Genomic DNA, 144,179 nt, shown 5'->3' with positions numbered 1-144,179 from the left:
GACTTCGTCAACCACTTTGAAAAGAAGGTTGACGACATCCGATCCTCGTTTGTTAAGTCTAATGACACTGCTGGTCCTGCTCACACTGCCCTACCCTATGCTTTGACTTCTTTCTCCCCTCTCTCTCCAGATAAAATCCTGCGACTTGTGACTGCAGGCCGCCCAACAACCTGCCCGCTTGACCCCATCCCCTCCTCCCTTCTCCAGACCATCTCCGGTGACCTTCTCCCCTACCTCACCTCGCTGATCAACTCATCCTTGACCGCTGGCCATGTCCCTTCCGTCTTCAAGAGAGCGAGAGTTGCTCCCCTTCTCAAAAAACCAACACTCGACCCCACTGATGTCAACAACTACAGACCAGTATCCCTTCTTTCTTTTCTTTCCAAAACTATTGAGCGTGCCGTCTTTAGCCAGCTCTCTTGCTATCTCTCTCAGAATGACCTTCTTGATCCAAACCAATCAGGTTTCAGGACTGGTCATTCAACTGAGACTGCTCTTCTCTGTGTCACGGAGACTCTCCGCACTGCTAAAGCTAACTCTCTCTCCTCTGCTCTTGTCCTTCTAGACCTGTCTGCTGCCTTTGATACTGTGAACCATCAGATCCTCCTCTCCACCCTCTCCGAGCTGGGCATCTCCGGCGCGGCTCACTCCTGGATTGCGTCCTACCTGACCGGTCGCTCCTACCAAGTGGCGTGGCGGGAAGCTGTCTCCGCACCACGTGCTCTCACCACTGGTGTCCCCCAGGGCTCGGTTCTAGGCCCTCTCCTTTTCTCCCTATACACCAAGTCACTTGGCTCTGTCATATCCTCACATGGCCTTTCCTATCATTGCTACGCTGACGATACACAACTAATCTTCTCCTTTCCCCCTTCTGATAACCAGGTGGCGAATCGCATCTCTGCATGTCTGGCAGACATATCAGTATGGATGACGGATCACCACCTCAAGCTGAACCCTGGCAAGACGGAGCTGCTCTTCCTCCCGGGGAAGGACTGCCCGTTCCATGATCTCGCCATCACGGTTGACAACTCCGCTGTGTCCTCCTCCCAGAGTGCGAAGAGCCTAGGCGTGACCCTGGACAACACCCTGTCGTTCTCCGCCAACATCAAGGCGGTGACCCGCTCCTGCAGGTTCATGCTCTACAACATTCGGAGAGTGCGACCCTGCCTTACACAGGAAGCGGCGCAGGTCCTGGTCCAGGCACTTGTCATCTCCCGTCTGGACTACTGCAACTCGCTGTTGGCTGGCCTCCCTGCCTGTGCCATTAAACCCCTACAACTCATCCAGAATGCCGCAGCCCGTCTGGTGTTCAACCTTCCCAAGTTCTCTCACGTCACCCCCCTCCTCCGCACACTCCACTGGCTTCCAGTTGAAGCTCGCATCCGCTACAAGACCATGGTGCTTGCCTATGGAGCAGTGAGGGGAACGGCACCTCTGTACCTTCAGGCTCTGATCAGTCCCTACACCCAAACGAGGGCATTGCGTTCATCCACCTCTGGCCTGCTGGCTCCCCTTCCTCTGCGGAAGCATAGCTCCCGCTCAGCCCAGTCAAAACTGTTCGCTGCTCTGGCACCCCAATGGTGGAACAAGCTCCCTCACGACGCCAGGACAGCGGAGTCACTCACCACCTTCCGGAGACATTTGAAACCCCACCTCTTTAAGGAATACCTGGGATAGGATAAAGTATTCCTTCTAACCCCCCCCCCCCCAAATTGTAAAGTGGTTATCCCACTGGCTATAGGGTGAACGCACACATTTGTGAGTCGCTCTGGCTAAGAGCGTCTGCTAAATGACGTTAATGTGCCCTTGAGCAAGGCACTTAACCCTAATTGCTCCTGTAAGTCGCTCTGGATAAGAGCGTCTGCTAAATGACTAAAATGTAAATGTAAATGTACACGCATATCCTTTAAAAAATTATATTTCCCTTCATTAATTTCCAACCCCACCACCCCTTCCCCAATTGGAGTAAACTAGTGAACAACAACGCTTAGGCCTCTACTTCCAGCCTATATATACTATATACATTTTATGGACACAGTCAAATTCTACAATAATTATATTTTGTTTGTTTTTACTCCTGAACTTCCTCCGATCATTTTCATGATGTCCATCTGGTTTGCTTCTATATGCCATATTTTTCTAACTGTGCTCTTTCACAAAAGCTCTCAACCTATAACCTATACACTTATTATGAACACAGTATGCTTTACATTAGTTATCTTGTTGTTATTAGTTGTTGTTATTAGTCCCATCCTTCAGCTCCATTCAACACCTCCCATCTATCTCTAAACACCATCCATATTGGATTTCTATTTGCCATATATTTTCAACTGTACTGTGATGTTTTACAAATGTTCTGAACCCTTCTATTCTCACTGTTTCCACAGATCGTAAATTGAAAATATTTTTTTTTTGCTAAATGTATTATTATATTATTGATCAATTGACTATGACTTTTCAGATCACCCAGTAGTGCTATCTGCAGGGTTAGCTCCATGTAAATATTGCAATCCTTTAGCCATTCCTGGACCTGTGTCCAAAAACAAGCTACAAATGGACAGTACCAAAACAAATTATCTAATGATTCTGTCTCTTCGCAGCAAAATCTGCAGAGCTGGGAAGATTGTATCCCCCATATAAATAACATTATATTGGTAGCAAGAATTGTATATAATAATTTAAATTGAAAAATTCTAAGTTTTGAATCCGGCGTCGTTTTGCGTATCAATTCATAAACACTATGCCATGGAATCGGTACGTCAAAAATCTCTTCCCAACTATTTTGCAATCTATATGGGACGGCTGTCAATCCTTTGGTCCTTAAATGAATCTGGTATACTTTTTTATTGATCACAATTTTCTTTAACCAATTATATTCTTTAATGCAAGGCCAACAGACAAGTTCCTTACTTTTTCCCCCTTCCACTTTCCTTTTCCATTTTTGCGGTAATGCTGCAATTATTTGGTTGTAATATTGGGTAGAGCAGACATTTCCATATGTTTTTGTTAGCTGCATGTGCGACATAACTCCACCAGTCCTACCGATAATATCATTTACGAAGAATATAACTTTTTTTTGTTTTTATTGTAAAAAAAAAAGGTTTTTTATCAATTAGTATAGTTGAGTTTAACCAAAATATTTGTTGCATTATTTGTTCTGTCGTTTCTGGAGGATTAAATTGAAATTGCAACCAACTTTCTATGGCTTGTTTTAGAAATAGTGATATTTGGGATATTATTTCCTTTTCAAATAACTTAAAGTGAGAGGTTGTAATCTGAATAAATGGAAAAAGGCCATTCTTGAACATTGGGTGAGACAATTTTACTAATTTACTAGAGAACCAGTTCGGATTTAAGTATAACTTTTGTATGACTGAAGCTTTTAGTGATAGGTCTAATGCTTTCATATTTAATAATTTCTGTCCTCCGAATTCATATTCATTATATGAATAGGCCCGTTCCAAATAAAATAGAATATATTTTTCTCATATAATTTAAAAAACTGTTCGCTTGGCATAGTCAAGACCATAAGCAAATAGGTAAACTGGGATAATACTAAAGAGTTAATCAGGGTGATTTTTCCACAAATTGACAGGTATTTCCCTTTCCATGGTAGCAAGATCTTATCTATTTTTGCTAACTTTCTATTAAAATGTATTGGAGTGAGATCATTTATTTCATGTGGGATATGTATTCCAAGTATATCCACATCACCATCAGACCATTTTATTGGTAAACTACATGGTAATGTAAAAATTGTATTTTTTAGTGATCCAATACATAATATAGTACATTTATCATAATTTGGTTGTAATCCAGAGAGGTTAGAAAATGTATCTAGATCCTCTATGAGGCTGTGGAGGGCTTCAAGTTGTGGATTTAAAAGAAAACATGAATCATCAGCATACAATTACACGTTTGTTTTTAAGCCCTGGATTTCTAATCCCTTGATATTACTGTTGGATCTGATTTTAATAGCTAACATCTCGATAGCAATAATAAATAGATATGCCGATAGTGGACAACCTTGTTTCACTCCTCTTGAGAGTTTAAAACTTTCTGAGAAATAGCCATTATTTACTATTTTGCACCTAGGGTTACTATACATGATTTTAACCCATTTTATAAGAGATTCTCCAAAATTGAAATGCTCCAGGCATTTATATATAAACCCCAGTCGTACTTTATCAAATGCCTTTTTGAAGTCTGCTATGCTCCTTTTGAGTTTCTTTGCCCATGGGAGAAGTATATTCCCCCCCCCCCCCATTCCTTTTTCCACACAACTTCATCTAGAATTGTTGAATGAGTTTCCTGCAAACAATATATATTATATTCCTGCTCTTGGAGCCATATAAATATTGTTCTTCTTTTGTTATTATCTGCTAAGCCATTACAATTATAACTGGCTATACTTATTTCACCACATACCATGATGGGATACAAGTTTCAAATCTATTTATCATTATATATGTTTGTACATTTACCAACAAAAAATACCATAGCGATTGTCTGTCCATATAGCTGTACCATGATATTTGCATTGCTACTAAGTAACCCTCCAATTGTTCTCCACTAATTCACATGCTAAAGCCCCTCCCCATCCCAAGTTGGGCCATCATCCCAGTGATCAGCATACCACCCCCGTCCCCCCGAATCCCTAGGCCCACGAGAGGCCAGGACCCATCCATCGAAAACAGCACAGTGGGGAGAACAAGTATTTGATACACTGCCGATTTTGCAGGTCTGTAATTTTTATCATAGGTACACTTCAACTTTAATTTGCATTTTATTGCATGACATAAGTATTTGATACATCAGAAAAGCAGAACTTAATATTTGGTACAGAAACCTTTGTTTGCAATTACAGAGATCATACGTTTCCTGTAGGTCTTGACCAGGTTTGCACACACTGCAGCAGGGATTTTGGCCCACTCCTCCATACAGACCTTCTCCAGATCCTTCAGGTTTCGGGGCTGTCGCTGGGCAATACGGACTTTCAGCTCCCTCCAAAGATTTTCTATTGGCTTCAGGTCTGGAGACTGGCTAGGCCACTCCAGGACCTTGAGATATTTCTTACGGAGCCACTCCTTAGTTGCCCTGGCTGTGTGTTTCGGAAGACCCAGCCATGACCCATCTTCAATGCTCTTACTGAGGGAAGGAGGTTGTTGGCCAAGATCACGCGATACATGGCCCCATCCATCCTCCCCTCAATACGGTGCAGTCATCTTGTCCCCTTTGCAGAAAAGCATCCCCAAAGAATGATGTTTCCACCTCCATGCTTCACGGTTGGGGTGGTGTTCTTGGGGTTGTACTAATCCTTCTTCTTCCTCCAAACACGGCGAGTGGAGTTTAGACCAAAAAGTTCTATTTTTGTCTCATCAGACCACATGACCTTCTCCCATTCCTCCTCTGAATCCTCCAGATGGTCATTGGCAAACTTCAGACGGGCCTGGACATGCGCTGGCTTGAGCAGGGGGACCTTGCGTGCGCTGCAGGATTTTAATCCATGACGGCGTAGTGTGTTACTAATGTTTTTTTTTTAGACTGTGGTCCCAGCTCTCTTCAGGTCATTGACCAGGTCCTGCTGTGTAGTTCTGGGCTGATCCCTCACCTTCCTCATGATCATTGATGCCCCACGAGGTGAGATCTTGCATGGAGCCCCAGACCGAGGGTGATTGACCGTCATCTTGAACTTCTTCCATTTTCAATAATTACACCAACAGTTATTTCCTTCTCACCAAGCTGTTTGCCTATTGTCCTGTAGCCCATCCCTGCCTTGTGCAGGTCTACAATTTTATCCCTGATGTCCTTACACAGCTCTCTGGTCTTGGCCATTGTGGAGAGGTTGGAGTCTGCTAGATTGAGTGTGTGGACAGGTGTCTTTTATACAGGTAACGAGTTCAAACAGGTGCAGTTAATACAGGTAATGAGTGGAGAACAGGAGGGCTTCTTAAAGAAAAACGAACAGGTCTGTGAGAGCCGGAATTCTTACTGGTTGGTAGGTGATCAAATACTTATGTCATGCAAAAAATGCAAATTAATTACTTAAAAATCATACAATGTGATTTTCTGGATTTTTGTTTTAGATTCCGTATCTCACAGTTGAAGTGTATCTATGATCAAAATTACAGACCTCTACATGCTTTGTAAGTAGGAAAACCTGCAAAATCGGCAGTGTATCAAATACTTGTTCTCCCCACTGTATATCCTTTCAAATATCTTGCATATCTTATTTTCCATCATTATCGATTAATATGCGTAATAATGTTGGCAATTCATGCGTAGGATTTTAACCTATAACCCGGATTGCCATTGTTTTACATGACATTTTTGACAAGCAATTATTATTTTAGCAAACAATTCTTGTGGTTCATCCTATATTCTCCCTAACATTCTTACCCCCTTGCAACAGATGTGGGATAAACATACACGCACATACTCTAACACACTCAGCCCCTTTCCTCCATAATCAACCATAAGATCAGATGCTCAACGGTTGTTACATCCCAGAGCCCAACTCAAGAAAGGACCTGATTTACGAATGCATATACAGTTACAGCTGTTTGAGAAAGCATGCAGATTTGAGATTTGATGAATCTATTTCATCTATGTCAAGTCCTAGGTGATGGAGATCAGATCCACCCTCTTCACCTGAAACACAAACACTCTGGTACCCCATTGTAACCATTTTTCCCAAGCATCTCCGTGCAGTCAGACCTTTGATTATTTTGTGCCACTTGGGCCACAATAATAAGCCCCCTCTCTGATTGTCCGAGTGTAACCCCCTCCCCATGGTTTACTGCAGCCAGTGTTGCCAGCACTGCCACTACCTGGGTGGCGGTACCCCACCGGAATCCCCACCGGCTAGGTACAAGGTCGTCAAGGTTCTCATTAGCAGCTTTGAGAATGTCCTTGTATATTATGCTCTCCCATCAGGGGGCTCTGGCTTTGTAGGACCAACCCTGCCAGGCAGACTCAGAATCTTGAGGGGGCGGTGCTGCTCAAGTACGTCTCTGACCGCATTTATTTTTCTGTTTAGGCTGCATATAGGCTCACAGTAGGTACATAAAACAGATGGGGACTTCTCTTTGGTGTATGGGTCACTCAGGTGGGTGTCTAGGATATAGGGTTGGGGATCGTTCCATCATGATAGGACAATAAAAAAAAATTATTCGATGTATACTATATTTTAAAATGTATATCCCTCATCTGCACAAAATGTAAAGCTCTCTCTCACAACCCCTGCTCACAGACACACGTTGGTTCTGGGATATGCAACCATTTCCTTTCTCACTCACTTAACGCCACACTTATTCAAACACAAAAACGCACACCACACCTTCCATCACAATTCATCCACACATACCCACATACTGTGCCTTCTATGTCTTCTGTTCGCTATGTTTTTATCTCCACTATGTTGATGGAGTACATGTGTTCTAATTAGTTGTATTTGAAGATGTATTATTTTGCTTGTTATCTTTTCTTGTAATACCGTTTTATCCTTTTATAAAATACTATAAATACTATAAATGTTCTTTATTATTACAATCCCTACCATGGCTAGTATTGGGTGCTCCATTATTCGACTCCTCTATTAGAACTTTCAGAATAGCCATGGAGTAGTCTTTGTGTCGCGGTACATTTGGTGGTCAATATACAGTTTATTGAGAACGAGAGCAACACGCTTCCCTTTTAATCTATTTTCCTTGAAGATTGGTTACAGAACTTTGCGCCGTTCTGCAATCTCACTCGGGAACTGATCATTAATTCCTATTTTGGTGCCAGCAAGTCTTTCACCTAGGCTTTAACCATTGCTTTATCCTTAAAAAAAGCACATTTGGCAACGATTGGACGCTCATATATCTGTCTCTGTTGCCTCTCTGATGAATCCCCTCCTTGCCTTGTCCATTAGATTGGGTGGGCGGCCCTGTCTTGGCATGTTTGTTGTAGTGCCATATTCTTTCAATTTTTTAATAATGGATTTAATGGTGCTCCGTGGGATGTTAAAAGTTTCTGATATTTTTTTATAACCCAACTCTGATCTGTACTTCTCCACAACTTGACCTGACCTGTTTGGAGAGCTCCTTGGTCTTCATGGTGCCGCTTGCTTGGTGGTGCCCCTTGCTTAGTGGTGTTGCAGACTCTGGGGCCTTTCAGAATAGGTGTATATATACTGAGCTCATGTGACAGATCATGTGACACTTAGATTGCACACAGGTGGACTTTACTTAACTAATTATGTGACTTCTGAAGGTAATTGGTTGCACCAGATCTTATTTAGGGGCTTCATAGCAAAGGGGGTAAACACATATGCACGCGCAGGTTTTCCGTTATTTATTTTGTAGAATTTTTTTAAACAAGTTATTTTTTTCATTTCACATCACCAATTTGGTCTATTTTGTGTATGTCCATTACATGAAATCCAAATAAAAATCCAACAAAATAGGAAAAACGCCAAGGGGGATACTTTTGCAAGACACTGTATCCCCAAGCAATACGACTGATAAACAGCTAACAAAAAAGCAACATGGACTGAGTTTACCATGTATCTTTACTGACCTTTTATTTAAATATTTACACTGTCTGTATGCACACTCACAGGGCCCTACACACTCACACACACTGTCACTCCAACACACACACAAACACTCACTCCATCATTTTCTCACTCACAGATAATAGGCACATACATTTATGTTGACTCTACACACCCGCACACCCACTCACATATAAGCTGCTGCTACTCTGTTTATCTTATATCCTGTTGCCTAGTCCCCTTACCCTTATACATATCTACCTCCATCACTCCAGTATCCCTGCACATGTAAATTTGGTATTGGAACTGACTTCTTAAATATTTCCTGTATATAGTGTGCTTACCTACTTACTTTGTGTATTTCATATTTCCTATTCTTATTTATTGTGTATTTTCTTCTAGTAATACATTGTTATATATTATTTAATTGTTTGGTTTTGAGTTTGCAAGATAGGCATTTCACTGTACACTGTGCATGTGACATTTAAACTTGAAACATAAAACATGCATATAAAGACTGGGACACAGAGTATATAAAGGCCCATTGTTTTATTTTATTAATGATTAATAAGAGTGGTGTCATGGGGTAGATCCTCATCAAGGACCACTGAGCACAGAATGAGATCTGGATCTTAGTGCCCCCCTTGAAAAGTGGTGTGATGGGTCAGATCTGCAGTGAAGAGAATCAGCGCATTACAACTTTATCAATTTAAGATTTTAAAAGAACTAAAAATGGACATTCCTGAATAAACTTTGTGGACTTAGCTGGCTAAAAGTATTTCCATGGTACTAGTTGAAGAAGTTTGTGGCAGTTACAGTGAGGGAAAAAAGTATTTGATCCCCTGCTGATTTTGTAAGTTTGCCCACTGACAAAGAAATGATCAGTCTATAATTTTAATGGTAGGTTTATTTGAACAGTTAGAGACAGAATAACAACAACAAAATCCAGGAAAACGCATGTCAAAAATTTTATAAATTAATTTGCATTTTAATGAGGGAAATAAGTATTTGACCCCCTCTCAATCAGAAAGATTTCTGGCTCCCAGGTGTCTTTTATACAAGTAACGAGCTGAGATTAGGAGCACACTCTTAAAGGGAGTGCACCTAATCTCAGTTTGTATAAAAGACACCTGTCCACAGAAGCAATCAATCAATCAGATTCCAAACTCTCCACCATGGCCAAGACCAAAGAGCTCTCCAAGGATGTCAGGGACAAGATTGTAGACCTACACAAGGCTGGAATGGGCTACAAGACCATCGCCAAGCAGCTTGGTGAGAAGGTGACAACAGTTGGTGCGATTATTCGCAAATGGAAGAAACACAAAATAACTGTCAATCTCCCTCGGCCTGGGGCTCCATGCAAGATCTCACCTCGTGGAGTTGCAATGATCATGAGAACGGTGAGGAATCAGCCCAGAACTACACGGGAGGATCTTGTCAATGATCTCAAGGCAGCTGGGACCATAGTCACCAAGAAAACAATTGGTAACACACTACGCCGTGAAGGACTGAAATCCTGCAGCGCCTGCAAGGTCCCCCTGCTCAAGAAAGCACATATACAGGCCCGTCTGAAGTTTGCCAATGAACATCTGAATGATTCAGAGGAGAACTGGGTGAAGGTGTTGTGGTCAGATGAGACCAAAATGGAGCTCTTTGGCATCAACTCAACTCGCCGTGTTTGGAGGAGGAGGATTGCTGCCTATGACCCCAAGAACACCATCCCCACCGTCAAACATGGATGTGGAAACATTATGCTTTGGGGGTGTTTTTCTGCTAAGGGGACAGGACAACTTCACTGCATCAAAGGGACGATGGACGGGGCCATTACCGTCAAATCTTGGGTGAGAACCTCCTTCCCTCAGCCAGGGCATTGAAAATGGGTTGTGGATGGGTATTCCAGCATGACAATGACCCAAAACACACGGCCAAGGCAACAAAGGAGTGGCTCAAGAAGAAGAACATTAAGGTCCTGGAGTGGCCTAGCCAGTCTCCAGACCTTAATCCCATAGAAAATCTGTGGCGGGAGCTGAAGCTTCGAGTTGCCAAACGTCAGGCTCGAAACCTTAATGACTTGGAGAAGATCTGCAAAGAGGAGTGGGACAAAATCCCTCCTGAGATGTGTGCAAACCTGGTGGCCAACTACAAGAAATGTCTGACCTCTGTGATTGCCAACAAGGGTTTTGCCACCAAGAACTAAGTCATGTTTTGCAAAGGGGTCAAATACTTATTTCCCTCATTAAAATGCAAATCAATTTATAACATTTTTGACATGCGTTTTTCAGGATTTTGTTGTTGTTATTCTGTCTCTCACTGTTCAATAAACCTACCATTAAAATTATAGACTGATCATGTCTTTGTCAGTGGGCAAACATACAAAATCAGCAGGGGATCAAATACTTTTTTCCCTCACTGTTTAGCTTAGAGATGTCTTCAAAAAATATAAACTTGCTCATATACTTTTATTTGGGCAAATTGACAAAATTGCTTAATATATTTCCAAATTGATTCATACCATGATTAAAATGACTATCCTCAAAATTTATGATAATCAAGCATCCAAAATCTAAAACTGGATCTCTAACACGCTGCCCAGAAACAGTCAGTTCTGGGCCACACACATGGATCTCTCTCTATCGCTTTTTGTGTACTACTTTTGTTTTGCCTATACAGTCTGTAAGTCTGGCAGGGTTAAACAGGGTGCATTTGGCAGTTTGTGCAACACTGTATAACAATTGAGCAATAATGCTGCAAAAACAGTCAAGATGGTCAGGGGGAGGTATGACCCAGTGAGCAAAATGACGTCCGGACGTTTGAAAATATGTCTTATATGAACGTTGAAAATACATCTTCTTCAGACGCTGAAAATACATTTCTATGGCCAAATTTCAACCGTACATAATTCACTTATATCTACATGCCAATGAAGAAAGCATATCACATTCAACATTTTTATTCCAATTAAAATAGGAAAATGGAGCTAACTGAAGATTGCAGTATGGAATATGTATTATTCCTCCCATCTGTCACTTTTTCTGGCAGTGATCATGGTCAAACCTTTCAGACCAAAATAAAAACCAACAGAACACTTAAACTACAATAACATTCTCAGTAACGGTTACAGAAAAGTTGTTTATCTACCTTAGTTGAATGCATTGACTGTAAGCCGCTCTGGATAAGAGTGTCTGCTAAAAGCCCAACATGTAAATGTAAAAAGGAACACTGCATCTATGTCTCACAAGTTTGGACAGCACAGCACAGTACAACAGAGCACAGTAGAGTTTAGTTCAGTACAGTTCAGTACAGTAGAGCACAGTAGAGTTTAGTACAGTACAGTACAATAGTACATTATACTGTACTTTACTGTACTGCACTCTACTGTATTGTACTGTTGTTATGATGTCATTTCATAGTGTTGTGGGAACCAGGTTAAATTTAGTAGATAAGTGATTCTGGGTGCCGCACAGTCTGAATACCAATGATTCCAGTATGTCGAGGGAGCTTACTAAGGTATATCTTAGAATTATTGATGGACATGATATTCTGACTTGGGGTACAAGGTAATAACATCAAAGAAGGGAGTGCCCACTGATGGTTAACAGATGGTGTTGAAGAAACGTGCAACATAACGTATATAAACTGAGAGGTGTTCTTTGTCTAGTAGTTTGAATGGCAAGAGGCGAAGCACGTGCATTTTGTTAGATGAACCCGGTACCGATTCTATTAAATATTTGTATGAACTCTCCATCTAAGTGTTAAATATCTTCTTGCATCATGAATTACTTGATACCCGAGAAACTCATCATAACAACTGTACTCTGATGTACTGTTGTCAAGGTAGATGTAGGTGGGTGTGGGTGGAATCAGGCGCAGGACGCAGTACGTTAGTCCAACAGACTTTAGTGAGGCACAGCAAAACAAACACGAAATAAATGCCCTGAGGCAAAAGCTCCGCACGTAGGCCTAAACACAAGCGCACAAACAGGTGCGACAAAATACTCCAAAACTAAGGAGCAAACTAGCTCAACCGAGCAAACAGTAAATATCCAGCCTACCGGCACGACAGTAAAACAATCACACACAACACCTGACAAACACAACGAGAACTAAATAGGACACTAATGACACTAAATGATAACAGGTGTGACAACAATCAGACAAAAGCAAACGAACATAGAAACATGCAACGGTGGCAGCTAGTATTCCGGAGACGACGAACGCCGAAGCCTGCCCGAGCAAGGAAGAGAGGCAGCCTCGGCCGAAACCGTGACAACTGTACTGTACTGTGTGCTGTACTGTCCAAACTTGTGAAACATAGACATCTATGATTGACCAAATCTGAACCAATCAAAGACATTTTTACATTTTAGTAATTTAGCAGACGCTCTTATCCAGAGCGACTTACAGTTAGTGAGTGCATACATTTTTCATACAAAGACGTTTATTTTTGGGCCAAATCGAGGCCGGTCTGGACCGGAAGTCTGTGTACGTTGAACTCAAGGCTGGTCCGTACCGGACCAAATCTGAACCAAACATGGACATCTATGTTTGGGCAAAATCAAGGCCGGACCAGAGCGGACCAAAAATATACATCCATGGACGTTGAAATCAAGGCCGGTCCGGATCACAAAAGAAAAATAGAAAAAAAAGAGGGTCCGGACCAAAACAAAGACGTCCAAAAGACACCGGCGTCGGTCCATGCTTACTGGGGAGTTTATTAACCTTACGGGAATGGGATGCACATCTTTCTGGGTTTTTTTTCCTATAAAGTGAAACATTAACCAGATAAGCCTGCTAGAGAGAGTGGACAGAGAGCTACAGTAAGAAGTACTAGGCATAGACAAAGACAGAGAAATGGCGCAGTTGTTGTGGACTTCATTAGTGTTGCTGATGACTGTAAGGGAATCAGGTCAGTGCCTTTACTATTGTTGTTTTCAACAAATATTTACAACCTACTCATAACACTAGAATTAATGTGATATTAAAAAATATTGATTTGTGAACACTTCACTATAATGCTAGACACCACGTTACTTTTAAATTCTGACTCTGGCATCATAACTGAGAAGAATGGGATAAGTGATGCTTTTAATCATTTTATCTCGGCAGGCTTTTTATTTGAGAGAAACTGTGGTTTAATTGACCCTGGTCAGTCAATTGACTGCTCTTCCTTCTGCCAGCCTCTAGCTAACATGACGGTTAACCTGTCAACTTCTAGTGAATCTTTGTTTTCATTTCAACAATTTACTACCTGTGATGGGCTAGATGCCTTGATGTAAAAAATAATCCACTGGGGCTGATATGCTTTATCCATTTTTGCTGCAGTTCTCGGCCACCCTGATTGCTGAATCATTAACCAATATTTTTAATCTGACGATTACATCTGGTACTATCCCCAAGGTTTGGAAGGCAGCCCATGTACTACCCCTTCACAAAGGTGGTGATCCTTGTGACCTAAATAATTATCGCCCAATTTATAAACTTTCTTGCCTAGCTAAAATATTAGAATCCTTGATTAATTCTCAGCTAAGATCTTTCTTATCTTTGAAATGTGTTCTAAATGTACATCAGTTGGGTTTTAGACCAGGTCATAGCACTATCTCTGCTGCATCCCTAGTTATAAATGATGTGGTTCACTGAATGGATAAAAGGCAACATTGTGCTGCCCTCTTCACTGACCTGTCAAAGGCTTTCGATACTGCTGATCACTCACTGCTAATTCAGAGGCTTTCCTCAATTGGCCTAGACCAGGCTGCATGTATCTGGTTTAAAAATGACTTGACAGATAGAACTCAATATGTATCATCATGGGTCAATTCTGGGTCCTGTACGTTTTACTATTTACATGAACAATATTGACATGTCTGTAAAAAAAACATGTAACCTGCACTTGTATGCCGATGATACTGTTGTGTATGCTATTGCCCCCACGGTTGACTAGGCTCTATCTGAACCAGTGGCAATTTTAGCATGTAAATCTTGGTGGGGCAAACTCCCCAATTTTTTTCTTTTAGATGCATGCCAGCAAATCCACTACACAACAAAACACTAAACAATACATTAATTGCATTATAATGGTGACAAACGGTGCCCACAAACGTTTAGGGCCTACACAAAGCTGTCCCAACAGCAGAGCTTTCTTTTCAGCACCATGGAGTGAATCCTTACCACCGCTACACCTGGCTATCAGCGGAGCCTTATCTGGCAGCGAAACAGTTAATTCAGCCTAATTTACTGCCTTTTTAAAAAACATAGCTGATATGTCTGACTTGCTTAAACAAATATGGTTTCTACTGACAATTGAGATGTACAAACTATGGCATGAAGGAACGATGAGCAGATAAGAGGCAATCCGTCAATTCGATTAAGACATTAATGAGTGAGCTAGGACGGACGTAGTCAATATAACTATTTGCTCAGCACTTTTGAAATGTACAGCGACAGAATTCAGAACATGGACCGTTCTTACAGTATTCTCCCTGTACACTAAGTCAGAACCATAGGATAAATAAAGGGGGCATATAAGCAGACAATGAAAGCTCTTACAATATTTGATGATTACATTTCTATAAAACAGGCTATAGGCTACATGTGCACCACTAGTCAGAACAGTAGGCTAAGTTAAGAGGGGGAAAGGGACCAAGTTATTAAGGTGAGGCACATGGGCTTCTAACAGCTTACTACACAACATACACTTAGTATTACTTTCTTAGCTACAGTATACATATCTCCCTGGCATATTACATCATTATGCAGCAGCATACAATACATTTTTGGACTAACCTTGTTGTTCTGTGCTCACTTGAACAGGAAGGTGGCGCGGCAGTCCTTCTTGTGGGCAAATTTTGTCATCAAACTTTGTCATCAAAGTCTGGCATTCTCTGGATTTATGGTGCTTCAAGACAACTGGGAACTCTGAAAAAAACAAGGTCTAATCATGACGTCAGTGATCTTCAGGTCGGAGCTCTAGAAAGAGGCCCGAGTTCCCGACTTGGAATTCCGAGTTGGATGACCATTCAAATCGTATTTTCCCAGTCTGAGTTCATTCTTTTCAGAGTTCCCAGTTGTCTTGAACTCACTGAAGTCTGAGATTTCCCAGTTCTGAGTTTCCAGTTGTTTTGAACGCGGCAGAAATCATGCTGGATTAACAGCATAGCCAATGTATTCAACCTTTTCTGGCCCATAGTGTTGTATGTGAATGTTTATACTTTTAAGCTTGGAAAAGAGACCCTTAAACCCAGACTTGGACCACATACCCACTCCACTGAATAGCAGGCTAGTGATTGCTTTGCAACGCTTGCAGTTAGCCACTGATTCTTTCCAAACCACTCATTGTTGAATTTGCGATTTCCAACTTGTTGTGTAATATTTATGTCCAATGGCCGATGAGCACCGATACGTTTAATCTATAATTTATCTTCGTATGACAAGGTTTGAAAAGGATTTGCCAGTAGATTGTCGACTTGATTCATGATGATGACTGCTTATTAGCTAAGCAATTGAAAGATTTTGAAAGTATGATGTTGACATGATCAGTCCAATCAAAGCTACTGTAGATATAACGTGATTTGACGTCATTATATCTGTGGCCAATGACCTTGAGCCTTCTTCGATGGGCACTTCTAATGTAAATCTATGGCAGCACCTAAGGGGCTTGAATTTTCGAGCTCTCCCTGTAGATTTTGTGATGACATAGTGTCCCCATGAGTGACAGAACACTGAGCCAATCACGGCGCAACTAGAGAACATTATCAACCCCTACGCTCCGTATTTTCTGCTGGCTGCCCCACCACCACAGAAACCACTGAGCTAGGCTGAAACACCTGCATTTTGGAGCTGCCTTACTCAAGAAAGCAAAAAAGAGACCATGTTTGAATGCGGCTTTATTAACTCAATGATTTTTCTTTTTATATTGTTTGCAAACTGATATGTGACACGTATTAATGCCAAAATAACATGCAACACAGGAAAAAAAAAATATATATACTGTTTATATATGTATATATATATACACAGGTGGGGCTCAAAACAGGTTGGGCTCTGCCCCACCTGCCCTGAATGACAGGTTGTCACTGATCTGAACTACAGTCTCCCTTCACTGTATTACAGACAAACCTTATTGACCTGAAATTAGTATTGAATACAGGTAAAACTAAGTATATGTTGTTCTCTAGAGCGCATACAAATAACTTAAACATATGTACTTTGGAGGGTGTCCATATTGATCGTGTCCCTGCTTACAAATATCTGGGCATCTGGACAGATGAAAAGCTGTCTTTTAAAATGCATAATGATGAGTTAGTTAAGAAGCTGAGAGTAAAAATGTATTCTATAGAAATAGGTCATGCCTCTTGCAAAATAGTAGAAGTAGAAGGCAGATTATTCAGTTGACATTCCTATCAGTCCTAGACTATGGCGACATCATCTGTATTAATGCAGCTGCCACTTTATTAAAGCCGTTAGATGCAGTTTATCAAGGGTGCTTTATTATGGGTGACAGTTTCGGTACTCATTACTGCATTCTCTACCAGAAATGTCCTTGGCCCTCTTTGATGTCACGTAGGTTGATACATTGATATGTTTTCATGTATAAAGCCCTTTTACAAATACTCCCACTGTACCTAACATCATTACTAAACTTTAGACTTACCCGGTCTAAGGGGTGACTAACTCTGGAAATTCCTTTGGTCTCTGAGTTAGGTAAATCATATTTTAGTTTTCTAGCACCTTATTTGTGGAACAATCTTCAAAATGTTCTTAAATTTGATGTTTTGGTGCCTCTAGGGCAATTCAGAAAGCTGATTGAGGACCTTATTACTGATGAATGTTTTTTATAATGACCTTTTTTTTTTTTGCTTGCATTTTGTATTTATATTTTGATGTGTGTATTTTCTGTAATTTCTGTAATTCAGGGCTCATCTGTAAAAGAGACCTTGGAGTCAGTATGACTCCCTGATAAAAGGAAGGTTAAGTAAAAAATGAATAATATGGTGAAATGCTAGAAAAATTATTGAAGCAGTGATTAGAATCTATGAATGTTCTATATGATTCCAGTATCACCGGAGGTGAAATGTTACACCAGGTTTGATGGGGATTCGGGAAATTGTGACGATCTCTGGCTACTAGGAGAAGTGACAATGGATGACTGTTGTCTTAACCCTCACTACGGATACATTGGATCAGATGGAAAATGCAAGTCTTGTGGGTGAGTACAGAATAATACGAAATGCTCTGAGACCAGGCTGGTGTCAATGAGTTTCAGATTTGAACATCCAACGTCCCAGTGCAGGATGTGATTTGTTGTGTTTTATGACACCTGTAGGCCACCTTCATGGTCTGAATGGACTGCTTGGGGCCACTGCTCTGTCCCCTGTGAGGAGGGAGTTTCGCAGAGACGACGAGAATGCCAGGGACAGGGAAAATGTGCTCAGACGACTAGCCCAAGAGAGATTCAGAAACTCACGTTAGAGACCAAAGTCTGCATTGATTTAAACTGTTGTCCAGGTACATACCCTCTCTAACAGACAGTCAATGTATTTTGTGCCTCTTTTGATGATCTTGCCCAACATTTTTCAGAACAAGGCCAATGGAGTAAGTGGGGTCAGTGGCAGCCCTGCTCAGTGACTTGTGATAAGGGCGTAAGAAACAGAGTGAGGACATGCACCGAACCACAACCTAGATGTGGAGGCAGCTGTGATGGTCCAAGTGAAGAGTTGGAACCCTGCGTGGTTGATCGCGTCTGTCCAAGTAAAGACCATCATGATTTAGACAATACACTCTATTCCTTCACGTGCAATAACCATCACCATACATGATACAAGTTTGGCATGTCTTTTCACTGGAGTAAGTCCGCTCTCCTCCTCTTTTGATTGTAGCTCATGGTGGTTGGTCGAACTGGGAGAACTGGCAGCCATGCTCAGGCACTTGTGTGGGGGAGAATTTACCCAGACCTACACAGCAGCGCAACAGAGCATGCACCAAACCACCACCGTCCTCAGTGCCCCCTGGTGATGAATGCCCTGGGTTAGGGAGCAACACTAGGACCTGTGATGAGCTTCCTTTCTGTCCTGGTAAGTGGCATGGCAAAGCAATCCTATTTTCCTCTGAGGTTCTGACTGATAACCTAAAGTTGTTGTACTCATATTGTATGTAAAACAAACTCCCCTCTTTATCCTCGACAGTGAATGGTAACTGGGGGCCGTGGGGCCCCCCCAGCTCCTGCTCCGTTACCTGTGGGTTGGGGATTTCTGAAATGCTCAGACAGTGTAACAACCCAGCCCCTAAACATGGAGGTCTGCCCTGCTCTGGATCAAATAAAGACAAACAAATCTGCAATACCAAAAACCATTGCCCAGGTAAAGTACTGACAGCCGGAGAAGAACCCATTCCCTCTGCTCATTTCATCAATTATTTACCTCTGAGCAAATATTGTTTTTAGCAGATGAGTCATTTGATCAAATGTAGTCTCTCTTGAGAGGATTATAGCTTTCACACAGCTGATGTTCAGTTTAGATTTGTATTTTGTCACTGTAATTAGAATAATATTATACACTTTTATAGTAATACTATTACTGTATATGGTACTCTGTAGTGAAAACATTGTATCCTTCAAGTCCTCCTAACAACTGAAAGACTTCCCATGAGGATAATGGTTATTTCTTTGTCCCACAGTGGATGGTCAGTGGTCACAGTGGGGGAGATGGGAAGAATGTAAATCTAATAGAGGAAAGATTCGTTGTCGAAAAATTGGTGGACAGCAAAGACGGCAAAGATGGTGTGAACACACAGGTTTTGATGGGAAGGTGTGTGAAGGAAAGATTACAGACTACAGGGCCTGCTATGACATAAAATCATGCTACTGTGAGTTAAACAAGATTTAGCTTCCATTGATTAAGCTGTGTTGTTTGCTTTCTTTCATGACATTTTATTCAGTCCAAGTGTTATATGTTTTTGCAGTGATAATTGGATAATACAAATTCTCATTATGCATTTCATATGCAGTAGGCTAAAGGCATCCACATACATAGGTTTGGTTTGCTCCTTGCAGAACTCGGCTAGGCGAAGTGAACATCTGTGCTCGCATCCTCCCTTAAAATACCTTCGCTTGAAAAACGAGAAAAAACTGCAATATTACTGTTTGTCCCACTTGAGACGCCGTAGCAACAAGTACATTTCCTGAAAATAGTCAGAATGTGAGAGTGTGATTTGAAGGAGTCAGGCGCAGGAGGGTAAATCACTGAATACAGAGTTTATTCCGTAGTACACAGTTACGCTGGATAGCGTCAACAGCACGGTGCGTAATACAGGCGCACTGGAACACATTACAGGCGCACAGGGATAAATAACCCCGGCAAAACAAAGTACAGGGAGCTCAACCGAGCTACACTCATCTTCACATAAAACAATCACCCACAAGGACAAGGGGGCAGAGGGAACACTTATACATGTACTAATGAGGGGAATATGAACCAAGTGTGTGTAATTGACAAGACAAGACAAATGGAATGATGATATATGGAGCGGCAGTGGCTAGTAAGCCGGTGACGACGAACGCCGAAACCTGCCCGAACAAGGAGGGGAGGCAGCCTCGGCGGAAGTCGTGATCTAAGATAACGTTTTCACGTTTTTGCAGAGGAGGTCTTAGTCACGCAATTAGATGTTTGGTGCAGTATTTCTCAAGTGAGAAAATGTGCATGAAAACTAGTCATCTGTTGTTGAATGACAAACACTTCATAGAATAATCCCTACTGTTGACAAATCACTGATGAAGGGACTTCAGCTACCAAACTCCGACAAGCCTAAAAAAAAAAAATGTGTGTGCTCGAACAGCCGGGAAAAAACAGCCTAATGCTGTCTAACACCAAAATGAACAAAAACGTCACAAAATGTTTTCATAATATATGTGTGAACTGTTTAGACTGGGAAACATATGGTAAACTTAAGAAGTAATGTTCCTCACATAATGCTTCACTTGTGTTTAGTTGATGGTAAGTGGAGTGAATGGAGTGAGTGGAGTCAGTGTGAGCCCCCCTGTGGAGAAGGAGCCAAAAGGACCAGAGAACAAAAGTGCATACCTGATCTGTCAGAATACAGGTAAGGAGACTGTATAAAATACTATTCACTGATTAACCAAGTAGTTTGTGTGTATCTGCTCCTATGTATCTGGTCTCTGTGGCACATTCAGGATTATTTGGTGCAGTGTGAAATATGTGCACTCTGCTGTGTTTTGGTGTGTCAAGTGTAAATTAGGTGAATCTAACTCTTTTTATTTGCTATTTGTTTCCTTGCCAGTGAGACAGTAGGGTTTCCTATTAAGGTTAAAGCATACTTTGAAGGGACGCCATTTGCGAACTGCACACTGTTGAAGGACCCAAAACAGAGTCTGGCCTGTATGAATGTTCCTCCATGTGACACATAGGTAATATATTATTATTAACACTGCTTTCATAGTTACAATATCAATTTCAAATGGACTTTGGTCAGCTCTAATGCTTTCTCTAAATTTCAGAGTTTTTGCAGAATCTTTTGACTGCTTTGAGGAGGACTTAAGACAACTCAATGTTCAACAACCTGCCTTTGGTTACGTGTCTGTGCCGCCTTCATGAACCATCAGTAACACAAAGTAGTTTATTATGACTACACTTTTCATAATAATGTAATTTCCTGAAGAAATAAAAACATTGTTCACTTCCTTTCAGCTTATTACTTTAGTCTATGAGAAAGGAAAAAAAATTGCCGGAGCGATTATGGGAAACTTAATTAATGCATACAAATTTGGTGAAGTGTTTGAATTTAGGCATTTTAGACCAATTATATGAATATTACTACTCAAAACCAAAATGTAACATTATGCAATATTTACTGTAGCTAGACTGGTGTGATGAGCAATGCAGTGAAATGGATTGGTGCAGTGTGAATGATAATGTGCTGAAAGTGCAGTCTACGCCTCTGGTAGTTTTTATTATTCCTATGTATTCTTCAAACATGTCAGGGAACTCCTGTCTTATTTGGGACACCATACAGGAAAGTATCATATTTGCACGTTGTTTATTAGCAGAACACTGCTTCTACAGTATTATGTGAAGTATGGTTTATTCTACATGGAACTGTTACACTGGAAAGTTATCAAAACACTTTGTTTAGAATATCTACATAAGTTCAGCAATTGCACTCTTCTCATATTACTCTGTAGGCTACTTACCTCTGTAGGCTGGAGGAAGCTTTTAATTGGTCAGTAGGCAGTAGCCTACAGAGAGGTATGAGAAGAGTGCCATCCTCCAGCATCTCACATCTGCCTGTTGTTATTGAACTCTGCCTGCTGGACACATGGGTTGAGGCAAACTCTCATCCAGGATGAAGTGTCATGCACTCCACCCATCCTGCCACCTGACTGCACCTGTCTATAACCTGTAATACATGACATACTATAGATTGAGGGGACTTCATCACCCACTGGAGACTTGAAGACAGAACCTCACCCAGCCTCACAATTGGCCCAGCGTCGCCCGGGTTTGGCCGGTGTAGGCCGTCATTGTAAATAAAAATTTGTTCTTAACTGACTTGCCTAGTTAGACAAATACAATGCCATTCTAGTTCTGGTTAGACAGCTGAAGTTGTACTCTACACACAACTTATTTTTATTTTCTATCTAAGTGTAGGCATACTGTCTTTATAAGCACACCAATATGATACTTAAAGCATAACATGTTTTGTCTTTGTAACATGAACACACATCGATTTTTAGTCAATGTTGTAGGGAGATTAGTAGTTCTGGGCTTTGTCCCACGGGAAAGATCTAACAGCACACATAAGGAGAGACGAGACGAGATGAGACAAAACTAGCCAGTTATAGAATATTGTGTTGTAGGACAGCTGAGCTTACTCAAGACTGGGAATTCAACTCACAGTTGATACCTTTTCCACGGTAACACATATTTACATGATGCGATGAAACGTTTAAACTAATGTAGTGTATCTTGTCGCTGCTGGTGCTCATTACTGTCAAACAAAGGAGTCCGCTCATACTGAACCCTTGATCATAAGTTTATTCATATCACAAGATTTCAGCATAAGTGACGGATGTCATGACCACCCGGAGAGCAGTGTCCTCAAATTGTAATGTCTGCTCTAACCCCCTCTCCCTCCAGCATATACTTATAAACAATGCAGAAATATGGGTTGCTCCCTCTGCTGTCCAATCACCTGTCTCCCCTGGGGCGTCACCCTACAAATGGCTACTTTTGAACTAAGATAAACATCCCCTCTTTGTTCCTCTAGAATAGTCATAATCTTCATATACGACACTAAGTTGCAAGTTACTTTTGTAGCAAGGTGTTGTAGAAAGAGCGTCTTAAGAAACACATTCTTGACACTGGCTCTTGCTATCTTGCCATAACTGATTTGACAGAGAAATATCAGCTAAATAGGATTGCCAGCTGCAGTTATCAGCAAGCTATGCTAGCTAGCTGCTGTCAGCTTGGCTAAACACAAGGTCAGTGCAGGCTTTAGCCTACACATACTGTAGAACTGAATTAGCTGAGCATCTTGAGAGATGGCGAGTCAGTCAGGAGGGGAGAAGTCCTCAACTTCAAAACGTAGTTATCTCCATAGCAAAGCTAACTTCGCTTACCTCGCTGTACTCACTACTGGCGTAGATAGAACAATGAGCCAGATATTTTACCGGATCTATAAATGTGAAGCATCCGATCGGCATTTCCACTCACTACCAAATATACCAAATATGGTGATGAGACGAAGCCCAGTGGCCGGCAGTGGTAGAAGATGGAGCGAGATCGATTTTGGCCGACATTGTGCAAATGTTCTCACTGATTAAACATTTGTTCTCCATACAGTTTTCTGTTTCCAAAATTAAAATCTATAACAAACAGAGTGGACTGCGTTTTGTAGACTTGTGGTGAGTGATTTTGGAGGAGTCAGGCGCAGGAGGGTAAATCACAGAATAAAAGGTTTATTCCGAAAACACAGCGGTACTCAGCAATGCGTAAAACACTCCAGTGCGGAAATCAGGTGCACTGGAAAACAACAAGGCACACAGGTGAAATATCCTGGCGATACAAAATACAAAGAGCTCCACCGAGCTAATCTAACCTCCACAATAAACAATCTCACATAAAGACAAGGGGGCAGAGGGAACACTTATACAGGTACTGCTGAGGGCATATGAACCAGGTGTGTGTAATAAACACAAAACAAATGGAATGATGAGATGAGGAGCGGCAGTGGCTAGAAGGCCGGTGACGACGAACGCCGAAGCCTGCCCGAACAAGGAGGGGAGGCAGCTTCTGAGGAAGTTGTGACAAGACTTTACCCTTTGCCAAAGATTATAATTGTTTTGTTTGTTTATAAGGAGTGCGAGGGCGAATTGATTTATTGCACACGCACGCTTCACAGACTAGGCGTTCCTTAACGGGAAGAGGTCTCGCTTTATGTAGTGTTTATCTCTCTTGTCGTGAGTGTTTTGTCCTACATTTTTTATCCCAGCCCCCTGTCCCCGCAGGAGGCCTTTTGCCTTTTGGTAGGCCGTCATTGTAAATAAGAATTTGTTCTTAACTGATTTGCCTAGTTAAATAAAAGTTAAATAAATAAAATAAATAAATATGCAAATAAATGCTAGAACGCACCAATATGATCTCACTAGCTCGTGCTTGGCTCTGCCCACCTCCTTGCTTGTTCTGCCCACAATGATTCATTTGCTCCCATTGGAAACGACAGGCTCTGGTCTAGCTTGGGATAGTTATAAAAAATATTTGCTACTGGCCTTGTTTGTTGTGATTGAATGGCAAAGACACACCCAAGAAACACACACATTAAACCACACCCCCAAGACAATGAAGGTTACGTATGTAATCACAGTTATGTGAACTATTGGATCACTCCAAAATGGTATCTTTCCACGAGCAGGCACTACTTCCACCTCGTGTCATTTTCGAGGCGCCGTAGATAACTGACAAAGAGGATTGGAGTGACAGAGAGCAAAGTCCCGTAGGACTGAGCTCAGGGCAGTCATAGTTGCTCTAGTAGAATGTGCCACTACAGCAGACGGCAGAGGCTGGCTGGCCAGCCGATATGCTGTAGTACTAGTGTCCACCATCCAATGTGAGAGTATTTGTATCGATAGGCTCTGGCCCAGAACTCTCTCACAATAGCAAACGAATAGCCGATCAGACTGTTGCATTGCCTGTGTCTGTGTAATGTAAGTGTCCAAGGCCCTGACCCGGGCAGAGCACACCTGGGGAAAAAAACACACAGCTCACCCACAGCCGCGGGAGGAGCATATGCGGACAAATGTAAGGACCGGTGCAGGTCTGTCAAACAGGACCTTCGGCAAGAATGAGGGGTTAAGACGGAGGGTGACACTTCTCTTGTCTGGACCCATTCGGAAAAACATTCAGTGCTCACTGAAAAGGCATTCACCCTCTTAGTGGAGGTAATAGCCGACAGGAATGCCACGTTCATGGATAGTCGCTTCAAAGTCATCAACTCTAGGGGCTCGAGGGCAGCTTAGCAATCGCTGACAGCACCACGTCAACGTTCCAGTTTGGCACCAAGCGGGCCGTTGCTGGACACAGACGTCGAACTCCCTTCATAAATCTGGAGAGCAATGGTTAGCCAGCCATGGGTCCCTCTTGGCCTTCGTCATGGCATGCCGAGGTAGTGGCTAAATACACTCTCAATGTGGATGCCGCTCAGCCCGCATCGAGCAGTGACTGTGAAAACTGTAAAACCGCTCTCAAACCAGGTACAGAATATGCCCCCCCCCCCCATTTGACATGACGCATTGGTGGAAGAAACCGCAACGTGTTCACCCCATTGTCCTGAAGGCCTAGACTGGTCCACTAATGTCTCTCAGAGGCCAAGCCAAAAGCTGGAGGCGCTGCGGGTCCGGATGCCACAGTATCCCCCCAGCCTGAAGAATATGTTGGGCCTCAGGCGCAGCTAACATGGGGTCCCCGAAAGGAGAGACAACAGAAGGCTGAACCATGGTGGTCTCAGCCAGCATGGAGTTATCACGAGCAGCTGGTGGCCAATCAAGATGACCCTGTCTAGCGTAGCTGTGATCAGGGGAAATGGTAGGGCTGGAACTGTTGAAGAGCTAGGCGAACTATCCTGAGCTCCAGCACATTGATGTGTTGATCACTCCATGGGAGGCTCCAGCGGCCAGCTGCCTCTGAACATGGCACCTCAACCCGTCAGAGAGGCTTCAGCTCTCTGTGGTGGACTCTGATCAGGCTCATCCCCTTTAACAGGAAGGAGCGGGATAGCCACTTCAATAGGGTCCTCAAACATGCACTCAAAACTATTTAATCAATTTTAGAATAAGACTGTAACTGTGGAAAAAGTCAAGGAGTCTGAATACTTTCCAAATGCACTGTACTATGTCTATAGTAAACACTGCGCAATACTGTATAATAGTAAAAATTACTACGGACCTACAGTATCAGCCTTTGTCTCATACACTATCTGAAGGAAGGAGAGGAGACATGAATGGCTGTAGCTTTTCCATGTGGAAAAATAATTAAGCCAACAGTATAAACTGCCTGACCGTGAAGGGGCAGGGCATTCTACCTCACACACGTTTCTAACTTATTTCTTGCTTTATACGTGTGGGTCGGCTGTAACTCACGCCACGTTTATAGCTTATCTCTTGCTATATAAGTGGGGGTGGAGGTTGGCAGGACTTAAGGGAAAGTGTGTTTATAACCGTGCTTAGTCCTGCAAATGTCACCTCTCGTTAAGCTAGCTACTTTGCATAGCTTGTTATCTAGCTCACTCTCAGGGGAGAACTGCAAGCCCGCCAGAGCGAAACATACACAGTCTCCCGATCTTGCGGGTAGGCGCGGTCCCCGAACCCAAAGGCTATAACCGGGAGGGTTCCGGTGGACAGACAAGTCACACAGACAACTAAGACGAAATCAAATCAAATAAAATGTTATTGGTCACATACACATATTTAGCAGATATTATTGAGGGTGTAGCGAAATGCTTGTGTGTAGCGAAATGCTTGTGTTCCTAGCTCCAACAGTACAGTAGTATCTAACAATGCACAACAATACACACAAATCTAAAAGGAAACGAATGGAATTAAGTAATATATAAATATTAGGATGAGCAATGTCAGAGTGGCATTGACTAAAATATAGTAGAATACAGTATATACATAGAAATGAGTAAAACTGTATGTGAACTTTATTAAAGTGACTAGTGGGCCATTATTAAAGTGACCAGTGATTCCATGTCTACTGTATGTACATAGGGCAGCAGCCTCTAAGGTGCAGGGTTGAGTAAGCGGATGGTAGCCGGCTAGTGATGACTACTTAACAGTCTGATGGCCTTGAGATAGAAGCAGTTTTTCAGTCTCTCGGTCCCAGCTTTGATGCACCTGTACTGACCTCGCCTTCTGGATGATAGCGGGGTGAACAGGCCGTGGCTCAGGTGGTTGATGTCCTTGATGAACTTTTTGGCATTCCTGTGACATCGGGTGCTATAGGTGTCCTGGAGGGCAGGCAGTGTGCACCCGGTGATACATTGGGCAGACCGCACCATCCTCTGGAGAGCCCTGCGGTTGCGGGCGGTGCAGTTGCCGAACCAGGCGGTGATACAGCCCGACAGGATGCTCTCAATTGTGCATCTGTAAAAGTTTGTGATGGTCTTAGGGGCCAAGCCGAATTTCTTCAGCCTCCTGAGATTGAAGAGGCGCTGTTGCGCCTTCTTTTCCACACTGTCTGTGTGGGTGGACCATTTCAGATTGTCAGTGATGTGTACACAGAGGGAACTTGAAGCTTTTCACCTTCTCCACTGCGGTTCCGTCGATGTGGATAGGGGTGTGCTCCCTCTGCTGTCTCCTGAAGTCCACGATCAGCTCCTTCATTTTGTCGACGTTGAGGGAGAGGTTATTTTCCTGGCACCACTCCGCCAGGGCCCTCACCTCCTCCCTGTAGGCTGTCTCGTCATTGTTGGTAATCAGGCCTACTACTGTTGTGTCGTCTGAAAACTTGATGATTGAGTTGGAGGCGTGCTTGGCCAGGCAGTCATGGGTGAACAGGGAGTACAGGAGGGAGCTGAGCTGAGCACGCACCCTTGTGGGGCCCCTGTGTTGAGGATCAGTGGAGGTGTTGTTTCCTACCTTCACCACCTGGGGGTGGCCCGTCAGGAAGTCCAGGACCCAGTTGCATAGGGCGGGGCTCAGACCAAGGGCCCCAAGCTTAATGATGAGCTTGGAGGGTACTATGGTGTTGAAGGCTGAGCTATATTCAATGAAGAGCATTCTTACATAGGTATTCCTCTTGTCCAGATGGGATAGGGCAGTGTGCAGTACGATGGCGATTGCATCATCTGTGGAGCTATTGGGGCGATATGCAAATTGAAGTGGGTCTAGGGTGTCAGGTAAGGTGGAGGTGATATGATCCTTAACTAGCCTCTCAAAGCACTTCATGATTACAGATGTGAGTGCTACAGGACAATAGTCATTTAGTTCAGTTACCTTTGTTTTCTTGGGTACAGGAACAATGGTGGACATATTGAAGCAAGTGGGGACAGCAGACTGGGATAGGGAGAGATTGAATATGTCCATAAGCACTCCATGCAGCTGGTCTGCGCATGCTCTGAGGACGCGGCTAGGGATGCCGTCTGGGCCGGCAGCCTTTCGAGGGTTAACACGCTTAAATGTCTTACTCACGTCGGCCATGGAGAACAAGAGCCCACAGTCCTTGGGAGCGGGTCGAGTCGGTGGCACGGTGTTATCCTCAAAGCGGGCGCAGAAGGTGTTTAGCTTGTCCGGGAGCAAAAGAACGGTGTCCGCGACGTGGCTGGGATTCCCTTTGCAATCCGTGATTGTCTGTAGACCCTGCCACATACGTCTCATGTCTGAGGCACTGATGTTTTGCCTGTTTGATTGCCTTACAGAGGGAATAACTAAACTGTTTGTATTCAACCATATTCCCAGGCACCTTGCCGTGGTTAAATGCGTGATTCGCGCTTTCAGTTTTGCGCGAATGCTGCCATCTATCCACGGTTTTTGGTTTGGGTAGTTTTTAATAGTGGAAACAACATCCCCTATACACTTCCTGATGAACTCAGTCACCGTGTCCGTGTATACGTCAATGTTATTCTCAGAGGCAACCCGGAACATATCCCAGTCCGCGTGATCAAAACAATCTTGAAGCATGGATTCCGATTGGTCAGACCAGCGTTGAATAGACCTTAGCATGGGTACTTCCTGTTTCAGTTTCTGCCTATAGGAAGGGAGGAGCAGAATTGAGTCATGATACTACAGGCAATGTGTTGATAGATCTTAAGTAGCGTTTTCCTCAAATTTGCTTTGTAAAAATCCCCAGCTACAATTAATGCAGCCTCAGGATATGTGGTTTCCAGTTTGCACAGTCCAGTGTAGTTCCTTGAGGGCCGTCGTGGTATCGGCTTGAGGGGGAATATACACGGCTGTGACTATAACCAAAGATAATTATCTTGGGAGGTAATACGGTCGGCATTTGATTGCGAGGTATTCTTGGTCAGTGAACAAAAGAACTTGAGTTCCTGTACATTATCACAATCACACTATGAGTAGTTAATCATGAAACATACACCACCGCCTTTCTTCTTCCCGGAGAGTTCTTTATTCCTGTCTGCACGATATACTGAGAACCCAGCTGGCTGAATGGACGGGAACAGTAGAGAGAGCCATGATTCCATGAAACAGAGTATGTTACAGTCCCTGATGTCTCTCTGGAAGGAGACCCTCACCCTGAGCTCATCTACTTTATTGTCCAGGGACTGAACATTAGCAAGTAATATACTTGGAAGCGGTGGATGGTGTGCACGCCTCCTGAGTCGGACTAGAAGTCCACTCCAAATACCTCTTCTCCACCGGCGGCGTCTTGGAACAGCCCTGGGATAAGTTAAATTGCCCTGGGGGGTACGAACAAAGGATCCAATTTGGGAAAGTCGTATTTCTGGTCGTAATGCTGGTGAGTTACCGCCGCTCTGATATTCAAAAGTTATTTCCGGCTGTATGTAATAACACAAATAAGTTCTGGGCTAATAATGTAAGAAATAACACACAAAAATACTAAATACTGCAAAGTTACTTAGGAGCTAGAAACAGAACTGCCATGTCTGTCGGCGCCATTTTGAAAAAGCCCAAACCCTCAGCGCCGCAATACTGGTAGACCAAACCGAGTATGGCCCAGGTTGGTACACTGTCACAAGTAATAAAAACAAGGACGAAACCCAAACGAGATAGCACAAGCCAAACGGAGTGGGGGGACCCTGATGGAGAGGCTAGCTAGCTAGCTAGCTGCTCTAAGCTATTGAATAGCTGTGGGTATACTTCTGAGCTTATACACTCTAACATAGAGCTCTTACCAAGCGAATCCTCTCTGGAATGGAAGAGGTGGAAGTAGTGTGGCGGCAGCTATTTAAGGGGGTCAGCCGTAGCACTACCCCAGTACATGAGACTAATCTGAAATTCTTACTCAGAATGTATCCTGCTGCACGGAAGGATACCATATTGGAATGATCCAATATAGTGCTACATAACTCTCGTTTGCCTTCAGTCATGGCTGCTAGCATTTCTTAATGAGCATTGATGAAAAACAAGGCCAAATTAGGAGGTGCAGTTGTCCTTTTAACACAGAGTTTCTCGGTTCAAATATTTTTTGTTGAACACACACAAGAATGGTGTACAGGTACTTTGTAGAAAAGACAAGTATGCAATTCTTATATAAACATAAAAGAGCAGACAGATACAAAAAGACCCAGAGTTACTGCTCGGGTGACGTGGAAAGCACATGCCGCCCAAGGGTAGATTAAAATATCACAAGTGAGAGTGGATTAAAATGTACAAATTCACAGCGCTGAATGGTCCAAAAAAGAGAGGAGAAGTTGCCAGATTTGATAAAATGTTGATAATTTATTGCTCAGAAGATATCGAATTATTTCTAAGTGTCTAGAGTGGGCCCTGGCGGAGTGGTGCCATAATTTGGTAGAGGGAACTTCCTTCCTTTTCCAAAACAACAAGATTATTTTTTTTGCCAAAATGAGACTGTAAGAGATTAGTTGTTCTGGGGGGTTGGTTAATCTGTTTAGGGTTTCTGACACTCCCAGGATGATCAGAAGCGGGTCTGGGTCAATTGAAATCTACAGAACTTCAGAGAGGATCCAAACGATTCCACACCAATAACCATGCAAGTTAGAGCATAGGGCAAAGCAGTGGAGTAGTGAACCCTCCGCAGCATGACATTTATCACACATTGGGGAGGTATCAGGAAATATCCTATGCAGCTCAGTTTTGGAATAGTGTAATCATCCAGCCAAAACGTAACAGCACGGAGGATAGCGGCCCAATAGTAAAATATAAAATTTGGGAGAGACAATCCTCCTTCCATCTTGGATTTACAGAGGTGGTTTTTACCTATCCTATGTGTTTTATAATCCCAGATGAATGGATTGATAATTGAGTCCAGTTGTTTATGAAAGGACTTAGGGATGAATACTGGGTGTCACACCCTGGCTCTGGGGACTCTTAAATGTTGAGCCAGGGTGTGGAGTTTCTATGTCATATTTTCTATGTTGTGTTTTCTAGATCCTTTAGATCTATGTTGGCCAGGGTGGTTCCCAATCAGAGGCAGCGGTATCTCGTTGTCTCTGATTGGGGACCATTCTTAGGCAGCCTGTTTGGCACTAGTCGGTGTGGGATCTTGTTCCGTTAAGGTTTGTTTTGTGTAACCTAGGACTTCACGTTTCGTTTGTTTGTTGTTTTGTCGTGAGTTTAGTACTTACTAAAATGTACGCTTACCACGCTGCGCCTTGGTCCGTCTCGTTAATTAACGTTCGTGACAGAAGATCCCACCAAAAGAGGACCAAGCAGCGTGTCCAGGAACAGACAGCCTGGACCTGGGAGGAGATCCTGGACGGGAAGGGATCCTGGACTTGGGAGGAGATTCAGGCCGGAATGGATCGCCATCCTTGGGAGGAGACTGTGGAGGCGCGCTATAGAGAGGAGCAGCGGCAACGCAGAGGGTACCGGCCGAGGAGGAAGCCCGAGAGACAGCCCCAATAAAAAAAATTTGGGGGGCTAAAAGGGTGGTTGACGGAGCCTAGGGTTAGAGCAGAGCCAACTCCCCGTACTCAGGCTAGGAAGCGTGTGAGTGGGCAGGCTCCGTGTTATGCGGAGCCACGTACTGTGCCGCGAGTGTTCTGGCACAGTCCTGTACGTCCTGTGCTAGCACCACGCACGTGTCGTGCAAAGATGGGCATTCAGCCAGGACGGGGTGTGCCGGCTCAACGCTCGTGGTCTCCAGTACGCCTCCTCGGTCCCGTATATCCTGCGCCAGTGCCACGTGCTGTAGCGCCAGTACGAGTGCACAGCCCCGTACGTCCTGTGCTGATGCCTCACACGTATTGTGTGGAAGTAGGCATTCAGCCAGGACGGGTTGTGTCAGCTCTTCGCTCCAGACCTCCAGTCCGCCTCCACAGTCCGGCCCGGCCCGTTCCGGCTCCCCGCACCAAGCCAGTGGTGCGTGTTCCCAGTCCAGCCCGGCCTGTTCCTGCTCCCCGCACCAAGCCAGTGGTGCGTGTTCCCAGTCCAGCCCGGCCTGTTCCTGTCCCTCGCACCAAGCCAGTGGTGCGCGTCGCCAGCCCGGTCCGGCCTGTTCCTGCCCCTCGCACCAAGCCAGTGGTGCGCGTCGCCAGCCCGGTCCGGCCTGTTCCTGCTCCCCGCACCAAGACAGTGGTGCGTGTTCCCAGTCCAGCCCGGCCTGTTCCTGTCCCTCGCGCCAAGACAGTGGTGCGCGTCGCCAGCCCGGTCCGGCCCGTTCCTGCTCCCCGCACCAAGCCAGTGGTGCGCGTCGTCAGCCCGGTCCGGCCCGTTCCTGCTCCCCGCACCAAGCCAGTGGTGCGCGTCGTCAGCCCGGTCCGGCCCGCTCCTGCTCCCCGCACCAAGCCAGTGGTGCGTGTGTCCAGTCCGGCACGGCCCGTGCCTGTTCCACCGGTGCCTGAGCACCGGTCAGCTGCTCCACTCCGGAGCCAGAGCAATCCGCTCCACCGGGGTCCGGTCCAACTCCTGTCAGCGGATCCACTCCGGAGCCAGAGCAATCCGCTCCACCGGTGCCCAGTCCAGCTCCGGCCAGCGGCTCCAGTCCGGAGCCTGTACAGATCGATCCACCGTCGTCGGGTCCAGCTCCAGTCAGCGGTGCCAGACCAGACCAGGGGCGCAACGGGGAGGTGGAGAGAAAGTGGTGGTCACGCCCGGAGCCGGATCCACCTCCGAGGCGGAATGCCCGCCCGGCCCCTACCCTGTTGTGTTTGTGTGGCACGGTCGCAGTCCGCGCCTTTGGGGGGGGGGGTACTGTCACGCCCTGGCTCTGGGGACTCTTAAATGTTGAGCCAGGGTGTGGAGTTTCTATGTCATATTTTCTATGTTGTGTTTTCTAGATCGTTTAGATCTATGTTGGCCAGGGTGGTTCCCAATCAGAGGCAGCGGTATCTCGTTGTCTCTGATTGGGGACAATACTTAGGCAGCCTGTTTGGCACTAGTCGGTGTGGGATCTTGTTCCGTTAAGGTTTGTTTTGTGTAACCTAGGACTTCACGTTTCGTTTGTTTGTTGTTTTGTCGTGAGTTTAGTACTTAATAAAATGTACGCTTACCACGCTGCGCCTTGGTCCGTCTCGTTAATTAACGTTTGTGACACTGGGATGTTCTGGAATAGGTAAAGCAGTTGTGGGAGGAAGACCATTTAAATGGCATTAATTCTTCCGAGCAGGGAAATTGGGAGAGTTCTCCAAAATTGTATGTTTGCCTTGAGTTTTTGCATCAGAGAGGGGAAATTCTCTTTAAATAGAGAGGAGTATTGTTTGGTAACTACAATTCCTAGATAGGTAAATGTATCTGAAGATACCTTAAATGGAAGAATTTCTAACCAAGAGGGGTTATGCAACCGTATGGGCATTAATTCGCTCTTGTTTCAATTTATTCTGTATCCCAAGAAGGTACCAAACAGGTTAATCAAATCAAGAATAGCTGGAATACTAGATTGGGGTTCCGTTACATAGAGGAGAATGTCATCTGCGTATAGAGAAATCTTATTTAGAGTATCTTTAGTATTATAGCCGTGTATTGTTGCGTGAGATCTGATCGCTTGAGCGAGAGGGTCAATGGCTAGAGCAAAAAGCAGAGGCGACAGCGCACAACCCTGCCTCTCTATAAAGGTTAAATCAGGGCAACAATGATTGGTTAGTGAGTATTCTCGCACAGAGGTTCCTATATAGAAGCTGGATCCATTTTATGAACCCATCTCCAATATACAATTTCTGTAGGACCTTAAATAGATAGGACCACTCAACTTGGTCAAAGGCCTTTTCGGCGTCAATTGATATAACGGCAAGGTCCACGTTGGGTAACCTCTGAGAATACATAATGTTGGAGAGGTGCCTGAGATTGAAGAATGAGTTTCTGTTAGGGATAAAGCTGATCTGGTCCGAATGGATCAATTTGCCCACTAAAGTGCTAAGCCTGTTAGCCAGAGTATTTGCTAAGATCTTTTGGTCTGTATTGAGGAGAGATATTGGTCTGTATGACCCTACTTCTTCCGGATCTTTACCCTTTTTATGTATAACTGTAATAACCGCCTCATCCAAATTAGTACACAGCATTGTACGAGATCTTCAGTTTCTTGGCAATTTCTCGCATGGAATAGCCTTCATTTCTCAGAACAAGAATAGACTGTCGAGTTTCAGAAGAAAGTTCTTTGTTTCTGGCCATTTTGATCCTGTAATCGAACCCACAATTGCTGATGCTCCAGATGCTCAACTAGTCTCAAGAAGGCCAGTTTTATTGCTTCTTTAATCAGCACAACAGTTTTCAGCTGTGCTAACATAATTGCAAAAGGGTTTTCTAATGATCAATTAGCCTTTTAAAATGATAAACTTGGATTAGCAAACACAACGTGCCATTGGAACACAGGACTGATGGTTGCTGATAATGGGCCTCTGTACGCCTATGTAGATATTCCATTACAAATCAGCCGTTTCCAGCTCCAATGGCCATTTACAACATTAACAATGTCTACACTGTATTTCTGATCGATTTGATGTTATTTTAATGGACATTTTTTTTAAATGTCTTTCGAAAACAAGGACATTTCTCATTCAAATATTTTTTATTGAACACACACAACAATGGTGTATAGGTATGAAAGACACGTGTACAGTTCTTATCTAAACATAAGAGAACAGATATGAACAACAAGACCCAGAGTTCTGGGCACAAAACAAATATTACAAAACACGACATACAGAACAGGGACAGGTAGAAAGAAAAGGGTAGATGTAACCCCCCCACTTATACTTATACCCCCCTTTATCCCCCCCCATATTCCACCCTATTCCCCTCCCGACTGCTCGGGTGGCGGGGCCAGCACACGCTGCCCAAAGGTAGATTACAATATGACAATTGAGAGTGCGTTAAAAAGTACAAATTCACAGTGCCGACTGGTCCAAGTAAGAGAGGAAAGGCTGCCAGATTTGATCAAATGTTGATAATTTATTGTTCAGAATATATCTAATTCTTTCTAAGTGTACAGAAAACAAGGACATTTCTAAGTGACCCCAAACTTTTGAACGGTAGTGTACGTTGTAAACTTTCATTCATAGGCTAGGTTGTAGCACCCTCATGATGGTTATAGGGAAAATTTGAGTATCATGTAGTATCCTAAATCTATCGATGTTACATTGAGCAGGGTGAATGGAATATGAATGACAGTCATCCAATATGCTGTAATAGAAATAAGGTCATGCTAATTAAAAAAATAATCCTCCCTTATTTTAAACGTCACAGTCTGCCACTGGTGTTCATGTAATATAGACAATTTTGTTTTGCATTTGTTTCTTTTTTTGTGTCCTGTCTCTCACACTGGCTGTGTGTGTCCATCTGTCTGTCCTGTCTGCCTGCCTGCCTGCCTGTTTGTCTGTCTGTCTGTCTGTCTGTCTGTCTGTCTGTCTGTCTGTCTGTCTGTCTGTCTGTCTGTCTGTTTAAGACTTCCAGATGTGGAGGGCATCTAGTAGTGAGCACATGTAGGAGCTCATCCTCATGGAGTTCATCTATACCAGCTGATACAAGTAGGTATCCTATATTAGGTAGGCCTACTACTACTTGTCGACAGTATCTAACTTTATGGTTTCAAGTCATTACAAGTCATTACTTGGCACTGATTCTCTTCATATGCAGTACCAATAAGAGTTTGACCTAAAAGTCATGTTACTGTGTGAGTAGCATCCCGATCCTCCACCCTTCTTCCAAAGTGTGCACTTACACACTTTCTTGGATGGATTTAGCAATGCTGGAAACTCCCTCCTGCCAATGCTTACAAACCTATCCTATGCTTTTAAATCCATGACAAGGAGTTTGCAAGTGCACACTTCAGGAGAATGGTGGAGAAGTAGGACGTAGCCCTTGTGTGCTCTCTCAACCACCTCTACACCATGCCCTGTAGCTGAAGCCTACAGCAATATTCAATTTTAAGTGCTACTCTACGGCATGGTAGTGTTCACGGTAGAGTTCAAATGTCATTATATTCTTATTGTAGTCCTATCCTCCACCACTGAGGTCTTGTAAGTTACATTCTGTTTGTTGAATGTCAAGTTTCTGTTTGCATACAGTAGTAAATATTGACAATTGTCAACGCTACAGTAGTGAGGTATTATATCCCGCAGGGGACAGTACCAGAGACTCTGTAAGGGGCCTGATTATCTATGATATAGAGTAGAATCGATCTGATTCTTCTGAGTTGCTGTTGCCGAAAGGTACAAACAAAAGGTCGGAACGCAATCATGGTTACATTACAACACCTTGGAGCTGGCGCAAGATAAGGGTCGGAAAACGTACCTCAATGCAGGGATGGGATATGCCACTGTACTCCAAATTTTACCTTTATCCACACTGCTCCATCGAGAAGATTTAAATACTAAATTTTTTATCCTCATGTTAGCTAGCAGTAGCCACATCAGTCATTATGGAATGGCACGTCCCATTGAAACAACAAATGAGCTGATTGGCTTACACTGCCATTCCAAAATGGCTGCGGTGGCTACTGCTAGCTAGCATGTGGATGAAAAGGGATGTTTTCCCTGAAAACTAGCAGTATTTCAATCTTCTCGATGTATCAGAGTGGATGTAGGTCAAATTTGGAGTACAGTGGCATATCCCATCCCTGCATTGAGGTACGTTTTCCAACTGATATCTTCTCTGTTTGACTGTGATCCTGACTCAGTTGACATGCCGGTAAGTGAAATCAAACAACTGATTGAGCTGTCATGTGACCGAATGCTGCAGACAACAGATTCACAGATCTGCATTAAAAACAAATATCGATCCAGGTTGGGATGTGACAGGAGAGATGAGGCGCGCACTGTCGACCACGCCCCCTGACTTTGAAAACCTTCGACGAGAGACATGCATCAAGCACACCCATCTCATTAGTGGTGGTGAGATAACTTATGTCAGACTCATTTGCAATTGACTGTCATAGCCCCACATTAAAAGTATATGATGGTGAGTTGATAATACAATCAGAAATATGGTTAGAATGTTTTGCAATTGACTGCCAAAGCCCCCAATTAAAAAAGTGAACATTGGCTGTTAATTACATGTTTATGTGTTTCACATGGTTGGGGTTGGAAGAATTTTCAGATATCAAAATGGGGTTGTGGGCCAGAAAAGTTTTGGAACCCCTGTGTTACACCCTCCATTCCCAAGAAGCGTTCAATTGCAGATACAATGGTATCGATCTTTCTTGAGTTCTTATCCACTCCTGCAGTGCAGTTCTACCCCAGGAATTTTAATCTTGATTTTCTCAGCCCCAACTTCCAAAGAGACTCCAGAAATCAAGCCCTTGACAGTTATGAATTTCTCCTGGATTCTGTTAAGGCGCAACGCGTGCTCCTTTTGTTCTGCCGACACACAAAACATATGCTGATCACCCTCATAGATTCCACAGTACCCAACACTTTCTTCACCATCTTGGCAACATCAAACGGATCTCCCAGGTACTTCTTATCCTCAAACCGCACTCCTACTACAAACTGTGAAGTACCATGAGCAGTAGGCTTACTAGACGCTTTTTTAAATGTGATTTTAGCTCACTTTACCCCTCCTTTAGCGACTGTAATTCATCCAGTATTCTCATCACCTTCATTCTCATTCTCATCTTTGCTAGCGCCATCAGATTCATACTATGTGTCAGCTTCCGCCATTCGTTTACCAATAGAGACACATCATCTTAGGCTCCCTCTTAACCCTTCCTACATGGAATGAATGTGCAACCCCAAAAAAAGGCAGCAAAAGCAAAGGGCGGGGTAACGTAACCAAAGATAGAAAAGATTGCAGGCAAAGAGAGTAGCGTTTCATCGAATTTGCGCTCTCAATACTTTTGGGTTAACTTTTGCTTTCAATATCATTATTTTTGTTTGCAATACTAAGAATGTTGTTCTCGAATTCAAAAGGTTCGATTGATATGAAAGGCACAAAAGTAATTCTATAGTATATAACATGGTTGACGTGTTATGCTCGACGCCTCTTGTCCACCACAACAAAACAGCAGAAAATGGCAGAAAAGAGTAGAACCAGCTCACCTGCTTTTACACTATGACTATATATATATATATACAGTGGGGAAAAAAAGTATTTAGTCAGCCACCAATTGTGCAAGTTCTCCCACTTAAAAAGATGAGAGAGGCCTGTAATTTTCATCATAGGTACATGTCAACTATGACAGACAAATTGAGGAAAAAAAATCCAGAAAATCACATTGTAGGATTTTTAATGAATTTATTTGCAAATGATGGTGGAAAATAAGTATTTGGTCACCTACAAACAAGCAAGATTTCTGGCTCTCACAGACCTGTAACTTCTTTTTTAAGAGGCTTCTCTGTCCTCCAATCGTTACCTGTATTAATGGCACCTGTTTGAACTTGTTATCAGTATAAAAGACACATGTCCACAACCTCAAACAGTCACACTCCAAACTCCACTATGGCCAAGACGAAAGAGCTGTCAAAGGACACCAGAAACTAAATTGTAGACCTGCACCAGGCTGGGAAGACTGAATCTGCAATAGGTAAGCAGCTTGGTTTGAAGAAATCAACTGTGGGAGCAATTATTAGGAAATGGAAGACATACAAGACCACTGATAATCTCCCTCGATCTGGGGCTCCACGCAAGATCTCACCCCGTGGGGTCAAAATGATCACAAGAACGGTGAGCAAAAATCCCAGAACCACACGGGGGGACCTAGTGAATGACCTGCAGAGAGCTGGGACCAAAGTAACACACTACGCCGCCAGGGACTCAAATCATGCAGTGCCAGACGTGTTCCCCTGCTTAAGCCAGTACATGTCCAGGCCCGTCTGAAGTTTGCTAGAGTGCATTTGGATGATCCAAAAGAGGATTGGGAGAATGTCATATGGTCAGATGAAACCAAAATATAACTTTTTGGTAAAAACCCAACTCGTCGTGTTTGGATGGCAAAGAATGCTGAGTTGCATCCAAAGAACAACATACCTACTGTGAAGCATGGGGGTGGAAACATCATGCTTTGGGACTGTTTTTCTGCAAAGGGACCAGGACGACTGATCCGTGTAAAGGAAAGAATGAATGGGGCCATGTATCGTGAGATTTTGAGTGAAAACCTCCTTCCATCAGCAAAGGCATTGAAGATGAAATGTGGCTGGGTCTTTCAGCATGACAATGATCCCAAACACACCGCTCGGGCAACGAAGGAGTGGCTTCGTAAGAAGCATTTTAAGGTCCTGGAGTGGCCTAGCCAGTCTCCAGATCTCAACCCCATAGAAAATCATTGGAGGGAGTTGAAAGTCCGTGTTGCCCAGCGACAGCCCCAAAACATCACTGCTCTAGAGGAGATCTGCATGGAGGAATGGGCCATAATACCAGCAACAGTGTGTGAAAACCTTGTGAAGACTTACAGAAAACGTTTGACCTGTGTCATTGCCAACAAAGGGTATATAACAAAGTATTGAGAAACTTTCGTTATTGACCAAATACTTATTTTCCACCATAATTTGCAAATAAATTCATAAAAAATCCTACAATGTGATTTTCAGGATTTTTTTTCCTCATTTTGTCTGTCATAGTTGACGTGTACCTATGATGAAAATTACAGGCCTCTCTCATCTTTTTAAGTGGGAGAACTTGCAGAATTGATGGCTGACTAAATACATTTTTTCCCCACTGTATATATATATATATATATATATATATATATATATATATATATATATATATATAAGGTAACACTACATTTGAATGGGGCCTTATTACAGTATCATTAGATATGTAATGACACTGTAACAAATATTGTAATGAATTGTAATAATTAATAGTTACACTGTAATAACAACATGTAACTGGTGGTAATTGCAGTCTGTAATTACAGAAGTGTAACAACGAATGCTTGTTACCATGCTTGTTAGAAATGTTAAAGTTTCCGATAGCATCCCAACGCTCCATATTGGTCATTGTTATCCTGGATCCTTGGGACATCCCTACCCTAAACCCTAACCCTAACCTTATCCCCTACCAGGGACGGCTTGTTCAATAGGGCGATATGGGCGACGCACTGCCAAACGGGAAAAGGAAGGGATTTTTTTTCTAATCAATTATATCACGGCAACAGCAGTTATCAGTGTTCACGTCTGATCTGCCAGCCACTAAATGTCAAATCAGGCTAAAGTCGTGCTTCAAATGGCCCCGCCCGTTTTTGGGGCGATTTCAGTCAAGTTGAAAATCGCCCAGAAGTCTCTCATAGCCTGTCATGTAAAATCTATTTTTTTCACATTTCAAAGCTTTCAATACATTCTCTATGGGTGTCTGTGGGCTTGCACTTACGCGCTTTCGTCATGCGTGACGTAACGTTGAACGTAACTAAGACAATGGCGGCTAGAAGCGTCTCTGTTGCGACCTGCAGTGCGGCGTTATTTTATGTTTTTAATTTGTAGACTTAGTTTACAAACATTCTGCCAACCATGGATTTCCAGTGGTTGGTTTTGGACTGATCTTGTTGATCGTGTACATACCCGCTACGAACGGACTAAATAATGAAAACGCTGCTGGCAGCTGAATCCCAATACAGCTGGGAGACTTGGCTGGATGAGTCCCGGACAGAGAAGTGGAGCCGGCCACCTTCACCCTGGTCAGAGCGGACCGCGATCCTGGTAAGAGAGCGACTCTGTACCCCGACATTGAACTGCTTTCTGTGTCATTGCGACCTTACTATCAATTCAATTCAATTTAAGGGCTTTATTGGCATGGGAAACGTGTGTTAACATTGCCAAAGCAAGGGAAGTAGATAGTAAACAAAAGTGAAATAAACAATAAATATTAACAGTAAACATTACACTCAGAAGTTTCAAAAGAATAAAGACATTTCAAATGTCATATTATGTATATATACAGTGTTGTTACAATGTGCAAATAGTTAAAGTACAAATGGGAAAATAAATAAACATAAATATGGGTTGTATTTACAATGGTGTTTGTTCTTCACTGGTTGCCCTTTTCTTGTGGCAACAGGTCACAAATCTTGCAGCTGTGATGGCACACTGTGGTTTTTCACCCAGTAGATAAGGGAGTTTATCAAAATTGGGTTTGTTTTCGAATTCTTTGTGGATCGCTGTAATCTGAGGGAAATATGTGTCTCTAATATGGTCATATATTTGGCAGGAGGTTAGGAAGTGCAGCTCAGTTTCCACCTCATTTTGTGGGCAGTGTGCACATAGCCTGTCTTCTCTTGAGAGCCAGGTCTGCCTACGGCGGCCTTTCTCAATAGCAAGGCTATGGTCACTGAGTCTGTACATAGTCAAAGCTTTCATTAAGTTTGGGTCAGTCACAGTGGTCAGGTATTCTGCCACTGTGTACTCTCTGTTTAGGGCCAAATAGCATTCTAGTTTGCTCTGTTTTTTTGTTTGTTCTTTCCAATGTGTCAAGTAATTCTCTTTTTGTTTTCTCATGATTTGGTTGGGTCTAATTGTGTTGTTGTTGTTGTTGTTGTTGTTGTCCTGGGGCTGTGTGGGGTCTGTTTGTGTTTGTGAACAGAGGCCCAGGACAAGCTTACTTAGGGGACTCTTCTCCAAGTTCATCTCTCTGTAGGTGATGGCTTTGTTATGGAAGGTTTGGGAATCGCTTCCTTTTAAGTGGTTACTATCTGCCCCGTGAGTTCCCCCAATTGTTTGTTACCGTTGTGTACTGTTGATAATCACAAGTTTACTGGAGAACTGAGACCAAGTAGAGACTTTGGACAGGGTGGATATGGTATAATAAAGGCAGTTTATTCAGAGGTAAAGATATCTGGAATCGCGTGCACGGACTCGTGCACGTGTGTAGGTCACCTAAATCATCAGAAAAATTGCCCCTCCTGAGAATTTTTTCAGGAGCCGCCACTGTCCCCTACCCTTACCCTTACCCTAACCCTAACCTTAACCCTTAACTATTTTAAATGTCAACTTCAATGGGATAGGGTCGTCCCAAGGATCCCAGATAGCACGGACAACACCATATTTTAGTCTGCACAAACAAGGTGATAAGTTTTAGCCAATTGAAAACCGACCACCTCATTGGCATAACTCTGCAATAAAGGGCTCTGGAGTCGGATGCCCAGGCTCAATAGCAAAAATGGGTTCACAAACAGTTCACATAAAAAAATACTTTATATTGTTAACTCATTTAACGGTGCATTTGACAATGGGTCAATGACATTTTTAGACACATTAATAAACAGTTTTGGTTAAAATTGTGATAGAGTAATTTGTGCTTACCGAATTGTAAGCCTATTAAGCTTGGTTGAATAATGGTTTATAAATGCACTTAAAATGATCATAAGACAAACTCTTATGCCATCATGTAACCTTGCAAGGGTTTCACTGTTGAGGAACATTCTAACTTTTGGAAGGGATGCATTGGTGCAATTATTTATTTATCCCAGGAGTTAAGGAATCATGTCAAGATCTGCCCATCTGCTAACACGCTCAAAATAAGGATGATCTTGAACTTGCCCACATGTGTTGACACTGACATCATGTGACAGTGCGCAAAGAACGGGGTTGAGAAGGTCAGTGTGCAAAATCCAGAAATGAAAGATTGTCATGAAAGAAACAAAGTGTTGTAGGTCAAAAACATAAACACAGAAGAAGTAAGTTTTCCATTCAATTTGTTTAGCTTTTTTGGATACATGGATTCAAGGAAAGAAAAATACAATCCTGTTTTTCTAAGTTAGCTATCTAGGCCAGTGTTTCCCAACTCCTGTCCTAGAGTACCCCAACAGTACACATTTTTATTGAAGCCCCGGACAAACACACCTGTTTAACTCATAGAGGGCTTGATGATTAGTTGACATGTTGAATCAGGTCCAGGGCTACAACAAACATGTGTACTGTTGGAGATACTCCAGGACTGGAGTTGGGAAACAGTGATCTAGGCCAGAGGTTCCCAAACTTTTTTGCTTCGTGACCCACCAATTGACGTGTCTTGAGTTGCGACCCACCATAAGAGTTGAGCGGTGAAAAAACATACATAGACCAAAGAATAAGTAAAAAATATAATCTTGGCAGCCAATATAAAATGTTGTAGCTTTAAAGCTAATTTTCTGCAATTCTATACATTTTGCCATGGCTAATGCTGTGTTCTTATGCTCAAACATTATAACAAAAGCAATGGGGGCTTGATTGTCTAGCTTTTATTTAGTTGATTGTAAATTCTCAAAGATTATAGGCTATTATTTAAAAAAATATATTAAGTTCACACTGAAAGCATTTTTCCATTCAAAAAAATCATCCCAAGACCCACGTGGACCCCTGCCGCAACTCACAAGTGGGTCCCAACCCACAGTTTGGGATCCACTGATCTAGGCTACTCACCATACTGTAGGCTTTATGTTATTGAGTAGGCCTATATCTTTATTTAATGTAATTAATCAATTTATTAACAATAAAAATCGTTATTATTTTGTAAGAAATGTAAGGTATTTTTAGATGTTGCAATAAAGTTGTATATAAGTACACATTAATTACAAGTAAGTGCTCCTCAAGATACATTTCATTTTAACTAGCTAAATCCTGTGTAACACCTTGTAATTACATTGTACATTGAGCTGTGGCTGGATCAGGTGAAGCTGTGCTGTCAGCAGCTTGTGACAGTGGTTGCTGAAGAAGGTTCACTGGGTAGCTTTGGCTGGTGATGATCTGGTGAGGGCACTCGTGGCCCCCGGACAGGCTGGGCTTCTGGTGGAGTTGGCGGCTGGAGTACCATCTCTCTCAGTGGCTGGGGTGTTGGCTGGATCACCGACGGCGACCGGACTGGCTGTAGTCCCAGGGGTCGTTGGACTGGCCTGGGTGCTGCCAACAGGGGCCGTTGCAGAGGAGCTAGTACTGGTGCTGGCTGAGATGGCTCCCACACAGGTGAACACTGGACTGCAGGCTAGCAGTAGACCTGCAGGGCCACCTGTGAAACTGTGCGAGGTGGAAGAGCATGCTGCTCTGCAATGTAACGCCTGGGTGGCTGCAGAACCTCTCTGCGGGTTGCCACTGGCTCCTCCAATGCCTTTTGTATTCCCAGGATAAAATAGTCCAGCCACTCAGGGTATTGCTGATGCAGGAACGACGGGAATAACCCCTGCATCAACCACACAATGTCTGATGCCTGTAGTCCATGTAGTGGAGGAGTGGAGCCATATAGTCCATGCTGCGCCGTCGGCAGGTGTGGGGTTCCCATAGGCTCCAGAGAGGGGGCATAATCCAAGCAGTGGTAATCCACTGCATACCCCAGAGCCATTCTCCACTGGACCGCAGGTGGGCAGTGTGGAAAGCACCCTGTGCGCATTCTGTAGACCGCCATAGCGTAGTGGTGTCAGGAAAGTCACAAATCCGGCGACAAAAGGACCATGAAAGAGTACGACTCTCTGATTGGGCTGATCTGTGACCCGCTAGTACCTCCCCCGGTCAAAGGGGAATGAGGCAACCTCACAGAGTTACACACAGGGATACTTTATTGACATACAACACAGACATTGAATAGAAATGGGAATAGGAATGGTAGTGGTTCTGAAACAGGAGAAAATAGGTAATGAAAACACTGTACACACATTAGCACAAGATCAATGATAATGGTAATAAAGGACTGTATAAATGAACATACTACTTGTACATATAACAACTCAGGTATATACTGTACAGAATAGGCAATATTAGCAAATAACTATGAAGAACATTATACAAGTGTTTTAGTTGTTTAAGACAGACATGGTGCCGACAGACATGGCAGCTCTGCTCCTAAGCAACTTTGCAGTATTTTTTATTTTGTGTGTGTTATTTCTTACATTATTAGCCCGGAAATAACTTTTGGATTTCAGAGCGGAGGTAACTCACCAGCATTCTGTTTTTTTTTTACAATCATTTCGCTACACACGCAATAACATCTGCTAAATATGTGTATGTGACCAATAAAATGTGATTTGATTTGATTTGAAATGTCACACAACTCACTTTGCGCACGCACAAAATCCCAAGTTCAGAGTTATGAGTCCAGAAGTTTCTATGCAGGATAGAGGTGAGCTTGCTGCTCTCTCTACCACTGCAAGGAGGAGACTAAAACATTTGTGACCTGGAGAGTCAGAAGGGTGTCCCGCCCCCTACAAACTGCTCTAGCAACTGCCCTAGCAACCAATCAGAGTTTGAGAGGCCGGTTTAAGGTACCCCTAGTCTCTCAGGTACCACTCCTGGGGGATGGGGAGTGGAGTGGAGTGGAGTGTGCAACTTGGAAGGGTTGTGAGGTGCTGATGAGTGTCACCGGCAGGGAATTCGTAGCAGCCACCCCGAAATATGAGCGGCATATTTACAAAGAAAATAATTCCCTGCCGGAATGTAAGTCTAGAGCCCGCTGGGCAACCCCATCAGTGGCAGGCAAGGAGCAGCCAGGGGACAGAGTGCTGAAGGTGTCCAGGAGGATGGCATGTAACCAGTCAGGTGCTGTTGGAGGCTCCCCCACAGTGGCAGGCCAGGTCCCAGCAGAGGCGAGAGACACACCTACTTATTCAAGGGTTTTCTTTATTTTTTAAAAACTATTTTCCACATTGTAGAATAATAGTGAAGACATCAAAACTAGGATATAACACATATGGAATCATGTAGTAACCAAAAAAGTGTTAAACAAATCAAAATATATTTTATATTTTACATTCTTCAAAGTAGCCACCCTTTGCCTTGATGACAGCTTTGCACACACTTGGCATTCTCTCAACCAGCTTCACCTGGAATGCTTTCCCAACAGTCTCTTGAAGGAGTTCCCACATATGCTGAGCACTTGTTGGCTGCTTTTCCTCACTCTGCCGTCCGACTCATCCCAAACCATCTCAATTGGGTTGAGGTCGGGTGATTGTGGATGCCAGGTCATCTGATAAAGCACTCCATCACCCTCCTTCTTGGTAAAATAGCCCTTACACAGCCTGGAGGTGTGTTGGGTCATTGTCCTGTTGAAAAACAAATGATGCAATTTCTGAGGCTGGTAACTCTAATGAACTTATCCTCTGCAGCAGAGGTGACTCTGGGTCTTCCATTCTTGTGGCGGTCCTCATGAGAGACAGTTTCATAATAGCGCTTGATGTTTTTTGCGACCGCACCTGAAGAAACTTTCAAAGTTCTTGACATGTCTTAAAGTAATGATGGACTGTAGTTTCTCTTTGCATTTTTGAGCCCTTCTTGCCATAATATGGTATTTTACCAAATAGGGCTATCTTCTGTATACCACCCCTACCTTGTCACAACACAACTGATTGGCTCACACGCATTAAGAAGGAAAGAAATTCCACAAATTAACTTTTAACAAGGCACACCTGCTAATTGAAATGCATTCCAGGTGACGACCTCATGAAGCTGGTTGAGAGAATGCCAAGAATGTGCAAAGCTGTCACCAAGGCAAAGGGTGGCTACTTTGAAGAATCTCAAATATAAAATATATTTTGATTGGTTAAACACTTTTTTGGCTATTACATGATTCCATATGTGTTATTTCATAGTTTTGATGTCTTCAGTATTATTCTACAATGTAGAAAATAGTCTAAATAAAGAAAAACCCTGGAATGAGTAGGTGTGTCCAAGTTTTTGACTGGTACTGTATATATACTTTATATTATCGTCTTTGTCTCTCAAAATCGAAATTTAAATTATTCAAATCTAAAAGTAAAAATTTAGCCAGGGAGCGCCCTTAGATCGTGATCGGGAAAAGGCTGCACTTGACCGTTGCACTTGAATCATTCCCACGGTGAATGGCTCAGCCCACTATGCTATGAAACCACACACTATTGCAGAGAATTTGATATTTCCGGCCGCAATTGATATGGTGAAAACAATGTGTGGGGAGGCAGAGGCACAGAAACTCACATCAATGCCTTTGTCAGATAACACTGTGAAACTAGGAATTGATGCTATAGCTAGCAATCAAGAGGAAACTCTGACCGAACGACTCAAAAACTCCACACCATATGCTCTCTAAATGGACGTTAGCTGTGAGGGCCGAGATGCATTGACTTTTGATCGCTACATGTTGGGGGATGCTATTCACAAGGACATATTGTTCTGTTTCACGATTCCCAAGCATGAAACGGCACAGTGTGCTGTGTGGCTATATTGACGAAAAACAGATTCCATGGGATCGAATGGTGGGCTTTTGCACAGATGGGGCTCCATCTATCACGGGACAGCGCTGCGGGCAGGCCTCTGCACTTTGGTTATGAATGTGTCTCCCTCTGCCATATGGAAGCATTGTGTGGTACACCCACTGAGCTATAATGGATAAATCGAGAGCAACTCGCAGCAAAAGAGCGGAGCGCAGAACTCGGAGATATGCAGCAGGTAACTTCGATTGTAAACTATATTGTGCACGCTTGTTCGCTAAACTATGTGGAGATATGGGATCAGAGCATGACAATGTTCTATTTCACACCGAGGCTTGGTGGTTATCGAAGGGGAGTGTTAAAAAGATTTATCGATTTGAGAGCGGAACTGTTGTCATTGGCAATTGATGTAAAAAACAGACTTTGTTGACTTTCTGCGTACTGAAAAGAAAATGTGTCTCCTTGCCTATGTAACATACATATTGAACGCAAGCATCAAGGGGAAATACAAAAAAATCTACAGATGAGTGACTGAATCAGCAAAATCCGTTTGACTGTGATCCTGGCTCAGTTGACATGCGGTAAGTGAAATCGTACAGCTGATCAAGCTGTGATGTGACCGAATGCTGCAGACAACGTATTCACGGGTCACTATGGAGGAGATTTGGTTCCTGACTCAGAGGGAATACTGTGCTGTGTCCCTCTGAGTAGTCCCCTGTAGCTCAGTTGGTTGGTAGAGCCTGGCGCTTGCAACGCCAGGGTTGTAGGTTCGTTTCCCACGGGGGGCCAGTATGAAAATGTATGCACTCACTAACTGTAAGTCGCTCTGGATAAGAGCATCTGCTAAATGACTAAAATGACTAAATGAGTATTCAAACTCATGGTACGCTGATTCAGTGCTCTTCTCTGCATTGGATGTGACAGGAGAGATGAGGTGTGCACTGTCGACCATGCCCCCTAACTTTGAGAAGATCTGACGTGACATGCATCAAGCACACCCATCTCATTAGTGGTGGTGAGGTAAGATAAAAGATGTCAGACTCATTTGCAATTGACTGTCATAGACCCACATTAAAGGTATATGATCAGAAATACTGTTAGAATGTTTTGCAATTGACTGCCATAGCCCCAATTAAGAAAATAAACATTGGCTGTTGAATTACATTAAAAAAATTCACATGGTTGAGGTCGCGAGAATCTTCAGATATCAAAATGGGGAACCCCTGGCCTATGACATTGTACATTGAACTCGTCATTACATCTGGTTGCATGCATGTGAATGGTTTGTGTCCGGAGTGTAAGGTTGATGAAATGGTGGAGCATGTGTGGTTGTATTGTTGTTAGTATGTGGAAGAGAGGGAAAGATTGATGTGTAAGGTTATTGAGGTTGGATGTCGCTCTGGATAAGAGCGTCTGCTAAATGACTAAAATGTAAATGTAAATGGGGGTTGGGGGGTTGGGAGGGATTTGGGGGATAGGGGAGGGTGTGTAGAAGTTAGTAAGCCTCTTTTTTCATTTTTTTTTTACCTTTGTTTTCTTTGTATTGTTGTTAGTATGTGGAAGAGAGGGAAAGATTGATGTGTAAGGTTATTGAGGTTGTAAGTCGCTCTGGATAAGAGCGTCTGCTAAATGACTAAAATGTAAATGTAAATGGGGGTTGGGGGGTTGGGAGGGATTTGGGGGATAGGGGAGGGTGTGTAGAAGTTAGTAAGGCTCTTTTTTCATTTTTTTTTTACCTTTGTTTTCTTTGTCTGTAAACTGATTGACCACACACTCCAGTACAGTAGGTGGCGGCATGCACATATGTTTGTTTGGAGACCGCCATTATATCATAGAAGAAGAAGAATTGCATTGCATTGCATTGCATTCCATTGGGGAACGTTTCTCCGTGGCTGTATCCAAAACCAAGTGTAGATGTGGACATGATTGAGGGCAGGAGAGAATGGGAAGAGGATGTGAGACGGTGTGTGGAGAGATATATAGATAATAGTTTTTTTAAGGATATATACAGGTGGTTCAATGGATCCAGTCAGTGGTAGGGTGGGGGCAGGGGTGTATATCCCAGATTTCAATGTTGGAGTATGTAAGCAGTTACACTGACACATAATCAGCTATGTGGCCAAGTTGATGGCCATGATTATAGGTTTGAGATGGGTTGAGGAGGTGATTATCTGCTCTGATTCTGCTGCAGTGTTGAGTAGTGTGAAGATGGGCCGGTCGGATAGGGGAGACTTGTTTGTGGAGATGATGGTGCTGTTAATGGGATTGGAGAGGATGGGAGTGGTGGTAAGCTTGCTGGGTTCCCGCCCATGTGGGTGTGGAGGGTAATGAGAAGGCCAATGTGGTGGCTAAGAGTGCTGGGAGGAGAGAAGGGGTAGATATTCAGGTAAACTGGGAAGTCAAGTCCTTGATCCGGGAAAAAGGGATCGATCATTGGCAAAGGGAGTGGGTTGCTAGTAGTAAGGGGAGGCAATTTTATCGCGTGCGTCGGTCAGTAAAGGAAGAGGTAGGGAGGATGGGATGTAGGAGAGAGGAAGTTGTGTGGAGTAGACTACGGTTTGGGCACACAGGTTTGAATGCCACATTGTGGATGATATGGAGACATGAAACAGATCTGTGTGATGAGTGTTTAGTGGAGGAAGGTGGAGCAAGTGTTGATATTTTGTGAAATGAATGACGTAGATAGGGAGAGATTGTGTGAAAGGGTTAGAGAGGCTGGAGGGGGTTTGGGTGGTGTATTGGGGGGAAGAAAGTGGTGTCTAGGGCTCTATTTCACTTTCTTAGAGGAACAGGACTAATTAAGAGAATTTAATGTATGTAGGCTGCGACTGGCCTTACACTCCAGTACAGTAGGTGGCGTTGTCTGCACTTTAAACGTTGGATGCGATCCGCCAACCCAATCCCAAGGAAAAAGAAGATGAAGAGGCGGGCTAACCTCTTTCCTTTCTGAAAGAGGTCAATTAGGAGTTTGCGGCGTGCATGCTCGATACATGTCTAGAAAAATAAACACTAGCTGCTATACACTTCTGTTTTAGCTAACTTGCTGCCAAACACTGGGAAGAAATGGAGGCGTTCAACCAGCTGCTCTTGGAATATCCTCAATTCATGTACGGAGGAGCCGGAGCAACGGTCTTTATGGCTGGGGGAGCTCTGATTTACAAAATTGCAACAAGGTATGTAGTAAACTAGCTAGTCTGCCATGTTTGCTTATCATATTTCAAGCAGCTAATGAGCCAACTAGCACGTCATCATACACTACTAACATTAGTTGCAGCCATCTAAAACGATTAATATAAGATACTATGACCAAAGAATGTTCCTGTAAATCGCCTTTCAGCTGGTAATGAAGTAGCTAGAAAGCTACTAGCTAACATTGTCCCTTGCGAGTGGGCCCCCGTGCGCGCCTCTCACTACGTGATAGTATGTCTGCCTCGAATGTGTCACGTTTCTTTTCAACACATCCGGCAGTTCGCTAGCCTTAACCTAGTCTGATTAATTAGGCTATGATACAATGAATTGGTATCTACAGCTTGAAACGAATGACTGCAAAATCGAGTAAATGTTCCTTACAATCCAGAAGGTTGAATAAAATTACATTTAAACTTAACGTACTCCACCGGTTGTCTGTGCGGTCTCAATTTTAGACAAAATCTGCTCTCCCAATACTAGCTATTGAACCAAGCACGCCATGAAAATTGTATATTCTGAATCTGGAGGATGGAGAACAATCCACAACCTTGGTTTTGTTTAAGATTGAAATCTGAATAAAAAAAGTATGTTTCATGGAATACTTGGTTCAATAGTTTTAACGTTTAAATTGGATATCCGGTTTTCTATTGAACCAAGCATGCCATGATATTTCATCACCATTCATACATGGAACAATAATTGATGTTATTTAACCTACTGACTCCAAAGAGTGGTGCGCAGGTCACGTAGCCTATTTCTATGTGCACTGAGGCACGCGCGCTCCTATTATGCACAACCAGAATGACAAAGACCTAGGACACAGACACACACAACTCAGACATAACCTGGGAAATATGAACAAAGGAAGCCATACATTGAATAAAATAAACAGAACTTCTACCTCCAGGAGTCTTGTGAACGTTAATGTGCACAATAAACATTGCGCCCACTCAGAGAGTTAGAAATGGTAGGCCTAAATGAAAATTTACGGTATGAAACAAATGTCTAAGTGTTGCAATAAAAGGTATGGGGATGGAATGATGAAACACAAGCAATTATTGTAGCATTAGATGAAATATAGATTTACCACATACATTTAAATGTGTGAAAGCATCAGCAAACAAGAGAACAAAACACTCTCCTCCACTAGCGGGAGTTTGGAGATCACAAGTGGAAAGATGCGGCTATGGTGCGTCTTCGCCACAGTAGTAATTCATTTTAAGAAATTCAAAATGAAAGCTTCATAAGTAAATGTATACATTTCAACAATTTTGGGATAGCCTACTAAATTACCAGTAGGCCTATGCTATTAATTGTTGCTTGATGCCCCATTGCTGTTGAGTTTGCAAAATAAACAGTTAATATTATTGATCACCAATTGTTTTGGGAGTGTCCTATTTATCATGGCAATCCTCTCACCCTACAATTTGATGTTTGCGCTGCACCCAATCCTATAGCTGTACAGCAAATCAGCAATCTGTTCACTAGCTTACCCGACCTCTCTCCAATCAGAGGGCCGAGTGTGCGTTTCACTAGCCAATCTGTTGCACTTTTTTTTGCAAGGGCGATGCTGCGGCTACTGTCTCTGGCTGCGTGGAGAGTAATCCATGGAGGCTGTGCGACAAAATGATTGACAAAACGTTACAAAACCTAACCAGATAATTTCAAGTCAAAGTCGAGCCCAGAGTCTTGAGGCTCCAACTCTGCATCTAGCTATATACCTGGATCAGCATTGTCACCTTTAGACTGTGTATCTAAAGTAAAACACTTCTCTTCCCTATACAGAAAGAAACCCACACATGTCAACGTGAATTGCTGGTTCTGCAACCAGGACTCAGTGGTCCCATATGGAAACAGAAACTGCTGGGATTGCCCCAACTGTGAGCAGTACAATGGCTTCCAGGAGGTACTGCAATGCATCTTACTGCACACACAATGAGATCCATACTACTGATTGTCAATGCAGCTGATTATTGCCTGTCATAGATGGTGGACCATGTCAACATGATGGATCTTGCTTTGTCAAAACAATAGCCGGGCTTGACTAACTTTTTTAGGCACTTGTCCTTTGGACAAGTAGGACAGATTATATGTATATAGACTACCAGTCAAACGTTTGGACACACCTACTCATTCAAGGGTTTTTCTTTATTTGTACTGTTTTTTTACATTGTAGAATAATAGTGAAGACATCAAAACTATGAAATAACACACAGAATCATGTAGTAACCAAAAAAGTGTTAAACAAATCAAAATATATTTTATATTTGAGATTCTTCAAAGTAGCCACCCTTTGCCTTGATGACAGCTTTGCACACTCTTGGCATTCTCTCAACCAGCTTCATGAGGTAGTCACCTGGAATGCATTTCAATTAACAGATGTGCCTTCTTAAAAGTTTAATTTGTGGAATTTATTTATTTCTTAATGCGTTTAAGCCAATCAGTTGTGTTGTGACAAGGTAGGGGGGGTATACAGAATATAGCCCTATTTGGTAAAAGACCAAGTCCATATTATTGCAAGAACAGCTCAAATAAACAAAGAGAAATGACACAACAGTCCATCATTACTTTAAGACATGAAGGTCAGTCAATACGGAACATTTCAAGAACTTTGAAAGTTTCTTCAAGTGCAGTCGCAAAAACCATCAAGCGCTATGATGAAACTGACTCTCATGAGGACCACCACAGGAATGGAAGACCCAGAGTTACCTCTGCTGCAGAGGATAAGTTCATTAAAGTTACCAGCCTCAGAAATTGCAGCCCAAATAAATGCTTCAGAGAGTTAAAGTCACAGACACATCTCAACATCAACTGTTCAGAGGGGACTGTGTGAATCAGGTCTTCATGGTCGAATTGCTGCAAAGAAACCACTACTAAAGGACACCAATAACAAGAAGAGACCTGCTTGGGCCAAGAAACACGAGCAATGGACATTAGACCGTTGGAAATTTGTCCTTTGGTCTGGAGTCCAAATTGTGAGATGTGGTCTGGGTGAACGGATGATCTCTGCATGTGTAGTTCCCACCATAAAGCATGGAGGAGGAGGTGTTATGGTGTGGGGGTGCTTTGCTGGAGACACTGTCTGTGATTTTATTTAGAATTCACTTAACCAGCATGGCTACCACTGCATTCTGCAGCGATACGCCATCCCATCTGGTTTGCGCTTAGTGGGACTATCATTTGTTTTTCAATAGGACAATGACCCAACACACCTCCAGGCTGTGTACGGGCTATTTGACCAAGAAGGAGAGTGATGGAGTGCTGCATCAGATGACCTGGCCTCGACAATCACCCGACCTCAACCCAATTGAGATTGTTTGGGATGAGTTGGACTGCAGAGTGAAGGAAAAGCAGGCAACAAGTGCTCAGCATATGTAGGAACTCCTTCAAGACTGCTGGAAAAGCATTCCAGGTGAAGCTGGTTGAGAGAATGCCAAGAGTGTGCAAAGCTGTCATCAAGGCAAAGGGTGGCTACTTTGAAGAACCTCAAATATGAAATATATTTTGATTTGTTTAACACTTTTTTGGTTACTACATGATTCTATGTGTTATTTCATAAGTTTGATGTTTTCGCTATTATTCTACAACGTAGAATTTTTTTTAAAAAAATAAAGAAAAACCCTTGATTGAGTAGGTGTCCAAACTTTTGACTGCTACTACAGTGGGGAGAACAAGTATTTGATACACTGCCGATTTTGCAGGTTTTCCTACTTACAAAGCATGTAGAGGTCTGTAATTTTTATCATAGGTACACTTCAACTGTGAGAGACGGAATCTAAAACAAAAATCCAGAAAATCACAGTGTATGATTTTTAAGTAATTAATTTGCATTTTATTGCATGACATAAGTATTTGATACATCAGAAAAGCAGAACTTAATATTTGGTACAGAAACCTTTGTCTGCAATTACAGAGATCATACGTTTCCTGTAGGTCTTGACCAGGTTTGCACACACTGCAGCAGGGATTTTGGCCCACTCCTCCATACAGACCTTCTCCAGATCCTTCAGGTTTCGGGGCTGTCGCTGGGCAATATGGACTTTCAGCTCCCTCCAAAGATTTTCTATTGGGTTCAGGTCTGGAGACTGGCTAGGCCACTCCAGGACCTTGAGATGCTTCTTACGGAGCCACTCCTTAGTTGCCCTGGCTGTGTGTTTCGGGTTGTTGTCATGCTGGAAGACCCAGCCACGACCCATCTTCAATGCTTACTGAGGGAAGGAGGTTGTTGGCCAAGATCTCGCGATACATGGCCCCATCCATCCTCCCCTCAATACGGTGCAGTTGTCCTGTCCCCTTTGCAGAAAAGCATCCCCAAATAATGATGTTTCCACCTCCATGCTTCACGGTTGGGATGGTGTTCTTGGGGTTGTACTCATTCTTCTTCTTCCCCCAAACACGGCGAGTGGAGTTTAGACCAAAAAGCTCTATTTTTGTCTCATCAGACCACATGTCCTTCTCCCATTCCTCCTCTGGATCATCCAGGTGGTCATTGGCAAACTTCAGACGGGCCTGGACATGCGCTGGCTTGAGCAGGGGGACCTTGCGTGCGCTGCAGGATTTTAATCCATGACGGCATAGTGTGTTACTAAAGGTTTTCTTTGAGACTGTGGTCCCAGCTCTCTTCAGGTCATTGACCAGGTCCTGCCGTGTAGTTCTGGGCTGAACCCTCACCTTCCTCATGATCATTGATGCCCCACGAGGTGAGATCTTGCATGGAGCCCCAGACCGAGGGTGATTGACCGTCATCTTGAACTTCTCCCATTTTCTAATAATTGCGCCAACAGTTGTTGCCTTCTCACCAAGCTGCTTGCCTATTGTCCTGTAGCCCATCCCAGCCTTGTGCAGGTCTACAGTTTTATCCCTGATGTCCTTACACAGCTCTCTGGTCTTGGCCATTGTGGAGAGGTTGGAGTCTGTTTGATTGAGTGTGTGGACAGGTGTCTTTTATACAGGTAACAAGTTCAAACAGGTGCAGTTAATACAGGTAATGAGTGGAGAACAGGAGGGCTTCTTAAAGAAAAACTAACAGGTCTGTGAGAGCCGGAATTCTTACTGGTTGGTAGGTGATCAAATACTTATGTCATGCAACAAAATACAAATTAATTACTTAAAAATCATACAATGTGATTTTCTGGATTTTTATTTTAGATTCCGTCTCTCACAGTTGAAGTGTACCTATGATAAAAATTACAGACCTCTACATGCTTTGTAAGTAAGAAAACCTGCAAAATCGGCAGTGTATCAAATACTTGTTCTCCCCACTGTATATACAGTTGAAGTCGGAAGTTTACATACACTTAGGTTGGAGTCATTAAAACTCGTTTTTCAACCACTCCACAAGTTTCTTGTGAACAAACTATAGTTTTCGCAAGTCGGTTAGGACATCTACTTTGTGCATGACACAAGTAATTTTTCCAACAATTGTTTACAGACAGATTATTTCACTTATAATTCACTGTATCACAATTCCAGTGGGTCAGAAGTTTACATGCACTAAGTTGACTGTGCCTTTAACCAGCTTGGAAATTCCAGAAGATGATGTCATTGCTTTAGAATCTTCTGATAGCCTAATTGACATCCTTTGAGTCAATTGGAGGTGTACCTGTGGATGTATTTCAAGGCCTACCTTCAAACTCAGTGCCTCTTTGCTTGACATCCTGGGAAAATCAAAAGAAATCAGCCAAAACCTCAGCAAAAAATTGTAGACCTCCACAAGTCTGGTTCATCCTTGGGAGCAATTTCCAAATGCCTGAAGGTACCACGTTCATCTGTACAAACAATACTACGTAAGTATAAACACCATGGGACCACGCAGCCGTCATACCGCTCAGGAAGGAGACGCGTTCTGTCTCCTAGAGATGAACGTACTTTGGTGCGGAAAGTGCAAATCAATCCCAGAACAACAGCAAAGGACCTTGTGAAGATGCTGGAGGAAACAGGTACAAAAGTATCTATATCCACAGTAAAATGAGTCCTATATCGACATAACCTGAAAGGCCGCTCAACAAGGAAGAAGCCACTGCTCCAAAACCACCATCAAAAACTAGACTACGGTTTGCAACTGCACATGGGGACAAAGATCATACTTTTTGGAGAAATATCCTCTGGTCTGATGAAACAAAATAACTGTTTGGCCATAATGACCATCGTTATGTTTGGAGGAAAAAGGGGGTGCTTGCAAGCCGAACAACACCATCCCAACCGTGAAGCATGGGGGTGGCAGCATCATGCTGTGGGGGTGCTTTGCTGCAGGAGGGACTGGTGCACTTCACAAAATAGATGGCATCATTAGGAAGGAAAATGATTTGGATATATTGAAGCAACATCTCAAGACATCAGTCAGGAAGTTAAAGCTTGGTCGCAAATGGGTCTTCCAAAGGCCTACAAACCTGACTCAGTTACACCAGCTCTGTCAGGAGGAATGGGCCAACATTCACCCAACTTATTGTGGGAAGCTTGTGAAAGGCTACCCGAAACGTTTGACCCAAGTTAAACATTTTAAAGGCAATGCTACCAAATACTAATTGAGTGTATGTAAACTTCTGACGCACTGGGAATGTGATGAAAGAAATAAAAGCTGAAATAAATCATTCTCTCTACTAATATTCTGACATTTCACATTCCAAAAATAAAGTGATCCTAAATGACCTAAGAGAGGGAATTTTTACTAGGATTAAATGTCAGGAATTGTGAAAAACTGACTTTAAATGTATTTGGCTTAGGTGTATGTAAACTTCCGACATCAACTGTATACACTACAGTTCAAAAGTTTGGGGTCACTTAGAAATGTCCTTGTTTTTGTCCATTAAAATAACATCAAATTGATCAGAAATACAGTGTAGACATTGTTAATGTTTTAGATGGCTATTGTAGCTGGAAACGGCTGATATTTAAAAACGGAATATCTACATAGGCGTACAGAGGCCCATTATCAGCAACCATCAGTCCTGTGTTCCAATGGTATGTTGTGTTTGCTAATCCAAGTTTATCATTTTAAAAGGCGAATTGATAATTGGAACACCCTTTTACAATTATGTTACCACAGCTGAAAATTGTTGTGCTGATTTAAAGAAGCAATGGCCTTCTTGAGACTAGTTGAGTATCTGGAGCATTAGAAATTGTGGGTTCGATTACTGGCTCAAAATGGCCAGAAACAAAGAACTTTCTTCTGAAACTCGACAGTCTATTCTTGTTCTGAGAAATGAAGGCTATTCCATGCAAGAAATTGCCAAGAAACTGAAGATCTCGTACAACGCTGTGTACTACTCCCTTCACAGAACAGTGCAAACTGGCTCTAACCAGAATAGAAAGAGGAGTGGGAGGCCCCGGTGCACAACTGAGCAAGAGGACAAATACATTAGTGTCAAGTTTGAGAAACAGACACCTCACAGGTCCTCAACTGGCAGCTGCATTAAATAGTACCCGCAAAACACCAGTCTCAACTGGCCAATGAAAATAAAAGATTAAGAATGGCAAAAGAACACAGACACTGGACAGAGGAAGATTGGAAAAAAATCTTAATCTTTTCTTTTTATTGGCCTGTCTGGGATATGGCTTTTTCTTTGCAACTCTGCCTAGAAGGTATATGATTCAAAACAGACTCTGGGACAGTTCTGGGATGACGGATCCCAAATTTATACAACCACTGCACATTAAAATAATTTTAAAAAGCAATGAGGCTGATGCAACAGATCAGAAGTTTATCTTAAAATGTTGATCTAGTTTTATTTGTTCATATTATAAACTCAACAATGCGCACATGGCTGTAGGCTATGAGCGGATGTTCCAAAATGCAATTAGCGGGAAAACACGTTCTCAAAAGCGCACCGCATGACAATATCTGTTACAAATTAAGAGGGGAGATCGAAAGATGCAACAACTAGCATAGGTTACTTATATTACTAGGATTATGCCTTTGGCTGCTGGACAATAAAATAACGTTGATTTGAAAACCAATAGAACATGAGAAATGCTGGTTTCAATGGCACTAAGTGTTTATAAAATAATTCCCTCAACATTTCTATGGTTGTATTTTAGGTAAGCTAGGCTACTTTGAAACAAGATAATACATCTTTATTTTAACAGGGAATAAGAGGCTGAGACCTGGATCTCTTTTACGGCTGTGCCCTGTGTAAACATGTTGACATGTACAGTTTTAGACATACAGACAAGAACATTTCAAACATATAAAACAAAAAAAACAATTCAACAGAAACAATCACAGACAACATCATATTGATCCTCCATAACATTTTTAAAATGGGCAAGGGACACCAGAGTGTCTAACTTAAGTTGGATCTGCAGTTTGTTCCATAAATAAGGTGCAAAGGAACTGAAGGCAGTCCTACCCAACTCTGTGGAGACCACATAAGTCTCTAATGTAATCCACATCTGTGATCTGGTTTTAAAATTAGTATATCTAGTGGAAATGAATGATGATATATATGGAGGTAGTTTTAAAAGAAGTGCTTTATAAATAAACAAGAGAGCATGTTGCTCTCGCCTCACAGATAGAGAGGCCCAACCCACATGTTGATATAGGATACAGTGATGAGTTTTGTAACTATCACCCGTGATAAACCTGAGTGCACAATGGTAAATAGCATCCAGTGGTTTTAATGTGTTTGCCGATGCATGCATATAGATAATATCACCATAATCTAAAACGGACATAAGTAGCCTGCACAATTTGTTTTCTATTTACGGAGGACAGACAAGCCCTGTTTCTGTAAAGGAACCCTATCTTGAATTTGAGCTTTTTTCCCAATTCAGTAACATGTTTTTTAAAAGAAAGCCTATCATCTAACCATACCCCTAAGTATTTATATGCAGAGACCTGTATGATTTGAGTACCATCCAAGCTAGTGATTACAAAAGTGTTTCTAATTGAGAGTTTAGACCTAGAAAAAAACTTTGTTTTCTTAGCGTTTAAGCTGTTAAAGAGACCCCTGTAGTATCCTAAAATCAGACTCCAACTGCATTAAAGCTTGGTCCGCTGTTGGAGCAATAGAGTACATCACTGTGTCATCTGCATATAAATGGAATTTACAATATCTGACATCATCACCAATGTTGTTTATATAAAGTGAGAACAATAGTGGGCCAATTATTGAACCCTGAGGGACCCCTTTAAGTAACTGTAAGGGGTCAGTCTTGACCATGACGGCCTGAGTTCTATCTTTAAAATAGTCATAAAACCATCGACAGGCATCAGTGCCCAGTCCTATAGATGACAGCTTATTCAAAAGGATAGCATGGTCTACAGTGTCAAAAGCTTTTGACAAATCTACAAACAACGCAGCACAGTGCTTTCTATCATCTAAGGCATTTGCAATATCATTTACAACAAGTATAGTGGCCGATGTGGTACTGTGTTTAGATCTAAAACCAGATTGATTGGGGCTAAAAATACTGTTAAGATTGTAACTGTTTGTTTGCTATAGATTCTAGGATCTTTGCCAGACAAGGGAGCCTAGAGATGGGTCGATAGTTATCCAAATCACTACCGTCACCTCCCTTATGTAATGGAAGAACAAAAGCTGCTTTCCACACCTTAGGGATATTTCCTGTGCTTAATGTTAGATAAAAAATGTGTGTCACTGAACCAGCAATGATAGGTCTGTAAAAGCTGAAAAGTTATCCACAAAAGGAATTCCCATCGTGCAGCAGTATCCCTTAAGCCAGGTGTGTAATTGGCGTATACGACTAAAAACCATATCCGTGTAGCGTGGGGATGGAAAAGGACCGGAAACAACACACTGCTTCCCAGATTCCAGCAGCGTATTTATCAATGTTTTAAAATCGTCTCTCAATTTCTCTGACTGCTGGAGTTTAATGTAATTTGACCCAACATGGACAATGACAGTTGAAGCGGCGGAGTGCTTGCTAATAAGTAGCGGTAGCATGGAATTTAGGTCAGGGATCCTAGCGCCAGGGTAGCAGAAAGTCTCAGCTTTCCGGATTGAAACGTTTCGGACCATGGATGAACCCACCACGAGAACGGAAGGACTACAGATGGGTTTATTGGGTAAATGACGGGGCCTCTCCCGGGTGATCTGCCTCCTAGCAGGTTGAGGGGGGCTAGCAGCTGAGACTGACGACCTAGCGGTAGGCAAGGAGCGCAGATGAGTGTGCTTGGGCACTTCCACCTGAGAGTGAGACGGCAGCAGTAGAGATGTAGCGGAGGGACCCTGTACAGTATGATTGGAATGCACTTCCAGGTCTTCCAGGACCTTGAATCTCCTCCCCAAATGTAGCACTTCCGAAACATTTGATGGATTCCGTTTCCTGGAGTGCTTTACTCCCCGGACAGCAATCTAGGCATCCTAAGGCGGAGCAGAAGGGGTGGAACAGACCGGGCCCTTCGGTTTAGCTCCTAGCCTGGGCCATGGCTCATTTAAGGGAAGTGGAGGTGCCGAGCCAGGGGCAGGTGACGTCGTCGATTTTGGAGGTGGTTTGTGCAACCATGGAGTCCAGGAGTTCCTCGTCCTCCTTGATCTGGCGCAAGACAGATACTCTCCCCTCCAGCTCAGCGACTCTCTGGCTCAGGTACTGGCAGGTGGTACATCCAGGGGTGAGCGAAGCCATGAGAGACATTCAACTTTCAGCTAGGCTACTTTGAAACAAGATAAGACGTGCAACATAAAATTACATGAAACGTCCAGGTTAAATGGTTTTAAACTGCTGACCGCCTCCGCTCAGAATCAAGGTGGGTGATGTGCGGTGCGCCACAGTCGTTGTCCTTTTTTTTGGTCATTTAGCAGACACTCTTATCCAGAGCGACTTACAGTTAGTGAGTGCATACATTTTTTATATATTTTTCTTTCATACTGGCCCCCCATGGGAAACAAACCCACAACCCTGGCGTTGCAAGCGCCGTGCTCTACCAACTGAGCTACAGGGTCCTTCACTCTCCGGTCTTGTGATCATTTTGATCTGAATGAACCGTGCCCCGAGTATGTCGATAGAATCATGCCTTTAGACGTTAATGTTAAGTATCCTTCATTGTATTTGTCAAACATGACTGGTGTTTTAGCCTGTGTGTGTGTGGGGGGGGGGGGCCTAATTACGTCTCATTAAAGTTTGGCAACATTTTCTGGCATTTCATGTCAGCATCGGTTTGGACATGAGGCTGTAGCCAATCACCTACACTTTGACATGTAGGCTTTTTTTATTTATGTATATGAAAAATAGATTTGAATATTATTCCAACATTGGCATCTTATCCAATTCTGTTCGGAGTAATTGTTTGATATTTTGATTTGTGTGATTATTATTCTTCCATTCAGACAACTTAAATAAATTTTTCTTATCAGACAATTTTGTCCAGGACTTGAGGACAAGCGTTAATGTCAAGCCCTGAATAGTACTTGCACTTTTTTATTTATCCTTGTCCGGCAGGGACATTTCATTTTTATAGTTGAAAAAAGTGCATTTTTGTTTCATTATTTGGTTAAAAAAATTGCTTCAGGGGTTATTTTATAAGGGATAAGATTTGTTTTTGTTATTTTCCATGTTATTCATTTCCATGTCTATCTGCCACGAAATTACCTTGTCCTGAGCAAAGGATCAATATTTCAAACTCAGGAATGAGCAGGGTCAGCTATAGAGTACCAGTGTTGTCATAAAACCTAGCAGTCAAACACGGAAATGGTTCCAATCTTATTTTCACCATTCATTTTGCCCAGTGGGGATTTTTTAACCACTTCTTCACAAAAAGGTGTGTGTTTCATTTAGGCTTTCCCTGGCGTGAAGTTTGATAACCGTGTAAATCTCTCACAGACAAGGTGACATTTATCAATATATTCGGCTCTGTTTAATCTGATTTGAAAATGCTAATTAGCAACAAAGTAGACGTCATGCAAGACTACAAATCCCTGCAAGCTCTTGGACTTCATCTCTAGCCAACACCTTTGCTGTCAGCTAGCTACTAGCTGCCTTGATCCAAAAACTAAATACACTGCTCAAAAAAATTAAGAAAACACTTAAACAACACAATGTAACTCCAAGTCAATCACACTTCTGTGAAATCAAACTGTCCACTTAGGAAGCAACACTGATTGACAATACATTTCACATGCTGTTGTGCAAATGGAATAGACAACAGGTGGAAATTATAGGCAATTAGCAAGACACCCCCAATAAAGAAGTGGTTCTGCAGGTGGTGACCACAGACCACTTCTCAGTTCCTATGCTTCCTGGCTGATGTTTTGGTCACCTTTGAATGCTGGCAGTGCTTTCACTCTAGTGGTAGCATGAGACGGAGTCTACAACCCACACAAGTGGCTCAGGTAGTGCAGCTCGTCCAGGATGGCACATCAATGCGAGCTGTGGCAAGAAGGTTTGCTGTGTCTGTCAGCGTAGTGTCCAGAGCATGGAGGCGCTACCAGGAGACAGGCCAGTACATCAGGAGACGTGGAGGAGGCCGTAGTAGGTCACTTGATGTCATCCTACGGTTGTTGAGTGACATTTGAATGAGTTGGCGGTCATCCCAGTCAGTAGGGTGTCGTTTTCGCCCTCTGCCGGTCTGTAGCTTTGTTGTCCCCAATGTCTGCTGCTTGACCTTGTTCTTATGAAAAGCCGTCTTTGAAATGTTAAGGATGGAAGCAACCTGACGCTCACTGTATCCCTCTGCCAGTAAAGCCAGAATTGAACACTTCTTTCCCTCACTCAAAACTTTCCTTTTCAACACTTTTTGCATGGTCAATAGTTATTTTTTGATTAATATTACTTTTGAGGTACTATTAGCACTGTTTTTGCCATCCAGCTGGTCCTATTGCAAGGGGATAGTGATGACCACAGCAGTGGTTTTTATACTTTTCCTCGTTAAATAGGATTTGGTTCATGTGATCACCTAATTCAGTAGAATGAGGTGTGCCTGTGTTGGAATTCAACAGACACTGGAATGGAATGGCTGTCATACATGTAGAGATGCTGATTTAAGAAACATTTGAAGTGGTCTCTTAATTTTTTCCACAACTGTGTATATAAATATAGATAGATTAAAAATATACAGTGGGGAAAATAAGTATTTAGTCAGCCACCAATTGTGCAAGTTCCCCCACTTAAAAAGATGAGAGAGGCCTGTAATTTTCATCATAGGTACACGTCAACTATGACAGACAAAATGAGAAAAAATAATTCAGAAAATCACATTGTAGGATTTTTTATGAATTTATTTGCAAATTATGGTGGAAAATAAGTATTTGGTCAATAACAAAAGTTTCTCAATACTTTGTTATATACCCTTTGTTGGCAATGACACAGGTCAAACGTTTTCTGTAAGTCTTCACAAGGTTTTCACACACTGTTGCTGGTATTTTGGCCCATTCCTCCATGCAGATCTCCTCTAGAGCAGTGATGTTTTGGGGCTGTCGCTGGGCAACACAGACTTTCAACTCCCTCCAAAGATTTTCTATGGGGTTGAGATCTGGAGACTGGCTAGGCCACTCCAGGACCTTGAAATGCTTCTTACGAAGCCACTCCTTCGTTGCCCGGGCGGTGTGTTTGGGATCATTGTCATGCTGAAAGACCCAGCCACGTTTCATCTTCAATGCCCTTGCTGATGGAAGGAGGTTTTCACTCAAAATCTCACGATACATGGTCCCATTCATTCTTTCCTTTACACGGATCAGTCGTCCTGGTCCATTTGCAGAAAAACAGCCCCAAAGCATGATGTTTCCACCCCAATGCTTCACAGTAGGTATGGTGTTCTTTGGATGCAACTCAGCATTCTTTGTCCTCCAAACACGACGAGTTGAGTTTTTACCAAAAAGTTCTATTTTGGTTTCATATGACATTCTCCCAATCCTCTTCTGGATCATCCAAATGCACTCGAGCAAACTTCAGACGGGCCTGGACATGTACTGGCTTAAGCAGGGGGACACGTCTGGCACTGCAGGATTTTAGTCCCTGGCGGCGTAGTGTGTTACTAATGGTAGGCTTTGTTACTTTGGTCCCAGCTCTCTGCAGGTCATTCACTAGGTCCCCCTGTGTGGTTCGGGATTTTTGCTCACCGTTCTTGTGATCATTTTGACCCCACGGGGTGAGATCTTGCGTGGAGCCCCAGATCGTGGGAGATTATCAGTGGTCTTGTATGTCTTCCATTTCCTAATAATTGCTCCCACAGTTGATTTCTTCAAACCAAGCTGCTTACCTATTGCAGATTCAGTCTTCCCAGCCTGGTGCAGGTCTACAATTTTGTTTCTGGTGTCCTTTGACAGCTCTTTGGTCTTGGCCATAGTGGAGTTTGGAGTGTGACTGTTTGAGGTTGTGGACAGGTGTCTTTTATACTGATAACAAGTTCAAACAGGTGCCATTAATACAGGTAACGAGTGGAGGACAGAGGAGCCTCTTAAAGAAGAAGTTACAGGTCTGTGAGAGCCAGAAATCTTGCTTGTTTGTCGGTGACCAAATACTTATTTTCCACCATAATTTGCAAATAAATTCATTAAAAATCCTACAATGTGATTTTCTGGATTTTTTTTCCCTTAATTTGTCTGTCATAGTTGACGTGTACCTATGATGAAAATTACAGGCCTCTCTCATCTTTTTAAGTGGGAGAACTTGCACAATTGGTGGCTGACTAAATACTTTTTTTCCCCACTGTATATGTCAGACACTCAGATTTTTTACCTGCCAAAATGTTTTTTTTGCCATAATTAGACTTTCAAGTAAATTAGACCAACCTTTTAAGCCTGTGTTTCTAAAAATGAATCTTCAGCACTTCTATCACAGTGCGCACAGCTCCCCAGCCAGGCAGTGTTGCTGCGCGAGGTGAGATTGTAGTCAGGGAGAATCTAAAATGCCAAAACGGAGTATTTTTGTCATGCCATTGATTTTCACTGCGGCAAACAGGAGGGCCTCTAAAATGTTTGGTCGCCCATGCCCACAGCCACGCCCCCTCCACGCCCACCACCAAAGCCCCATTTTGACCCAGAAAAAAACCTGCATTGTGCCATGAATAGGCTAATTTTCTTCAAAGGGGCTAGCTATCTTGATGATTGCACCTTGTGTATTCTAACTCTCAACAGTAAGTGGAGAGCCCAACGGGGTGTTTTATGTTTGTGGAAATTGATCCACAGGCCTACAACAGGTCAGTTGCCTATCCCTGAGCTAGACCAACTTGGTCACCAGCATCACCAGCTTGGCCAGAGTAACCAGCTAGACCATGCTGGACAGACCAGTTTGAAATTTAGGCTGGTCTATGCTTTTTTTTCAGCAGGGAGGCACATACAGTACCAACCAATACTACTCACCCGATAGATAGGGCAGGTGTGGACCAGTGCTGCCTTGGCTGCAGTCGTCTGGTCTGCCACTGCTCCCTTAGCAGCTGCCGCCTTGGCATAAGTCAACAAGTTCAACTTCAAATAAAGAGTGGAGCATGAGTTATAGATCAATACCATCAATTGTACCCATTGTGCAAAGTAATGACTTAAGGCAGAGTAATGACAGAGGGCTGATATAAATACTATGAATGCCAGTCTCTCTTGGCTAAGAGTTGAGGAGAGATTGACTGCATCACTTCTTTTTATAAGAAACATTGTGTTGAAAATCCCAAATTGTTTGCACAGTCAACTTACACACAGCTCTGACACACTTACCCCACCAGACATGCCACCAGGGGTATTTTCACAGTCCCCAAATCCAGAACAAATTCAAGAAAGTGTACAGTATTATATAGAGCCATTATTGCATGGAACTCCGTTCCATCTCATATTGCTCAAATAAACAGCAAACCTCGTTAAAAAAAAAACAGATAAAGCAACACCTCACGGCACAACGCCTCTCCCCTATTTGACCTAGATAGTTTGTATGTATTGATATGTAGGCTACGTGCCTTTTGTAAAAATATATATTTATTTATCTAGTTCTGTCCTTGAGCTGTTGTCTATTAATGTTCTGTATTATGTCATGTTTCATGTTTTGTGTGGACCACAGGAAGAGTAGCTGCTGCTTTTGCAACAGTACTGGGGATCCTAATATAAAATACCAAAAAAAGGGTGCACAGCTCCAAATCTGGTAGGCAGGAGTGTGTGCAAGCTTTTGTTCCAGCCCAGCTCATAACTGATTACAAATCATAGCCTATCGCAGTGATTATTTAAGTCAGGTGTTAACTCTGGGCTGGGACAAAACCCTTCACACACTCCTGCTCATCAGGACTTGCAATGACTGAAACATACCAAAGCAGGAGAATAGTGTTCAGGCTGAAACAGCTTACCCAATTGAGAGATTGGCTTGTGAGTGCTGCTTTCAAAACTACTGGCTGAAATTATACAAAACAAGTTCTAGCATCACTTTAAAATAGATTATTTTATGCTTAATTTATTGAAGTATTTGCTGTGCTAGACATAAGGGATAATGTTTGCTTTATAAATCTTGTTTTATGTTCTGAATCTAGAAAGACATGCCAAAATGCTAATGAAATCTGCCCTCCCCCCGGAGCATTATACAGTGGCATAAAACAAAACAAAAATAAATGTACAAATTGTTATTAAATATTTGAGTAATGTTGGAATGAAACAATCAAGGCCTTTAAACACTTGTTGGACAATGAAAATAGAATGTATTTTATGGTGTCTGACGGAGTTGACATAAATACAGTTAGGTGCATTTAATGAAAAAAGGTTTTAATTAGGTTGTTCCTTTACATGCGATGATAGCTGAAACTTTGGTCAATGAAAAAATATGCATTAAAAAATATATTGTAATATTGTTAATATTAAGAGAACTGAAAGAAATGGTCCAATCTTTCAAGAATCTCTGAGCCTCACTTTGGTCCTTGTACTTGTCTTGCTTCTAGAATGGAGACTACAACAAACCTATTCCTGCTCAATTCTCGGAGCATCTGAACCATGGCGTGTCTGCCGGCGTGCCCTTGCCTGAGACACCAAAAACGCTGCAGTGGGTCAACTGTCAGATGCTGTTGTGTAAAAAATGCAACAACAACCAGACCGTCAAGATCAAGCAGTTGGCCTCATTCACCCCAAGGGAAGATGTATGTATTTTTTATTTATTTTTTATTTTACTCTTTGATTTGTGGAAAACTGCAGTATGTGTGATCCAGGGTGAGTTTGTATAAAGCCAATGTGGTCACAGGAAAAACAACAATGATATTTTGGTTTCCCTACCCTAGGAGAACTATGATGAGGAGATTGAGGTGTATAAGCACCACGTGGAGCAGACCTACAAGTTGTGCAGACCCTGTCAGACGGCCGTGGAGTACTACATCAAGCACCAGAACCGCCAGCTCCGGGCCGTGCTCTTCAGCCACCAGCTCAGACGCAGCAGAGACTGTGACAAAGCCTTCGTAAAGGTCACTTTCAATGGAAACAAGTCCATCTGATAATACTGTTGAGCAAGCATCAGCACTAGACTTATAGTAGAAAATGATCTAAGAAATAGAAATGCATTTACCACTGCCAGGTCTTTCGATGCGTTTCAGCTGAAGCTATCAGTAAGAAATGATTTAAGTGCATAAATTGATTACTCCGCAGAAATAGGTGTGCACATTTGATTAACATTCACAAGGGGTCTAGACGTGGCATTATAGGAATTCACATCTATCCTTACGCTCTAAACTTTTTTTTCACAGAGCTCCTACTCCTTCAGCACACCAGTTGGAGTGATATTGCTTCGTGTCCTGGCGTTTTTCACCTGTGCCTTCCTAGTTGCAACAGCACTGTATGGCTCTGGGGACCAAACTGCACCCGCTGGTGCACCCCAAACACTAAGCGGAGGGATCATCCCTCCAAAGCCTGCTCCCTGCAATGAATCGACTCCCAAAAACGGCAGCAGCGAGGCTGGACAGGTGTGGAAAGACCTGCTGGAGCTGCTTCCAGTGGAGGCCGTAGAGAATGCAAAGCTTGTCTGGCAGTATGGAAGGAACCACCAGATGGCTGTGGTCTCCATTGGCCTGCTGACCTGTATCACTGGTGTCTGTCTAGGAGGACAGGTCAGGTAATTCATGGAACTCCTCTTAACTCATTGTTTCTATAATGAAGAATTCCGGGTATGCACTGGTGCCTGAACCTGGAGTTTTGGCTACTTAAATTGAAAATAATCTTTGTGAATTTTGACCTTTTGGGCATGAAGAGAAGGTCCAAGAGGCCCTGAAAAATGCCTTTTTAGTTTTTTAAATTCCAGACAGTAGTTATATACTTTGTTCCTGGGTTTTCAGATTGAGGCGAATTGATGCCGTGGCCTCTGTCCTGTGGTTCCTGGTCTTGTGCCTGTACTTGGTGGAGAGATACCTGAAAGCTGATGTCTCAAGCTGGCTGGATACAGTCAAACTCGGCACCACCTCCTTATGTTGCCTGGTTGGCTTTGCCGCTGCCGTGGCAACACGCAAATCCATGGGCCCTAGAAGAGCGAGAGGTCGAAGGTCAGAATCTGAACAGTGACACTTAAATATACTTATAAGACCCACCGAATACACTAGGACCCACATGTGAACACATAGGATATGTTTCTCTAACGCATATGACTTTCCCGTCTTTTCTCATCTCTCCTTTGCTGATATTAACCAACTAATTGATGCACATGTTATTAGCCTAATCTGAAGATTTCTTACTTGGCATTGGTTGTCTAATGCAACTTTCTGATTTATCCTATTTATTTAGAAAGTCATTTTATCAACAACCCTATCTAAACAACACAGGGACTCCCATTAAGCATGGATGCATAGCTAACACTTAAATTGTAGCTGTGTTTTCGGAGTATTGAAACTCAGAAATCAATTGGCTGTGTAGCGGATATGAACAGATCGATGTGCTGCCTTTTTCTTTGACATTAGCATGGCTCAAGCCTCGATCTTGTTAGGAATTCCTTTTTATAACCCTGATGGCTAATACTTTGACAGGGCAAACCACGCCTATCACATTTTATGGAAGGGTTAGGCCAAAGAGTGAGTCCTTTTTATTTCAAAACCTGATTATTGTGACGAATCCTGGGGTGGTGCTTGTAGTGGGAATGTGATTTTAATCTGTAAATTCTATAGTAACACTGCTAGCCGGCGAAAAAGTTTGACAATATCGTCCGATGCCTCCCATTGTGTGCTGTGCGATTTGTATTTGGTGGACTAATAAACGTTTTGGAAGGAGAGAGTCTGGGGACAGGCTTTGGCAGAGAACTAGTCAGTTTAGATGGAGAAAAAAAACCTGCTCCCAAAACCAAATCGAGTAGCTGGCCAGCATGCACACAATATTTTGGTTCTAGGTGCTGAGATTATTCCAAACCCAGGATTGCTTGCCGTCCAGTATACTTTGCTCACTGGCTGGGCTGCACTACGCATGTAAAATGGAGCCCATAGTCTTTTTCATGCCCATGTCCCATGTGCGGGTTTCTCTTTGAAGTTATGTATTTTTCCCATGCACCTGCAACAAGATATCTTCTATGTGCTTTTTTAAATGTTGAATGCCCGTCCAGTTGTGCTGAATTCAGGCATTCATCCAACAAGTTTTGCACTGTAAAAACAGTATGGTTTGTTTGACCTATTTCACAATAATTATGGAAACCGAGCCACTCTGATAAGCTTGTTGTGACAAGGTGTCAAATTGTTATACCGCTAGGCTAAATATTGTTACATCACTGCTTTTTACCTAAACAAATTTGCCTTTTTGTTTTGCAACTATAAAGACCACACTAATATAATGGTGTTGGTTGGCTTTCCTGGTATACTGAATTTATTCTTGAAGTTTCGAATGAAACGACAGTTGGGTAGGTGTTTTGAAGAAAGGTTTTGTTCACACAAATCTTTACCAATAAGACTGACTACTCTTGGTATTGAAACTCAAAAGTGCCACTGCTTTTGACCTGTATTTCTCTACGGTTGTGTAAAGAAGACAAACAAGCTTATGATTAAGTGGAAGCTGTATACAGTTCACTTGTAGTTTCCCCAGGTACAGGGTGTTCTCCTGAAGATTTTTTAAAATCTTTTTCATATTTTGTGTACACCACAGTACTTTTTTGTCCCCCAGAGTGGTACATTTTTGTGGCAGTCTTTCTGTTTTCTGTCTTTGCATGTTAGGTTCTGATTGTAGAATCGAGTATCCTCTTGTAAAGCATATGCTAATCCATATTTTAGAGGAAATAATAGGCCTAACTATACTGCTATGTGCCTCCACTTTCCCTTCCTAATTTTGTATTAATCCACAGCACCATATTTATAGTATGTAGGCTATTAAAATCCACTGACAGCTCCCCAGCCCTCAAGCATGCACTAATATTGGGTTTGATGATACTTTGTGTTTAATGTAGCTTTTGTTTGTGATTTAAAATTAGACAGGAATGCTACACAACATGCTATACCTATTCATGTGTATCTTCTTTTTTTGAGTGAATATTACTGCATTTAAATGATAGATGTGAAGAACGTCTGTAGATTGTACTCGAGGTTAACATTACTGCACCAACTCATGTATGTTGTATTCTCAACTTTTTGGTTTATGTACCCAGCATCTGTAACCAGGTTTCCATCTAACCATTTCATTTGGATGAATTACCTGACGCATGAAAAAAGTCACGACTGGGCTGATGGAAACAGGAAATGCCAGTACAATTTTATAAATGTCGACAGACTATTTGTTCGTTCGGTCAAATTAATTATGCGAGAAATGGCGGTGGAAACGCCTTTGTGCAAATATTGATATAAAAACGATCATATTGAATATAAACTTGGACTTACGCGATATGTTGTGTGGTCCTCCCACTACGATTCGGGAAAGCATGCAGTTTATTAGGCTCTGATGAACTTCACAGGGTGGTGAAAGTGCACAGTGATGAGTTTCTCCTTTCCAATAAATATCGAGGGTCTTATTCTGGTGACATGATCATCGATGCTTGGCTGCTGTTTTGACAAAAATAATTTTGCTCTTATCCATAATAATCTCATCATGTATGTAGCCTACCCACACTGTATCTGCCAGCTGTTGCAAAAGCGCGCATATGCCAAGACCATAGTGTTATATACCGCAACAGTTTTTGACAAAACCATCAGAGTTGAAAATGCGATGGAAACTCATTTAACTTGTATTTTTTGTTCAGTACATGGAAATGTAACCGCAGAAGTTATTTTTGTGTAGTAAGTCAGTTTGATGGAAACGCATCTTGTGGGAAAATGTGCATATTGTTTTATGCAGATTTTAGAATATCATAAATCTTTCGCTAATTGGATGGAAACCTAGCTTGAGACAATACCCACAGTCAGTTTTGTGAAAATCTGGATTTCTGTGATACAGATGCTGTTACATTGTTTTGACAGTTTTCAGTCTGCAAAACTATTATTTGAGTATGTAGCCAATTTGTATGTAATATGCGTTACAATGCCAAATGTATTTAACTGGTTCTAGCACATTTCCCTCTGTTACTAGTTTGGCATTTGCCCATGAAAGCGTACGTGACTCTTCATGTTTTACATCATATGAGTATGCTAGTATACCTGATTTTAATGGATACTAACAACTATTGTGTATCTCAACCAATGTTTTTAGCAAAAAAAAATTGCCTAACCTTATTATTTTAACTATGTTGTGAGCATACATCTATTAGTGTCACTTAGTGGGGAGAACAAGTATTTGATACACTGCCGATTTTGCAGGTTTTCCTACTTACAAAGCATGTAGAGGTCTGTAATTTTTATCGTAGGTACACTTCAACTGTGAGAGACGGAATCTAAAACAAAAATCCAGAAAATCACATTGTATGATTTTTAAGTAATTAATTTGCATTTTATTGCATGACATAAATATTTGATACATCAGAAAAGCAGAACTTAAAATTTGGTACAGAAACCTTTGTTTGCAATTACAGAGATCATACGTTTCCTGTAGGTCTTGACCAGGTTTGCACACACTGCAGCAGGGATTTTGGCCCACTCCTCCATACAGACCTTCTCCAGATCCTTCAGGTTTCGGGGCTGTCGCTGGGCAATACGGACTTTCAGCTCCCTCCAAAGATTTTCTATTGGGTTCAGGTCTGGAGACTGGCTAGGCCACTCCAGGACCTTGAGATGCTTCTTACGGAGCCACTCCTTAGTTGCCCTGGCTGTGTGTTTCGGGTCGTTGTCATGCTGGAAGACCCAGCCACGACCCATCTTCAATGCTCTTACTGAGGGAAGGAGGTTGTTGGCCAAGATCTCGCGATACATGGCCCCATCCATCCTCCCCTCAATACGGTGCAGTCGTCCTGTCCCCTTTGCAGAAAAGCATCCCCAAAGAATGATGTTTCCATCTCCATGCTTCACGGTTGGGATGGTGTTCTTGGGTTGTACTCATCCTTCTTCTTTCTCCAAACACGGCGAGTGGAGTTTAGACCAAAAAGCTATATTTTTGTCTCATCAGACCACATGACCTTCTCCCATTCCTCCTCTGGATCATCCAGATGGTCATTGGCAAACTTCAGACGGGCCTGGACATGCGCTGGCTTGAGCAGGGGGACCTTGCGTGCACTGCAGGATTTTAATCCATGACGGCGTAGTGTGTTACTAATGGTTTTCTTTGAGACTGGTCCCAGCTCTCTTCAGGTCATTGACCAGGTCCTGCCGTGTAGTTCTGGGCTGATCCCTCACCTTGCTCATGATCATTGATGCCCCACGAGGTGAGATCTTGCATGGAGCCCCAGACCGAGGTTGATTGACCGTCATCTTGAACTTCTTCCATTTTCTAATAATTGCGCCAACAGTTGTTGCCTTCTCACCAAGCTGCTTGCCTATTGTCCTGTAGCCCATCCCAGCCTTGTGCATGTCTACAATTTTATCCATGATGTCCTTACACAGCTCTCTGGTCTTGGCCATTGTGGAGAGGTTGGAGTCTGTTTGAGTGTGTGGACAGGTGTCTTTTATACAGGTAACGAGTTCAAACAGGTGCAGTTAATACATGTAATGAGTGGAGAACAGGAGGGCTTCTTAAAGAAAAACTAACAGGTCTGTGAGATCCGGAATTCTTACTGGTTGGTAGGTGATCAAATACTTATGTCATGCAATCAAATGCAAATTAATTACTTAAAAATCATACAATGTGATTTTCTGGATTTTTGTTTTAGATTCCGTCTCTCACAGTTGAAGTGTACCTATGATAAAAATTACAGACCTCTACATGCTTTGTAAGTAGGAAAACCTGCAAAATCGGCAGTGTATCAAATACTTGTTCTCCCCACTGTATGTGTATGTTATGTGTATTTTTTTAAAATGGTTATTGCTTTGTGTATTTCTATTCACCATAGAAACAAGGGATTACTTGATAGTTATTTTGGTTTATGCCAAATTGGCGAATGTAGGTTATGCAACTTTTTTAAACTAATTTATTTGTGCCCATTATTTAAGTGTGTAGCTAACAATGTGATAGTAAGAACTCATTAGTTTGTGAATCTAGTGCATTTTTGCTTACCTTTATACTGTATATGTGTTGCAATGCTGAAACACTTAAAGATTCAGTACCCTGAAGGGAGATTGAGGTGTGCCCCATTTTTCTAAGATTAAAGCGATTGTTCAGACAAATCACACAAAAAACAAACGTAATCCATTTGTTTCCTTACCTTGAAACAAGGTTTCCTTACCTCTCCTTGTCCAAAGACTGCTTCACAGGTAAGGAAACAAATATATAAATATGCAGTTTGGCTGAACTATCCCTTTGATACACCAAATAAATTATGGTACTTTATCTTATCATTAATGTATGAGTATGGAACGATTAATGCGTATTCCAAAACATACAATATAAGCTTTCATGTAATATCCAATGCTCATTTATGTGAAGTTCCTATATTTTTGTTAAAGCAACTATTTAAGCAATTCCGTCCATTCTAAAAAATAAACTGCAGCATATTCCAAGTGAAACACTTTCTCTTTTGGGAACTGCATCTTGAATATTGTAGGTTGTCACTACCCTTCATATAGCCTATTGGGGTTATTTTGTATTAGTAAACCATGTATGATTGATCACTGTAAATCGAATTAAATAAATGACTGAAATGTTATGCCTTTTCTATTTATCCCATTATTTTGTGAGAAAAATGCATGGCCTGCTCTTAACCCTTATCTTAAAAGAATGTTATACCTCAGAGACACCGCAAAGACGAATGGCTAAAAGCAGCGGGTAGCTATTGTGTGTTTACAATCACCTGCTCTTAGTGGTCACTGACAAACGGTGGGCATTGAACAAGTGCAATTGTCAGAAAATGACGTCTGATGTTCCGGTCACTGTTCGTTGTGTGTTTTGACCTTTACAAAATACACTTCTGTGGTTTTCACCTTGACCAGTATAGTCCAGCTTACTTTTTTAATGTGCTTAGGAAGAGAGAGCACTACATTCTGTCAGCGCCAAGTAGCCTAGATTAGAAGGGGGTATAGTGTACTGCAGGGTTTCCCAAACTCTGTCCTCGGGATCCCAAGGGGTGCACATTTTGGTTTTTGCCCTAGCACTACACAGCTGATTCAAATAATTAACTAATCATCAAGCTTTAATCAGCTGTGTAGTGTTAGGGCAAAAACCAAAACGTGCACCCCTTGGGGTCCCGAGGTTTGAGTTTGGAAAACGATAGTGTACTGTATGTTATACAACATTGTTTATATGTATATAAACGTTGTGTGTAATGAATGTAAGAATGCTACTAAATGGACTTGGCAGTTGTATGTGTACTCTTGACTAAGATCTTTTATGAATTGTTCTGTGTTTGCCACTAGCGTCACTAGTATAACCGGTACTGTCAGCTGGTTCATGTTTGTCAGACAGCTGGGATAGACTGTCAATGGCACCCATTTACATGTAGCCTCATCACTCCCGTGTCTAATAACATTCACTGCTGGATAGAAGGGTTGTTTGACCTTGTCTGACCATTGCCTTCTATGTACACTTGAATAAGTATTGGCAGGGTGGATTGAGGTATACTCTGAGTCACCAATTGTTGGACAAAGAGTTACTGTCATCGACCTCAACCAGGATTGAATAGGCCTACCTTCATTAATGATGTCGAGTTGCCTTCACTCAAGTGCAAACAACATAGCGGTCATCCCGCAACGGTTTTGGTTAACAGCTGAGGGATGGGGCTGGAGAAATGTCACCACTCAAATGTATAAACAAAGCTATGGATGCAAGGACTAACGTTAATCCACTGTTAAATACAATGTGATCCTTCTCGATTTTTCCCACCTTTTTATAAATGATGTACGGGGGGCAATGCAGGTATCGTTGTAGCTAATTTTCAATGGGCTGTTTCTGCGGAAATTGTTTGCGCTAACCTGCAATTTGACTAATTGGACCTTTACAAATAAAATTATTAATATCACATCTGTAAAATAATACAATACAATTATTTTATTTAATAATTGTATTTGTAAAGCACATTTCTCGCACCAAAAATAGATTTTACAGTATTAAAAATAACTAAAGGCACAATGCCGCCGTTTTTATATCGACATTTAAGTCATTTCTGGGTAACAATTAAGTACCTTACTGTAATAGATTTCCATTAAAATGACCAAAATTGCTTTTATTTGCAATTATTTCTCAAGCAAGAATTCTGCTAGGACTGTCTGGGAGTGGACTGAGTCAAGAGGGGAAAAATAGCTGTTATTGGCAGAGGTGTGGAACTCTCTTTATTGGTCTATTAACCAATTTACCGCATGGTGATGTCACCATGAAGGTCCTATGTAGATTGTATTTTCAACCAGCAACTATCAGGAAATAACACTGATCACATGTTTTCACACTTTCAGTGTTAGTTTCATCAGTTGTTGTACAATATGATATAAAACATAGGAAAAACTGAATTTTGACTGCACTGGGCCTTTTAAGAAATACTGGAGGGCTATACAGAGAATTTGATTTTGAATTTTCGCCCCTATTGTTACCATAATTGGCTATATTAAAATCCCCCAAACCACCTCTACCTGCAAAGTCTCTTCTCCATTTTGAGTAATGTATTTACAAAAGGGGAAGGAAAACCCTTTTATCAAAAAAACCTGATTCAATTCACATAGCTAAATGCAGAGGTGTCGAGTTCAGTGGTGGATCGATTGTGCTCTTCTTCTGTTGCAGGTACCTTTCAGGTAGCTCTGTGGACTCGCTGTACGGTGGCCAGGCTCCCCTGCTCTCTCCCATCTCCCCTGGCTCCTCCTCTACCTTCATCCCCACTCCACCCCCAAACCTCTCCCAGCTCATCAATCGACAGCAGAGCCCCCGAGAACGCAAAGCCTCTCCCTCTTCCCTGCCCGGTCGCCTCAACCGAGCCCTGTACCTCGGCACCATCCCATCCCTCGCCAGAACAGGTAAGATGGCCGGCGCCTCAGGTTGTCTTTCGGGTTCTGTACATGACTGTTCTGCCTTTCATTCTATGCACTGTGATTCAGCGCCACCCGGTGGTCATATTTAACTGTGTAGCTCGCACTTCTATGGTACTTTCTTGGCTGCTATCAATTACATACACCATAAGGAGGACAGTACAATGACATAAGGCAGTAACAGGGTTATGTGGCGCGGTTATTACATGCTTCACAACATTGGTAACTAGCTAGTAGAATTCTTAAACATGGCTACAGAGATCACAGAATGACTTACTTTGTTTTGATCATATGTGTTGTATGCATGTTGTTGCATGGAGGTTTATTTGACCGGGAAATGTTCTAATTCAGGGTTTCCCAAAGTCGGTCCTGGTGCACGTTCTGGTTTTTGCCCTAGCATTACAAAGCTGATTCAAATAATCAGAGCTTGATGAGGAGTTGGTTATTTGAATCAGCTGTGTAGTGCTAGGGCAAAAACCAAATCGTGCCCCCAGGACCAAGTTCGGGAAACCCTATTCTAATTGATAGTGTGCTCATGTCTTTTAGATTCCGGCTACCTGTTCAGTGGAAGTAGGCCACCTTCACAGTGCAAAGACTCCCCACCTTCAGGTAACGTTGAGCAGTGGCTAAATGTTGCAATTTAGAGTTTCTACAACTCTCCCTGTTTTTTTTCTTGCTCAGGGACCCCCGCCCAGGCAAACCGGTGACCCAGGGACCCCCATCATGTTAGCAAAAAAGTTTTTTGTCTTATCAGGTGAATGATAGTCCCCTGTAGCTCAGTTGGTAGAACATGGCGCTTGCAACGCCAGGGTTGTGGGTTCGTTTTCCACGGGGGGCCAGTATGAAAAATGTATGCACTCACTAACTGTAAGTGGCTCTGGATAAGAGCGTCTGCTAAATGACTAAAATGTAAATGATAATGGCAAGAAGAAGTAATAAATATTTTTAGATTTTTTAGATTTGTTAGAGGTTTATTTTGACCCTACATAATTGGAAGATGAAGTTTAAACTCTAACAGCCAATTAGTTAGAAAGGTAACTCTAAACACATTTTGCTAATAGCATCTGTTTAAACAGAGGTGAGCCATGTTAGCCAAAATGAATGTCTTAAGTCAAGAAAGCTTACCAACAGCCAGTGGCACTTGCCGTGAATGGTACTCACAGGTGCTTTTTCAAAGCCTGGTTCACATTGGCAGTTTGAAGGGACTCAAATCCTATTTATTTGCATATCTGATTTGAATCAGTTATTTTTCCTGCAGTCTGAACAGCCAAAAAGCACATGTCATCAGATATTTCAAGCCACATTTGAAGTCCGATACAAATCTGATTCCTGGCCATGTGGCTTGTCTCAATGGTCAAATTATTGATTTGCCCTCAAGTGGTTTTTAGACTGTTATACAAATCTTGATGCTTTCGCGCTACTCTGTTGACAGTTTGACAAGAACATGTGGTAGCTAACTAGCTTGTTAATTGTTTACAAACAAATTAGTGAATGTGCTAGAAAGCTAAACAGCTAGCTAGTTGACTGTTGTGGCTAGCCAAAAAGGACTCATTTTGAAAGTTGGATCATGTTATCCTTTGAGGCTTTAAGTGTTCTTACCCTATGATTTCGAACATTCAAAGCAACTGGGAAACATCCATGGCAGGCATTGTTGGCACCTTAGCATGCTACATAACTTCTGAGTGATAGGAAGCGCAAGCACCACCACCGATCAGCCTACACCACTGCACACACACCCGTCGTTACTATGACAACTAGCGTAGCCTTGTCAGCAAATGACTGCTGTCTGAACACACACATCCGATTTGGTCACTTGTAACTTGCTGTTTGGTCAGTCTGTGGTCTAAAATGGATTTGAAAAACAAAACTAATTTGAGCATTAAGGCTTGCAGTGTGAACAAGGCTTTAGATACTCCAGTCAGTGTACTTCGCTCCAATTAGTGTAATTTGCTCAATATTAGAGTTGAGATAAAGTTGACACCAAATAATATATTATGTTTTCTACTGTAGGCATGCAATTCCAAAAATGTGTTTATTCTGTTGTTGCTAGCGATATTCATAAAAACATATTTTGTCCACTTTTTTGTTTAATTTATATATAGTTTATTTATATTTTCGCGGAACCCCCTGCAGTACCTCTACAGACCCCAGGTTGAATATCCCGGATCTGAAGTATCAAATTTAGCATCGTTTTGATTTTCTCTCAAAACATTCTATGTAACATGTTAAAATCTACTATGAATAACATAGAACAGGACAATGAGTTTTGCAGTTGTTCCACAGATTTGACTAAAACAACTTCCACCTTTTCTTTTGGAGCAGATTATTTCTCCCTGAAGTCTGGGAGCCGTCCGTCATCCCCAGGCCCCTCCCCGACCCCCTCGGTGGCCGGCTCAGTCACGTCGAGCTCCAGCTCTCGCCACCGCCGCCCACTCATCAGCCCAGCAAGACTCAACATCAGTGGACAGAAACTCCGCCTCTTCTCATCTGACACAGAGCCCCAGCCCCCACCAACCCCGACGCTGCCAAACCACTTCTCAGCAGAGCCCGCCCCTTTTCACAGCGGAAGCTTCCATCTGCCAGACGTATCCCCGTACCACAGTAGTAATGGTACGAACCACTGGGTGTAGATATGCGTTTATGAATGTATTTTTTTTAAGCATGAACACGTATTCAAAGATCGTACACTAAATGTGATATTTCAAGTTTTATTATTTGTATGTGCAGGATACACATGGTACAGTTGAAGTCGGAAGTTTACATACACAGGTTGGAATCATTAAAACTCGTTTTTCAACCACTCCACAAATTTCTTGTTAACAAACTATAGTTTTGGCAAGTTGTTTAGGACATCTACTTTGTGCATGACACACGTAGTTTTTCCAACAATTGTTTACAGACAGATTATTTCACTTATAATTCACTGTATCACAATTCCAGTGGGTCAGAAGTGTACATGCACTAAGTTGACTGTGCCTTTAACCAGCTTGGAAAATTCCAGAAAATGATGTCATGGCTTTAGAAGCTTCTGATAGGCTAATTGACATCATTTGAGTCAATTGGAGGTGTATCTGTGGATGTATTTCAAGGCCTACCTTCAAACTCAATGCCTCTTTGCTTGACATCATGGGAAAATCAAAAGAAATCAGCCAAGACCTCAGAAAAATAATTGTAGACCTCCACAAGTCTGGTTCATCCTTGGGAGCAATTTCCAAACGCCTGAAGGTACTACGTTCATCTGTACAAACAATAGTACGCAAGTATAAACACCATGGGACCACGCAGCCGTCATACCGCTCAGGAAGGAGACGCGTTCTGTCTCCTAGAGATGAACGTACTTTGGTGCGAAAAGTGCAAATCTATCCCACAACAACAGCAAAGGACCTTGTGAAGATGCTGGAGGAAACAGGTACAAAAGTATCTATATCCACAGTAAAACGAGTCCTATATCGACATAACCTGAAAGGCTGCTCAGCAAGGAAGAAGCCACTGCTCCAAAACCGCCATAAAAAAGCCAGACTACGGTTTGCAACTGCACATGGGTATAAAGATCGTACTTTTTGGAGAAATGTCCTCTGGTATGATTTTTTAAAAATATATAGAACTGTTAAGAGGAAAAGGGGGGCGCTTGCAAGCCGAAGAACACCATCCCAACCGTGAAGCATGGGGGTGGCAGCATCATGCTGTGGGGGTGCTTTGCTGCAGGAGGGACTGGTGCACTTCACAAAATAGATGGCATCATGAGGAAGGAAAATGATGTGGATATATTGAAGCAACATCTCAAGACATCAGTCAGGAAGTTAAAGCTTGGTCGCAAATGAGTCTTCCAAATGGACAATGACCCCAAGCATACTTCCAAAGTTGTGGCAAAATGGCTTAAGGACAACAAAGTCAAGGTATTGGAGTGGCCATCAAAAAGCCCTGACCTCAATCCTATAGAAGATTTGTGGGCAGAACTGAAAAAGCATGTGTGAGCAAGGAGGCCTACAAACTTGACTCAGTTACACCAGGTCTGTCAGGAGGAATGGGCCAAAATTCACCCACTTATTGTGGGAAGATTGTGGAAGGCTACCCAAAACGTTTGACTCAAGTTAAACAATTTAAAGGCAATGCTACCAAATACTAATTCGGAATGTGATGAAAGAAACAAAAGCTGAAATAAATCATTCTCTCTACTATTATTCTGATATTTCACATTCTTAAAATAAAGTGGTGATCCTAACTGACCTAAGACAGGGAATTTTTACTAGGATTAAATGTCAGGAATTGTGAAAAACTGAGTTTAAATGTATTTGGCTAAAGTGTATGTAAACTTCTGACTTCAACTGTATACACCATCCAATGAAATGCTTACTTGCAGGTTCCTTCTCGCCAATGCAACAACAATAAGAAATTATAAAAAATAAGATTACGAACATAAAGTAAATGGCTCAGTAGTATAGAATAAACATTTTTGCATAAGTATAATAAAGGAAGGTACAATTTATAGGCTAATATTTACGTGTTTTGCAGAGGGAGGCGGGACTACACTGATTCTCAGGGTTTTTATGCTTTGTTAATTACTGGTGTTAGCCTCTATCCATTTCATCTCTTTTTAGTCAAATGTATTCATCGATGACTCACTTAACATAGTCCGATGTGAAAGCTTTGAGAAAGGAATGACTTTGGGTGCATGTGTGTTTGACTGACGCATGGCTCCACTGTGATGTGATTCCAGACTTGAGCTCCTTGCTGATGGAAGGCAGTGTAATCTCAGAAGAGCACGAGAAGAGACGGGGCAGCTCCTCGGGCTCCTCAGCCTGTATGGTGGACACCACCACAGGAGGCATGGACAGCACCCCCGGATGGAAAGGTGAGCACTGATATCTAGTAATGATCTAATAGAGAGAGAAATATAATAATCAGATCTAACCAAAGACTGTCATTATTCAATTGCTTGGTTGGTCATGGATGATGGTTGACAAATATAAGAAAGATTGGCAGGCAATTTACCCAATCTACTTTTCAATTAATTCAGTAGTATAAATTAAAGGTGGTTCGGAACCAAGGTCTTGTGACAAGTAACCTTGCCTGATAGGCCTACCTTCCTAGTTACCTGAGCAAATGCCTAGGCTTTAGCTCAGAGGGATAACACACTTGTGGCACACAGGCAACCCAGGTTCGAACCCAGGTCGGTCACACTGACACTTATTTTTTTTTCCCCCCCCTCTGTTGTGTTTTGCAGGTCTCTTGGATCGCTCTCTTTGGCCGGGCCTCCTCCTTGCGAGCCTGAGCGCCAACTTGTTCTTCACCTCCCTCTACCTGTATCGCAACTGGTGAGCCACACCTGGGTCCTTCACAACCTGTATAAAAATGTATAATGTCGCACTCTATATATGCTCCCAACCATTTAATGGGAGTATGATATGTGCAAGCTAATAAGCTGTGGACAGAATATGTTCATCAGCGTTTTAAGATAAGAAATCCAGTGGGCATCCCTCTGTAGCAGTAGGGTCTCGATGTTACCTCTTCCTTGTTAGAGTAAGCTGCTCGATACGATGTATTTGAGGGGGCGATAGGATGGTTAGCTTCAACAAAGTGAGCCGCTACTGGGTAGCCAGTGTTCTTACACCTGATTGAGCTGTGGTGTTCAGCTATTTGTTGTTTTAATTTTCTGCAGGAACAACATTTGTATGTCACATTTGGAATGGGTTATTTTGTCCAACGTAAGCTTTCCCACACGAACAGGGGATGAGATGACACCACTAACAGAAATGTTCCAGCCTGTATGTGGGTGAAGGATGTTTATGTAGTGCTGTTGCATTGTCTGCAGGAACAACATTTGAATGTCCCATTTGGAATGGGTGCCAAGAATGTTTGAGTGCGCTTAGGGGCAGGTCAGATCTCATAAGGCTCTCGACAATGTTGCGGCCACGCTTGTAGACCACCGGGAGGGTTCCTTCACAACCTGTGACATCACTCGACATGGTCCTAAGACAGACAGCAGTACAGGGTGAGTCATCCTTTCCCCTCTCTGGCTATTTGTGTTCGCAGCTCAGCCAAAGACACTCGCAAATGCATCTTGCCATATGTCCAAGCTAGGGCTGGGAATTGCCAGGGACCTCACGATATGATATTATCACAATACTATGTATTGCGAGTCTCTCAATTATATATGTATTGCAATTCGATATTGCGATTCGATGTTCCAAACATATTGCTCACCATGTCTGCTGCAGAGGGACAAGAGCCATGAGAAAATGAGTTTTGATCAGTCATGGAAATAAAAGTGCTGAAAACATCTTGGCTCACCATTTAAAAAGATGGATAACAAGCTAGAGAAGGAGAAATAATGTTAATTATAATAATATATATTTTAGAATTGATACTTAGTCATAGAATCAATACAATATTGTAAAAAATAACATTGTGATACTACTGTATCTATTTTTACCCCACACCATCATTTATTTTCGTCTATAGAGTTACGCTACGCATAGACAACAATGCCATCTTACTTGACCTGGCCTCGTAATGTAATATTTAAGGTAGTTCCAGCTGGTATAAATATCTAACTCCTTAAAATGTATCAACATGAACAACTGAGCATGTTAAAGTAACTCTTAAATTGAAAAAAGTTCAACTTGCTTGGCACTGTTGTATTTATTTAGGGAATTATGATTGTATTTTTATTTTTTTACACTTTGGTCATGCTGTGAAATGTGCAATAGACATGTATTGTTGATACACGCATGTTATACACACGTCTCATTTATGTTTCCGAAAATGTCAGACAGGGTCTGAATGGTGACGGGATGGGTTTGAGAAACTCATAGAATGTGTGTTCACTGAAGGACTAGGCCTATACATCTTAATGATAACAAATGGAAAATGTTCATATTTTCTTTCCACTTTGAGCCGATTCATGCTGGGGTGATACAGTACACAGTTTGATAAGGACGTATGATATCTATACCATTGGATTGCGGCGGCGTATCATTTCTATAAAGGCAATGTCCACTGTTGCTCTATGTCTTTATACGAGTGAGCACACTTGATTGGTGGGTTCGTCTTAGGTTATTTTGTATTAATATGATTTAGAGCTTGATTGACTGTCCTTTAAGACAACAGAATACATAAACACTACCTTGACTTTCAAATCATAACTATTGTAATTAAGGACTAATAAGTGCATCTAATTATCCATGTTGTGTGATGAATGGTTCTGTGCTTTGCAATGAATGTTTTATATTTGTGTAGATTACAATGGATTGGTACTTACTTGCTTGTCAAGATCAGCTATCAAAGATTTCCATTTTGTTACACAAAAATGTCAAATGGAAGGATTTTTTTTTTTTTTACATTCTCCATAACTGAATTGTTATCTTGACTGTAGAAAAACACTTTCTGAAAAAACAAATACACATCTGGCTAACTGCATAGTGTTGTAAGTTTGTAGGGAAAAGTGTTTATCATGTAATATAATGTACGGTAATTTGTATCTCTGAAAAAGCCATAGTCAAAAATAAAGCATTTGGAGTGCTTGTTTGGACTTAGACTCAGAAAAGTGCTCGCCCTGCTCTCGTTTATAAACCAAAAGCACTGATATTGATATAATTGTAAGAATATATATTTTTGTCAGAAATAGTTTACATGATTATTGAGATGTCAAGTCCTTACAAATACTTATTCTGCCTCCAAGCTAAAAAGGATGTTGACATGTCATGAACACCTCATCTTGGAATTGTGGTTGCACTCAATATTTAATTTAATGACATTGAATTATGTTGCTATTTGTATAGCATAAAAGTTATTGGTCTAAAATGACCAAAATGAACAATTGTACATGCTAAATCATCTGTTCCTTGTTATTTTAGTCTGTCAAGTTGATCAATATTTGCAATTTCTTCCCATTCTTAGTTTGGAAGGAACTATGGACTATTATTCAATTTTCTTACATCTTAAGGTGTAACTTTAACTTACTAATGTGTTTGATTTTACAGTGTGACAGTAACAATGCAATGTCGGGTTGTTGAATTTTTCACTTAGTTATCTATTGTCAGTATTTGGACTCTACACATCAGTGTGTTTGACTTTTGCTGTTTTGCTGTGATGCCTAGGATTCACTTCAATAAATTATTTGTCTAGTAAAATGTTGACTTGGTGTGCTCTGTTGAACCATTTACAGAAATCCATGTTTTAGGATGAAGTCCAAGACAAAGGAAATCAGCTCAATTGACTGAAATTGAAGATCAATTGTAATTTCATTTGGTTACTTGATACTGCTTTCTAATCTTCCACAAGTGCGCCCACATGTGGTAGAGAAAGCACCTTTTACTCACAATAATACTCCATAATACTTACCATTGCTTTCGCCAAATTAGGTCCACATTTGCTTGTTGCTGCTGAGTGTTAATGTGGTGTATATCAATTCATATCAATCTGTATTTCTACTTGACAACTTTCTTACAATTGTTTTAATTCTGTCAGATAATAATCAGCTAAAGGAATATCAAATCTCTTGGAGAATCTCTGTATTTCCTTAATTGTTACATGATTTACAGTGACAAACTCATGAATTTAGCTTTGTAGTTTCATTATGACCATCTCTAAGACATTACATGTTTACAATGCATTTTCTATGTTCAGTGAATTATGAATACATTTGGATTTCTGTGTATGAAGCAATACACACTCCCCTCATTTACTTGGACAGTGAAGCTGAAACTTTTAATTTGGCTCTATAGGACAGCATTTTGGATTTGAGATCTAAAGTGGGTGATTCCTCGCAAAACTAGAACCAAAAAAATACAATTTTTGTGATCTTTACGTTATTTAATCCATAGTAGGGTCCTTTGGAGGAAGGATTGTTTACATATTTGACATTTTAAAGCATGATTGAGAAATAATAAAAGGAAGTTGGCATATTACCCAGGCCTCTTACACCTCCATGTTTAATCTGTAGGTGCTACAAAGCAAACTGTGGTGTCTATATGATGCTTTACTGCTTGCTCTGTAATATTAGTATTTTGATTTCAATGACACATTTCTTACATTTATGAATATTGAAAAATATAAACTTAAATATTGAAAATATAACATCATATTTGACTCATTGTTCAATATTGTTGGACATAATAAACTCTACGGGCATATCAAAGTTCCAGAGTGGGATCTCTGCTACTTTTAGAATTTTTATCCAATTTGTAAGCATTTAAAACAGAGTGGATGTGAAAATGGATTCAAAATGGTTGCCTTGATTTGCAGGGCTGTGATTGGTTACATTGCCTACTATGCCAATTTATGTGTGTAAAATGGGCCATAACTTTAAAACCAGAAGAGATCCCACTCTGTAACTTTGATATGCACAGAGTATATTATGTTGAACTATATATATATATATATATATATATATATATATATATATATATATATATATATATATATAAACATTTGCTAAATCTAATTGTGTATATTCTTCAATATTCTGAAATTTCTGAAATGTGATTCATGAATGAATTGTGAATAATGAGAATGTTAAAGGCATAAATGTCAAACCCCCCAAAAAACATGCTAACCTCCCCTGTTATTGGTAATGGTGAGAGGTTAGCATTTTTTGGGGGGTTTGATATTTATGCCTCTTAACTTTCTTACTCATCATTATTCACGATTCATTCATGATTATCTATAATCTGGTAGCGTCCACATTTAATGGAGAAGTGTTCAGAAACATGCTTATTCTTATTTACAATAAAAGTGACTCCATTCATTTGTATTGGGCACATAAGGGTATTTCAATAAATATTGGGGCCAATGTGTGCCATTGGGATCAAAATTAAAACAAAAAGAAAGATTCATGTGTTAGAGGAATAAAAGTGAATACAGTGGGGGGGAAAAAAGTATTTAGTCAGCCACCAATTGTGCAAGTTCTCCCACTTAAAAAGATGAGAGAGGCCTGTAATTTTCATCATAGGTACACGTCAACTATGACAGACAAAATTAGAAGAAAAAAAATCCAGAAAATCACATTGTAGGATTTTTTATGAATTTATTAGCAAATTATGGTGGAAAATAAGTATTTGGTCAATAACAAAAGTTTCTCAATACTTTGTTATATACCCTTTGTTGGCAATGACACAGGTCAAATGTTTTCTGTAAGTCTTCACAAGGTTTTCACACACTGTTGCTGGTATTTTGGCCCATTCCTCCATGCAGAGCTCCTCTAGAGCAGTGATGTTTTGGGGCTGTCGCTGGGCAACACGGCTAGGCCACTCCAGGACCTTGAAATGCTTCTTACGAAGGCACTCCTTCGTTGCCCGGGCGGTGTGTTTGGGATCATTGTCATGCTGAAAGACCCAGCCACGTTTCATCTTCAATGCCCTTGCTGATGGAAGGAGGTTTTCACTCAAAATCTCACGATACCTGGCCCCATTCATTCTTTCCTTTACACGGATCAGTCGTCCTGGTCCCTTTGCAGAAAAACAGCCCCAAAGCATGATGTTTCCACCCCCATGCTTCACAGTAGGTATGGTGTTCTTTGGATGCAACTCAGCATTCTTTGTCCTCCAAACACGACGAGTTGAGTTTTTACCAAAAAGTTATATTTTGGTTTCATCTGACCATATGACATTCTCCCAATCCTCTTCTGGATCATCCAAATGCACTCTAGCAAACTTCAGACGGGCCTGGACATGTACTGGCTTAAGCAGGGGGACACGTCTGGCACTGCAGGATTTGTGTCCCTGGCGGCGTAGTGTGTTACTGATGGTAGGCTTTGTTACTTTGGTCCCAGCTCTCTGCAGGTCATTCACTAGGTCCCCCCGTATGGTTCTGGGATTTTTGCTCACCGTTTTTGTGATCATTTTGACCCCACGGGGTGAGATCTTGCGTGGAGCCCCAGATCGAGGGAGATTATCAGTGGTCTTGTATGTCTTCCATTTCCTAATAATTGCTCCCACAGTTGATTTCTTCAAACCAAGCTGCTTACCTATTGCAGATTCAGTCTTCCCAGCCTGGTGCAGGTCTACAATTTTGTTTCTGGTGTCCTTTGACAGCTCTTTGGTCTTGGCCATAGTGGAGTTTGGAGTGTGACTGTTTGAGGTTGTGGACAGGTGTCTTTTATACTGATAACAAGTTCAAACAGGTGCCATTAATACAGGTAACGAGTGGAGGACAGAGGAGCCTCTTAAAGAAGAAGTTACAGGTCTGTGAGAGCCAGAAATCTTGCTTGTTTGTAGGTGACCAAATACTTATTTTCCACCATAATTAGCAAATAAATTCATAAAAAATCCTACAATGTGATTTTCTGGAGAAAAAATTTCTCAATTTGTCTGTGTACCTTCTCATTGACGTGTACCTATGATGAAAATTACAGGCCTCTCTCGTCTTTTTAAGTGGGAGAACTTGCACAATTGGTGGCTGACTAAATACTTTTTCCCCCCACTGTATATCCAAATTGACCCATAACTCCACCTATACAACAATATACAGTGCATTTGGAAAGGACTTTCAGGGACTTTTTCCAAGCACTTAATTGTAATTTTCAAGGACCTCAATGTTATACAATTGTATAATTTATATAAATGTACATACAGGGCCTAATATAGAACATGCATAAAGTGCCAAAGTAGGCCATTACCACTTTAAGAATAATGCATTTTGTAGGTCTTGTGAGAATAATGTGGACATTGCCTGACTAAATAGATTGGATGTATGCATGCTGATTTTTCTGTAGCCTAATAATGAAGCTATGAATAGTGGTAGAATTAATCTCACCATTTCAATCTCACCATCGCTGTTTTCATAATGAGAAAGTGACCAAAAACCAGGTTCCTTTTTTAATGGAAGGATTTGTATGGGAAGCCAACATTAGATGTTGTCGTCCTCATAATCAGTGGTTCCCAAACTGTGGGGCCCTCAGGGGGCGCGAGGGGTCGGCAGGGGTGGGTGTTTTATTTATTTTGTATTTTAAACAAATAATTTAAGTAACTAAGTCTGGCTTTAAACTTACTCTTGAAAGTTTTAATAGTAGAATGCACAAGGTGCAATTTCGAAATTTGGTAGTGCATCATCAGTTCCTCTTGTCATGTTAGTCATTTCATACCTTAGAGAGCTATTTATAAATTGTCCGAAATGTCTAGATCAGCTAGCCCATGTCAGCTAATGTTTTTTTATTTAGCCCATAGATATTGTTGTAATTTTTTAGTCACTCAAATATCACATGAATACACATTAGACATGGCAAAATGTATAGAATTACAAGAAAATGAGCTTTAAAACGGCAACATTTTCTTTGCACCCCATGTCAATGTGTAGAATTACAGGAAATAAGCTTTCAACCTGCAAAGTTTTTTATTTTTTTATTTTTTTAAGTTCTCATTTACAACTGCGACCTGGCCAAAATAAAGCAAAGCAGTGCAATAAAAACAACAACAACACAGAGTTACTTATGGAATAAACAAAACGTACAGTCAGTAACACAATTGAAAATCTATATACAGTGTGTGCAAATGTAGTAAGTTATGGAGGTAAGGCAATAAATAGGCCATAGTGCAAAATAATTACAATTTAGTATTAACACTGGAGTGATAGATGTGCAGAAGATGATGTGCAAATAGAGATACTGGGGTGCAAATGAGCAAAATAAATAACAATATGGGGATGAGGTAGTTGGGTGGACTAATTATAGATGTGTACAGGTGCAGCAGTGGCGGCTCCTGAAAAAATTCTCAGGGGGGGCAATTTTTCTGATGATTTAGGTGACCTACACACATTTTAAAAAAGATATGTCCAGCAACAACATGAAGACAGGGGCAGCATATAAGTCAATACCAGAAGCATTTATTGACTGATCTCAAAAGTGTTGGCTTACCAGGGTTGGTGGAGCCCTCAGTTTCATCTTTGCCTCGCAAAGCTAACTCAAACACTCCGCAAAACTTCACACACTGGATTAGCCGGCTGAGGATGTGGCGGTTCTTGCTAATGTCGTAGTAAATATATTTGTTATAGTGAATATGGAATATGATATGTTGAGTAAAATGTTGTGCTAAGATCTATTTAGGTCAGGAGCTGGTTATAAGTTCTGTTCCTATCCAATAACAATGGACAAAAGGGTCCTATCTTGTCAGCCTTGTCAGTTTCAGTTCTCCAGTAAACTTGTGATTATCAACACTAACCTCATCGTTGTGGCGGCGGACAGCTAGCCTGTATCCCTCATCCAGTTGAGTGGGAATGTTCACTCTCCCCAAAGCAGACAATCTCAAACAGCTATCCATGTGGGTCTTTGACAGCTCATGTTTCTTAATCTTTCCTGAAAGATGGTGCATGTCCGTTACACACCAGTCGCTGTCCAAGCGGTGCTGTCTGCCGTGCCGCCTTCAGGGTGAAAGAGTAAGCAGGGGGTAGCAGAAGACTGCATTAGCTACATCGCAGCCTGCTAGCCAGGTTTTTCGTTCGTACCAATTTTTGGAAAATCCTCGGGTGTAGGACTTCCCCCCTTTAGTAGAAACCTGTTGAATTATTAAATTTGGTCTGGGAGGTCCTAATTGTTTCGTTGCCAATTTATCTTCATTTGTTCGCCGACAAAAAGGAACTTCTTTCAAAGACACAATCGAATTGCACTGAAGCCTAGCCATTTTGATAGTAGTAGTGAATTGATTGACGAGGCTACCCGCTCTTTTCTTAGTTACGTTCATGGTTATGTTACGTATGACGAAAGCGCGTAAGTGCAAGCCCTCAGAAACCCATAGAGATTGTATTGAAAGCTCTGATATTTGAAAAAAATAGATTTTACATGGGAGTCTATGACAGACTTCTGGGCGATTTTCAACCTGACTGAAATCGCCCCAAAAGGGGGGGGGGCCATTTGAAGCACGACTTTAGCCTGATTGGACATTTAGTGGCACTGTGGCAGATCAGACGTCTAGATTACAACACTGATAACTACTGTTGCCGTGATATAATTGATTAGAAAAAAAATCCCTTCCTTTTCCCGTTTGGCAGTGCATCGCCCTATTGAACACACCGCCCCTGAGGTGCAGTGATCGGTAAGCTGCTCTGACAACTGATGCATAAAGATAGTGAGGGAGGTAAGTGTCTCCAGCTTCAGAGATTTTTGCAGTTCGTTCCAGTCATTTGCAGCAGAGAACTGGAAGTAATGGCGGCCAAAGGAAGTATTGGCTTTGGGGTTGACCAGTGAGATATATCTGCTGGAACGCATACTATGGGTGGGTGTTGCTATGGTGACCAATGAGCTAAGATAAGGCAGGGATTTGCCTAAAAGGGATTTATAGATGACCTGGAGCCAGTGGGTTTGGCGACGAATATGTAGTGAGGGCCAGCCAACAAGAGCGTACAGGTCACAATGGTGGGTAGTATATGGGGCTTTGGTGACAAAACGGATGGCACTGTGATAGACTACATCCAATTTGCTGAGTAGAGTGTTGGAAGCTATTTTGTAAATGACATCGCCGAAGTCAAGGATCGGTAGGATAGTCAGTTTTACGAGGGCATGTTTAGCAGTATGAGTGAAGGAGGCTTTGTTGTGAAATAGGAAGCCGATTCTAGATTTAACTTTGGATTGGAGATGCTTAATGTGAGTCTGGAAGGAGAGTTTACGGTCTAACCAGACACCTAGGTATTTGTAGTTGTCCACATATTCTAAGTCAGACCCGCCGAGAGTAGTGATTCTAGTCGGGCGGGCGGGTGCAAGCAGTGTTCGATTGAAGAGCATGCATTTAGTTTTACTAGCGTTTAAGAGCAGTTGGAGGCCACGGAAGGAGTGTTGTATGGCATTGAAGCTCGTTTGGAGGTTTGTTAACACAGTGTCCAATGAAGGGCCAGATGTATACAAAATGGTGTCGTCTGCGTAGAGGTGGATCTGAGAGTCACCAGCAGCAAGAGCGACATCATTAATATACACAAAGAATAGAGTCGGCCCGAGAATTGAACCCTGTGGCACCCCCATAGAGACTGCCAGAGGTCCAGACAACAGGCCTTCCAACGAGGGATGTGAACAGTTTGTGTCATGAACAGTGCTTGTGCCCATAGAAATAGATGTGGCGGTCATGCGGAAGGGGTCCCAGAGTGAAAAAGTTTGGGAACCCCTGCTCATAATAACCACGCATGGTTTTACCGCAACACCCTTCAATTGAACAAATGAAAGTGGCCACATCTTTCACAAAAACTGATAAAAAATCAGTCACCGAAAATTATAAGGCAGCAGGAACTTATAAATTGGCTACAATAATTACAAGGACTTTTCAAGCACCAAATTGAAGAAATGTCTGATTTTCAAGGTAGGTGTAACCAGTACTTGAATTTCTGAGCTCCAAGTTCAAGTAGGCTAGGCTACTTCAAGCCTCTTTTATTGTTTAAAATTGAAAGTGTAACATGGAAAACAAAATATTTGTCATGTTATTTCATTACCAGATCATATTGTGAGTAAGATCACTAGGCTATGTGATTTGTTGTCATTATATCCAGAAGAGCGTCTGCTAAATGACTAAAATGCAAAATGTAATAATTAATAGGAATAGCGTTGGGTGTTGGGTGTTGCGCAATAGTCTATCCTACACAATTGCACACAGTAGACTGTGTCCAAACCAAGGCACGAAAACATGAACACATTACCTTGATGCTTTCTCTGTTAAATCTAACTATACCCTGCTGTAAATCAAGCAGACAACGACAGATGATCAACATCAGGCACAACTGTCTTCACCGGCATAACGAATGCAAGACACAAATATTCTGGACATTGTTCACAAACACCTTTTTTCCAGCACTTGGGCTGTTGCATCACATGCGCTATCACAACAGCTGTTTGTCACTTGACTGTCATACGGAAAATTCCTTCCTAGATCAGATGTGAAAATATCACGGCGTAACTAATCAGCTGGACACCAAATGGGCATCCAACAAGTATTACATAATTATTTAAGAAAACCACGTTAATGACAGTATTTAAGTTTTAAGTATCAAGGTAAGGTGACTTTTGGTTAGAAGCATTCAATTTTGCAATGGCATTTATTATTTTGGATTGGTGTGACCATAAACTGTTTTCAGACACTAAATGTTATGTAGTTACACTACATTTCTGAGATCTCTATTCAAAAAACTGTCCGACAGCTAGATCTAGGATTCTTACAGGGTTCAAGTTCAATTATAATAATTGAACTGATTAAAGCTTAATATATGATATAACGACAACTTAAACTGCCATAAATGCAAGGATGGAAAAGTAATGTTTTGTCACACGATTTTGGACAAATCCGTCAAGACAAAACCATGATAAAGGATTAAACAGGTTATAAATAAACTCGTGAATTTTATTGAGTATAGCTATGATCCCCCTTATATTTTAATGTAATGACATGGAACAAATTGGCAGATTATTATCAATGACTTATCAACAGCTGTAACAAGTTGTCAAGTGTTGGAAATCTTCACTGGTACCCTAGTTTATAGAAAGACCCATAATTCGAAACGCAACCAAAACAAACTGCAAATGTATCCAACAAGTTTGTAGAGTCACAAGCTTCATGTAGTCATTGCGTTCTAGGAATATGTGACCAAATACTAAGCTTTTGACTGCTTTAATACACTCCAAGATGGCGCATTTCCAAAAGGCTCAGACTTTTCTGTTTCCATCTACGCTGGCCGGCACCCGTGTCTTACAGGGCCATGGCTCCGGCGGACCTGCTTTAGCTTGGGGCCAAAGCCAGGCCACTGGTACTAACCATCTGTCATTTACATAACAATGGCTAACTGAACATCAACACCTTCTCACAAAGCAAAAATTTTGATTATTTTAGTCATTTAACAGACGCTCTTATCCAGAACGACTTACAGGAGCAATTAGGGTTAAGTGCCTTACTCAAGGGCACATCGACAGATTTTTCACCTAGTCAGCTTTGGGATTAGAACCAGCGACCTTTCGGTTACTGGCACTACGCTCTTAACCACTAAGCTACCTGCCGCCCTATGATGCAGAGGTTGTTGATGCTGCTCCTCACAAGTCTCAATGTCAGCCCTAGCTATGGAAACACAATTTCCCTAGTGTAACACTGGTGTTACAGTCGAAAAAGTGAATTTGTCCAAATACTTATGAGACCTTCAAATTGGGGGACTAGATACATAGTGCTTTCATTTGTAAACTGTAAAACTGATATTTATGACAATACCCTCATATGAAACATTTGATGTCAAATCTAAAATGCTGGACTATGGAGCCGAATTAATTGTATGCTTCACTATCCAAATAAATATGTAGGGGAGTGTATTTAGTTTATCTCCCCAGCAGTACAAATAGACATGATAAGTTGTAAAGACATTGAACAAGACTGACACAAATAGCAACCGAACGGAGGTTGAAGACTGTACTACATAGAGCCATGGCTATATTGAACTTTAGTCCACATCAGGTAACTGATGTAAGCAGTAGAATCAGATTTTAAAAAACACATACAAATACACCTTATGGAACAGCAGGGACTGTGAAGAGACACACAGGCACAGACACACATACACATGATAAGACACGCACTCTACACACATGTACACATGGATTTTGTATTGTAGATATGTGATAGTAGAGTAGTGGCCTGAAGGAACACAATGTGTTGTGAAAGTGTTATGAAATGTAATGTCATGTAATATTTTTAATTGAATATAATTACCTTAATGTTGCTGGACCCCAGGAAGAGTAGCTTCTGCCTAAATACAAATACTGGGTAGCATAGAAGCAAACCGGATGGACATCATGAAAATGATCGGAGAGGTTGAGAGTAGAAGAAGTTCAGGAGCAAAAAAATAATAAAAAATAATAATAAAAAAAAAAATATATATATAATAGAATTATTGTAAAATTAACTCTGTCCATAAGGTGTAGATAGTAAGTATAGACCGGAAGTAGAGGCCTGGGCATTGTTGTTCACTAATTTACTCCAAGTAGGGAAAGGATGGTGGGGTTGAAAAGTAATAAAGGGGAGTGTATATATATAAAAAAAAAAACTAAAAAAACATGGGGGATTGGAAGTGATGCAGACAATTACATTGATAGAAGATACAATCTATCTGCAATATTAAGCTGATCCATTCCCCCAATAAAAAAATAAATAAAAAAAAAAGGCCACTCCAGGACCTTGAAATGCTTCTTACGAAGGCACTCCTTCGTTGCCCGGGCGGTGTGTTTGGGATCATTGTCATGCTGAAAGACCCAGCCATGTTTAATCTTCAATGCCCTTGCTGATGGAAGGAGGTTTTCACTCAAAATCTCACGTTACATGGCCCCATTCATTCTTTCCTTTACACGGATCAGTCGTCCTGGTCCCTTTGCAGAAAAACAGCCCCAAAGCATGATGTTTCCACCCCCATGCTTCACAGTAGGTATGGTGTTCTTTGGATGCTACTCAGCATTCTTTGTCCTCCAAACACGACGAGTTGAGTTTTTACCAAAAAGTTATATTTTGGTTTCATCTAACCAAATGACATTCTCCCAATCCTCTTCTGGATCATCCAAATGCACTCTAGCAAACTTCAGACGGGCCTGGACATGTACTGGCTTAAGCAGGGGGACACGTCTGGCACTGCAGGATTTGAGTCCCTGGCGGCGTAGTGTGTTACTGATGGTAGGCTTTGTTACTTTGGTCCCAGCTCTCTGCAGGTCATTCACTAGGTCCCCCCGTGTGGTTCTGGGATTTTTACTCACCGTTCTTGTGATCATTTTGACCCCACGGGGTGAGATCCTGCGTGGAGCCCCAGATCGAGGGAGATTATCAGTGGTCTTGTATGTCTTCCATTTCCTAATAATTGCTCCCACAGTTGATTTCTTCAAATCAAGCTGCTTACCTTTTGCAGATTCAGTCTTCCCAGCCTGGTGCAGGTCTACAATTTTGTTTCTGGTGTCCTTTGACAGCTCTTTGGTCTTGGCCATAGTGGAGTTTGGAGTGTGACTGTTTGAGGTTGTGGACAGGTGTCTTTTATACTGATAACAAGTTCAAACAGGTGCCATTAATACAGGTAACGAGTGGAGGACAGAGGAGCCTCTTAAAGAAGAAGTTACAGGTCTGTGAGAGCCAGACATCTTGCTTGTTTGTAGGTGACCAAATACTTATTTTCCACCATAATTTGCAAATAAATTCATAAAAAATCCTACAATGTGATTTTCTGGAGAAAAAAAATCTCAATTTGTCTATCATAGTTGACGTGTACCTATGATGAAAATTACAGGCCTCTCTCATCTTTTTAAGTGGGAGAACTTGCACAATTGGTGGCTGACTAAATACTTTTTTCCCCCACTGTATGTCAGTCACTCAATTAGCCCATGTCAGATAACATTTTTTACATTGCTAGGTAAGGTAGTCTAGCCAGCTATCAAAACCTTGTGGTAGGCCTAGTCATCACCAAATTACCGACTGGGCACGCAACGCATGTGCTCAGGAGCCCTGACCTCCAGGGGGCCCCCATTGATTTTGTTAGTCACTCTCACACAGATCTCATATGAACATGGTATAAGTCATAGCAAAATGTGTAGAATTGCAGAACATTAGCTTTTAAATCTCAAAATGTTCTATGCCCCATAGCAAATTGTTAGGAATTGAGGACAATGTACTTTAACGCTGCAAAAAAAAGAAGTCTATGGGCATGCAATATTTTGAAACCCCACTCAGCTGTGTGTAACATCCGTTTTTATGGTTCCTTCTCCTCGCTGTTAGATTCACTATAAGTTTGCATGCTGCTCCAAACAAGAATGATGTTGCTTTCCATATTGTGTCTTAATATAAATCATTCTATTTCTATGATTCCAACAGTTCACCCAAGTGTTTTGATCTATACTATATCGCAAATCAAATCACAATTGCAATAGTTGCAGAGAAAAAAACGCATTTTGATTTTTGGGCCCATATCGTGCAGCCCTAACACTTAGGGACAGTTTCCCAAACACAGTTCAATTGAGATTCCAAAACTAGGCTAGGCCTGTTTCTGGGAAACCAGATCATAGTGTGGTACTAAAATCAATCAGAATGGTAGTAATTTCAACTTCCCACAGGGGAACATGGAAACACGTGACTGGGGGCAGAAATTGTGTATATGATATCATATTCATTACCATTATTAGCCCATCAAAGATGTATACAGTTTGTGGTCATTTATGATTGAATCTGAAATTTTTTATGCTTTCATCCATTCTGTATACATTTATATTTTAGGTAACACTACTTCAAGCCTGAAATTACAATGCATTATGATATGATGCATTGTGAGACTTGTCATGAGCATGTATGACCCCCTTTGTGTCAATTTAAAACTTGCACAAGACAGTTCACAGAATTGTCGATTTAAAGAAATGTAGCCAATTTATTTATTACTACATTTAGCTAACATATAGTTAATCCAGAGATTCTTACCTTTACCTTGATTTGGCAGTCTCGTCCAGATCATCATAGCATTTGTAGTTCTTTATGATAGCCATATTAGCAGGTAATTAGAATTTCATTTGTTGGGGGTAAATGCAGGTGAATATATTGATGAAAGTCACCTTGTCCTAGAGAGATTTACAAGGTTATCAAAACATAACGGCAGGGTAAGCCTACATGAAACACAGCCCTTATTTTCAGTGTTTCTAAAATCCCACTATGGAGAAAATGAATGGTGGAAAAACGATTGGAACCATTTCCCTGTTTGACCACTAGGTTTTATGGATATTATGACTCATACTGAGGTACTCAATAGACCCTTTTTGCACTAACTTTTTTGACTCATCACATACTCGGCTGCTACTGTTTATTATCTTTCACTTTATTATATGTAAATACTGTATCTACCTCAATTACATCGTACCCCTGCACATCGACTCGGTACTGGTATCCCTTATATATAGCCAAGTTATCGTTACTCATTGTGTATTTATTATTACTTGTATTACTACGTGTTTTACTTTTCTATTATTTCTCTATTTTATTTCTCTGCGTTATTGGGAAGGGCCCGTAAGTAAACATTTCACTGTTAGTCTACACCTGTTGTTTACGACGCATGTGACGAATAAAATTTGATTCGATTTTGTCATGCATTGTCTTGCGCTATGGTGACTGCTCAGTGATGGTGGATGGGTAAGGGCTATGGGGTCTGTAACTTTATATGGCCTGCAGTTTCTCTTCTGCACACTAACTTCCTGTTTTCACCAGCTGGTTGTAAGTGCACTCTTGTTACACATTGGTGTGTTTTTAGACTCTGATCCAAGTCCTCCTGCTGTTCACATTGATTGTAAAATGCTATACCTAAGCCCCTCTATCTAATGGCTTCCGAGGTAAGATAATAAAGCACCCCTATTGAGGTGTGTGCATTTTGGATTCACATATATTTTTGGTATTCTTAGTACAATCCATGTTTTCGTCTAATATTTGTTTATTCTAACTTGGTATCTTATTTCTTAATGCTATATTGTCAGAACAATTTTTATTTACACTATATCATAATACATGTTTATATACGTTAAACTTCAATATTTTCTTGACAGTGGACTTGGGAATGTGTAAATAAGGAAAAGATTCTTATGGACATTTCAGATCACGCAGTTCATTGACTTGAGTCTGACGGTTTCCATTTCCTTCAGTAGTACTATTGTTGGAGCCAAATTCCCTTACGTGATAAATGATAAATGTTTGTTTTGCCTAATTAGAATCATGAAATGTTGACTAATCAAATATAAATATGAATATTGAATTATGGAGTGTGGATGATGAAATCATGTTTTTGGTTTTCTATTATGGTTATCATGGGAAAGCAGTATGGAGCCTCACCTGGGCACACCCCTTTTCCCCATGTTCCCCTTCCCTATACACTGAGTGTACAAACCATTAAGAACACCTTCCTAATATTGAGTTGCACTCCCCCATTTTTCCCTCAACAGCTTCAATTCGTCGGGGCATGGACTCTACAAGGTGTCGAAAGCGTTCTACAGGGATGCTGGCCCATGTTGACGCCAATGCTTCCCACAGTTGTGTCAAGTTGGCTGGATGTCCTTTGGGTGGTGGAACATTCTTGATACACCCGGGAATCTGCTGAGCATGAAAAATTCAGCAGCGTTGCAGTTCTTGACACAAACCGGTGTGCCTGGCACCTACTACAATACCCTGTTCAAAGGCACATCAATATGTTGTCTTGCCCATTCACCCTCTGAATGGCACACATACACAATCCATGTCTCAAGGCTTAAAAATCCTTCATTAACCTGTTTCCTCCCCTTCATCTACACTGATTGAAGTAGATTAAATAAGTGACGTCAATAAGGGATCATAGCTTTCATCTGGTCAGTCTATGTCATGGAAAGAGCAGGTCTTCATAATGTTTTGTACACTCAGTGTACCTATTTAGTGGTTTGGCATTATGGCTCAGCTAGGCCTCAGGTATGGTGTTACCATACAGTTTTGAACTAAGAACGCTGCTACTATACCCTTTTGTTTTCCTTTGAATCCAATCGCTTTTTGCTTTGATCATGGATAGACTATAACCTTTGAAATGACCTGTGTTTGGAAACGTGGAGCCTTTTTCTGGCAAATACATTTTGCTTGTATTTATGAATTGTATTACGAATTGCCTTCATAACTATTCTGGTTTAAGTTCTGCTTTCCATGGTAATGGAGTCATTGTATGATAAGTCAGTGTGGATTTAGTGGTAGTGTGTGTGCATGCGTGTTTCTGGGGTCTAGTAGGCCCCAGGTGAATGTTGCTTATTCATCCTTTACTGTTTCTACTATTTCTGTGTATCTTGTGGGTTTTCCTTCACTGAAAGCAGGAAACTGTTGGCTAACGGTTAGAGAGAGAGAGAAGTTTACTGGAATTGTACCACATGATGAAAAATGGACATCCGTGTTTTCTGAATGGCTAAAATCATTTAACCCTTTCCTAATTATATTAATGTGCCGAACTGATCTAGTTGGTGATTTAGTTGTAACATGGATGGCAGCTGCACAGTGCACATCTATTTGGCAGTTTCACCCTAGAAAAACGGATCGTCATTGAATAGAAACATAAGGCATTTACATGCTGGGTAACCTATTTAGGAAGTAATTACAATGTTTTTTTCCTTGTCCTTATTTTGAATATTGAAAATCGATTGTGTTGGTTGGTTGGGGACTGCATGATGTTTGATCTGTATCAGCTTAGTCTTTTATGAGTAGACAATGTATACGGTTTGTTGATGATATACCTACACTCAGGATAGCCTTCAATCCCTATTTGATTAAGCCTAAACCACACTGAATCAATCTACATGTTGGTATGAATTGTAGCAAACTGGACTTAATCAGTGGCCAATCTTTAAGGAATCGTTTCCTGAGGAGGGTTATGGTATATGGAGTCCGTTTAAACAGATTTTTGTTTCGAGAAGGGTTGAGTTTAATTTCACATGTATTTTTATGTGGATTCTTTATTTATTTATAGATTTTTAACACCTTTTGGTTTGAATCCTTTGCCTCACAGTTGTGTTGCAAATGCTTTGTCCTGATAGGCTATGCAGGAATATTATTTTACACACAAACACACCTCCTAGTCTAAACAAACTTTGTAGACGTTCCCTTGGCGTGTTCGGGGATGATGAGGCGAAGCGCATTGTCGTTCAGTGAGCGCACCTCGCCGCTCCTTTAGAATAGACTGACTACGCACTGAAGGAGCTCCTCTCGCTTAGGAGCCTTAAAGATATTCAGCAAATTGCGAAAATTATCTTGTGTGGGTGAACAGGGATAACGACGGCGAATCATAAGAATAATTTTTTTTGGCACGCTATTTAGCAATGGATGAGAAGCATTGCCAGCGCTTGTAGAAGATGAAGAGATGAGCAACCGGCTTGTAGCAGATAAAGTGACTGAACCATAATACAGTAGCTATGTTGACTTGTCTTTTGTGTGAAACATACATTTGTTTTATATATTTCGTTTTTGGGCATGGGACCTTATTTTAATCATAATAGAAAAGGTGTAACCTACGTTATTAGAGAATTCTGATGCAAGACCATACATTTTAACTCCTGTAGTTACAGGTATTTTGTTCTTCAATCTTCCTGATGTTTTGTGCTATAGGCTAGTTTACTGAATGTGCACTGTTGTAGGGTACATTACTTTCACAGTTAGCCTACGTATAGTGCTACGTAAAAGAACGGATAAAATGTTTAACAGAACGTCAGCCTCGGTCTTTGTAACACATTCACGTGCTTGGTTATACGTAGGCAATGCAGGCTGCACTTAAGTAGGTTTAATCATTTAATTAGCACAGAATTGACATTTCTTGAATAGATTTAGATTTTCTGTTTACAGAAATTGAAAACCACATGCAAATTATGTTTTTGAAATTCTAATTTTACATCTGCATAACCCCAATGTTCTGCTAGTTTGGTATAATGATTTACTGCCATAATAAGTATTTCTATGCCCCACTGGTGACTGGCACTACTAGACTCTGAAACAGGGCTGTATGCTTGAAGGGATCTGGTTCATTGTAGTAGGCCTTCACCAAGACTTACTATTCAGTAGGCTACCGTGTCTTTTTTGACAACAATGTTCATCATATTTTTTATATTCTAATATTAATCTTATTATTGATAATATTTTCAGCCATGGAGCTGTTGTCCCCCATTTCAGATTCCTAGAAAAATAAGCCTTCCTGTGATATCAAACTTGAGATACACTGTATAAAGTTGGCCTACACATAGGCCTACAAGTGAGCCTACAAAGTTAGCAGCATGCCTACTAACAACATAGCAGGGTTGGGGTCAATTCTATTTCATTTCATGAAGTAAACAGAAATTCCAGGCGACCATTCAGACATCATAGCAGGCGCAGCACACAACGGGTTATCCATGTACCAGGGGGTCAATTCTATTTATATTCAGTCTATTCAGGATGTAAACAAAGTCATATTTTCTTTGCTTTGGAATTGGAATTCAAGTTTACTGCCCAATTAGACTGACTTGAAATGGAATTGACCCCAACCCTGCTATGGTGTTAGTAGGCATACTGCTAACTTCGTAGGCTCACATGTAGGCCTATGGTAGCTACATAGATAACACGTTGTCATATTGATCATTAACTAAGGCTGCTGCATTGTCTTTGTCCTGCTTTGCTTGTCTGAATGGCTGGCTGGGTTTCCTTTCCCGTGATACAGCAGTGGAGCTGACGGTAAATGAGAGACCGTCACCATGCCCCCGGGGGAGTATGGGATGTTGGGCGAGTGGGAGAAGGAGGGGGACCATGACATCATGATGGACTTCCTGCTGCCCACCGGGATCTTCCTGAAATTCCCTGTGTCTCGCAATGACACCATCGGGTCCATCAAAAAAGTAAGTCCTCATTTCCCGGTCTGTGGCTGCATGACCCACATTCAGCTGAATGTATGTGAATGTACAAATGTGCACATGTGAACGTGTATCAAGAGAGACCCGTATATTGTCATATTTTTCAGTACATTCCAGATATTTTTAATTTGCTTGAACATGGGACCAAATCATATGGAATCGATACAAATGTATGAGCAAATGACAAGAAAGCTCTAAAAATGCATGTGCAAAAGGTTGGGTCATGCAGTATATTGTCATAAATTGAAATTGTTCTATGTCTGCTCCCAGTTCCAAGGGAGCACTCTGTATTGCATTTACTGTTGAGTGACTTGAGTGTTATTTTGTGGAGAGTCAGATGGAGTTGAGCCAGCTCAGTGCAGTAAAGCAGATCTGATTCCTTTAGTACCAAAATGGAACTGGTATTTTATTGCCAAATGGTACGTAATACCGCATTCTCAATGAATCTCAAAGAAACAGTCATATTTAGAAATATTGGGTGACTTTCAGATTCTACTTGTAATGAAAAGCGCTACATAAAATACATCTATTTATTATTATTATTGTTACAATCTTATTTTGAAGAAAAAACGAAGTATAGCCAGGTCATTATAATAAAATGTTGTTCTCAATTACCTACCTCTTTAGATAAAGGTTGGATTAATACATTAACTTCACTGCCTATTGAATTGTAGCCTGTTATGGAAGTGCATGTTTGGATGTGATGGTACAGTGGTAGAGAGAGTCTCTACCTCTCTAATACAAATCTGTCTGACAATTTGCTGTAGCAGTCAGAACTTCTCTCAAATCCATTGAATGTGCCTGTTTCTATGCCAACAGTCCTGCCTCTTCATACTGTTTGATTTATATATGTTAAATAATGATACTGTTGGCAGCTTGCTTCAGAGATTTTACTACCCTTTGAGTGGTTTTATTTACAGGCCTTTACAGACTTTCCCCTGTAAATGACTCAATCGGGGAGATCACTTATTGTTTTATAATTAAATAAATTTATTGTTATTTTGATTAATTTAAGATAGAGATTTAAAAACCCTAGCGGAGTGACCACTTTTTTGTTGTTTGAATCCCAGATTGCCCCTTTAAAATATGCAATACTTAATTATATATATATTACACCTGATTTGAATGCAGTACCAGTGGTGTTATAGACAGTTGACCTGCATGTTTCTGTTAATTTTAAATGGTGTGGTTTCTTGCTCTAGTGTGTGTGCAGTCAGCTTCCTCTTTTTCAGTGTGTGATCAGTTGATTTGTGTGTTTAAGTATGGTCAGCTACTCTGTGTATTTGCCAGTCAGAATGTGACTGGGTGTGTAAATGGTCAGCATTGGTCATATTGGTTATGAACCCTGTGTTTGTACGTGCGTGTCCATGTGTGCGTGCATCTGTGTGTTTGTTTGGATAGATGGTGTGGAGGAACGCTAGTAGCGAGCCCCTGTATGGAGCGCTGAGCGACGCGGACGCTTACGTGTTCACCTGCATCAACTCGACGGCAGAGCGTGAGGAGCTAGAAGACGAGACCCGTCGTCTGTGTGATGTCCGGCCCTTCATGTCCGTCCTGAGGCTGGTGGCCCGGGAGGGTGACCGTGTGGAGAAGCTCACCAACACCCAGATCAGCCTGCTGATTGGCAAAGGTCTGCATCACCTCTCAGGGACATGCAGCACAAAGCAATGCTACTAGTAAATAGTCGTAGCTTAAGTAGTACGTATTTTCTCTCCACAACTCAGCCGCACAGCCACGAGAGAATAACAATTATGACGTTTGACGGCAAATCTTCTATACACTAGCTAATGAAAATCGACAAATAAAGCATTTTTCTGGTCTACGAGTGCCGTGAGTGTGGGTCGTCGAGATAAATAATGTACTACTTTAGCTACGAAAGCTTTGGGAAACCCACCTAGCCCTGTTTGATCTTGGGTAGAGGTAGCACAACGTTTGTGGAAAACATCTTAGGACTAGCTTTTTGAAAATGGCACCTATCAAACATAGATGTGAATTGGTGTAATTGGTTATTAGGTCATTGTCACTGAATCACCAAATGCACTGTATCCTGCTAGTTTCCAACACCAGACCTTGTGTCCACTCCTGTTCATGTCTCTCAGGTCTGCACGAATTTGACTCCCAGAAGAACCATGAGGTGAACGAGTTCCGGGCCAAGATGCGGTCCTTCTGTGAAGAGAGGGCCCAGGACCGCCAGCGGTTGCCATGGTACCAGTGGATGGAGTACAGCTTCTCGTGTGACCTAGAGCCATGTGTTTCCCTGGCAGAGCCCGGGGGCATCAAGACAAAAGGCACTAAGAAGATCTTTGTCAACGTCAAGTTTGAGGCCAGCGATGTAAGTGCCTTGTTCCTCTGGCATTTTTTACTCTAATTCTCAATATTTTTCCTAGTAAATCAATCAGTTACTTTTTGTGAATGTATTGGGAAGGGACATGGGATCTTGTGATTGGATTGGTCAGCAATGATAGATCTGTCAGCAATGATATCTTTGACTGGAAAATTCAGAATTTCTACCAATGCGTAGACCAAGTTAAGATCTGGAGGATGACTTTAGTAAAAAAAAAAAAAAGAACTTTGGGAAATTCCCCCTCCCCCTCCCACACACCACAAACACCACTCACTGTCACTTTACAAGTCTTCAAAACAACAGTTCGGAATCACTATGAATGTAGAAAGAAAAAACAAACAGTTGAAACAGAAAATTATTAAGATGTGACGTTTGTCAGCGTGCACAAAAACAGCCTTAGTGACGATGGAAAGAACACAATTGTTATAAAATAAAATGCGCTTTCCTATGGAGAGAATTTGACATTATAACTACTACATTATATACTTACCAAGCCTAGGGTCTAATTTATTATTTTATAGAGTATCCTTCATACCAAACGTAACTACAAAATGTACTGTAAAAACAGCACTCATAAAGGACTTAACTAAAAGCTGTCTTTTCAAGCTTTCTTTTTTTCTCAAGCTACTGCCTTTTCGAATTGCCTATCATCTGAAGCTATGGAAGACCATCGTTCAAGAATTACCAGATCCATATTTTTTTAAGCGACTTTGAGATTCTGATTGTAATGAAAACTGCTATATAAAATGAATCTATTATTTTCTGTAGGAAAGCTTTATGCTTCAGCAGGAGCCCCAGGACCTGCCGGTGACCTTAATGCGGAGTGCCCTAAAGAAGAAGGCCACTGTGTTTCGCTCAGTGCGACAGGAGAAGCCAGAGGACTACACTTTACAGGTCAACGGGAGGTGGGAATTCATATACGGGAAATACCCCCTGTGCCAGTTCAAAGTGAGTAAGCACAATAATACAAGCTTACTTCACTTCGAGTTTACCCATTTTCTCCATTGATGTTAACAGTTTTTTCAATATGTTGTGTCTGGTATGTTTAGTCTGAGTTGGTCTGTATTTGTTTCTTATTTTGTCTGCATGTTGCCTCTGTCTGCTCTGTGCATGTGGTCTATTTTGTCTGTATATGCGAGGTATGTAATGAGAGCCTTTGGCTCTCTGGTCTCTAGTGGAATGACTCAATGTTTCGGTGGCAGGAGACTCCGTTGTTGGTTTTGAAACTCCTGCTACCTTCAGACCAGGGATGACTCATATCTCTCTAGCAGCCCTCAGAAGGGAACTGCATTACACGAAATGAGATTTCAGCTGCATTATTAAGCTTCAGTAAATGAACAGCCTCCAGTTCTTGTACATGAGTACACCAGTGAATATCTGGACAGAGTAGCGTGAAGTCGCCCCTAGACGCTGGTCTTGCATTTTCCCCACTAATTGAATTAGGATTAGGGGAGGGGAAGCTGATCCTAGATCTGTACCTAGGGGAAACTTCACCCCGGAGCGTGTGGGTGATCTGTGTGGTTGACATCCAACCAACCCTTCTTCTTCCTCTCTTCCCTTCTTCCTTTCCCTACTCTTTCCTCAGTACATCTTCTCCTGTTTGAGAGGGGGTCAAACCCCCCACCTGACCATGGTTCATTACTCCACCATTGTCAAATACCAGGAGGAGCAAGGCTGCCTGGGCAGCCAGGTGTCCAAGAGTCGCTCCTTGTCCAAGCCCCCCCCTCTACCCGTGAAGAAGGTGAGAGGTCAGCCTCTTGGGACCACAGTAATTTTTTATTAACAGAATGTCACCCTTTTTTTGTACCTCTTACTGTTGTTCCTCAACCAGTGTTATGGACTTTGACATGCCCAAAACATACTGGGGCTGTCTGCCTGAAATCATTTACTTTTTACACTTTTACGTGCATGAACTTTGCTGATTTGAACTCACTTTGAGTTTTTTTGTCTCCATGAAAAGGAAAAGGTATACATTTTCAATGTATTGTTAATGGATTTTACTGTCTGCCTTAGTTGTATGATCTTCAGTGTAGCTTTGAAATGGTAGCACCTATCTCTCCCAATTATCACACACAATGGTGCTAAATGACAATAAATGAGTGTGTGTAGTTTTGTTTAGGTTCGGTTCAAACTCTACTTCCCATAACTGATACCAACACAGAAGGGAAGAACCAACTTAGCCTTATATCAGCTTCAGCTTTTGGAAGCTTTAGTTCCTCTTCTCTTTCTTTATCATGTTTTGTTGTTGTTGAAGGTAAAACAAGTTCACATTTTGGGCCTTGCAAAATTAACTGTTTCAATGTTAACCAAAGCAAATGTCCTCTTTTTTTTCTTACTATCAGCAGAACACTTCCTCTTTGTGGTCCATTGAGGAGCCTTTCCACATTCACCTGCTACAAGGCTACCGAGTCAACGCAGATGAAGGAATGAAGGTTGGTGTGGTTTCATGTGAGCTTTCGCGCTCTGACTGTTGCTCAATGAAGTGCAGCATAGAGTTGTTTACCAATATCTCACTTTTGGGTGTACGAAGGAGAGGTGAAGTGTAAACGATGGGGTCATATGACCCTTACCGCACATTTCCCATAATTCATCAGAGGCAGTTGGTTGAAACTCTACAAAACAGGAAGTGGGGAGGGCCTATCTGGCTTTCACGTCGCACTCTGGTGCCTAGATTCTTAGAAAAGGACAGGCTTTGTGCTCTCGCTCGCCACTTTAACTTTTTTTTGTTGACAAGAGAGATGGTTGTCGTTACTGTTGCAGATAGGTCAGAGCCGTCATCATGCCCTATCTTGAAAGTTGTTGAATTTCTCTGCCCTCTAATTACTACATAGAATTGTGATACTGTACTGTTGATACTGCGTTGAACAACTGGGCAATATTATGTAGAAATGGTCTGTGCTGCAAATATTTTCATATACATCTCTTATTTTCATTATAGAAAGGTTGTTTAACTTGGATGCTGTGAATTGGATGTAAAAGAACAATCAAGAAAGACACGTGGGGAATTGGCTTAATGTTTTGTCTGTGTGTTTGATTCAGCTTTTTGCTTACTGTTACTGTTTAGATTGGTTGTTGTGTAAGTGCACTTCCGGCCTCTTACCTCAGAGCCGAGCATGACTCACTGTAAATTATTTGTCCTGTCACATTGTTGGCAGGCAGAAATTTGCCAAGATACCTTAGGGGAAAATATCCACTCATATAGGGTGAGTCCCAAATTGCACCCTATTCCCTATGTAGTGCTCTACTTTTGACCAGAGCTCAATGGGACCTGGTCAAATGTAGTGCCCTATGTAGGGAATAGGGTGCCATTTGGGTCCTATGCACACAGTACTTTGCTAATCTGGCTTCAACACAGCCTGGTTTGAATATATCCAAGGTAGGCAGTACACCGAGCCTTGAGGAATTGACTGCTTGATATTGAATTAATCACATTGGAAAAATAGACTCATTCATTCACTTCATTCATGATTTTTAATTTACTGTAGACATTTATTGATGTTATGAACGCAGTATGCATTGCTTATGAAGGAACAGATTCAGACACCTTACTTACCTTACCAAAAGCAATTTTATTCGTTTTGTGAAAAAAAAGTTAACACAGTTAAAATCAGTTAACACAAGGATGTCCAACTCAGTCTCTCATGTGGGTTCTCATTATTCGTGTGTGTATACGTGCGTGTGCATGCATTTATGCACGTGTGTGTGTCTCCCAGCTGGTGGTCCAGGCGGGTCTGTTCCACGGCAGTGAGCTGCTGTGTAAGGTGGTGACTAGCGGGGAGGTTAACGTGTGCTCCGAGCCCCTGTGGGACCAGAAGCTGGTGTTTGACATCAGCGTGAGCGACCTGCCTCGTATGAGCCGCCTGTGCTTTGCTCTCTACGCCATCATCGAGAAGGCCAAGAAGCCCCGCTCCACCAAGAAGAAGAACAAGAAAGCTGTAAGTCTGCAGCTGTAAGAGATGTTACGCCTTGATCACACCGATAGCGTCATTGCGCAAAATAGTAGGCAGCATCATCTGGATATAAAGTTCAACATTCACCTTCTGCTACCATTTCTGTCAAGCCGTCTACGCATACAGTTTGACACATACGTTCAATAAATCCAATGTATGCACCACACAGAACGCACTGCAACTGCCTCTGCAAAGCAATGCTGCAAGGCAAACGCAGCGTTCCATTGGAAATGAATGTACTTCTGGTGTGCCAAAATGCAATGACCCTGTTGGTGTGATAGAGGTGTAAGAGCTCAAGAAAAATAAATATTGTGTATGAATTTGACAAGTTTTATTGACAGAGAGAGTCAGTTAAAAATGTAGATGGGGATACTGTATAGAAAGTGAGTGGCAGAACGGGGGTTTCGTACCGCTGCAGCCAGGGGTACTTGTGGTCTGGGGGAGGCAGCACTACCACTAGACCAGCCCCAGAGCACAAGAAAGCAGAGTTTTGTTTCGGCACTGTAGCTGTTAAAGTGATGCTCTACAGCTTTTGTATAATTTCAGCCAGTAATTTTGAAAGTAGTGCTCACGAGCCAAAACGAGTCTCCGAAAATGTATATTTTGTAAGTGCGTAACCCTTTACACTCGTACCTGTATACGGGTTGAAAATTGCAGGATTTGGGCACTGATAAGCGCCTAAATTGGAACTCTAACACTAACATACTAGAAATGACGTCAGAGCTCAGGCTCTGCACTTCACAGTGCTGTATGGGTTTTGACTGACAGCCGTTCTGAACTTGAGCACCGCACGCGACAAGAAGTTGCCCCCATCCCTCCTGCATCCCATTTTTTGTTCTCTGAGTGAGGGAAATGCTGTAAATTAAGGGGACTCTATGTATTTTGAAAGATGAAACACTGACAATTATAATAAACACCGCTTTGATGTCATACAAGCCAGCCAAACACCCATGAGTCCAAATGTGCACTTCACCTTTCCATATCATAAAACTCATGTCATATACAGTGTCAATGTTTATGATCACTATGTTTGATGTACAGTTACAAGATGACATGGCATCATACCCTGAGTTGTTCTGAACAGAATGAGCCTATGTTTGTCTATTGTGAAGAACATTTGCCGTGGGACACGCACCTGAATGCACGCATGACTCCTTTCTATACGTGCCGAAATTATGATCTGTTTCTCTGAATTGCCCTGTGAAAGCCTAACACTAAGATCGTATTTTATACAGTGCCTTCAGAAAGTATTCAAACCCCTTGACTTTTTCCCACATTTTGTTGTGTTACAGCCTGAATTAAACATTTATTAAATTGAGATTTTGTGTCACTGGCCTACACACAATACCCCATAATGTCAAAGTGGAATTATGTTTTTAGAAATTAATTTAAAATGAAATGCTGAAATTTCTTGAGTCAATACGTATTCAACCGCTTTGTTATGGCAAGCCTAAATATGTTCAGGAGTAAAATTGTGCTTAACAAGTCACATAATTAGTTGCATGGACTCATGCTGTGTGCAAGAATAGTGTTTACCATGATTTCTGAATCACTACCTCATCTCTGTACCCCACACATACAATGATCTGTAAGGTCCCTCAGTCGAGCAGTGAATTTCAAACGACAAAGACCAGGGAGGTTTTCCAATGCCTCGCAAAGAAGGGCACCTATTGGTAGATGGGTAAAAAAAAGAAGAAGTAGACATTGAATAGCCCTTTGAGCATGGTGAAGTTATGAATTACACTTTGGATGGTGTATTAATGCACCCAGTCACTACAAAGGTAACGGCGTCCTTCCCAACTCAGTTGCCGGAGAGGAAAGAAACCGCTCAAGGATTTCACCATGAGGCCAATGGTGACTTTAAAACAGTTGCAGAGTTTAATGGCTGTGATAGGAGAAAACTGAGGATGGATAAACAACATTGTAGTTACTCTACAATACTAACTTAAATGACAAAGTGAAAAGAAGGAAGCCTGTACAGAATACAAATATTCCAAAACATGCATCCTGTTTGCAATAAGGCACTAAAGTAAAACTGCAAATTATTTTTATGTCCTGAATACAAAGCTTTATGTTTGGGGCAAATCCAACACATCACTGAGTACCACTCTTCATATGTTCAAGCATGGTGGTGGCACATCATGTTATGAGTATGCTTGTCATCGGTAAGGATTAGGGAGTTTTTAAAGATACAAATAAACGGAATAGAGCGGAGCACAGGCAAAATCCTAGAGGAAAACCTGGTTCAGTCTGCTTTCCAACAGACACTGGGAGACATTCACCTTTCAGCAGGACAATAACCTAAAACACAAGGCCAAATATACACTGGAGCTGCTTATCAAGAAGATAGTAAATGTTCCAGTTTTGACTTAAATCGGTTTGAAAATCTATGGCAAGACTTGAAAATGGCAGTCTAGCAATGATGAATATTTGTTTTCAAGAATAATGGGCAAATGTTGTACAATCCAGGTGTGCAAAGCTCTTAGACTTACCCAGAAAGACTCACAGCTGTAATCGCTGCCAAAGGTGATTCTAACATCTATTGACTCAGGGGTGTGAATACTTATGTAAATTACATATTTCTGTATTTATTTTTCAATACATTTGCAAACGTTTCTAAAAACATGTTTTCACTTTGTTATTATGGGGTATTGTGTGTAGATGGGTGAGAAAATTCAATTTTGAATTCAGGCTGTAACACAACAAAATTTGGAATAAGTCAAGGGGTATGAATACTTTCTGAAGGCACTGTAACTGGCAGTAGAGGAAGCTTTCAAATGATGCCCACCTGAACCAGATTGCGATTTAAAATGGGCTGTTTTTGAATTGCGTAAACAACTACAGCAATTGTGTGATGGCGGGATTGCAGGGTTGTGTTCCAAACAAAACAACTACAAGTGTGCTTGCTCTAGTTCGTCAACGGCACAGCTAGAAGAGCTCAAAAAGCACCTTATAGTTGAAGACTCTTCTTTGAGTCATAAGTGCATTGAAATTACTTAGGAACTATGCACACTTTGGAGAGGTGTGTGTGGTCACTTGGTGACACCAGTTAGTCCTCTCACTCAAACACTTGTAATTTTTTTTGTCTTATGTAGACCTACAGGAATATTCTTATCATGTTACTGAATGTATCCAGAGTATTTTCAGAGTTCATTATCAACAAATGCAGCGAAAAGTACAGTAAATGTAAAAGCACAAAAAATCAACAGTGTAATGTTTGGATTCAGTCTTGTGTTAGGTGAACTGTTGTGTCCTTAACTTTGGTCTAATCATTTTCCCATCATCTCCAAACTGTTCCCTTTTAATTCCTACAATGCTTATGCATATACTTTTCATATTTCTTCTGTAAGAAACATTTCGATTTAGCCCTATCCATATAGGCCAATTCCCACGAGTGTTAAGGGTTAAGATCCCGGACTGCATCTTTAAGAAAACTGACTGAGAATTGAGTATAATGGGGGGAACACCGTTTTAGTTGAGAACATATGTCACTGTACATTAAATCCCTATCTGAATTCTGAGGAAATTTTGGCACGTAAAACTGCTTTACAGTGAACTCAAAGTATTGGGACAATGACACATTATTTGTTGTTTTAGCTCTACTCCAGCACTTTGGATTTGAAATGATACAATGAGTAAGAAAGTTGGAGGCATAAATATCATACCCCCCCAAAAAATGCTAACCTCCCCTGTTATTGTAATGGTGAGAGGTTAGCATGTCTTGGGGTATGATATTTGTGCGTCTGTAACTTTCTCATCATTATTCACGATTCATTCAGGATTATCCGTAATGATGGTAACGTCCACATTAATGTAGAAGGTTTTAGAAACATTCTATTCTTATTTACAATAAAGGTGATTCCAAAATGGAACAATACATTATTTACCATTAATTTCCATTGGGCACAAAATCTGAAACACAACTAAAACAAACCGCAAATGCATCTAACAAATGTGTAGCATCACAAGCTTGATGTAGTCATTACGTGCTATGAATATGGGACCAAATACTTAACTTTTTACTACTTTTAATACACATATAAATGAATTTGTCCCAATACTTCTGGTCCCCTAAAATGGGGGGACTATGTACCAAAAGGGCTGTAATTTCTAAACGGTTCACCCAATATGGATGAAAATACCCTCAAATTAAAGCTGACCGTCTGCACTTTAATCATTGTATCATTTCAAATCCAAAGTGCTGGAGTACAGAGCCAAAACAAAACACAATTTGTCACTGTCCCAATACTTTTGGAGCTCAATGTATTTCCAAATATTGGGCACCTTGAAGGGAAATATGTAAAACCTTGGGTGTGTGTGTGCTATTTTTGCAGCTACAACCATGTTGCTATTTCAACGTGCTCTGACACACTTTGTGTTTCTGTGGTTGCATGGGTGTCTGTGTGGGTGAGTGTCAGTGTGTGAATTTGTTTGCCTGCACAAAACATGTATTTTTGAGTGAGTAGTGTGTGTGTGGTGGAGGGGTGTATGTTTTGCTGTTGTCAGATTGTGCAAGCGTGTTCAGCGGCAACTCTGTGTTTTAATGTCTTATCCGCTTCTACTCTTATCTGCTACACTATCACTCCAAGGAAGATTAGAGCGTCAATTTCATGGAATTCTATATTCAGTTTCTAAGCCAACCCACAGATATTCAAGTACTTCCACTTTCACTGCAAAGACAACTTCCTTCAAGTGGAACTGACAGCGTGTTAACTACTTTGCAGATATGAAACAAACATACAATCATAATATCAGTTTTAAAAAATATCAGATTCCCACATTTATAATGGGTTTTAACAATAGATTATATTTGACTCAAAATTCCATGACGTACAGTAAGACATTGTTGGCAGAATAGATGGATGCAGTTACAGTGGGGAAAAAAAGTATTTAGTCAGCCACCAATTGTGCAAGTTCTCCTACTTAAAAAGATGAGAGAGGCCTGTAATTTTCATCATAGGTACACGTCAACTATGACAGACAAAATGAGAAAAAAAAATCCTGAAAATCACATTGTAGGATTTCTTATGAATTTATTTGCAAATTATGGTGGAAAATAAGTATTTGGTCAATAACAAAAGTTTCTCAATACTTTGTTATATACTCTTTGTTGGCAATGACACAGGTCAAACGTTTTCTGTAAGTCTTCACAAGATTTTCACACACTGTTACTGGTATTTTGGCCCATTCCTCCTTTCAGATCTCCTCTAGGGCAGTGATGTTTTGGGGCTGTCGCTGGGCAACACAGACTTTCAACTCCCTCCAAAGATTTTCTATGGGGTTGAGATCTGGAGACTGGCTAGGCCACTCCAGGACCTTGAAATGCTTCTTACGAAGCCACTCCTTCGTTGCCCGGGCGGTGTGTTTGGGATCATTGTCATGCTGAAAGACCCAGCCACGTTTCATCTTCAATGCCCTTGCTGATGGAAGGAGGTTTTCACTCAAAATCTCACGATACATGGCCCATTCATTCTTTCCTTTACACGGATCAGTCGTCCTGGTCCCTTTGCAGAAAAACAGCCCCAAAGCATGATGTTTCCACCCCCATGCTTCACAGTAGGTATGGTGTTCTTAGGATGCAACTCAGCATTCTTTGTCCTCCAAACACGACGAGTTGAGTTTTTACCAAAAAGTTATATTTTGGTTTCATCTGACCATATGACATTCTCCCAATCCTCTTCTGGATCATCCAAATGCACTCTAGCAAACTTCAGACGGGCCTGGACATGTACTGGCTTAAGCAGGGGGACACGTCTGGCACTGCAGGATTTGAGTCCCTGGCGGCGTAGTGTGTTACTGATGGTAGGCTTTGTTACTTTGGTCCCAGCTCTCTGCAGGTCATTCACTAGGTCCCCCCGTGTGGTTCTGGGATTTTTGCTCACCGTTCTTGTGATCATTTTGACCCCACGGGGTGAGATCTTGCGTGGAGCCCCAGATCGAGGGAGATTATCAGTGGTCTTGTATGTCTTCCATTTCCTAATAATTGCTCCCACAGTTGATTTCTTCAAACCAAGCTGCTTACCTATTGCAGATTCAGTCTTCCCAGCCTGGTGCAGGTCTACAATTTTGTTTCTGGTGTCCTTTGACAGCTCTTTGGTCTTGGCCATAGTGGAGTTCGGAGTGTGACTGTTTGAGGTTGTGGACAGGTGTCTTTTATACTGATAACAAGTTCAAACAGGTGCCATTAATACAGGTAACGAGTGGAGGACAGAGGAGCCTCTTAAAGAAGAAGTTACAGGTCTGTGAGAGCCAGAAATCTTGCTTGTTTGTAGGTGACCAAATATTATTTACCACCATCATTTGCAAATAAATTCATAAAAAATCCTACAATGTGATTTTCTGGAGAAAAACATTTCTCAATTTGTCTGTCATAGTTGACGTGTACCTATGATGAAAATTACAGGCCTCTCTCATCTTTTTAAGTGGGAGAACTTGCACAATTGGTGGCTGACTAAATACTTTTTCCCCCACTGTAAATGCATGATTAAAATAATTCACCAAGACATTTCTTGGTAGTCCCAGAAATACTGCTATCAGGTTGCAAATCACAGCTTGTTTGCTGCCTTCACCCATTCGGGATGCACTGTTTCAGTTTCAATTACTCAATATTTTGGACAAAAACTGACTAATGTAACTAAGGCTGGGAATGTCAATACAATCAAACTAGCAAGGGCAATGATCACAAGTCAGCGTGGCTAATAGGCTAGCGTATCTATTTCTGTAGCTATTTATTTAGCAAGCTAAAAACACAGCCTAACGTTAGCTAGCTAGCTGCTGGGAGGATGTCATGTAATTGGAGGAGTGAGTGACTGACTTTCCCCTTATCTTGTTTTTCGTTGGCTACACAGCTAGAGATGCAGGTGTCATTTGATTAGCTAGCAGGAAATGTCAATCGCTTTGCTAGCTAGATAGCTACAGTGCCTTGCAAAAGTATTCATCCCCCTTGGCGTTTTTCCTATTTTGTTGCATTACAACCTGTAATTTAAATGGATTTTTGTTTGGATTTCATGTAATGGACATACACAAAATATTCCAAATTGGTGAAGTGAAATGAAAAAAATAACTTGTTTCAGAAAATTATTTTAAAAAATAACGGAAAAGTGGTGCGTGCATATGTATTCAGCCCTTTGCTATGAAGCCCCTAAATAAGATCTGGTGCAACCAATTACCTTCAAAAGTCACATAATTAGTTAAATAAAGTCCACCTGTGTGCAATCTAAGTGTCACATGATCTGTCACATGATCTCAGTATATATACACCTGTTCTGAAAGGCCCCAGAGTCTGCAACGCCACTAAGTAAGGGGCACCATGAAGACCAAGGAGCTCTCCAAACAGGTCAGGGACAAAGTTGTGGAGAAGTACAGATCAGGGTTGGGTTATAAAAAAATATCCGAAACTTTGAACATCCCACGGAGCACCATTAAATCCATTATTAACAAATGGAAAGAATATGGCACCACAACAAACCTGCCAAGAGAGGGCCGCCCACCAAAACTCACAGCCCAGGCAAGGAGGGCATTAATCAGAGAGGCAACAAAGAGACCAAAGATAACCCTGAAGGAGCTGCAAAGCTCCACAGCGGAGATTGGAGTATCTGTCCATAGGACCACTTTAAGCCGTACACTCCACAGAGCTGGGCTTTACGGAAGAGTGGCCAGAAAAAAGCCATTGCTTAAAGAAAAAAATAAGCAAACACGTTTGGTGTTCACCAAAAGGCATGTGAGAGACTCCCCAAACATATGGAAGAAGGTACTCTGGTCAGATGAGACTAAAATTGAGCTTTTTGGCCATCAAGGAAAATGCTATGTCTGGCGCAAACCCAACACCTCTCATCACCCCGAGAACACCATCCCCACAGTGAAGCATGGTGGTGGCCTGTAACAATGTATATTTGCTCATAAACATTACCCAAATATTTGTTCATTTATTATCTTTTCATCCTTCCGACCCCATTGTCAGTTTATTTAAAAATGTAGCTACTAAACAGTTTGCATGTGTCATACGGGTGTTATAAGGACATACAGAAAAAAGTCATGTTTGTGTTCTGAAGTGTTTTTGTTTCGATCAAGTCAGGAATATATCTTATGTTCTCCCCTTTTTGCGAAATGCCATAAGAATGGTTTCACTTCGATACATGAACACACAGTTAGCAACACCACCTCTTTGAATCCCCATGCCATTGGTTACTATGGACTTGTTTGCTGTTGCTTTCAGGAAGTGGAGCGTGTATGTAGTTGTGTAGAGAGGGCATGGGTCGTAGCCGGCCGCGACCGGGAGACCCATGGGGCGGCGCACAATTGGCTCAGCGTCGTCCAGGGTAGGGGAGGGAATGACCGGCAGGGATGTAGCTCAGTTGGTAGAGCATGGCGTTTGCAACGCCAGGGTTGTGGGTTCGATTCCCATGGGGGGCCAGTATAAAAAATGATGTATGCACTCACTAACTGTAACTCGCTCTGGATAAGAGCGTCTGCTAAATGACTAAAAATGTAAAAATGTAAAAAATTTGTAGAATAGTACAGTACACTGAGGCCTGGGCCCAATTTCACCTTTTCACTTTGGCTCTTGGCACAGTCCTGGGTGTATTCATTAGTGCACACTATAGAAAAAACCTTTTGCAATGGAAAATGTTTTGCTACAAAAACAAGGCTACTCCCTCCTAGTTTTGCCCCGTTTGCTTCCTAGTGAATACGCCCTGATTTAAAAGAGGCAAGGTGTGAGGAAAGGCCCCGTGTGTGCTGTGGGGAGCTAGGCCTCAGCGACTCCACTTCTGCTTTCTGGGCCACTTCTCTCTTCCGTCACCCAGAGGAGAAGGCAGGCCAGACAGCGGGCCTGCATCCCATATGCCACCCTATTCCCTGTATAATGCACTACTTTTGACCAAGGGCTATGGTCAAAAGTAGTGCACTATGTAGAGAATACGGTGCCATTTGGAACACAAAACAGGAAGCGAGAAGTTGTTATTTTGGCTAGCCATGGCCACTCGCATCGCCTTATTTTAATTTAGCTTGTTTTTTTTGCAAGTTCGCAGCTGAGAGATGCATTAGACTATATTGGTTTTCCCACCTTAGCTTGAGAAGCTGACCATTTACCATAAGTAATTTACAAGTCATTCTCATTAAACCTTGTGCCAGGAAGGGAGATTTGGACATGGGCACATTTGTCATATTTATGATTCAATACAATCATTCAATACTTACAATACAATGAGATACAATACAATGAGAACCCAATGAACCTTTATTTTATAACTCTAATATAAAGTATTTAACAGTTTCTAAGGTTAATTGAAATCCTTGTGATGGCCAATTAGATATTGTGGCTTGTATTGTTTTATGTATACTGTATATTGAAATGCAATCATTTCAAGCGATTAAAGGAACCATAGAGGCCTACATCACAAATGGCTTGTGAGACATAATGATATCAGTTATTATACGAAGACCTGTTTGTTAACCTAAGTGGAAACTTTCGCAAAGTGACTGTGCATTTTGGTGGTGCAAGAATGAGTCGGTTGTTGTTCATTGCCATTCTCAGTCATTCATTTAAAGACTGGAGGCTCCATTTAATAAATCTGTAAGTTTCCAGTTTATGGCAACACATCATTCCTCCCATGCAGCTAGATATCCAGTTTGAATTGAATATCAAGTTGTATTTTTATACATTTTTTACACCGTGTGGGGCTTCAACTTAGTTAAACTGTGGTATTGAGAGCCTGGGGCCACATACTGATTTGGATTGAATGAAGCCCAAGATGTGCTCACACATTTGGGTTCTTCTAAACAGATGTAAACGAAAACAGGTTAGAAAGTTTGAATTTGTAAATAGTGTGCTAATGACTATCAACCTTGGTCGTGTTCAGTAGGGCACACCGTAGCAAAACATTTCGGGATGAGAAAAACAATATTGTTCTTATTGGACAAGTTATGGTAGTACCTCCCGTTCCACTTTTTTTTCTCCCTTACTGGACATGACCACTGTGTTTCTCCCATAGAATTAGAATGAATAGAATGGACGTCCCCATTCAAGTCATGATGCTATAATGGATGGACTGGGGCCATTTTGAGGGTCCCGATTGGAGCAAAACTAGGTTGAGGATATCCAGGTTAGGACAACGTCCAACGTCCTTCACATGCGGAAGCTTTCGAAAATAAACAGATTCATGGGACCAGCACTATTGCTAACTAGCATCGCTGGTCCCTTAGTTTTAGAATTCTTCCACATGAATGCAAAGAGTTATGGGATATTAGAATCCTCTTGCCTTAACCTTTGTTATCCTCAACCGAGGAGCAAAGCAGGAAGTAAAAGCATGGAAGTTCAGCATTCAATCTGTGCTTTATTAACAGTCACCTCATTCTATGGTTTCTCCCACAAGGATTGTCCACTAGCCTGGGTAAACACCATGGTGTTTGACTACAAGGATCAGCTGAAGACTGGGGAGTTCCTTCTCTCCACCTGGCCTTCAGTCCCTGGTACAGTAGAACTACACACACACACACTGGAACCACTGCACGTCTTCAAAAGGATTGAAGTATACCACCCAGAGTAACACACACTGCTACATAGTATCGCAAATTGCTATTGTACTAAGTAGTTGCTTCACAAGCTAGTTGTTTTCTGAACTGCAAAATGTACACCATTGTTCCGATACAATTTTAATCATTGTACTATTTACCTATAGTTGTTTGTCATTAAATTGCTGCAAATTACTGGGTAATAGGTAGTAATAATACATTTAAAAATGAATTAAATATAGCTGCAAGCAGCAACAAAGGCTCCTAGCCACACATTTTTTGAATTTGAATTACAACACATTTGCAACTTGTTTTTTATATATCTGGGATAAGGAATGACATTTAAATGCTACAAAAATAAAGGCTTTTCCTTGTTTTAAAAAATGTTGTTACTGATATACTAAAAAAAGGAGTGAGGCTGGTCAAAATCTGTTTCACTTTTGTTCAAATTACACAATTTAGACAACCTACAATAATAATACTAGATACGATACCTCTGTAGTGCACGCATACCAATTCAAAACACTTTACCACTACATTTACTGAAAAGATGCACGTAAAGGTTTTATAGTGCCATCGACTGGTTTGGAGTGGCTATGTTTGATGTAGTCATTATTCCTTTGCAAAAGTGGTCGTGATGATTTTGGAAATATCAATACGTGCTTCAGAGTGGACCTTTCTTGTAGTGTCCTTAAGCCGCTCAATCAGTATCATGTTGATGAATCAAAGAACAGTTGAATAGTTTTGAGTTTCGTTGGGTTTGCGGTGGGGACAAATTTGACATTTTCTTGGTCATCTGTTGATTACATTTCTTGCTTTTTGCAAACTCAGTAGAGACAGGGATTGTTACCATATTTTCATAGTTTTGAGTGAATCAGATTTTTGGTTCATGAAATGTTTCAATGTTTGTTCAAACATCCAAGATGGAATAAAATCAGATATGGTGGAGGTCATAGGTCCTTGAGGCAAAACATTTTCCTTATGCTGAGAAACACTTTTGTACAGACTTTCGAAGCTCTACGTCAAACGAAATTGCGGGGCTGCACTTTGGACTTTTAATCATCATCATATCATCACCTATGGGCCATTCAGTTCGGGATTTGGCCCCATAATAACTCCCTCTGTGTTCTATTTTTATTCCCTTTTTTTTTTTTTTTTATCTGGCCTTTAGACATTGGCCCCATGCAAGGAGAATCACACAAAAAGAATAAGGCTTCCAGCCGCTAAGTGGCTTGGAGCCTTAAAAGGGCAATCAACAGTTGCTATATCCATTTAGCAGTTGTTACATCCAAATTATTGATATGTTCCTATTGATTCTTGAAGAATTTGAGCTTAGTTCAACTGTGGTACCCCTACAGAACCCCAAAAATTTTTGTAAACAAAGTATATGTAAACAAACACTATATAGCCTCAAAACATGGTTAAAACTATAATGTTAATATCATGGATGGTCAGTCCTTGCGTTCATAGCTCTGTCTATGAATTTGAGAATGGTTACATTTCTCCAGCCCCATCCCACAGTGGCGGGGAGAAAGCTTTATTGTTTCTCCTGCTGATTGCAGCTTTTACACATTGATTTTTCTCTAATAGCTGAATATGTTTATTTGGGTTAAATGTGGCATCCCAGATGATAAAGGCGACCTCTTGAATCCAATGGGCACAGTGGAGAAAAACCCCAACATTGATAGTGCAGCAGGACTCCTCATTCGCTTCCCCAATATCCGACCTCACCCTCTCTACTACCCCCATTTCGACAAGGTACACCTTTTACTGCACACATGTTTCAATAGTTGACATTGTACATTTGTAACCAATCTCGTATATTTGTAACCATTACACTTGTAACCATCTTGTACTGTACATGTAAAAAATATATATATATTAGATCTTACTATAGATTTTATGAATGACATTGGAATTATATTTTTAGTGCTATATTAAGATATCTACACATTTGTATGCACCTCCTATTTTCAGTTGAGGGACCTAGAAAAAAATGGAGGGAAGGTTATAGCCACTAAGGTGGAGGTAAGGGACTCTCTATTGTTTGTTTGAAATGTATAAGATTACATTAAAGTAATCCTTTGAAAACCACATTCAACTTTTTAAAACGCATAAACCATTTATTATTATTTGTATTATATCTTATTGTATGTTTGAACTTTGAATTCATTATCGATACCATTACTTATCAATTATGTTCCTCAAAATTACCAGTGTTTTTTAAAACTACTTTTACATCAAAGTATACATTAATTGCTAAGAAATTACCATGCTAGTACCTACAGATCTACAGTAGGTTCACTCAACCCCTTCCCTGTTATCTTTGTATTGTGCTGCCCAGCATATGAAGCTAAAGGAAATAGTAGACAATAAGAACTACACAGAGTTCTTTGAGGACGAGAAAGAGCTTCTGTGGAAGCTACGCGGTGTGGTGCGGGAGCGCTACCCAGAGAGTCTGTCCAAACTTCTCCTCATCACAAAATGGAATAAGCACGAGGATGTAGCACAGGTAGGACACTATGGGCAACATTTTCCTCTCGCAAAGACAACTGAGCTGTGAGTTAAGGCACTGCAAGGGAAATTATCATCTGCATCTTTGACTTAAAGGTAACTGCCAAAATAAAGGACACACCAACATAAAGCGTCTTAATAGGGCGTTAGGCCACCACAAACCAGAACAGCTTCACCTTGGCATAAATTCTACAAGAGACGGTCATGGCATATGGTTTACATCGTTTTCATGCTCATCAAACCATTCAGTGACCACTCGTGCCCTGTGGATGGGGGCATTGTCATCCTATTGGGGTATAGCCATGGTAACCAAAATAACGGCCAAAATAATGACCTGCCCAGCATTTTTTTACATGACCCTAAGCATGAAGGGATGTTAATTGCTTCATTAACTCAGGAACCACACCTGTGTGGAAGAACCTGCTTTCAATATACTTTGTATCCCTCATCTACGAAAGTGTTTCCATTATTTTGGCAGTTACCTGTATGTTGTAACTTTTCTTAAAACATTTCAGTGAGGAGGAACTTTGTTTGAACCAGAGATTTAGTTACGATGTGATAGACATGCAGTGCATTAGTTCATAGTGCAGCTGTTTTTGCGATTATTAAATAAGTAATTATTTTCCATTATCATGTTAAAATTGATTCCTGCTTTCAGTATGCATTAGCAATGCGCATGTATACTGAAAAGGAATTTATAGTTCCAGTAGGTTCAATGTCAAAAGACAAGGTCTGACCTGTGCCATTGTGTCCAGATGGTGGGTTTTCTGCAGAAATGGCCGGATCTCCCTGCTCTCCATGCCCTGGAGCTGCTGGACTACAGTTTCCCTGACCCAATGGTCCGCTCCTTCACCATCAGATGCCTAAGGAAGCTGAGGTACTGTAACCTTAGGGGTAGTTTCCCGGACACAGATTAAAGATGCACTATGCAGAAATCGCTCCGCCATTTCCTGGTTGCTAAAATTCTAATAGTTTGCCTAATTTCAGTTTTTGTGACAAAACAAGCATAGTGTAGAGAATCATTGTACCATCTAAACCGCTGTGAAATATATTTTACATAACCAAAACTATTGTATTTTCATCTGTTTGAAGCTGTTGTACAAAACCGAAAGTAAAATACGCAAAAACTAAACTTAAGCACGAGAAGTATAGAAATAGCACACATAGAACAGATCTACCGCTTCTTACACTTGCTTTCAATGAGAATGATAAAAATATAAAACACATTTCTATGTGAATTTCGTCAGGTCCCCCAAAAAGTTTTATATTGCAGCTTTAAGCCTTGACTAAAAATTATGTTAAATGGAGAATTCTCATTGAAAGTGCTTTTTAGTTCAGGACTAGGCTCAATCCATGTCTGGGAAACATTTGGCTCTTGCCATTACCTCTTTTATGCTTTTCGTTTTTGATAGGTTCTCAACAAAAAAATATCTCCTGAAATAGAAACAAGTGGTACAAATAACAAATAAAAACAAGTGGTACCACTTTAACAATGGTGTGAAATTAATGTTAAGAATTTGAAACAAGTGGAAAATTGGTTTTTAGAAGTGTCAACAAGTTCCAACCATACTGGATGCCCGTCAATAACTTGGTTGCTCAAAGACTATATACAGCTGGCAAAAAATTATCGTTTTTACAATGTTGTGAAAATGTTGCTGTAAATGACCCCATTTAATCTACCTCCCAGCAGAGATGAGGAGCTGCTCCAGTACTTGCTGCAGTTGGTTCAGGTTCTGAAGTATGAGTCTTACCTGGACTGTGACCTGGCTACTTTCCTGCTAGAGAGAGCCCTCTCCAACAAGAGGATAGGCCACTTCCTCTTCTGGCATCTCAGGTAAGGCTGTGTGCATGTGCGCATGCGTGTGCGAACAAACAACATATCCTAAAAACAGGACAGATCAAAGTAAAATGGACAATATGGAATGGACAATCAGGCTACTCACAACTGCTGTCCATGAGTTTAATCCAGTGGTCATGATCAGTGGTTTCAAGTTTGTATCCATTAATTTTTGACGAGCTGATCATAGCGAAAAAGAAAATACTTCTGCATTTCCCGCTCTGTAAACACCTTGCAAATAGGCTCAGGATAACTCCTCCTGATAAAGTTGGGTATGTGGTATTCAGAGCTTAAATAGCCTAATTGATTAGTCACAGGAAGTGTCGACCCACTGTTCACCGTCTTGGAATACCTGATGGTCAAATACCAACCATTCAACCTCCCGAGGGAGTTTTCAGCTGTTATCGTGACAAGAAAAATAGCAAGCTGGCAATTAACTAACTATACAAAGCTATAAACAAGCAAGAAAACCTACATCCAGAGGCTGCTTTTCTGGTTTTAATTTCGCGTCACTAAGACACGTGATACCCAACTTCCATCAACACGTCTCCAACTCCACTAGGGGCGATAAAGTCATAGACCACTGTTATTCTACCCACAAGCAAGCATACAAGGCCCTCCCTCGTCCGCCATTCGGCAAATCAGATCATGACTCCGTAGTCCTGCTCCTGTTTACAAGCAGAAACTCAAACAGGAAGTACCCGTGACTCGCTCTGTTGAGAAATGGTCACCAGAATCATAGATTATGCTACAGGACTGCTTTGCCTAGCGCTGATTGGAATATGTTTAGATACTCCTCCGATAACATTGACGAGCTAACTACCTCCGTCACTGGCTTCATTAGAAAATGCATCGGCGACGTTGTCCCCACGGTGAGGGTTCACTGCTTCCCCAATCAAAAGCCCTGGATTAACACCAAGGTTGGCTCTAAACTAAAGGACAGAGATACCGCACACAGAGCCTTCACAGACAACCCTGATGCTACGGCCGAAGACAGGAATATGTACAAGAAGTCCCGCTATGACCTCTGCAGAGTCATCAAATGAGCAAAAGGACAATATAGGAATAAGGTGGAATCATATTACACAGTCTGTAATCCCCACATGGTTTAAGATGACCACCTTCATTCCTGTCCCCAAGAACATGCCACAATGACTACCGCCCTGTAGCACTCACTTCAGTAATCATGAAGTGCTTTGAAAGGCTGGTTATGGCACACATTAACTTCACCATCCCAGACACCCTTGACCCACTCCAATTTGCCTACCGCCCCAACCGATCCATAGAAGATGCAATCTCAATTGCTCTCCACACTGCCCTCACCCACCTAGATAATAATACCTATGTGAGAATGCTGTTCATTTACTACAGCTCAGCGTTCAAAACCATTGTCCCCTCCAAGCTCGTCACCAAGCTTAGGGCTCTGGGTCTGAACACCTCCCTCTGCAGCTAGATACTGGACTTACTGACGGGCCGACCCCAGGTGGTGAGGGTAGCCAACATCACCTCCGCCACGCTGACCCTCAACACGGGGCCCCACAGGGGTGTGTGCTTAGTGCCCTCCTGTACTCCCTGTTGACCCACGATGGCGTGGCCACGCACGACTCCAACACCATCATCAAGTTTGCTGACGGCACGACGGTGGTAGGCCTGATCACCGGCGACGTTGAGTCAGCCTACAGGGAGGAGGTCAGTGATTTGGCAGTGTGGTGCCAGAGCAACAACCTCTCCCTCAACGTCAGTAAGACCAAGGAGCTGATCGTATACTACAGGAAACGAAGGGGCGAGCACGCTCCCATCCACATCGACGGGGCTGCAGTGGAGCATGCTCTTGAACAGCTTCGATCCCCAAGCAATAAGACTGATAAATAGCAAACAAAATAGCTACACAGACTATCTGAGTTAACCTTGTATCTTTATTGACCTTTTATTTACATTTTTGCACTGTCTCTATGCACACTCACAGGGCCCTACACACGCACACACACACTCCATCTGCTCACTCACACATAATATGCACATACATTTATACTGACTCTACACACCCGCACACCCACTCACATACAAGCTGCTGCTACTCTGTTTATCTTATATCCTGTTGCCTAGTCACCTTACCCCTATACATATCTACCTCCATCACTCCAGTATACATGCACATGTAAATATGGTATTGGAACTGACACTTTATATAGTATGCTTACTTACTTATTGTGTTCTTCATATTTATTTGTATTTCTCATATGTCTTTTCTAGTATTACATTGTGTGTGCGCGCCTGGCTATGTGCACGTGTGTGCGCTTTCGTGTGGAACAAGCACTATAACTCTGTATATGAATTGAACACTAAGGTGGTGTTGTCGGGTGGTGTTGGTAGAAGTTGTGACAGAAGCCTTTGTCCTCACTCCAGGTCAGAAATGCATGTATCCTCAGTCAGTCTGCGTTTCGGACTGATTCTAGAGGCTTACTGCAGGGGCAACATCTATCACATCAAGAGCTTATGGAAACAGGTGAGCACACCTTGAGACTATATACTTGGTCATTCTTAGACATTCCTTAGAAATAGCATGTATAGAGGAGTAGGGGAGACTGGGGGCAATTGTAACATGTTTTGTATTTGACTCTATTGCTCAGGGACCACTCGAACTAGGCCAGTAATGTTTTTATATAAGAAACGTACATCTGTCTCCTAATCATTCATACCATTTATAGGTCTGTATATAAGACGGTCGTATCACAATATTGATTTTAATCCGAAAAGTCCGGACGTTACATTTGCTGCCGTGCCAGGGGAAATTGTAACAGTAGCTGGGGTCAAATGTAACACCTAAAAAATAAACAAAATAAATTACCTTAATTTTTAAATAATTAATGTTTATGAATTATCATATCATAGACATATGTAATAATTTTGCAAGAAATATAAGTATTTCTATGTACGTAACAAATATTTACAGTAACACCCCTGTTTGTGCATGGCCATTCGGTACCTCTTAAAACATCTGAATAGTCTGATGGTGCCCAGAATATATCTGTTTACAACTTATTTGGCACTGTACAGGACCCCAAGGCTATTTAAAGTTAGTATTTGTATATTTCATGTAAAATTCATACAATCTTAAAGTTAAAATCACTTGTTTTCATAATGTGGCTGCTTGGCTCAGGGTCATTTTAATTACCCCCAAGCCATGACAAAACTTAATGTGCTAGGCCTCCCGAGTGGCGCATCACTACAGACCCGGGTTCGATCCCGGGCTGTATCACAACCGGCCGTGATCGGGAGTCCCATAGGGCGGCGCACAATTGGCCCAGCGTCGTCCGGGTTAGGGGGGGTATTTGCGCTCTAGCAACTCCTTGTGGCAGCACCTGAAGGCTGACCTCGGTCATCAGGTGAACTGTGTTTCCTCCGACACATTGGTGCGGCTGGCTGTATAACTCATGTGCCTACCAATAGACAACAATAGTGACACGTCAATCATGCCAATGTTTAGCCAACATATAGTGCTGAAAATTATGCTAGTTTGAATTCTTGGACATTAATGCTCAGGACAGTATAAGAACAATACAACCGGTGGAAAAAACTACATTCACCACTAAAAAAACAAACATTCGCTCATAAAACGTGCAAATAGTGAGATATTTTGCGGGAAACCTTTCAAGCAGGGAGGGAACCTAAATGAGAATGTACTGTGTGACTTTCATCACTAGCTTTCCCCCCAGACCCAACCCCACCAACACACACACACACACAACGCTACTAGTCTCACCTCGGCCTCTGCTGTCTTTGCCCTTACATTTCCTCAGAGTGTGCCCCTCTTTATATCCCTTCTCCCTTCAAGTATTTGATCCCCTGCTTATTTTGTCCACTGACAAAGAAATGATCAGTCTATAATTTTAATGGTAGGTTTATTTGAACAGCGAGAGACAGAATAACAACAAATAAATCCAGAAAAACGCATGTCAAAAATGTTATAAATTGATTTGCATTTTAATGAGGGAAATAAGTATTTGACCCCCTCTCAATCAGAAATATTTCTGGCTCCCAGGTGTCTTTTATACAGGTAACGAGCTGAGATTAGGAGCACACTCATAAAGGGAGTGCTCCTAATCTCAGCTTGTTACCTGTATAAAAGACACCTGTCCACAGAAGCAATCAATCAATCAGATTCCAAACTCTCCACCATGGCCAAGACCAAAGAGCTCTCCAAGGATGTCAGGGACAAGATTGTAGACCTACACAAGGCTGGAATGGGCTACAAGACCATCGCCAAGCAGCTTGGTGAGAAGGTGACAACAGTTGGTGCGATTATTCACAAATGGAAGAAACACAAAGAAACTGTCAATCTCCCTCGGCCTGGGGTTCCATGCAAGATCTCACCTCGTGGAGTTGCAATGATCATGAGAACAGTGAGGAATCAGCCCAGAACTACACGGGAGGATCTTGTCAATGATCTCAAGGCAGCTGGGACCATAGTCACCAAGAAAACAATTGGTAACACACTACGCCGTGAAGGACTGAAATCCTGCAGCGCCCGCATGGGCCCCCTGCTCAAGAAAGCACATATACAGGCCCGTCTGAAGTTTGCCAATGAACATCTGAATGATTCAGAGGAGAACTTGGTGAAAGTGTTGTGGTCAGATGAGACCAAAATCGAGCTCTTTGGCATCAACTCAACTCGCTGTGTTTGGAGGAGGAGGAATGCTGCCTATGACCCCAAGAACACCATCCCCACCGTCAAACATGGAGGTGGAAACATTATGCTTTGGGGGTGTTTTTCTGCTAAGGGGACAGGACAACTTCACCGCATCAAAGGGACGATGGACGGGGCCATGTACCGTCAAATCTTGGGTGAGAACTTCCTTCCCTCAGCCAGGGCATTGAAAATGGGTCGTGGATGGGTATTCCAGCATGACAATGACCCAAAACACACAGCCAAGGCAACAAAGGAGTGGCTTAAGAAGAAGCACATTAAGGTCCTGGAGTGGCCTAGCCAGTCTCCAGACCTTAATCCCATAGAAAATCTGTGGAGGGAGCTGAAGGTTCGAGTTGTCAAAGGTCAGCCTCGAAACCTTAATGACTTGGAGAAGATCTGCAAAGAGGAGTGGGACAAAATCCCTCCTGAGATGTGTGCAAACCTGGTGGCCAACTACAAGAAACGTCTGACCTCTGTGATTGCCAACAATGGTTTTGCCACCAAATACTAACTCATGTTTTGCAGAGGGGTCAAATACTTATTTCCCTCATTAAAATGCAAATCAATTTATAACATTTTTGACATGCGTTTTTCTGGATTTTTTTGTTGTTATTCTGTCTCTCACTGTTCAAATAAACCTACCATTATAGACTGATCGTGTCTTTGTCAGTGGTCAAACGTACAAAATCAGCAGGGGATCAAATACTTTTTTCCCTCACTGTATGTCTCTATAAGCTTGGCACATCTATCCACTGGGATTTTTTCCCATTCTTCAAGGCAAAACTGCTCCAGCTCCTTCAAGTTGGATGGGTTCTGCTGGTGTACAGCAATCTTTAAGTCATACCACAGATTGTGGGGATGGTGTTCTCGGGGTGATGAGAGTTGTTGGGTTTACGCCAGACATAGCGTTTTCCTTGATGGCCAAAAAGCTCAATTTGTCTCATCTGACCAGAGTACCTTCTTCCATATGTTTGGGGAGTCTCCCACATGCCTTTTGGCGAACACCAAACGTGTTTGCTTATTTTTTTCTTTAAGCAATGGCTTTTTTCTGGCCACTCTTCCGTAAAGCCCAGCTCTGTGGAGTGTACGGCTTAAAGTGGTCCTATGGACAGATACTCCAATCTCCGCTGTGGAGCTTTGCAGCTCCTTCAGGGTTATCTGTGGTCTCTTTGTTGCCTCTCTGATTAATGCCCTCCTTGCCTGGTCCGTGAGTTTTGGTGGGCGGCCCTCTCTTGGCAGGTTTGTTGTGGTGCCATATTCTTTCAATGTTTTAATAATGGATTTAATGGTGCTCCATGGGATGTTAAACGTTTCAGATATCTGTTTATAACCCAACCCTGATCTGTACTTCTCCACAACTTTGTCCCTGACCTGTTTGGAGAGCTCCTTGGTCTTCATGGTGCAGCTTTCTTGGTGGTGCCCCTTGCTTAGTGGTGTTGCAGATTCTGGGGCCTTTCAGAACAGGTGTAATATACTGAGATCATGTGACACTTAGATTGCACACAGGTGGACTTTATTTAACTAATTATGTGACTTCTGAAGGTAATTGGTTGCACCAGATCTTATTTAGGGGCTTCATAGCAAAGGGGGTGAATACCACTTTTCCGTTATTTATTTATTCGAATTTTTTTAAACAAGTTATTTTTTTCCTTTCACTTCACCAATTTGGACTATTTTATATGTCCATTACATGAAATCCAAATAAAAATCCATTTAAATTACAGGTTGTAATGCAACAAAATAGGAAAAACGCCAAGGTGGATGAATACTTTTGCAAGGCACTGTACTCCCTCCTCCTCTTCTCTCTGTGCAGAATGAGGCTCTGAACAAGATGAAGGCTCTGAATGACTTTGTGAAGTCGGGCTGGCAGAAGACGTCGCGCCAGCAGATGACAGACGACATGAAGCTGTGTATCAAACAGGAGGCATACATTGAGGCCCTCTCATACCTGCTGTCCCCGCTCAACCCCAGCATCATGCTCTCTGAGATTTGGTGGGTACCTGGCACACACACACAGATACAGGCACGCAGACACAGACGCACACAAAGATGCACAGACAGACCTACGCAGACAGACATCCAGGAATGCACACACACACACATACAGAAGCATCATGCACCTCCATGTTTTGAGGGCACTGATAGCCACATTCAGCATCTTTTAATTAATTCTGTGTTAGAAATTACTATGTTGTATATTTATTTATCCTACAAATGGGTAGAAATTATATTACAGTTGAAGTCGGAAGTTTACATACACTTAGGTTGGAGTTATTAAAACTCGTTTTTCAACCAATCCACAAATTTCTTGTTAACAAACTATAGTTTTGGCAAGCCGGTTAGGACACCTACTTTGTGCATGACACAAGTAATTTTTCCAACAATTGTTTACAGACAGATTATTTCACTTATAATTCACTGTATCACAATTCCAGTGGGTCAGAAGTTTACATACACTAAGTTGACTGTGCCTTTAAACAGCTTTGAAAATTCCAGAAAATTATGTCATGGCTTTAGAAGCTTCTGAATGGCTAATTGACATCATTTGAGTCAATTGGAGGTGTACCTGTGATGTATTTCAAGGCCTACCTTCAAACTCAGGGCCTCTGAATTGTAGACCTCCACAAGTCTGGTTCATCCTTGGGAGCAATTTCCAAATGCCTGAAGGTACCACGTTTATCTGTACAAACAATAGTACGCAAGTATAAACACCATGGGACAACGCAGCCATCATACCGCTCAGGAAGGAGACACGTTCTGTCTCCTAGAGAAGAACGTACTATGGTGCGAAAAGTGAAAATCAATCCCAGAACAACAGCAAAGGACCTTGTGAAGATGCTGGAGGAAACAGGTACAAAGGTATCTATATCCACAGTAAAACGAGTCCTATATCGACATAACCTGAAAGGCCACTCAGCAAGGAAGAAGCTACTGCTCCAAAACCGCCATACAAAAGCCAGACTATGATTTGCAACTGCACATGGGGCAAAAATTAACCCAACTTATTGTGGGAAGCTTGTGGAAGGCTACCCGAAACGTTTGACCCAAGTTAAACAATTTAAAGGCAATGCTACCAAATACTAATTGAGTGTATGTAAACTTCTGACCCACTGGGAATGTGATGAAAGAAATAAAAGCTGAAATAAATCATTCTCTCTACTATTATTCTGACATTTCACATTCTTAAAATAAAGTGGTGATCCTAACTGACCTAAGACAGGGCATTTTTACTAGGATTAAATGTCAGGAATTGTGAAAAACTGAGTTTAAATGTATTTGGCTAAGGTGTATGTAAACTTCCGACTTCAACTGTATATAGGGAAAAGTCTTCTCCCAGTGTTAACAGATTTGCTTGATGTTGCAGTGCGGACAGATGCAAGTTCATGGACTCCAAGATGAAGCCCCTGTGGCTCATGTACAAGAACAAATGGGTGCAGGGGGACACTGTCGGCATAATTTTCAAGAATGGAGATGGTGAGAGATTCAAAGAACACAGGGGATTCCAAATGATACATTTTGAAAATGTATTTATTTATTTATTTTTGTATTTGTATTTTTTGGGGGGCACTGTAATGGCGACCGGTGGTGTTGGTTCTGTATGTCACCTGTCTTGACTATTTTCATTTATTTTTGTGTGTCCTGTTGTCATATTATATCTATGTATGACTCTTCGTGGGAGTGTATTAGTCAACTAATGGACACACATATGTGTCTTTTGGAGGCCTTTTAGCGCTGTTTTAGTGCTGTTTTGGTAGCTTTGTTTGCATATCTCAAGTGCATCCTTGGTGGTATCCATGGAGATGCAGGATGCAAGCAGTATCCAGATCGAGAGAGCCAGGGGCATCGGGACTACAGTCGAGGCTGGAGAAGAACCACTGCTGGCTTCATGGGCAAGTCCATAGGACTGGAGAACAGGAGAACTAAAGAGACTCACTCCGGACCCTCCAGATGATCTCCAAGCTCCGTCAATGTAGCTAGCTAGGTTAATTAGCTGCCTATCTGCTAGCCTGTTGTAGCCTAGGCTACGCACAGCCCACTGCTCTGTACAGTACATCAGATATCCTCCTCATCAAAGATCAGAGACACGGCCAGCCAACACCATAGAGTAGCACTATTTTTAAAGTTTATTTTTTAATATTGTGTTATCGTCATCCTGTCAGCCTAGTAGCTAGGTCTACTGTGTGTATCCCCAAGCTACTATGTTTGTTATTTCTTTATTTTCTGAACCACTCCAAAAAGAAGATCCCTTGCAGGAAATTCAAGTTATTCTGTTCTTTCACCGGTTAGAAAATATACCCTTTTACTACTGTATTTACCTAATTTATGGCCATGCAGATATTGGAAGAGATGCAACAAATAGACACTTGTTCATAGATTAATAATTTGCAGTGTTTTCCCCAACTCCATGGCCCATCGATTTGTGTGTATTGAGTAATGTCGCATTTATATTGGTCCGATGCGGGACTATTAGGTACAGTCACTTGTAAATTAAAGTTATGAACAATTCCTCTGCAGACCAACCTTTTATCATGCTACTTTTGCACGCATGCCATTGGGAGCATTAATCATACTAGTCTAAATTGCTAGTCTGGCCGCCTGGGGAGTCTGGATCTGTGATTCTCATCCCGTCTCGGTTGGATATAAGTGTACCTTTTGCCTGACATAACCTCTAACCTTTCAGATCTCCGACAAGACATGTTGACCCTCCAAATGATCCAGCTGATGGAAATCCTTTGGAAGAAAGAGGGACTGGATCTAAGGTATGTGTTAGCAGCAGGGGTTGGAACCTAAAAGTTTCACTGTTCCGACAAGCAAAATAAAGTTCTGAACCGGTTCAAACCAAAAATAAGTACTGTTTTTTATCATTCCTTTCTGTTCCTTTTTAAACCTCTGAAATCATATATTTATTTTCATTTAGCTCGACATTAATTACTTAGTGGATAGAAAAGCTTGCTATGGAGCGGGCAAGCTATAGCTCAGTGAGTTATTTACATGTGTGATTGAAAGACAAGCCAGAGAGAGTAGAGGAGGCTTGGCTTGAAGCGCTGGGCATCTTGTGATAACATGCATTATCTAAATTAGGCCCACAGAATTATACCTTCGGAGGAACGGCTTCTATGGAGGGTGAGGGGCAGGTAGCCTACACACATACACTGACAAAGATTTTCAGCTGTCAGGCAGAGACTGGAAAAAGTTTCTGATTGACAGAGGGAGGGCTTTGCATAGGTACATTGTTGCGTTTTTTGTGGGACTGGGAAAAAATCCTGGAAAGTAAAATAACGTTATTAACCAGTTCCCATGCTTTTAAAATAACGGTTCTGTTGCGGAACAGTATAGACCACTTTTGTTCATGGTTCTGATTCTGTTCCTTGAAAAATTTCATTATTTTTCTGTTTTCGGTTCTGTTCCCTGAACTGGTTCCAACCCCTGCTTAGCAGTGGACCTAGTTGTATAACAGAGCTGGGTTCGGTGAACCACACTTGCAGGATGAGTAACCTTGCTTGAGACCCAGTGAAGACCTGCATTAGCCCCGTAAGCTAATACCTAGGGTTTTGCTTGTGGCGCGCAGGAAACCTGGATTTGAAATAAGTAGGTGACATTGCAGTCAAACGGTTCTACATACATACTGGGAACAGGTTTGGGGAAAACTGATATGATGGTTTTGTAACAATGTACTTAGGGCATACAGTTATAATGCGTTATTACTTGTTATAAGCATATAATAGGCCTTATAATGCTTTATGAATAAACTTTCTCTACTGTCTCTGTAAGGATGATCCCCTACGGCTGCCTCTCCACCGGGAACAAGACAGGCCTCATCGAGGTGGTGAAAAACTCAGACACCATCGCCAACATCCAGCGCAACAACAGCAACAGTGCCGCGACCGCAGCCTTCAACAAAGACGCCCTGCTCAACTGGCTTAAATCCAAGAACCCAGAGTAAGTGTGACAGAGACACAGGTCTAGCGGTCATCTCTACAGTGACGGCATGGGTTTGTATCCAGCCTACTGCCCTTTGACACAACCTCTCTCTATCTTTCCCAACTGTCATCCGCTATCTCTATCTGGTCAATATACACTGAGTATACAAAACATTAAGAACACCTACTCTTTCCATGACATAGACTGACCAGGTGAATCCAGGTGAAAGCTATGATCCCTTATTGATGTCACTTGTTAAATCCACTTTAATCAGTGTAAATGAAGGGGAGGAGACCGGTTAAAGAAGGATTTTTAAGCCTTGAGACAATTGAGACATGAATTGTGTATGTGTGCCATTCAGAGGGTGAATGGGCAAGACAAAATATTTAAGTGCTTTGAACGGGTTATGGTAGTGTTTTTCACACTCAACAGTTTCCCGTGTGTATCAAGAATTGTCCACCACCCAAAGGACATCCAGCCAAATTGACACAACTGTGGGAAGCATTGGAGTCAACATGGGCCAGCACCCCTGTCCATGTCCAGACAAATTATTGAGGCTGTTCTGAGGGCAAAATATATACACTGAGTATACCAAATATTAAGAACACCTGCTCTTTCCATTATATAGACTGACAAGGTGAATCCAGGTGAAAGCTATGATCCCATATTGATGTCATGTGTTAAATCTACTTCAATCAGTGTAGATGAAGGGGAGGATTTTAGGGGGAGGGGAATATTAGGAAGGTCTTCCTAATGTTTGGTATACTTAGTGTAATCTGAAAATACCTTAAACTATATCTTAGAAAAAATTAATTACAGATAGGCTAGCTCTCAAACACACTAAACTGGACCTATGATTTGACCTTACTGTGCCTTGCAAAAGTATTCATCCCACTTGGCGTTTTTCCTATTTTGTTGCATTACAACCTGTAATGTAAATTGATTTTTATTTGGATTTCATGTAATGGACATACACAAAATAGTCGAAATTGGTGAAGTGAAATAACTTGTTTCAAAAAATTCTAAAAATTAAATAACGGAAAAGTGGTGCGTGCATATGTATTCACCCCCTTTGCTATGAATCCCCTAAATAAGATCTGGTGCAACCAATTACCTTCAGAAGTCACATAATTAGTTAAATAAAGTCCACTTGTGTGCAATCTAAGTGTCACATGATCTCAGTGTATATATACACCTGTTCTGAAAGGCCCCAGAGTCTGCAACACCACTAAGCAAGGGGCACCACCAAGAAAGTGGCACCATGAAAACCAAGGAGCTCTCCAAACAGGTCAGGGACAAAGTTGTGGATCAGGGTTGGGTTATAAAAAAATATCAGAAACTTTGAACATCCCACGGAGCACCATTAAATCCATTAATAAAAAATGGAAAGAATATGGCACCACAACAAACCTGCCAAGAGAGAGCCGCCCACCAAAACTCACGGACCAGGCAAGGAGGGCATTAATCAGAGAGGCAACAAAGAGACCAAAGATAACCCTGAAGGAGCTGCAACGCTCCACAGCAGAGATTGGAGCATGGAGAGGGATGTAATGCATGGGTTTACACCCTGGCTAGATGGATTGTGAGATGTGAAGGCTCTGGGGTGAAGTTTCCCCTAGGTACAGATTGAGGACCATCTTCCCCTCCCTCAATCCTAATCTCTCATGGACAGACGCACGTAACATAGGATGGTATCAATGCGTCTGTCAACAGACTGTGGGATGCGACGACTAACAAGGAACTTTTTTCCGTCACGCAGGTGTATGCATCTTTTGAATTTCAGAAGGGAAGGGGACATTTGGCCCAATTCTTTGGCTCATAGTTTCCGTTTAGGGGGGTGGAGACTTCGCTAGTCTCGTTAGTGTCTTTTCTCATACATTTCCCCCAAGAAACGAATCGAGCATCTGACGCAATCACGCAAAAAAAAAAGAACATTCCTGCTTTGCAAGATTACCTCAATCCTAACCTGGGGAAAATGCCAAACTGATCCAAGATCAGCGTCTAGGGGCAACCTTCCCTACACCTGCCTAAATATTCCCATTGACAGCTAGGGTCATGTGATTTGACAGCCCTGAATGTCTTGGAAAAGTATTTTAAAAACAGGAAACCTTGAAATAATGAATAAACAAATGAATACTATTGGCATCATACAAGTAATGTCCGGTGGGTGCAGTGCAAGGGCTGGCAAAACAGCTCCATATCACACAGAAGCTCTTGGTTACAATGAAATGGGGGATAGATGTAATAGTTTAACATAGTGAACCCAATAGACGTCTAGACAGGACCGTGGTGTAACATGGCTGTCAATCATCTGTCGCCCTCCGAATCTTCTCTGCAAATATTTAATAGAGCTGTGAGAAAAAACTGCCTCAAATATATTGAGAGAGGGGGAAGAGCGTGCGTGCCCCACTGTTTCCACTTGACTTGGGAAAGAGAATGAGAGAGAGAAAGGTAAAGAGAGAGAACATTCAAGGGAGGAAGGGATAAAGGAAAGGGCAGAGAAAGCAAACTGATCCCATGTCGTCTCTCCTCTCTCTCTCTCATCTATTTTGTCAGCAGGGATAAACTTGACCAGGCCATTGAGGAGTTCACACTATCATGTGCTGGTTACTGTGTAGCCACTTACGTGTTGGGAATCGGAGATCGCCACAACGACAATATCATGATCAAGGAGACTGGGCAGGTGAGATGCACAGCATTTCCTTTTGTTAATATGATTTTTTTAAATGTGTAGAATCTTGATAATTTGTATACGTCTGATTAGAGTGGGTATTCCTAGTAGGAATAGAACTCATTGTTTATATCTAAGAAACAATTATTTTTTTATCTTACACAATTTATCATTCATAAAGTAACCGGATAAACACTTATTCTTAGACAGACAATGGAAATGCCAGTAAGTCAAATTAATCACATTTGGCCTCTCAAAAACGATGATACTGTGTCTACTACATGAGATTGATAGATAGATGCTTCCATTCAGCCACAAGAGCATTAGTGAGGTCGGGCCCTGATGTTGGGCAATTAGGCCTGGCTCACAGTCGGCATTCCAATTCGTCCCAAAGGTGTTCGATGGGGTTGAGGTCAGGGCTCTGTGCAGGCCAGTCGAGTTCTTCCACACTGATCTCGAAAAACAATTTCTGTATGGACCTCGCTTTGTATACAGGGGCATTGCCATGCTGAAACAGGAAAGGGCCATCCCCAAGCTGTTGCCACAAAGTTGGAATGTCATTGTATGCTGTAGCGTTAAGATTTCCCTCCACTGGAACTAAGGAGCCTAGCCTGAACCATGACAAATTGCCCCAGACCATTATTTCTCCTCCACCAAACTTTACAGTTGGCACCATGCATTTGGGCAGGTAGCATTCTCCTGGCATCTGCCAAACCCAGATTTGTCCGTCGGACTGCCAGATGGTGATGCGCGTGATCACTCCAGAGAACAGCACTTACAGTTGACCAGGGCAGCCCTAGCAGGGCAGAAATTTGACATACTGACTTGTTGGAAAGGTGGCATCCTATGACGGTGCCACGTTGAAAGTCACTGAGCTCTTCAGTAAGGCCATTCTACTGCCAATGGTTGGCTATGGAGATTGCATGGCTGTGTGCTTGATTTTATACACCTGTCAGCAACAGGTGTGGCTGAAATAGCCGAATCCACTCATTTGAAGGGGTGTCCGCATACTTTTTGATAGATAGATGGATAGATGGATAGATATATAGATAGATAGATATATAGATAGATGGATGTGCATAGTAGTTAGTTCTACCACAAGGTGACACATGTCTTACTACACACAGCAATGCTAATTGTCTTGAAAACCCAACCCTAGGCAACAGCAGTGACTAGGGTCTGGTAACTTCGAAAAGGGAATCAGATATGCCATAACGTCGTGATTCAAAACAAAGTTTGAAGGCAAAACCTTTGGTTTTAGTGAAGACAAACTAGCCACTTAATAAATAAGTATTAGAATATTTGCATTACAAATGAGCATTTATTTCATTCATAATAATGTGTAAAGCATTTTGTAAACATCTATAAGCATTTCAAATCAAATCAAATGTTATTTGTCACATGCGCCGAATACAACAGGTAACCTTACCGTGAAATGCTTACTTACAAGCCCTTAACCAACAATGAGTTCAAGAAATAGAGTTAAGAAAATGTTTACTAAATAAAATAAAGTTAAAAAAATAAGAAAAATAATAATACAATAAAATAACAATACCTTGACTATATACAGGGGGTACTGGTACCAAGTCAATGTGCGGGTGTACAGGTTAGTTGATGTAATTTGTACATGTAGGTAGGGGTAAAGTGACTATGCATAGATGATAAACAGCGAGTAGCAGCAGTGTAAAAACAAAGGGGGGGTCAATGTAAATAGTCCGGGTGTCCATTTGATTAATTGTTCAGCAGTCTTATGGCTTGGAGGTAGAAGCTGTTAAGGAGCCTTTTGAACCTAGACTTGGCGCTGCGGTACCACTTGCCGTGCGGTAGCAGAGAGAACAGTCTATGACTTGGATGACAGGAGTCACAATTTTTTGTGCCTTCCTCTGACACCGCCTAGTATATAAGTCCTGGATGGCAGGAAGCTTGGCCCCACTGATGTACTGGGCTGTACGCACTACCCTCTGTAGTGCCTTGATGCTGAGCAGTTGCCATACCAGGCGGTGATGCGCCCGGTCAGGATGCTCTCAATGGTGCAGCTGTATTACTTTTTGAGGATCTGGGGACCCATGCCAAATCTTTTCAGTCCCCTGAGGGGGAAAAGGTGTTGTCGTGCCCTCTTCACGACTGTCTTGGTGTGTTTGGACCATGATAGTTTGTTGATGTGGACACCAAAGAACTCTTGACCCGCTCCACTACAACCCCGTCGAGTTGAATGGGGGCGTGTTCGGCCCTTCTTTTCCTGTAGTCCACGATCATCTCCTTTGTCTTGCTCACGTTGAGGGAGAGGTTGTTGTCCTGGCACCACACTGTCAGGTCTCTGACGACCTCCCTACAGGCTGTCTCATCGTTGTCGGTAATCAGGCCTACCACTGTTGTGTCGTCAGCAAACGTAATGATGGTGTTGGAGTTGTCCTTGGCCACGCAGTCGTGGGTGAACAGGGAGTACAGGAGGGGACTAAGCACGCACCCCTGAGGGGCCCCCGTGTTGAGGATCCGCGTGGCAGATGTGTTGTTGCCTACCCTTACCACCTGGGGGCGGCCCGTCAGGAAGTCCAGGATCCAGTTGCAGAGGGAGGTGTTTAGTCCCAGGGTCCTTAGCTTAGTGATGAGCTTTGTTGGCACTATGATGTTGAACGCTGAGCTGTAGTCAATGAACAGCATTCTCACATAGGTGTTCCTTTTGTCCAGGTGGGAAAGGGCAGTGTGGAGTGCAATTGAGATTGCGTCATATGTGGATCTGTTGGGGCGGAATGCGAATAGGAATGGGTCTAGGGTTTCCGGGTTGAGGGTGTTGATGTGAGCCATGACCAGCCTTTCAAAGCACTTCATGGCTACTGACGTGAGTGCTACGGGGCGGTACTGATTTAGGCAGGTTACCTTCGCTTTCTTGGGCACAGGGACTATGGTGGTCTGCTTGAAAAATGTAGTTATTTCAGACTCGGTCAGGGACATGTTGAAAATGTCAGTGAAAACACTTGCCAGTTGGTCCACGCATGCTCTGAGTACACGTCCTGGTAATCCGTCTGGCCCTGCGGCCTTGTGAATGTTGACCTGTTTAAAGGTCTTGCTCACATCGGCTACGGAGAGCGTATCACATAGTCGTCCGGAACAGCTGGTGCTCTCATGCATGCTTCAGTGTTGCTTGCCTTGAGCATAAAAGGCATTTGGCTCATCTGGTAGGCTCTCGTCACTGGGCAGCTCGCGGCTGGGTTTCCCTTTGTAGTCCGTAATAGTTTGCAAGCTCTTCCACATCTGACGAGCGTCAGAGCCGGTGTAGTAGGATTCAATCTTAGTCCTGTATTGATGCTTTGCCTGTTTGATGGTTCGTCTGAGGGCATAGCAGGATTTCTTGAAAGCGTCCGGATTAGTGTCCCACTCCTTGAAAGCGGCAGCTCTAGCCTTTAGCTCGGTGTGGATGTTGCCTGTAATCAATGGCTTCTGGTTGGGATATGTATGTACGGTCACTGTGGGGACGACGTCGTCGATGCACTTATTGGTGAAGCCGGTGACTGAGGTGGTATACTCTTCAATGCCATTGGATGAATCCCGGAACATATTCCAGTCTGTGCTAGCAAAACAGTCCTGTAGCGTAGCATCCACATCATCTGACCACTTCCATATTGAGCGAGTCACTGGTACTTCCTGCTTTAGTTTTTGCTTGTAAGAAGGAATCAGGAGGATATAATTATGGTCAGATTTGCTAAATGGAGGGCGAGGGAGAGATTTTTATGTGTCTCTGTGTGTGGAGTAAAGGTGGTCTAGAGTTTTTTTCCCACTGGTTGCATATGTGACATGCTGGTAGAAATGAGGTAAAAGAGATTTAAGTTTGCCTGCCTTAAAGTCTCCCGGCCACTAGGAGCGCCGCTTCTGGATGAGCATTTTCTTGTTTGCTTATGGCATACAGCTCGTTGAGTGCGGTCTTAGTAGCAGCATCGGTTTGTGGTGGTAAATAGACGGCTAGGAAAAATATAGATGAAAACTCTCTTGGTAGATAGTGTGGTCTACAGTTTATCATGAGGTACTCTACCTCAGGCGAGCAATACCTCGAGACCTCCTTAATATTAGACATCGCACACCAGCTGTTATTGACAAATAGACACACACCACCACCCCTTGTCTTACCATACGTAGCTGTTCTGTCCTGCCGATACACGGAAAACCCAGCCAACTGAATATTATCCGCGTCGTCAATCAGCCACGACTCGGTGAAACATAAGATATTACAGTTTTTAATGTCCTGTTGGTCGGATAGTCTCGAGCTGAGATTATCCAGTTTATTTTCCATTTAATGGCTTGTTCATGAGTTATTAAATTAGTTATTTTGATTGTGTTACCAACATATTTAATCTGATCCATTTTTAAGACCTCATTTGCCTGCAGCAACAATGGTTATCTCGAATAATGATGTCTAATAATAATGTTTGGATGGTGTGGAAAGCTTCTGTTAAAGTCCTGCTTGACTTCCCTGTATCTCTTTTAGCTGTTCCACATTGACTTTGGGCACTTTCTGGGAAACTTCAAGAGCAAATTTGGGATCAACAGGGAACGTGTGCCTTTTATTCTGACGTACGACTTTGTCCACGTCATCCAACAAGGGAGGACCAACAACAGTGAGAAGTTTGAAAGGTAAAACATGAAATCTATCTTACCTCCTATCATGTGTTCAATTCCCGCTAGGGCCAACCATACGAAAAATGTATGCACGCATGACTGTAAGGCTCTTTGGATAAAAGCGTCTGCTAAATGGCATATATTATGTTATATAGTATTATATTGTATTGTATTTATATTGTATTAAATACTGTTCATTTCCAACACTGTATTGTCTCTGTTAATATAGAGTTGTGCCAAGATAAAAAGAAAAGAGAAAGAAACATAATGTAATAGGAATCTGTCACCGTATTCATATAATTCAATTACTGTTGTTTTTTAAAACTCCAAATCAGGGACTATAGGGGGCACATCCAGTCATCTTAATGTATTTATCAATCTCATATGGTGATTTGTAGCACCCAACTGTGAATACTTTTACTTATACCTATACTTATTTATATAACCATGCATACTGATTTTACGGTGATCCTGAAGCTCCATGATAATGGTGTGGTACCTCTCTTATTGCGCCACCACCAGGTTCAGAGAGTGCTGTGAGCAGGCTTATAAGATCTTGTGTCGCAACGGGACTCTGTTTGTGAACCTGTTTGCCATGATGAAGGCAGCCGGACTGCCTGAGCTGAGCTCCTTCAAGGACATCCAGTACCTAAAGGTGAGAGGAGTGCCTCCTTTTATTGCCAGATATGTTGAACGGAGCATGATGTGTACTGTAGTACATCATTCAATTATTTATGTTATTTTACACTTGTTAGTTCCTCTAGTTTTAGCCACAGTAGTCAGATAACGTCTATGCAAGGTCCTACACGTGAGATCAGTGTCCTTTTCAAAATAGGGTTATGATTTGGTGATGGTTACAAGGATACGTCTGCAGCTACTGATGGTGATGATGACGATGACTAGTGCGATGGTGATGATGGTGGTGATGTTGTTTGCAGGGACCTCAATGATAGTGAAGATGATCATGTTGATGGTGGTGGTGGCAGGGACCTTGATAACAATGATGATGATAATCTAATGATCATGATATTAATATTGATGATGATTACCAATATAGTAATGAGAGTTGTTTTAAATGGTAAAGGCACATCTGTCATCCTTCTGATATTGTTGCTCTTGTCTCACCCTTTTCTCAGGACTCATTGGCTTTGGGGAAATCGGAGGAAGAAGCGCTGAAGAATTTCAAAGTGAAGTTTAACGAAGCTCTGAGAGAGAGCTGGAAGACCAAGGTGAACTGGATGATGCACTCTCTAGCCAAAGATAGCAGACTTTGAATAAAAGGCACTGCCCGGAGAAGCGTTCTGAACCTTAATACCCCTGATTTGTCTATCTGATCAGGGTTTTCAGCTTATGGAGCCAAATGGAATGAAAATGCACTGAAGTCTTTGTCGTAAATAGAAGCATTTGGCAATGTTTTACAGTTGTTTACACCTGACTGGCAGTCATGATTATGGTTTATGAACTGATGACAAACTACAACTACTTGTTGACAGTCACATTTCATCGGGAGTAATAGCCATTGTTACTATATCATACAGACAGTACAGCGTTGAAAATCATTTGCACGCGGCACGACCCGCGTCAACCAGAACTATCACCACATGAACAGCGCCCTGAAAGTGACAATGATCACAAACCAAATTGGGAGCAAACAACGTAATAATGATGCCTAATGAAACAATGTATCAACAATTTGTCAGGAGAGTAATACGAGAGAGAAGTTAAATAATAGGTGAAATACTGTAATAGGAGATTGATTAATGATGATGCCATTGATTAAATGACTTGATAAGTTGTTTGCATTGATTATACTTAAATGACCAGGCCAGAGAGAGGTATGTAGGACCTCAAGTGTTTCATGCGGTTTACATTCATGGTTCTATGACTTTTCTACTTTTTAATTTAATTATTTTCATTGAAATATATCCTCTGTTGTACAGTGAGCTCCAAAAGTATTGGGACAGTGACACGTTGTTTTGCTGTTTTGGCACTGTACTCCAGCGCTTTGGATTTGAAATGATACAATGACTATGAGGTTAAAGTACAGACTGTCAGCTTTCATTTGAGGGTATCTTCATCCATATTGGGTGAGCCGTTTAGAAATTACAGCACTTTTTGTACAAAGTCCCCCCATTTTAGGGGACCCAAAAGTATTGGGACAAATTCACTTACACTACCTTTCAAAAGTTTGGGGTCACTTAGAAATGTCCTTGTTTTTTGAAAGAAAATCATTTTTTTTGTCCATTACAATAACATCAAATTGATCAGAAATACAGTGTAGACATTGTTAATGTTGTAAATGGCTATTGTAGCTGAAAACGGCTGATTTTTAATGGAATATCTACATAGGCGTACAGAGGCCCATTATCAGCAACCATCAGTCCTGTGTTCCAATGGCACGTTGTGTTTGCTAATCCAAGTTTATCATTTTAAAAGGCTAATTGATCATTAGAAAATCATTTTGCAATTATGTTAGCACAGCTGAAAACTGTTGTGCTGATTAAAGAAGCAATAAAACAGGCCTTCTTGAGACTAGTTGAGTATCTGGAGCATCAGCAATTGTGGGTTCGATTACAGGCTCAAAATGGCCAGAAACAAAGAACTTTCTTCTGAAAGGCTATTCCATGCGAAACATTGCCAAGAAACTGAAGATCTCGTTCAACACTGTGTACTACTCCCTTCACAGAACAGCGCAAACTGGCTCTAACCAGAATAGAAATAGGAGTGGGAGGCCCCGGTGCACAACTGAGCAAGAGGACAAATACATTTGAGTGTGTAGTTTGAGAAACAGGCGCCTCACAGGTCCTCAACTAGCAGCTTCATTAAATTGTACCCGCAAAACACCAGTCTCAACGTCAACAGTGAAGAGGCGACTCCGAGATGCTGACCTTCTGGGCAGAGTTGCAAAGAAAAAGCCATATGTCAGACTGCCCATCTTAATCTTTTATTTTTATTGGCCAGTCTGAGATATTGCTTTTTCTTTGAAACTCTGCCTAGGTCTAAACAGTTAACCCAATATGGATGGAAAAACCCTCAAATTAAAGCTTATAGTCTGCACTTTAACCTCAGTCTTTGTATCATCCAAAGTGCTGGAGTACAGAGCCAAAACAACAACAA

The 144,179-nt window shown here is 41.8% G+C and overlaps 3 protein-coding genes and 1 long non-coding RNA gene across 4 annotated transcripts; 3 read left to right on the top strand and 1 right to left on the bottom strand.

Annotated features, from left to right (window-relative positions):
- Nucleotides 1-13,328: 13,328 nt before the first annotated feature.
- LOC311147785 (properdin-like) lies at nt 13,329-21,228 on the top strand. The gene is made up of 10 exons (XM_084184563.1): nt 13,329-13,445; nt 17,591-17,741; nt 17,859-18,040; nt 18,113-18,283; nt 18,412-18,606; nt 18,718-18,891; nt 19,208-19,396; nt 20,518-20,629; nt 20,828-20,954; nt 21,045-21,228. Exons 1-9 carry the CDS (start codon nt 13,391-13,393, stop codon nt 20,952-20,954), a joined length of 1,356 nt encoding a protein of 451 aa, XP_084040689.1. The 5' UTR covers nt 13,329-13,390; the 3' UTR covers nt 21,045-21,228.
- Nucleotides 21,229-42,249: 21,021 nt separating this feature from the next.
- LOC311147552 lies at nt 42,250-45,177 on the bottom strand. The gene is made up of 2 exons (XR_014614805.1): nt 45,098-45,177; nt 42,250-44,656 (listed from the first exon to the last, which is right to left on the bottom strand). It is a non-coding gene; the product is annotated as an uncharacterized lncRNA (long non-coding RNA).
- A 5,023-nt stretch (nt 45,178-50,200) lies between these two features.
- Nucleotides 50,201-84,806, top strand: tmem201 (transmembrane protein 201). Its single transcript, XM_084184960.1, has 11 exons — nt 50,201-50,396; nt 52,198-52,318; nt 67,214-67,408; nt 67,547-67,726; nt 68,006-68,370; nt 68,591-68,794; nt 76,443-76,672; nt 77,231-77,293; nt 79,007-79,294; nt 81,402-81,536; nt 81,909-84,806. The coding sequence occupies exons 1-11, from the start codon at nt 50,287-50,289 to the stop codon at nt 82,001-82,003; spliced, it is 1,986 nt and encodes a 661-aa protein (XP_084041086.1). The 5' UTR covers nt 50,201-50,286; the 3' UTR covers nt 82,004-84,806.
- A 15,493-nt stretch (nt 84,807-100,299) lies between these two features.
- On the top strand, nt 100,300-143,426 carry pik3cd (phosphatidylinositol-4,5-bisphosphate 3-kinase, catalytic subunit delta). Its single transcript, XM_084184094.1, has 23 exons — nt 100,300-100,700; nt 101,822-101,996; nt 103,413-103,641; nt 104,111-104,343; nt 105,124-105,303; nt 105,941-106,096; nt 106,698-106,787; nt 108,069-108,290; nt 118,679-118,775; nt 120,445-120,575; nt 120,795-120,845; nt 121,162-121,329; nt 122,087-122,208; nt 123,019-123,165; nt 125,575-125,674; nt 129,672-129,850; nt 131,223-131,332; nt 132,540-132,618; nt 133,631-133,798; nt 136,337-136,463; nt 140,932-141,077; nt 141,585-141,717; nt 142,199-143,426. The coding sequence occupies exons 2-23, from the start codon at nt 101,856-101,858 to the stop codon at nt 142,334-142,336; spliced, it is 3,147 nt and encodes a 1,048-aa protein (XP_084040220.1). The 5' UTR covers nt 100,300-100,700; nt 101,822-101,855; the 3' UTR covers nt 142,337-143,426.
- Nucleotides 143,427-144,179: the final 753 nt, after the last annotated feature.

Source organism: Coregonus lavaretus, assembly GCF_964263955.1.
Source record: "Coregonus lavaretus genome assembly, chromosome: 20".
Lineage (NCBI taxonomy): Eukaryota > Metazoa > Chordata > Actinopteri > Salmoniformes > Salmonidae > Coregonus > Coregonus lavaretus.
This window is presented reverse-complemented; position numbering and strand designations above follow the sequence as displayed.

What these genes read in the sequence shown, in the direction of transcription:
- LOC311147785 (XM_084184563.1), top strand. Translation starts at nt 13,391, where the DNA reads ATGGCGCAGTTGTTGTGGACTTCATTAGTGTTGCTGATGACTGTAAGG. An exon ending in GGTTGATCGCGTCTGTCCAA is followed by an intron (nt 18,284 to 18,411) that starts GTAAAGACCATC and finishes TTTTGATTGTAG; the next exon opens with CTCATGGTGGTTGGTCGAAC. An exon ending in CCTGATCTGTCAGAATACAG is followed by an intron (nt 20,630 to 20,827) that starts GTAAGGAGACTG and finishes TTTCCTTGCCAG; the next exon opens with TGAGACAGTAGGGTTTCCTA.
- tmem201 (XM_084184960.1), top strand. Translation starts at nt 50,287, where the DNA reads ATGGAGGCGTTCAACCAGCTGCTCTTGGAATATCCTCAATTCATGTAC. An exon ending in CATTCACCCCAAGGGAAGAT is followed by an intron (nt 67,409 to 67,546) that starts GTATGTATTTTT and finishes TCCCTACCCTAG; the next exon opens with GAGAACTATGATGAGGAGAT. An exon ending in TGTCTAGGAGGACAGGTCAG is followed by an intron (nt 68,371 to 68,590) that starts GTAATTCATGGA and finishes CTGGGTTTTCAG; the next exon opens with ATTGAGGCGAATTGATGCCG.
- pik3cd (XM_084184094.1), top strand. Translation starts at nt 101,856, where the DNA reads ATGCCCCCGGGGGAGTATGGGATGTTGGGCGAGTGGGAGAAGGAGGGG. An exon ending in AGATGCCTAAGGAAGCTGAG is followed by an intron (nt 122,209 to 123,018) that starts GTACTGTAACCT and finishes TCTACCTCCCAG; the next exon opens with CAGAGATGAGGAGCTGCTCC. An exon ending in ATCATGCTCTCTGAGATTTG is followed by an intron (nt 129,851 to 131,222) that starts GTGGGTACCTGG and finishes TTGATGTTGCAG; the next exon opens with TGCGGACAGATGCAAGTTCA.